Raw genomic sequence first — 111,096 nt, forward strand, 5'->3', positions numbered from 1 at the left:
CAGAAAAATTGCAAATAAATGAGGCATGAATAGAGAAAATGCACGTTCTGGTATACGTTTCCGTGGTGCCTCTATATTGTAACAGCCAGGACCTGGAAACTTATGCGCGTCTTTTGGTATGCTGAGTGTCTGCCTGCTCGCTCCGCTCAAAAATGGATAAGCGTTGTCTATAGAACACGCAGTCGCATAATATAAAAGCATACACAACGCGAGCGAATGCAAATTTCACGAAAAAATTCAAGATTATTGTACATTATAAGTTACCTGGATCTCGAGTTGGCTTTGATAGATCCGATATGTCGTAAATCCCTGGACCTATTCGGGCAGAAGTCGACATCACTCGTTTTACGAATCTTTCCGTTTTGTCGAAAGCCATGCATTGGCTTTTGCATACACAATTGAAAAAAAATCTCAAAAGCATATATAACTTATAACCTAAACGTCAATGTTTTCTTGTAAATGTTTTCTTGAAAATACATTATAATTGTAAGACAAAAAACAACTGAGAATCAAATTTTTTTTAGAAACGAGCCAAAAATTCATCGATTATACATTTTAATAGTACATTGATTACAGAATCTTTTGGTACCATGCAGATACCAGCGTAGAAATTTTTTAATACGATATACATAAAATAAGGATGCTTCGCACAGCGTCCGCGTCAAAAAAGTATCAATTTCTAATATTTTAAGACGAGCCAAAAATTCACCGATTATACATTTTAATAGTACATTGATTACAGAATCTTTTGGTACCAAGCCGACAACAGCGTACAAATTTTTTAACTTGATATATATAAAATAAGATTGCGTCGCATGGGGTCAGCGGTAAAAAAGTATCGATTTCTAATATTTAAAGACGAGCCAAAAATTCATCGATTATACATTTTAATAGTACATTGATTACAGAATCATTTGGTACCAAACAGACACCAGCGTACAAATTTTTTTACTTGATATACATAAAATAAGGTTGCGTCGCATAGGGTCAGCGGTAAAAAAGTATCGATTTCCAATATTTTAAGACGAGCCAAAAATTCATCGATTATACATTTAAATAGTACATTGATTACAGAATCATTTGGTACCAAACAGACACCAGCGTACAAATTTTTTAACTTGATATACATAAAATAAGGTTGCGTCGCATAGGGTCAGCGGTAAAAAAGTATCGATTTCTGATATTTTAAGACGAGCCAAAAATTCATCGATTATACATTTTAATAGTACATAGATTACAGAATCTTTTGGTACCATGCAGACACCAGCGTACAAATTTTTTAATTCGATAAACATAAAATAAGGATGCGTCGCACAGCGTCCGCGTCAAAAAAGTATCAATTTCTAATATTTTAAGACGAGCCAAAAATTCACCGATTATACATTTTAATAGTACATTGATTACAGAATCTTTTGGTACCAAGCCGACAACAGCGTACAAATTTTTTAACTTGATATATATAAAATAAGATTGCGTCGCATGGGGTCAGCGGTAAAAAAGTATCGATTTCTAATATTTAAAGACGAGCCAAAAATTCATCGATTATACATTTTAATAGTACATTGATTACAGAATCATTTGGTACCAAACAGACACCAGCGTACAAATTTTTTTACTTGATATACATAAAATAAGGTTGCGTCGCATAGGGTCAGCGGTAAAAAAGTATCGATTTCCAATATTTTAAGACGAGCCAAAAATTCATCGATTATACATTTAAATAGTACATTGATTACAGAATCATTTGGTACCAAACAGACACCAGCGTACAAATTTTTTAACTTGATATACATAAAATAAGGTTGCGTCGCATAGGGTCAGCGGTAAAAAGTATCGATTTCCAATATTTAAAGACGAGCCAAAAATTCATCGATTATACATTTTAATAGTACATTGATTACAGAATCATTTGGTACCAAACAGACACCAGCGTACAAATTTTTTAACATGATATACATAAAATAAGGTTGCGTCGCATAGGGTCAGCGGTAAAAAAGTATCGATTTCTGATATTTTAAGACGAGCCAAAAATTCATCGATTATACATTTTAATAGTACATAGATTACAGAATCTTTTGGTACCATGCAGACACCAGCGTACAAATTTTTTAATACGATACACATAAAATAAGGGTGCGTCGCACTGTGTCCGCGTCAAAAAAGTATCGATTTCTCATATTTTAAGACGAGCCAAAAATTCATCGATTATACATTTTGATAGTACATTGATTACAGAATAATTTGGTACCAAACAGACACCAGCGTACAAATTTTTTAACTTGATATACATAAAATAAAGTTGCGTCGCATAGGGTCAGCGGTAAAAAGTATCGATTTGCAATATTTTAAGACGAGCCAAAAATTCATCGATTATACATTTAAATAGTACATTGATTACAGAATCATTTGGTACCAAACAGACACCAGCGTACAAATTTTTTAACTTGATATACATAAAATAAGGTTGCGTCGCATAGGGTCAGCGGTAAAAAGTATCGATTTCCAATATTTAAAGACGAGCCAAAAATTCATCGATTATACATTTTAATAGTACATTGATTACAGAATCTTTTGGTTCCATGCAGACACCAGCGTACAAATTTTTTAATACGATAAACATAAAATAAGTATGCGTCGCACTGGGTCCGCGTCAAAAATGTATCGATTTCTAATATTTTAAGACGAGCCAAAAATTCATCGATTATACATTTTAATAGTACATAGATTACAGAATCTTTTGGTACCATGCAGACACCAGCGTACAAATGTTTTAACTTGATATACATAAAATAAAGTTGCGTCGCATAGGGTCAGCGGTAAAAAGTATCGATTTCCAATATTTTAAGACGAGCCAAAAATTCATCGATTATACATTTAAATAGTACATTGATTACAGAATTATTTGGTACCAAACAGACACCAGCGTACAAATTTTTTAACTTGATATACATAAAATAATGTTGCGTCGCATAGGGTCAGCGGTAAAAAAGTATCGATTTCCAATATTTAAAGACGAGCCAAAAATTCATCGATTATACATTTAAATAGTACATTGATTACAGAATCATTTGGTACCAAACAGACACCAGCGTACAAATTTTTTAACTTGATATACATAAAATAAGGTTGCGTCGCATAGGGTCAGCGGTAAAAAGTATCGATTTCCAATATTTAAAGACGAGCCAAAAATTCATCGATTATACATTTTAATAGTACATTGATTACAGAATCTTTTGGTTCCATGCAGACACCAGCGTACAAATTTTTTAATACGATAAACATAAAATAAGTATGAGTCGCACTGGGTCCGCGTCAAAAATGTATCGATTTCTAATATTTTAAGACGAGCCAAAAATTCATCGATTATACATTTTAATAGTACATAGATTACAGAATCTTTTGGTACCATGCAGACACCAGCGTACAAATTTTTTAACTTGATATACATAAAATAAGGTTGCGTCGCATAGGGTCAGCGGTAAAAAGTATCGATTTCCAATATTTAAAGACGAGACAAAAATTCATCGATTATACATTTTAATAGTACATTGATTACAGAATCATTTGGTACCAAACAGACACCAGCGTACAAATTTTTTAACATGATATACATAAAATAAAGTTGCGTCGCATAGGGTCAGCGGTAAAAAGTATCGATTTCCAATATTTAAAGACGAGCCAAAAATTCATCGATTATACATTTTAATAGTACATTGATTACAGAATTATTTGGTACCAAACAGACACCAGCGTACAAATTTTTTAACATGATATACATAAAATAAAGTTGCGTCGCATAGGGTCAGCGGTAAAAAGTATCGATTTCCAATATTTAAAGACGAGCCAAAAATTCATCGATTATACATTTTAATAGTACATTGATTACAGAATCATTTGGTACCAAACAGACACCAGCGTACAAATTTTTTAACATGATATACATAAAATAATGTTGCGTCGCATAGGGTCAGCGGTAAAAAGTATGGATTTCCAATATTTAAAGACGAGCCAAAAATTCATCGATTATACATTTTAATAGTACATTGATTACAGAATTATTTGGTACCAAACAGACACCAGCGTACAAATTTTTTAACATGATATACATAAAATAAAGTTGCGTCGCATAGGGTCAGCGGTAAAAAGTATCGATTTCCAATATTTAAAGACGAGCCAAAAATTCATCCATTATACATTCTAATAGTACATTGATTACAGAATCTTTTGGTTCCATGCAGACACCAGCGTACAAATTTTTTAATACGATAAACATAAAATAAGTATGCGTCGCACTGGGTCCGCGTCAAAAATGTATCGATTTCCAATATTTTAAGACGAGCCAAAAATTCATCGATTATACATTTTAATAGTACATTGATTACAGAATAATTTGGTACCAAACAGACACCAGCGTACAAATTTTTTAACATGATATACATAAAATAAAGTTGCGTCGCATAGGGTCAGCGGTAAAAAGTATGGATTTCCAATATTTAAAGACGAGCCAAAAATTCATCGATTATACATTTTAATAGTACATTGATTACAGAATCATATGGTACCAAACAGACACCAGCGTACAAATTTTTTAACTTGATATACATAAAATAAGGTTGCGTCGCATAGGGTCAGCGGTAAAAAGTATCGATTTCCAATATTTAAAGACGAGCCAAAAATTCATCGATTATACATTTTAATAGTACATTGATTACAGAATCTTTTGGTTCCATGCAGACACCAGCGTACAAATTTTTTAATACGATAAACATAAAATAAGGATGCGTCGCACTGGGTCCGCGTCAAAAATGTATCGATTTCTAAAATTTTAAGACGAGCCAAAAATTCATCGATTATACATTTTAATAGTACATAGATTACAGAATCTTTTGGTACCATGCAGACACCAGCGTACAAATTTTTTAATATGATACACAAAATAAGGGTGCGTCGCACTGTGTCCGCGTCAAAAAAGTATCGATTTCTCATATTTTAAGACGAGCCAAAAATTCATCGATTATACATTTTAATAGTACATTGATTACAGAATAATTTGGTACCAAACAGACACCAGCGTACAAATTTTTTAACTTGATATACATAAAATAAAGTTGCGTCGCATAGGGTCAGCGGTAAAAAGTATCGATTTCCAATATTTAAAGACGAGCCAAAAATTCATCCATTATACATTCTAATAGTACATTGATTACAGAATCTTTTGGTTCCATGCAGACACCAGCGTACAAATTTTTTAATACGATAAACATAAAATAAGTATGCGTCGCACTGGGTCCGCGTCAAAAATGTATCGATTTCCAATATTTTAAGACGAGCCAAAAATTCATCGATTATACATTTTAATAGTACATTGATTACAGAATAATTTGGTACCAAACAGACACCAGCGTACAAATTTTTTAACTTGATATACATAAAATAAAGTTGCGTCGCATAGGGTCAGCGGTAAAAAGTATCGATTTGCAATATTTTAAGACGAGCCAAAAATTCATCGATTATACATTTAAATAGTACATTGATTACAGAATCATATGGTACCAAACACACACCAGCGTACAAATTTTTTAACTTGATATACATAAAATAATGTTGCGTCGCATAGCGTCAGCGGTAAAAAAGAATCGATTTCCAATATTTAAAGACGAGCCAAAAATTCATCGATTATACATTTAAATAGTACATTGATTACAGAATCATTTGGTACCAAACAGACACCAGCGTACAAATTTTTTAACTTGATATACATAAAATAAGGTTGCGTCGCATAGGGTCAGCGGTAAAAAGTATCGATTTCCAATATTTAAAGACGAGCCAAAAATTCATCGATTATACATTTTAATAGTACATTGATTACAGAATTATTTGGTACCAAACAGACACCAGCGTACAAATTTTTTAACTTGATATACATAAAATAAAGTTGCGTCGCATAGGGTCAGCGGTAAAAACTATCGATTTCCAATATTTAAAGACGAGCCAAAAATTCATCGATTATACATTTTAATAGTACATTGATTACAGAATCTTTTGGTTCCATGCAGACACCAGCGTACAAATTTTTTAATACGATAAACATAAAATAAGTATGAGTCGCACTGGGTTCGTGTCAAAAATGTATCGATTTCTAATATTTTAAGACGAGCCAAAAATTCATCGATTATACATTTTAATAGTACATAGATTACAGAATCTTTTGGTACCATGCAGACACCAGCGTACAATTGTTTTAACTTGATATACATAAAATAATGTTGCGTCGCATAGGGTCAGCGGTAAAAAGTATCGATTTCCAATATTTTAAGACGAGCCAAAAATTCATCGATTATACATTTAAATAGTACATTGATTACAGAATTATTTGGTACCAAACAGACACCAGCGTACAAATTTTTTAACTTGATATACATAAAATAATGTTGCGTCGCATAGGGTCAGCGGTAAAAAAGTATCGAATTCCAATATTTAAAGACGAGCCAAAAATTCATCGATTATACATTTAAATAGTACATTGATTACAGAATCATTTGGTACCAAACAGACACCAGCGTACAAATTTTTTAACTTGATATACATAAAATAAGGTTGCGTCGCATAGGGTCAGCGGTAAAAAGTATCGATTTGCAATATTTTAAGACGAGCCAAAAATTCATCGATTATACATTCTAATAGTACATTGATTATAGAATCTTTTGGTTCCATGCAGACACCAGCGTACAAATTTTTTAATACGATAAACATAAAATAAGTATGCGTCGCACTGGGTCCGCGTCAAAAATGTATCGATTTCTAATATTTTAAGACGAGCCAAAAATTCATCGATTATACATTTTAATAGTACATTGATTACAGAATAATTTGGTACCAAACAGACACCAGCGTACAAATTTTTTAACTTGATAGACATAAAATAAAGTTGCGTCGCATAGGGTCAGCGGTAAAAAGTATCGATTTGCAATATTTTAAGACGAGCCAAAAATTCATCGATTATACATTTAAATAGTACATTGATTACAGAATCATTTGGTACCAAACAGACACCAGCGTACAAATTTTTTAACTTGATATACATAAAATAAGGTTGCGTCGCATAGGGTCAGCGGTAAAAAGTATCGATTTCCAATATTTAAAGACGAGCCAAAAATTCATCGATTATACATTTTAATAGTACATTGATTACAGAATCTTTTGGTTCCATGCAGACACCAGCGTACATATTTTTTAATACGATAAACATAAAATAAGGATGCGTCGCACTGGATCCGCGTCAAAAATGTATCGATTTCTAATATTTTAAGACGAGCCAAAAATTCATCGATTATACATTTTAATAGTACATAGATTACAGAATCTTTTGGTACCATGCAGACACCAGCGTACAAATTTTTTAACTTGATATACATAAAATAAAGTTGCGTCGCATAGGGTCAGCGGTAAAAAGTATTGATTTCCAATATTTAAAGACGAGCCAAAAATTCATCGATTATACATTTTAATAGTACATTGATTACAGAATTATTTGGTACCAAACAGACACCAGCGTACAAATTTTTTAACTTGATATAAATAAAATAAAGTTGCGTCGCATAGGGTCAGCGGTAAAAAGTATCGATTTCCAATATTTTAAGACGAGCCAAAAATTCATCGATTATACATTTAAATAGTACATTGATTACAGAATTATTTGGTACCAAACAGACACCAGCGTACAAATTTTTTAACATGAAATACATAAAATAAAGTTGCGTCGCATAGGGTCAGCGGTAAAAAGTATCGATTTGCAATATTTTAAGACGAGCCAAAAATTCATCGATTATACATTTAAATAGTACATTGATTACAGAATCATTTGGTACCAAACAGACACCAGCGTACAAATTTTTTAACTTGATATACATAAAATAAGGTTGCGTCGCATAGGGTCAGCGGTAAAAAGTATCGATTTCCAATATTTAAAGACGAGCCAAAAATTCATCGATTATACATTTTAATAGTACATTGATTACAGAATCTTTTGGTTCCATGCAGACACCAGCGTACATATTTTTTAATACGATAAACATAAAATAAGGATGCGTCGCACTGGATCCGCGTCAAAAATGTATCGATTTCTAATATTTTAAGACGAGCCAAAAATTCATCGATTATACATTTTAATAGTACATAGATTACAGAATCTTTTGGTACCATGCAGACACCAGCGTACAAATTTTTTAACTTGATATACATAAAATAAAGTTGCGTCGCATAGGGTCAGCGGTAAAAAGTATTGATTTCCAATATTTAAAGACGAGCCAAAAATTCATCGATTATACATTTTAATAGTACATTGATTACAGAATTATTTGGTACCAAACAGACACCAGCGTACAAATTTTTTAACATGATATACATAAAATAAAGTTGCGTCGCATAGGGTCAGCGGTAAAAAGTATCGATTTGCAATATTTTAAGACGAGCCAAAAATTCATCGATTATACATTTAAATAGTACATTGATTACAGAATCATTTGGTTCCATGCAGACACCAGCGTACAAATTTTTTAATACGATAAACATAAAATAAGGATGCGTCGCACTGGGTCCGCGTCAAAAATGTATCGATTTCTAAAATTTTAAGACGAGCCAAAAATTCATCGATTATACATTTTAATAGTACATAGATTACAGAATCTTTTGGTACCAAACAGACACCAGCGTACAAATTTTTTAACTTGATATACATAAAATAATATTGCGTCGCATAGGGTCAGCGGTAAAAAAGTATCGATTTCCAATATTTAAAGACGAGCCAAAAATTCATCGATTATACATTTAAATAGTACATTGATTACAGAATCATTTGGTACCAAACAGACACCAGCGTACAAATTTTTTAACTTGATATACATAAAATAAGGTTGCGTCGCATAGGGTCAGCGGTAAAAAGTATCGATTTCCAATATTTAAAGACGAGCCAAAAATTCATCGATTATACATTTTAATAGTACATTGATTACAGAATCATTTGGTACCAAACAGACACCAGCGTACAAATTTTTTAACATGATATACATAAAATAATGTTGCGTCGCATAGGGTCAGCGGTAAAAAGTATCGATTTCCAATATTTAAAGACGAGCCAAAAATTCATCGATTATACATTTTAATAGTACATAGATTACAGAATCTTTTGGTACCATGCAGACACCAGCGTACAAATTTTTTAACTTGATATACATAAAATAAAGTTGCGTCGCATAGGGTCAGCGGTAAAAAGTATTGATTTCCAATATTTAAAGACGAGCCAAAAATTCATCGATTATACATTTAAATAGTACATTGATTACAGAATCATTTGGTACCAAACAGACACCAGCGTACAAATTTTTTAACTTGATATACATAAAATAAGGTTGCGTCGCATAGGGTCAGCGGTAAAAAGTATCGATTTCCAATATTTAAAGACGAGCCAAAAATTCATCGATTATACATTTTAATAGTACATTGATTACAGAATCTTTTGGTTCCATGCAGACACCAGCGTACAAATTTTTTAATACGATAAACATAAAATAAGAATGCGTCGCACTGGGTCCGCGTCAAAAATGTATCGATTTCTAATATTTTAAGACGAGCCAAAAATTCATCGATTATACATTTTAATAGTACATAGATTACAGAATCTTTTGGTACCATGCAGACACCAGCGTACAAATTTTTTAACTTGATATACATAAAATAAAGTTGCGTCGCATAGGGTCAGCGGTAAAAAGTATCGATTTCCAATATTTTAAGACGAGCCAAAAATTCATCGATTATACATTTAAATAGTACATTGATTACAGAATTATTTGGTACCAAACAGACACCAGCGTACAAATTTTTTAACTTGATATACATAAAATAATGTTGCGTCGCATAGGGTCAGCGGTAAAAAAGTATCGATTTCCAATATTTAAAGACGAGCCAAAAATTCATCGATTATACATTTAAATAGTACATTGATTACAGAATCATTTGGTACCAAACAGACACCAGCGTACAAATTTTTTAACTTGATATACATAAAATAAGGTTGCGTCGCATAGGGTCAGCGGTAAAAAGTATCGATTTCCAATATTTAAAGACGAGCCAAAAATTCATCGATTATACATTTTAATAGTACATTGATTACAGAATCATTTGGTACCAAACAGACACCAGCGTACAAATTTTTTAACATGATATACATAAAATAAAGTTGCGTCGCATAGGGTCAGCGGTAAAAAGTATCGATTTCCAATATTTAAAGACGAGCCAAAAATTCATCGATTATACATTTTAATAGTACATTGATTACATAATTATTTGGTACCAAACAGACACCAGCGTACAAATTTTTTAACATGATATACATAAAATAAAGTTGCGTCGCATAGGGTCAGCGGTAAAAAGTATCGATTTGCAATATTTTTAGACGAGCCAAAAATTCATCGATTATACATTTAAATAGTACATTGATTACAGAATCATTTGGTTCCATGCAGACACCAGCGTACAAATTTTTTAATACGATAAACATAAAATAAGGATGCGTCGCACTGGGTCCGCGTCAAAAATGTATCGATTTCTAAAATTTTAAGACGAGCCAAAAATTCATCGATTATACATTTTAATAGTACATAGATTACAGAATCTTTTGGTACCATGCAGACACCAGGGTACAAATTTTTTAATACGATACACATAAAATAAGGGTGCGTCGCACTGTGTCCGCGTCAAAAAAGTATCGATTTCTCATATTTTAAGACGAGCCAAAAATTCATCGATTATACATTTTAATAGTACATTGATTACAGAATAATTTGGTACCAAACAGACACCAGCGTACAAATTTTTTAACTTGATATACATAAAATAAAGTTGCGTTGCATAGGGTCAGCGGTAAAAAGTATCGATTTCCAATATTTAAAGACGAGCCAAAAATTCATCGATTATAAATTTTAATAGTAGATTGATTACAGAATCTTTTGGTACCAAACAGACAGCAGCGTACAAATTTTTTAATACGATAAACATAAAATAAGGATGCGTCGCACAGGGTCCGCGTCAAAAAAGTACTAATTTCTAATATTTTGAGACGAGCCAAAAATTCATCGATTATACATTTTAATAGTACATTGATTACAGAATCATTTGGTACCAAACAGACACCAGCGTACAAATTTTTTAACTTGATATACATAAAATAAGGTTGCGTCGCATAGGGTCAGCGGTAAAAAAGTATCGATTTCTAATATTTTAAGACGAGCCAAAAATTCATCGATTATACATTTTAATAGTACATTGATTACAGAATCATTTGGTACCAAACAGACACCAGCGTACAAATGTTTTAACTTGATATACATGGAATAAGATTGCGTCGCATAGGGTCAACTGTAAAAAAGTATCGATTTCTAATATTTTAAGGCGAGCCAAAAATTCATCGTATATATATTTCAATAGTATTGTTTGCAGATTATCTTTGTATCATAAGCATACCAGCGTACTACCTTTTTGGTCTAATATACGTTATATGAATCTGCGCCGTATGGGATTTGCGGCTTAAAAATTTTAATTTTCGATATTTCAAAACGTGCAAAAAATTAATCTTATTAACAGTTCATTGTCTGCACATTATTACGAATTATGCGTGACTGCATGCATATATCGCGGTAATATATGTCGAAACTCATTTCTACTGCGCATTCGGAATTCGAATTATATCAAGATTATCGAAAAGTGTCGGACGAAATATATTTGTGACTCTAATTAAGAAAATAATTTTTGTTTTAAAAATTATATCTACGAAACCTTAATTGTAAATTTGTATTCATGTCTCACTTTTATTCTTAACTTAATAAATATACTACTTCTTAATTAAATAAATATATTAGAAAATATTAATATAGTAAGGTAATTAAATTTTAAAATAGTAATATGTTATAAAAATTAAAATAGCAATATATTGTAAATAATATGTTGTAATATCTTATCCTCGATTAATATTTTTGTTACAGAAATCAGCTGATTAAAGCGTTAATTTGCTAATTAATTTTTAAAATAAGAATATGTTATAACATTTAAAATGATATTTTAAATAATGTAATATATAATTCCTTAAACTCGATTAATATTTATAACAACTAGCAGCTGATTTCTGTCAAAAAATATTAATCGAGTTTAAGGAATTATATATTATTTTAATTTTTATAACATATTTTTATTTTAAAATTTAATTGGCAATGTAATGCTTTAATCATCTGATTTCTGTAAAAAAATATTAATGAAGTTTAAACAAACTTTATATAAATACATCATACTTTTTTTAATAAAATCGAGGAATGGCATAACGCGCGCTTGTGTTATTCTAGTCTTTTTCTAAAAAAGACATATTAAGTCGATTCTCGCAAGTATTGTTGCCTCTTTTCCGCAAAAATATTAATCAAAATTTAAAGTATTATAACATATTATTTAAAACATGTCATTATTTTATTTAATTTTATTTTGGACTAACTGTCAAACTGCTAACTGCTAACCCTCGTGATGACAGCCTTTCGATGCTACGAATATAACACATAACGCGAATCGACAGAGAGCCAATCAGCATCGCGGAAAAGCGACAACAATGTCAATAACATGCCTTTTTTAGAAAGGGGATAATATTTATCGTTGTATCTACATATTACATTATTGTACAATTAGAGAAGAAATATCATTTGTATTTTAAATATATTTCAATTTAATTTAGAAATTAGATAAACATTATATTAATATAAAACATTTTCTCCTTTTAATATCTGAAAAGGACGAGAAATAAATTTAAAATAAATTATCATCTTTTTAGAATCTTTAAATATTAAATATTAATATTTTATATATTTCAACAGTACATTGTGTGCAGATTATTGTGGTACCAAGAGCAAACGAATCTACAAACTTTTTGATTTAATATACGTAATATTAATCTGCGCCGTATGGGATTCGAGGCGATAAAATTTCGATTTTTGATATTTTAAATCGAGCCAAAAATTATTCGTTTATATATTTCAACAGTACATACTGTGCAGCTTTTGATGGTACCATCAGCATACCAGCGTACAAACTTTTTGATCTAATATACGTAACATAATTGTGCGCGGTATTGGGATGCAGCTTAAAAATTTTAATTTTGAATAATTTAAAACGCGCCAAAAATTATATGTTTATATATTTCAACAGTACATTGTGTGCAGATTATTGTGGTATCAAGAGCAAACGAGCCTACAAACTTTTTGATTTAATGTACGTAATATTAATCTGTGCCGTATGGGTTTCGCGGCGATAAAATTTCGATTCTCGATATTTTAAATCGAGCCAAAAATTATTCGTTTATATATTTCAACAGTACATAGTGTGCAGATTTTGATGGTACCATCAGCATACCAGCGTACAAATTTTTTGATCTAATATACGTAATATAATTGTGCGCCGTATTGCGTCCGCGGCTTAAAAATTTTAATTTTGAATAGTTTAAAACGCGCCAAAAATTATTTGTATATATATTTCAACAGTACATTGTGTCCAGATTATTGTGGTACCAAGAGCAAACGAGCCTACAAACTTTTTGATTTAATATACGTAATATTAATCTGCGCCGTATGGGATTCGCGGCGCTAAAATTTCGATTTTCGATATTTTAAATCGAGCCAATAATTATTCGTTTATATATTTTAACAGTACATAGTGTGCAGATTTTGATGGTACCATCAGCATACCAGCGTACAAACTTTTTGATCTAATATACGTAATATAATTGTGCGCCGTATTTAGTCCGCGGTTTAAAAATTTTTATTTTCAATATTTTAAAACGAGCCAAAAATTAATCTTTTATATATTTCAACAGTACATTGGGTGCAGATTATTGTGGTACCAAGAGCAAACGAGCCTACAAACTATTTGATTAAATATACGTAATATTAATCTGTGTCGTATGGGATTAAATATACATTAAACTTTTATTAAGAAATAAGTTTCGATAAAACATATTCAGTTTCTTGTATTTTGTATTTTAGTGGAATGTCTCGAATTTTTTTATTATTAATATTTATCGTTGCATCTACACAATATGTTAAATTTACACATTTGCATAGAAAAGAAATATTATTTGTATATTTTAAATGTCTCGATTTAATTTAGAAATAATTTAGAAATAATATAAAAAATATTAATATGAAACATATTCTCGTTTTAATATTTGAAAAGTATAAGAAATGAATTAAAAATAAATTAACATTTTTAGAATCTTTAAATATTAAAATTTTAAATTAAACTTTTATTAAAAAATAACTTTTAACAAAACATTCAATTTTTTTATTTTGTATTGTAATGTCTGAACTTTTTTCAGTAATAATATAATATCTATCGTTGCATCTACATAATGTGTCAAACTTACACATTTGCATAATTAGAAAAGAAATATCATTTATATTTTAAATGTCTCATTTTAATTTCGAATTAATATAGAAAATATTAATATAAAACATATTCTCGTTTTAATATTTGAAAAGAATAAGAAATGAATTAAAAATAAATTAACATCTATAGAATCTTTAAATATTAAATATTTAATATATATATTAAACTTTTATTAAAAAATATGGTAAGTTCCGATAAAACATTCAGTTTCTTCTATTTTGTATTTTAATATAGAATGTCTCGAATTTTTTAGTATTAATATTTATCGTTACATCTACATAATATGTTAAATTTACACGTTTGCATAAGTAGAAAAGAAATATCATTTATATTTAAAATGTCTCTAATTAATTTAGAAATAATATAAAATATTAATATAAAATATTTTCTCGTTTTAATATTTTAAAAGAATAAGAAAATAAATTTAAAGTAAATTAACATCTTTAGAATTTTTAAATAGTAAATATTATAAATTAAACTTTGATTAAAAAATAAGTTTTGACAAAACATATTCAGCTTTTTTATTTGCATTTTAATATTTCTCGACTTTTTTAGTGATAATATCTATTGTTGCTTCTATATAATATGTCAAACTTACATATTTGCATAATTAGAAAAGAGATATCATTTGTATTTTAAATATACTAGAACAACATAACACGCGCTTGCCATTCTTTGGTTTTATGTTTAAAAAAAATGATATATTAAAAAAAATATATAAAGTTTGTTTAAATGCGATTAAATATTTTCTCACAAGAAATTAGCTGATTAAAGCGTTAATTTGCGAAATAAATTTTTAAATAATGATATACCGCCGAACGCCGAACCGAGCCGAGCTCCGAGCTCACACGCCATATTTACGCTGGACCCCCACCACTACGACTCGGCCATCTTGTCGCAACGTGTGACGTGTGCGCGTTGCGCGTCCCGTAACTGACAGTGCCAGTCCGGCAGTCCGACGTCCGACATTTGACATCAATACTGCTGTTGCTAGGTACATTTTCGATTGTTCGCGATCGACATTTGCGCGCTCATCGCCGGTCCGCGACAGTACGAGCGTGAATTTAGTGTTTTTAAGTGCTTAATTATCATATAAATCCGATCGCGTCGCGAAATAGTGTACCGACATCGTGGTCGCGATCGCACGAGTGAGTCTATTACATGGGCGAGTTTACTACACGGGCGGATCGAATTATCTGCTGCGACGCTTTCGACGCGAATTTCGACGGAGTTTTTCGGCGTTGGCGATCCGCGATTTCTACGTCGTTGAATTGTGAAATATAAAACTCTTAAAATATCGACGACTCCTGACCTAACCTAACCTAAGTGCGTCGTGAAGTTGTCGCCGCTTCATTGTCGTTCGATGAGGCCTTCCGATAAGTGGGCCTAGAAAAAAGCAGCGACGCGAAAACAGAGCATCGGTTCTATTTGCGCGCGAATAAGCTCTCGCGATTCTCACGTTTTACCGAAACGCGTCGAAAATGTGATATCTAAAATCCGGGCGTCGCCGCGCGTCGCAAACGTAAAAACGTAAGTGTTTCGAAGCTTCTTCTACGAGGAGGAGGCCCGGCGTGGCATCGGGCGACACTGGGGCAACTGTGAGGTAAGCAAAATAATTATATAATAACATTTTTATAAAGAAACAATTTTTGTTTAAGTATCTCTATATATATGTATATATTTTATTTGTTACAGATAGCATTGCTGATAAGCTGCACGCGAGTATAATTTTCGCATCGTTTTTTCTCATTGTGCAATGTACGCGAAATACGCGTCGCATCAGGAGTGCCGTGTAAAGTTTCGCGTGTCGGGAGTGCCGTGTAAAGTGTCGGGCGATCGTAATTATTCGTGTTTTCGCGAGTGCTACCATGGACCAAGAGAGGAGGAGGAGGCCCAGGGAGGCATCGGGCGACAGCGGGGCAACTGTGAGGTATGCAAAATAAAAACATTTTTGTATAAATTGCATTGAAGTATTCGATCGTTTCCAGACTTTTAAAACACCCTGTAGACACACATGTATATACATTTACATAATTTGAATATTTTGTTTTCAGATCAATGTGCTGTACTACAACTCCTACAACTGCTATTGCACGTATCGGTGAGTGAGAAATTATTTATTTTGATTGAATTGAAAATATTATAACACCTCTTTCTAAAAAGGCTTAATCAAGCGGAATCGAGAAGCATCGGGGAGAAACATCGTGGAGAAACATCGGGGAGAGACATCGGGGAGAGACCATCTCGACGGATCGGTGAGTGATATATATATATATATATATGTATATGCCTACATAAAAATCGTGTGTTCAGTTTATAAAAGCTGAACGCAATTTATATTGGAGAGCTCGCACAATTATCTTTATAGGTGTTTTTCTTTTTTTATTTTAAAATATAGAGCGAATATACAAACAAATAAATATAAAATTTCTTGAGCAGTCGGTTATTTATCCGACCCGATATTAGTTTCAATCTGTTTCATCGCTCAGGTGGTTAGATTCCTTTGGTTGAGGATGTGGAGATGTTCGTGTAGAGGTTTCGTCAAGTAGCAACAAGGTTCCACTCGAAATCTTCGTCAGGGATTTCATTTCAGAGGGCGATATTTTTGTCGTTCAATTGAGGTTAGGTTAGGTTTGGTCGATAATTCGAGATGTTTCGTAGAAACGTGCGTGTAGCAACAATAGCTGCATTATAGACGTCAGAACGGTACGAATTACTGTGGCCTTTTTTCATAAAGCGAACAGTATATATACGAATATTCAGGAATAATGACGAAGAAAGAAGAGCAATTCGATGGAATGTTGTTGGCATTGGCACAACAACACGAAGACGGTGTGAAAGACGTAAGTTTTATTTTCTCTTATTTGAGGTTAATTCGAGGGATAAAATCTATTTCACGTTGAACTTGATTTTTTAGTTACTAGATACCTTCTTCAGTTTCCTGGCGAGAAAAACAGATTTTTATACTGGAGGTGGAGAAGGGGCAGCTGAACAAGTAAGTTGTCTTTATATTTGTTGTATATACATAGTTTATATACTAAGTTTGTTAGATTATTCTAGAAACTATTTATCTAACCAATATAATTGTTTCTTTATGTGCAGCTTGTCATGAGCAAATTTAAGAAACATGAAGCTAACGCATTAGCCAAAGCTGCCTCTGATAAAGCGGAAAGAGTTGAACAAGAAAGACGACGTAAAGAGAGAGTCGAAAAGAAGAGAAAAGAAGAACAAGCCGAAGGAGAAAAGATAAATAATGATTCTAGAATAGTCGAGTTAACTGATGAACAGGCTCTTAAGTTACAAGAGGAAATAGATAATAAGGTATATATTTCAAAAAGACTGCTTTAATATATTATTTTATATTTCCCGATGAAAAGATTTATTAGAAATTAATAATAAATCAATAAAATAAATTAGTATAAGGTTATAAAAGACCAGCGCAGTGTAAGTGGGGCGCAAACAATATTTGTCATTGTTTGCACTCCACTTATCGTGCTGGTCCTTTATAACCTTAATTTATTTTATTAATTAATTATGACAAATCTTGGTTTTTAATTTTATTTGAAATTAATACTTGAAAATTTTTGTTTTTACAGAAATTAACAACGGACACTGCTGTTGCGGGTCCTAGTGGTGATCATAATGAACACTCTAAAATCATCGAGGATAAGAATGATGATTCCAAGGATGACAATGCGGATGAGGAAGAAGAAGATGAAAAAGAAAAAAGTAAGCTGAAACCTAACAGCGGTAATGGCGCAGACATGCCGAATTATAGATGGACACAAACTCTTGGAGAAGTGGAAGTAAGTGTATTCTTTTTTATCACTGCGAATTACACATGTGGCATTGAAATATTCTTTTTATCTGAAAAAGAGGATTTAAAGAAACATGCGAATATTTTGAAAAGTATATTTGACAGTTTCTTGTCTTGAATCGACGATTAATACGCATACAATATCACAGACGCGAAAAGGGATCTTTCTTCATCAGTTCTCGATAGATATCGACGCGATTTACAATGAACGATAAATCGGTTGAGAACCAAGAAAGATAAGCGTCGTTGCGCTAAAAGTACATTTTATTTGAAGCAATCACGTACTGCATTATCACTGTCGTCCGTAACCCCTTACCACATATATCTTTTTATGCGAAAAAAGTATATAGTGTGCAAAAAGGGTGTCGCAATAATGCATATTCATGCATAATCATGCATAAAATAGTGAAGAAATTTTAGAAAAAGTTGCTTGCGCTTTACACACGCATTAGCGGTAAGGGGTCAATTAATATAAAATAAAACATTCGTCGAATCGTGTCTCGCGATATGATTCGAAGAAATAGTTCCTATATAAATATAAGCAAGGCTATCCCATCGCGAGGATCGCGTTAATTCCTTAATAGTATACGTTGTTCATTACACAAATGTAATTACTTTTCACGTACCACACTTTTGTGCAATACAGTATATACAGGGTGTTTCGGTAAAAGTTAACAATCTCTCGTAGAATAGGTAAAAACAATTTCATAAGTTTCTATAAACTTTTCTCCTATGACGCATCTTTATCGATATACTTGTCTGTAAAGTTAAAATTTGAAAAAATATTTTTCTTACTCATATTACTCTGTAGATTTTAATAATTTGTAATCATTATTTTTATATTAAGTAAAGGTCTTTAAAATAGCATGGATACAAATTTCTTAATATCAAGTCGGAATCAGGGATGGATCACCTTTAAGCCTTTTAACCTACAAAACTTTTTACAAAACATTTTTTTTCTTTTTAAGTGTTTCTTTAGATTTTCCACATTTTTTTCTGAAAAAAGATACTCTTGTTTTATTTCGTAAAAGTTTATTTTGTATCGTTTAAATGTGTTTTTCTCGAAAACAGTTAACTTTTACGAAATATTATAAGAATATATATATATATTTTTTTTTTAGAAAAAGATGAATTAAAAAAAAACAAAAATAAAAAAAAAATGTTTGTTGAAAAGTTTTGTGTGTTGCTTAAAAAAGGTCTGCCTCCTGACTCTCCGATATGATATCAAGGAATTTGTCATTATTTTAAAGTTCTTTACTTAATATAAAAATAATTATTACAAATTATTAAAATGTATTGAGTAATATAAGCGTTATTTAAGAAAAATACTTTAAAAATTTTAACTTTAAAGACAAATATCTCGATAAAGATGCATTATAGAAAAAAATTTTATAGGAACTTATGGGATTATTTTTACCTGTTCTACATGGCCACGAGAGATTGCTCACTTTTACCGAAACATCTTGTATATACTTAAAATTCTAACCGTCGCCGAGAACGTCTGCTAACTGAGAGCGGCCTGAACGGTCTAATACAACAAAAATATACATATAAATACGAGTAATTGAAATTAATATCGTGAACTGGATCAAGCGCGCATTCTCTTTCTTTCTCGTTTCTTTGAAAACGATATTCTCGACTTCATTCTCTCCACCGCGCTCTTCGCCAGCTCTGTTTCTTTGCTGCCTTTTTCTATCAAGATGATCATCATTCACGGTCACTTGTCGTCTTCGCTGCTTCTTCCTCTCGTCACCCTCGGCCTAGTTGTACTTGTCGCGAGCCCTCACTGCAATCAGAGATAAATACCGGTGAGAAGGTTTTGTGGATGGTGAATTCACAGAGATCGCACGCGATGTCGAAACACGCGGTGGATGTAGCAATAGGAATTCGCGGCTGTAGCTGCTGCACTTACTTTCCATGTAAAGGATCCCGGCAAGCAGACCGACCATGAATAGAAAGCTCATGGTGCACACGAGCACGGTGAGCTGGTTTCGCGCGCACCAGGACTTCCTGTAAACGGTGGTCGGTCTGCCGAGACCATTCACGACCGTAAAATGGGTGCTGCTGGCCACCGAGGCGGTGTCAATCTGCTTTGGTGCTGTCACCGTGGGCGGATGTATGGCGGCGAGATTTGCCAGATTCGCGGCTGTGAGTAGCAACGTTCCAGACGCGGCGCTCTGTAAAAAATATTCGATTATTATCTGAAAAGTTCGACAATTCCCTCATGTTTCTTATATATAATACGGATTTATTTATATAATATGGATCATTTTGATGTCAATACCAATTAAAAATTTTAATTAATGCGCAATTTAAATTATTCGCGAAATTTCTTTTATCGTCAACATCTATCAAACGATTAAAGTCTGATAAAGTAAAGTAGCTTCGCGAGATTTGCATCATTTAATTCCGGACTTTTAATTTAATATAGAATTTTAATTTAAATTTAAAATCAAGGGAGGGAGGGGAGTTATTTTAATATTCTTATCGAATAAAGGAGATAAAATTTACGTGTGTACTGGCGGTTGATCCTTGAGATGATGTCGACCCTCTTGAGGGGGAGTTCGGATGCAAGTGATGAGCCCAGCTTCCATTTTCGCTGTCCCTCTCGCTGCGTCCGACCAAGGACGGCCTTGGAATGTGCCAGGAAAGCGGGCTGGCAGCAGCTACCGCCGTTGTCTCGATCTGAAACCGACGTAAATCGCCGTGAAGCTTCGATTGCATAAGCGATCGTGTCATGTATTACTGTTTTGAATCGGTATGGCATTATCTTAAATGTCTCATATTTTTTAATCATATTTCTTGATGCACAATTATAATTTTTTTTTGTTTGTAATTGTCTCTAATCTCTCGTTTCTCGTCTTTGGTCTATAGTTTATAATAATATCTGATCTCTCTGGTCTCTGGTCTTTGGTCTATGGTTTATGATCTCTTGTTTTTCGTTTCTGGTCTACGATCTATGGTCTCTAGAAACTGTTTTAGCATAGTTGGGAAACAACTATCTTAGGTGCCCGTTTTATATGTTATCGCTCGATGAACGACACGCGGTCGCAAATGGGCGACATGCGGGCGAAAGAGTAGAGGTGAGAACGTGAGATAAATTAAGTTGAGAATTTCCTTTGGGATATAATTGTGATTATTATATATATAATGGTTAATAATTTATAATTTTTATGATTTTTATGGTCTAATTTTTTCTTAATTATAATAATGATATTTTTTTTAAATTTAACTTCAATTATAAACGAAATTAGTAAAATTTGATATTTTTTGTTAAATTTAACTTAAATTATAAACGAAATTATCAAATTTTTCCAATTTTAAAATAAAAATAATAATAGTATCTTGATGCACAATCACTTATAATTTTTTTTTTTAATTTTGTGGTTTGTAATTGCAGTATTATAAATAATTATATATATATATTGCTCTGATTTGGTTTCTGATTTCTGGTCTATGGTCTGTGGTCCCTGATCGTGTGGTCTCGTTTCTCGTCTTTGGTCTATAGTTTATAATAATCTCATCTCTATGGTCTCTGGTCTTTGGTCTATGGTTTATGAGCTCTTGTTTTTCGTTTCTAGTCTACGATCTATGGTCTCTAGAAACTGTAAATTCTCTAAATTCCGGTTTCTATGGTCTGTGGTCTCAGGTCTCTCGTTTCTCGTCTTTGGTATATAGTATAGTTAATAATTTCTGATTTATAGTGTCTCTGGTCTACGATCTATGATCTATGGTCTCTAGAAACTGTCAATTTTCGAAGTTTCGAATTCTATTTTAATTTTTGTTTATATAAATCTTAACAATTTATTCAGTGCAATGTAAACTTGTATAATCATATATATATAAAATTGATTTTTATGTTCACATAGTGAATTCAGTTGAAACGATCGTATTTTATTAGTAGTTGAATTCGTAGTGTAATAGAATTCGAAATTATTTCACACAATACTTTTATGCATTACTGCATACCCCGGAGCTAGTCCCCCCGAGTTATGTGGAGCTCTTCTTTTTTATTAAGAAATTTACTTATATCCCCCCTCCCCCCCCCAACTCTCAGAGCTGACTATGGGAACGTAAATTTTAAACTGGTATTATCGGTGCGTAATAAATATTTCTGCTTATATACAGCTATATGCGCGTTTTGTTTTGTTGTACAATCGTCATATAGGAAGTCGTGTAATTCTTACATCGTCTACGCGTCGTCACAGCAGTAAAATTATTGTGATGGACGTCCGCTTCAAGAAAATAAATTATGGTAGAAAGAACAGAACGGTAAAAACTCTCGAGTCTATGCGCCGTATGGTTTGCGTACGGTCAACGAGCAAATACGCGCCGTCTTTCAGGAAATGATTTTCTTCCTACTCTCCAAACGCTTGTCGAATGTTAACTTACATCGCGTCTGTATAACGCGACTTTCATCTTCCCATAACAATCGCTTGTTAAACATATAACCAATTGTATATATACATATACAATTAAAAAATTTTTTAAATAATTATTTTAAATATATAAATATTATATATTCGAAAAAAACGAATATAGAGGTCAGACGGCGATTTTCGAAAATTCTGCTTATACTAAAGCAGTTTTTGTATAATTTTGTAAACATGTACATTGTTTGCAAACATATTTTTAAGATAAAATGTAGCATAATGATATAAACTTGGCGCCTGATTTTATATTTAAAAGAATTAAAATACAAGATGGTAAAAAATGATCAGCCGACTTAAAGATATTTTAGTTTTGCTAACGGTATTTGAGAAAATCATTTGTACCACTTTTTTTATTCGTTTTCTCAAAAAATTCAAAAACATAGAGCATTTTTAAATTTCTGATATAATATCTAATTCTATATACATAATAATATATAATAATATAATATCTAGACCGATTGTTAAGGGGTAGGGGCAAAGGTGCACGTAGACGTTCCTTGCGTCTCTCTCATGTTACATGCGTTCGAGTATGCTCTCATTTGAATGAGAGAGAACGCAAGGGGCACGAAACAGAGTGTGTCCTTTTCTACGTACATCTATACTCCTATTCTTTAAATAAAGACAAACACTAGATCTAGATATACTATGTATCTAGATGTAACACTAAAATGTTAAATCCAACATTTTTGTAAAATATCACAATTTGAAATACTATCACAATCAAAACCAGTACAAATGGATACAAATGATTTTTTGAAAAATCTCGTTGGCAGCTTTATGATATTAAAAAAAAATTAAAAAAAACACGGCAACATTAAATAATTAATTATTAAAATTCAATTCTCGTTTGAATCCCGTTTTAAGATGTCTTCAAAAACGCCCACTTACGTTACTTCTTATAAAAGATATTTAAAAATAAAAAATGCTACAATTTTATATTCTTTAAAACACAAAATCAAAAGCGATTCTCTGTTGAATCATTTTTGCCAAATTTAACCGTTTCACGATATCTTCAAAAATGGTCAAGTTACTTCTTATAAAGGATACTTAAAAAAAGGATACTTAATAAACAATTCTATAGTTCTGTATCCTTTGATATGTAGTATAGGCGAAAAAAAATTATACAATCGGATACAAAAGAATGGCCAAATCTCATTGACGTGTGTCAAATCCCATTTGACGATATCCTTGTTATTCCTTCAAAAAATATTTAAAAGTTAAAAAATGTAACCTTGTAACCTACAATACTGTACTTCTGTACCATTTGAAGTACAAATGAAATAACAGATATAATTTTCTGTTGAGTTAATTTCGGAAGAAATTACTAAGTTATTCCTTATATCTCTTATATCCCTTATCTCTCTAACTACAAATTGTTGCAAACAGACTGCTTGTACCTTTATAATCTTTGTATCCTTTGAGGTACAAATAAAAAATATAAAAAATAGTCACAATTCTACGTCCGAATATTGTTGGCTGATTACAGCTTATGACGTCTTAAAAAACTGTCAAATTGTCCGTTATAAAAAATACTGTACTTCTGTACCATTTGAAGTACAAATGAAATAACAGATATCATTTTCTGTTGAAGAAATTACTAAGTTATTCCATATATCTCTTATATCCCTTATATCCCTAACTACAGACTGTTGCAAACAGTTTTCTTTTGAAGTCTGTTTTTTGTTTAATGATATCCTTAAAAAATTGCTAAGTTATTCTTTATAAGAAATAATTAAAAAGTCTATAATTTTGTACCCGTAAAAAAAGAAAAAAAAAGAAAGAAAAACTAAGTGGTACAAACGAATACAATTCTCTGTCAAATGACCATTTGATGATATCTCGAAACGGTTGTTATTCTTTATAAGTTAAAAATTAAGAAATGCTATATATATATATATGTATATATATATATAAAATAAAATAAAAAAATATAAAAAATTATATACATAGTTATTTTTTAAGAAACAAAAAAAATGATTACAAACTATTGATTTTCTATTGTATTCCGTTGACTGTTCAGCAGTTTCTTAAAAAATGGCTATACTATCTTTTATAGGAAGTGAAAAATTTTTAAAATGCATATAATTTTATATCCTTTAAAAATATAAACCAAATAAAAAATAATACAGACGCAGATACGAACAGTTCTCTGTCGAATTCCGTTGGGTGTTTTTTACGACATCTTTAGAAACGGCAAAGTAATTTCTTATATAAAGGATATTTAAAGTTTAAAAATATCTTGTGAAATGGTCAAGTTATCTTTTATATAAGTAGTAATTACAAATAAAAAATGCTATACCCTTGAAAATACAAACGAAATAATGAATGATACAGATGGTGATACAAATTTGTCGTATTTTTTTTTACGATATCGTAAAACAATTGCCAACTTATTTTTTTATAAAGAATCGTTACAAATAAAAATGCTGTAACTCTATGTTCTTGAAGATACCAGCGTATTAAAAAGTGATACAAATGAGTATAAACTATCGAGAATAAAATATTAACAAAATTTAAATATCTTAAAGGTGGATGCTGATCAATTTTCAACTTTTTGAGATACGAATAAAATATAGAAATAAAATGTGATACAAAAGATACAAACGAGGAAGGCACAAACTATGTTATTAATTTTAAATTTTTTAAAGTTAGGCATCAGATTTATAACATTATAGCATTTAAATTTAATAAAGTAACTTTTAACTTTATCTAATTATTATATTTAAAACAATAAATCTCTCAATTATTTGGAATTTATTTTAAACCGGCGTCTCATCCGCAGATACTCTTTTTTCGGGTGAAATTATTGTTTAAAAAAATGTTTTATTATTTTAATAATCAGAATTCACTAGAAAGACAATGTACACGCAAGAACTGCTTTAGGATAAGCAGAACTCGCGAAAATTGACGTCTTCCATTTCGATATCTATATTATATATCTATAATTATAGGAATCCGGTTGTCTCTATTTTAGCCTAATATTTATTTGTTTTTAAAAAACAGACCTTTTCTTAAAACTTATATAGACTATAAATATTTTTATTTCTAATAATTACTAATAAGAAAAATGCTATAGGACAAAGTGAGACGCTACGTGAAGTTGGCATTTTCGTTGCTTTAATGATTAGAATTATTTATTTAAACTATCAAAAACTTTAAAACTATTGAAAATAAAGCCAAAATTCTCAATTATTTATTTTCATGAAAACGAGACGCCAGCTTCACACACATGATGTTTAGCGTAAACTAAATATCCATCTCATTTTTTTTGCTCGTGCTGACATTGTAAGCAGCTGGTCGTTTATCTTCGTTAGTCTCGGTTTAGGCCTTCGGCGTGGCCCGTGGCGATTTGTCAAACGTAAATAGTGGTTTAGCACGCGATAGAAGTTAATTTCGCACCGTAAGTCTCTGATGCCCATAATTCACAATATCCTCGACACCTTTACGGGTGTCCTCAGATAATTTCACGAATTTGCAATTTTTTTTCGATATCCATTCGTCCTTGATGTAAACGAGTAGCAAAAGAGAGCAGCTAATCAATTACGAGTTACACTATTTTTTTTCTTTTCACACAACCGGGAGCAGCAACGCAATGCAAATAACTTTCGTGCAGCCATGACGCTCGCACAAATCTCGCTAACTTTCTTTTTCTGTAATCTAACCACAGAAATTCGACAGGTGACACAAGATGTATGTATATGCGAGTAATACTTAATGCCGTCTGCCCACCTTCCTCTTCTTGCGCTTTCGACCACTTTCTTTCTTTGCCCAAGGGCAATCGTGAAATTGTCGTGTAATCTTTTAGGCGAGTGTTAATTGCCCAGAAATTTCAACAATTCTAACGAGCTTTTATATATAAGCTATATATAAAAATATTAGAATTACCATCAAAAATAAATTCGATGTCATTATTATTATATTTGTTTGCAAGAGATTTATTTAACATATCGTGATTGATTAAAAATATAAAAATACATATCCATTTGACATACAATTTTTTATATTACGCGCGGCGAAACTTACTATAACTAACTACAGTTTTAACAAGATACAAAAGATCAGGGAATAAAACATTTTAATAATCATAATTATCGTGTCGTGACTTTATCAGCTGTTAAATGTCACAAATATATAGATTCGGAATCTGTCCTCGACTAATCGGTTTGAACCTTCTAGGACTTCTAGGTCATCGTGAGTTTTCTGACCATTCCCAGATCGATTTGCATTTACAACGTAAATAAAAAGAATTCGACAGGACGGCGCTCCGTAAATTTCGAAATCGCCAACGATTGCGTTCTATTCGCATGCCAAAGGACGCTAAAACCATGTCTTCCTCTTGCCCCTCATTTCTTCTCGTCACTCTCGATACGAGTCTAATAACTGATATTGCCGAATTCGGTTGTCAGTCGTTCTCGAAATCGATCGGTCGTGTCATAATCCACCGAAGTCCTTATGCAGGTAACGCATGTGTGCGTGCGTGTGCGTGCGTAGATATCGTAATCGTTCTCTCGCGAAGGTCGCTCGTTATAATTAAATTAGTGTAATCAAGTTATTTATCAAAACAAACATTTTGACATTTTGGAAAGTAGTTTAGAAGAAGACTGATGTCGAAGATGTTAATTATTGAAAAGAAGGGGCACAAATATTGCAAAATATTACACCGTGCTTAATATAATCGGATGCTTCTCTTCTGGCAGTTTCGTTTTTTTTTTTTTTTTTTTTTCTCTTCATATTTAAGATTTTCGAGGTGCGATTGTGAATCACGGAATATTTCGAACAGACGACGCAAACGTACGGAAGAAAGTTTACATATCTTTCAGATCACGCAACCTAACGAAATGTTTTCTCAAGATATTTGACAGCTCTGCGGTTACATAAATGCAAACGCGTTGTAACGCTTAGCTTTTTGATGTAATAACATCACTTAGTCATCATTTTTGACTCTTTCCATTGAATACGTGCTGCTTTAACGTACTCCACGAGTACGTTATTTATAGTTTGCGATCTGTTCAAGCATATCAGCTGTTACTCGACATGATTTCGGGAACCGAAATATTATAATATATTCAAAATCTTTTTTATCTGATCTCTGGTCTCTGGTCTATGGTCTATGGTCTATGGTCTATGGTTTATGGTCTGTGGTTTATGGTCTGATCTCTGGTCTCTAATCTCTCATTTCTGTATGTTTTGTGTTCTGTATTTGCGTATGTCACTTTCGCAATGTGATACATGACTATCTTATGACAAAAAAAGAAGTCATAATCGACAGACATAATAAATTAAAAATTTTTGTTATATAATTTAATATTTTAATTTTAAAAAATGTTTACTTTCGACATACATATGTGTAGTGTGTTATGTCTAAAGTGAACATTTTTTTTGTCATAAGATAGTTATCTGACGTAGTAAAATCTCTTCTATTCATTATGAGCAACTTCCGCCTGGTAAAAACGCGAGTTTGTAGTTTCTGATCTATGGTTTCTGGTCTCTAGTCTATGGTCTATGGTCTGTGGTTTCTGGTCTATGATTATATATCGTATAAAAATAAATTTTATAACAATATTTTTAAAATTAATTTTTTATTATTTGCAGCTCTCTTCCAATTAAAAAATTCTTACACTTTTTAATTTTAAATAAACATTTATTTAGACAGCTGTGCAAAACGAGAAACATTATATATATATATATATACATAAAATTAAGTAAAAATGCATAATTACCTATATTTTTTCCGGAAATGATAAAAAGTTATTAGTAAATAGAAGACATACACGGTGGCGATTAAAGATTTTATAATATTTTCAATTTTTTCCAAACGCGCACATATTCAAAGTCTTTTTTTATTTGATCTCTGGTCTCTGGTTTCTGGTCTATGGTTTATGGTCTATGGTCTATGGTCTCTGGTCTATGGTTTATGGTCTGTGGTTTTTGGTTGTGGTCTCTGGTCTCTGATCTCTCATTTTTGTATGTATTTGTGTTCTATATTTGTGTATGTCACTTATGCAATGTGATACACACATACATGTGTATGGTGTGTTATGTCTAAAGTGAACATTTTTTTTAAATTAAAATATTAAATTAATTACATAACTAAAATTTATATTTAATTACGTCTGTTGATTATGACCTTTTTTTTTGTCATAAAAAAAAAAGTCATCTGACGTAGTAAAATCTCTTCTATTCATTATGAACAACTTCCGCCTGGTAGAAACGCGAAAAGTTTCATGTCAATGTGCTCCTGTCAACGTTAGATCTATTTTAGTCACACAGTGTCTGTCCGGATGATTTATAACAGCGAGAATTCAGAGAGCTCGAGCTATAATCTTTTCTTCAAAACTACGTGCCGCAATCGAGAGAATAACAAGTTCAACATACGAGAGCCTTAACAGGCGCGATGCGGTCTTAATATAATCGAGATATTCTGGTAAAAGGCGTCTCTCGAATGCATTAGGTTCACGGGCAACGTGTATTACTATATACCGTAATACCATTCACCGTGAATACTTAATAAGCCTGACACCCGTTCAAGTTTTATGTAATGTAAAAACGGTGTTCTACAACTTCGCGACCAGCTGGGAAACGAAGAACAATATTGTTCCCATATATATCCCGTACATTCCGTGTTTAGAGCAATTATGAAAAATAACGCGGTAGATATAAAAAAAAAATCTTCTCTCGAATACTCTCGAGCCACGCTGATATTCTACGTTAACTATGTAGCGTAATTACTATCCGTGAGAACAGTTTTCTGAGACGGAAGACGTTTTATCTGTGTTTAAAGATGCAGTTTAACAATAGCGTGTCACGCATAATTGCACAATTTCTCCGATGCGGAAGTACATCTTGACGTCTCGGTTAAGAAAAGAAATAAAAAAATTCAGGATCGATCATAGAGTTAAATATCGACTAAAGTCGCGGTTTCTAGAACACCCTGTATATGCTTGACTATTCCGGTTTCGCCAGGTCGTTTAGCCGTATAGTGATATCATTTTTGTGCCGCAGATATCTTTCGGTTTCATTTCACGTTCGACAGACTGTGGTACGCGGTGTTCCGTAACTAAAAACGGTAGCAGTTTGACTCGTTCCTTCATTTAGGTCTATGACTCCAAGTTTGTTCGCTTAATACGCGAAATAGCTAATTATAATAACGTCGCGTGCTTAATGACGCGACTTTTACCAAAGTCTGTGTAAGCGGCGAAAATACGCGAGTCGTTGATTTATTTATGGTAAAAGATTCAGTTTCACTTATATGTCGTCGATAAACTTTTAAACTTTCGCTCGAAGCAATCGCAGATGGTTGTTTATCGCCTTGTTGAGGTCTCTCGTGAGCAGCTCGCGAACGGTGGAAGTAGATTGTTCGTTCTCTTGCGACAGCCCCGCACCCGCAAACTGCACTTCATTCTTTCGACCTTAACGTCGAAATCTGTTAACGCTCGTAAACTATAAACGAGACTCAGAATTAATAGTTTTTGACTTTAAGGCTTTTTTTTAAATTTCAATTTATGCTTCAACTGGCCATCTCGTCCCACATTTAATTTCCGCCATACAACGAAGACTGAAAATTTATCGTAGAGTCCGATGATTTATGATTCCGCCTGTTTTCTGCATCGTACTGTGCTTCATTTTGCGCAAGCATTGCGTTGTTATTCTAAGACATTTTGTTTATTCATTGGCGGTTTTATAATTTAAAAATAATTATCTTAGAATAACAATTAGATAATGATTTTAACAAGCTCCTACGTTTATCTCGCAATAATCTCATAATCAATCTGTGGTTTATGGTTTATGGTTTATGGTCTCTGGTCTGTGGTTTCTAGTCTATGGTTTCTGGTTTATGGTTTATGGTTTCTGGTCTATGGTTTCTGGTTTCTGGTCTCTGGTTTCTGGTCTCTGGTTTCTGGTCTATGGTTTCTAGTTCTTGATTTATGTATGTATTTATTTATACATTCATTTATACATAATATTTATTAAACAGATTATATTGGATAAAATTAAAAGATGCAATTTTCCTCGTTCTTAGCGTGAACCAATTTTACATTATCAGTTTGAGATATAAAGAAATTTTGTTTCAGATATTTCATATAACTATTATCAAACAAATTTTATTATACGTTTAATAATTGTTAAAATTCTAGCCGAATATACTTTCGCTTCGTTACCCAGTCTTCGCGCAGAAGCAAAATCTGCAAAAATATTATTTAATTATGTCATCCTTTCTTAAACGATTTCCTTTTCTATTTTTTAAAAATAAAAATAAAAATTTTTGTATAAATTTAATACATTCGAGAGACAACTTTATTTTATAATATATTTTATATGCATCCATACTTATCATATGTGCAGTTATATGTATAAGAGCGTCAAATGCACACGTATTACGTATCATAAAAGTTTGATTTTGTAATTTAACCGGCTGGCATAAATTACCAGTTGGACCATTTCCCATTATTTAATCTTAGGGATCGATTATTATCCTTCTTTCCACAAGTTTCCGAGCAGGCATATGGGGTGGGTGGTTCGAACTGGATTCGAACCCGGGATCCTTCGCACATATTTCAAAATCTTTTTTTATCTGGTCTCTGGTCTATGGTCGCTAATCTCTGGTCTATGGTCGCTAGTCTCTCGTCTGTGGTCGCTAGTCTCTGGTCTATGGTCTCTAGTTCATAATCTCTTATTTCTTGGTCTTTGGTCTCATATTAAGCTGTCCCCCTCCCTCCCCCCATAATTGCAATTATACTTCGTTGCGCGCAAATAACCCGATCGACGACGGAAGAGAATGTTTTCGCATTAATAATAAAATCGAATTTCGGTCGAGAGTTTAAAAAACAAATAAAATTTGTCTTTTCTTCTCTTTCATTCTCTCAGACGGATGTTAATAAAGTCGGTGACTTCCCCAGTTAACATGTTGCAATCAGTTGAATAATTCTGTTGCAAGATGTATAAACGGGATCCGACTGCGAAGCGAGTCATGGCGCGTTAGACACGAACGTGCGGAAAGTGAAATTCTCGAATCATCGTATCGATCATATTCATAAGGCTAATTTTAGCCTGCTAAATATATCTTAAGATCTTTCTGCTCAAAATAGGTTATCGTTAATAATATTGATACAATGTATTTCCCAATCTTCGACGAGAAAGATATATTCTAAATTCCAAATTCTCGTAATAATACCAATTATAATACTTGGGGCTTTCCAAATTTTCTGTGTAAGATAAATAGAAAGGAACAAAAATGCGAAATAGCCCGCTTAACTGCAATTTCTCAATGTATATATATAAAGATAAAAAATTATTTGTTCCATCAAAAAATCCTGTTCTTCAACGAATTCACGTTCGAGAATGAATTGCATCCGAGGCTTACATAAATCCAATTTGTAATCTGCCGTGTAACAATTTTTTTCGTTGTCACGTGGAGTGAACGCGCAATGACTCTATGTAGAAAATATATTTAATATATTTTAAATTATATATATAATACACAAACTTTAAAATTTAGTATATATTATAGTCAATTTTTTAGATCCATGAATCTCTCCCGGGAAAGAGACAAGCTATTCATTGTAAGCGAGTTTATCTCATTAGCTCATTAGTTCGCTCTGATCGTTTCACCGGATCTCGACACCGCGATTCTCGGTTACGCTCGCGGTTTCCTTTGTGCCGCGACGCGTTTCCCGCCAAACCAAGAGATATTCGTCGCGCAACCGTGAAAGTGCCTCCGGGTTTCGCGAGGTTGAATCTCCGATGGGGGGAGATCGAAACGTGGATGCACAGCAGCCGTATACCGGAAGAAGCGATGAAATAGAAAGCCAGCGATCGATAAAATAACGAGGGGAGGGGGACGCAATTTCCGCGTGATGCGTAAACTATCTTTCCCTTTGCACCCTCTCATTCTAGCATCCTGAAGATCGCCGGCGAGGCTAGGCATTATGATCGATTATTCGAGACTGTCGCGGACTTACGTTTCTAACGAAATCCTCGCGGTTGAAAGCCTTCTCCACGTTGATACGAATTGCCGACATGCTACGGGGCGTCGATCCTTCGCGAAACCGCTCTGACGCGAGAGCGCTCTCTTCCAGATTACTGTCGAAAATCGATGATATCTCTTGAATCCTCATTGGATTATTATTCGGATTATTAGCCTGTGTTCCTTGTCAATGAAATCACCACTCCTTGTCGCGGCGGCTGGTGATCTTTCTTCCCTATATATTAATCCACGAATTCCACAAGAAATCACTGTCGAAAAAAAAAAATGGAATCGCGATTGGATGCTCCGTGCGCGACTATCTAATTCGAAATCCTCCTTTCGTTAATTCAGAGGGTGAGGTCGATGCTAAAGCGCGTGTGTCCCAGGGTATCCTTTAAGACAGGTAGAATCGAGTCGGAGCTCGCCGTCCTTTCTTTCGGAGCAGGACAGTGCCTCGTCGTCTCATCAACTTAATCTCCCTTCAGACACGCACGAAGCGTGAACTCGCTTTCGACCCTTTCGCGAAAATCCTGCACGGAATCACCACCGAGGGGATGATCAGCAAAGTGCTGATCAGTGTCGCATGAGAGCGTATTATATGTGTACGCGTCTGTTGAATTAATAAGGAGTACCGCACGCCGAACACCGTGATCGTCTCTCTCGCACGCGTGCGACTAGAGCCGTCGCCACATCTGGCCTTTGGACTGGCTGGTACCAGTCCACCAGATCGGTTTTATACCTTCGCATCTCCCACTCTGGCGAACGTGCGAGCGCGCTCGCTCCGCGGCACGTCGCGATTCTGCACACGGGCAATTCCACCACGGTCGAGAAGATCTTTTTTTTTTCTCTTTTTTCTTCCTCTCCGGACATACGTGCTCACGCACAAACGCACAAGGGGACGGTGGCGGGACCCGGGCGTCGTGCCTTTTCCTCGCGAGGGGACATAATGCTGCGCGGATGCAAGGACGAACGAGAGGTCGAGGGAAAGGACCACCCTAAGTCGATCCGGTTGACGTACGATATCGGTCGATCGATCCCATTTTTCTATCTCGCGGATACAGGAAACTGATCAGAGAGCGTGGACACCGAACGCCCGTCATGTTATCTCCCGGTCGTCGCGTAACGAAACCGAGGAAGTGTGGGCTTACATTTATCTCTCGAATTCCGCATGTAACCGCGTGACACGCCTTGCTTCGCGAGACGAGATTTTACTCTCGTATAAACAGAGAAAAGTATATGTACGCACTCGTCTTATTTTCATCTTTCGATTGTGGTTTTAATATCGTGGATAGAGCCGTGATCGTGTTCGTCGTATTATTTTGCGGTCATGCGTAACGCTTGTTTTCTCTATTGTGTAGATTGTTTGAAATGACAACGAATAACATCTTGCAAAGCGCGAATTTCATATTTTTTAAAAATTAATTACATGAAAATAAATTAAAATTTCTATATTACATTTTACTCTAATATCAATAAGCTTTTGAATTACAGAAAAATCATTATTTGTTTGTTCCCATATCTTTGTCGCAAATATATTTGCCCATTTCCAGGTTTTAATCTTAGGGATCGACGATTATTATAATGTTTAACGACAGGCTTTATGTTCCAATTTTTATCAGAAATTATTTTTGATTTTATTTTTGATTAATGGTTTTGATTGGTTCGCAATTTTTAGAAAACTTGTAAAGTTTCTTCTATCTCTATTATTAGGTTGACTTAAGGTCTATTATTAGGTTGACTGCACAATTTTTATTCAGAAATAATAAGTTTGAAAATCTTATTCTATATTCTATTCTATTTTCTATCATCACAATCGGTGATATCTAAACCATTGTCCAATTTGTTTTGCTTGGCTTTATGTAAGACACGATAATTCGATTTGCCTCTTCAGTACGCCAAATTGTTGCTTGTTCTTTTGAATCTATTACATGGCCAGCTATATTTTGCCGAGAAAAACATTTTAATTGTCTTTTTTTTGACATGATTAATTTTATTATTAAATCTTAATAAGGCACAATGAAATATTGCACCTTGTCCTTTTTCTGGTTTTTTAAACATTTGACCATTTAATGTGGCTTTGCATTCCTTGCATATTGCATTAAATCGCACAAAATATTTGGCGTTGACACTTGCAAATGCAAGTGCATATTTAAAAATAAATATACAAGGAATTTCTATTTGTTCCTATATTTTTGATGCAACTATATTGGACCATTTCCCAGGTTTTAATCTTAATGAGCGACGATTATAATATTTAATGACAGGCTTTACGAGTATGTCGTTCCAATTTTCTCCAGAAATAATAATTTTGAACATCTTATTATTATTTAATTTATTTTGACATTCAGGCGAGTCCGAAAAACTTGTATTAAATGTTTTACAAGAATCTTCAATATTTTTATTTAATTTCAATTCTTTTAATATTGAAGTATGAATGCCGCGTCTGTTTGTATTTAGTATCGTGTAGATGTGTTTTGGACTTATGTAAGAATTTATTTTTTTCATTCTTTCACTTATTTTTACGTATATGGAATTTGAGGGTGGAAACATTTTCCAGTTACGTCTATGCATCTATATGCCGGAGTTGTTAATATTTGTTCTAATTTATGTTGATCATACATTTTTTCAAATACGGCCGCAAATTAGGCCTAATCACTATGTTTTCTTTTTTCGGCTTTCCGCGCAAATTAAATATTCCGCTCATGAGCCGACACGCGTATATATGCTCTATTTCAAGGCAAGGACTAACGCGCATCCGGAATTGTTTCCTTCCTATCGCTGATTCTCCTTTCTCACTCAACCCGCGAGAGACATCTACGAGGTCATGATCTCACGCAATGATCTCGATCGCCGGGTGTCAAGTGCATCGCCCCTCCTCGGGGGCTGACCTCCGATTCTTTGGTATATATTTAATAGTTTTTATCTGGTTTACTTTTATTTTTGATTAATGGTTCTGATTGGTTCGCAATTTTTAGAAGACTTTTCAAGTTTCTTCTATCTATTATTAGGTTGACTTCAGGCTATTATTAGGTTGACTGCACAATTTTTATTCAATTTTTCTATTTCATATTTGATGTTTTTTTTTTTTATTATCTAATATGGTATGGTCAAGATTTTCACATTTTTTTTTATATATATTTTCTATGACATTTTCAGATTTATGGTTTATCTATTTAGATATCAGTTTTTTTTTTGGTTTATTTTTATTTTCGATTAATTATTTTGGTCTGCTATCAATTTGTAAAAAACTTGTAGAGTTGCTTTACTCTATTATTACATCGACTTAAAAATTACAAAAATTTTTGTAAGCGTAGGCAATGCCACTAAATTTCGCAATTACGTATTACCATAATTATAGCGGTGTAACTGAAAAAATGTTAATTATCTTTAATATAGCATATAAGTATGTGGTCGTAATCTTCGTTTCTTATAGAAAGATGGAGTCATTTTGGTGGGCGTAGCCCACTATACATATAATTTATACGCGGAAGGGTTAAAATATCATTTTTTTTACGGAAGTTGAAATATCGGACCGCACACGCCTCCGGGATTTTTTCTACTCCGGGCTCGATTTTTTTGTCTCGCGCGCGAATCTATCCTGCTGGTTTCGGCGGTGCAAGGTCGCAAAGTAGTCTTTCGACAGCTTCCTGATCCACAACGTCGTGCACCGCCGTCGGGAGGAATGTGCGCGTGGCCCTGCGATAAAAACACGTACGTACATTCAATGATACATCGATCTTTTTCGATTGCGTGCGAGGTCGAAAGGGATTGGCCACCTTCCTCCTCACGTCGCGCTCTCCTCTTCGTTTTCGTTCTATCTCTCGCTCCGCTCCTCTCTCGCAATGTATTTCGTCGACGACCGCCCACTCCACGTCGTTGCGAACCTTCGAGAAATTAATTACACGTCTCTCCTCTCTCTCTCTTTCTCTCTTTGCTGCGTACGTTATTTCTCCGCGTCTCTTCCTGACTTGCCCAAGAGTCTATGCAGGTCGATTGTTGCTGGCTACGATGCTCGAAGCTCGTCTTACGCGTTTCTTTTACGGTGTCACGATGGATGTGTCTGCGCCACTCGCAAGATACATGCACTCCCGAGATGGGAGCTCGGCAAAGGTTCTCAAGAGTGAATGCGAAGTACTGCGAAGTCAACGCGAGAAAACTTATAGTATCTTTTATCAAGTATCTCTGATTTTTATTTCTTCTCACTCTTGATGAATAAATTTGTTATACCTCGTGCTTAACCCCGGCATTTGTTCGTGTCTGTTGGCTCGATTCTTCGGTAATTTCAACGGTAAATTTTACGGCTTATACAATCATATTTGATCGCCCGATGTTGCGCGCATCACAAAGTGATGCATGCATGATAACGTATGCATGTGAGTATATTCAACCATCGATGAGCGTCAAATATTTGATCGGCACCATCGGTTGCAATATACGAATACATTGTTTTCGTAACTGCAAAATATCGCAGTAGTAACTGCGCAATTACGGCAATGTAACACGATTACGTGTGTGAGTAAACAGCTTCATAAGCACTCCGTCAGCGGTTATAAAACGTCCCGCTAGTATCGCGAAATCGACGCAGTGTAACGATTCGAAGAAACGCGATCGCGCTTTTAAGAATAAGCGGATTTTACATACCGGATCAAACGAGAGAAATTAGTAGTTCTCGGTTATATGAATTCAATATAAACTCGCGTTTCAAGCAGATAGATTCGCGAAAGTTCGAAAGTATTGCAAATGATTAGTCGACGGTTGCATTACATGATATTCCAAAAGAACAAAATATATCGATATCGAATATTTAGCCGAGATTAATTAATACGTAGTAGAGAATAGAATACGATGATCGGAGGGTGAAAAATATAAATTATCTGTGACGAATCGTGGTAAAGTATTATCGCGAGTGCAAAATCGCCGTACTTTTTTCCATCGCGCACATAAATAATCGCGAATATTTCCTGCTCCTTCGTGTATTACACGACGTGCGACGTCAATCAGCCATATGACTCGAACGTATATTTTCCTTATCGGAATTACAATCAATTTATCTAATATAATATCGGTTAAAAGTATTTGCTACGTTATATAATTATGATAGGCTACGACTTTAATAAAAAAACTTTGCAGTTTAATTAGGCTATATATGCTACATTTCTCTATTTCAACAATTTCTGTATCGTTTTCTAATGTTTCTAATTTCTTGACGTTACACTCGTAATATTCTTTATGTTCTTAAAATCTCTTCTTGCATCTAAAGTACTTTGCGTACATATATAGTAGGATAAAATGCATAAGTCAACGGTAGAATTTCAATTCCGCGAGCACAGTGGGACGTGTTTGCATACGCGGATATCAATTATCACCGTGATCTGTTAATTGGTTGTTACGTTATATGTTTACTTTCGGGAGAAAGTCTCTTCTCTTCAGATATTGAAACCTTTTCTGTAGTAAGTTTCATAACATTTTTAATGTCTTTCCAAATAGTTTAACTAGAAGTTTAAAAAAATTTCAATGTGTGATGAACTAACAACAAGTATCGTATCGCATATCTCGAGTTTACAGGCACGGATATGCGATTCTGGGCCGATGAGATAAACGAGAATCGAGAGCAATAACGTAATGCACGCGCGAGCGAGAAAGCCCGTGTCCGGGTTCGTTAAAGAGCCCCCGCTTCTTTCACACGGAACCATTTACGAACGCGAGGTTGATAAAGGGTTCTCTTGTCTGTAAGAACGTATATTTCGCGCTCGTTATTCGAAGGCGTCGTGAAATTCCGCGCATAGTAATTTTATTTTTGAACACGCGGATTTCTAATCGCACGTTTGACCTCTACTTAATTTAAATAAATACACACGAATATATTCCGAAATTAGTTACTTTATGGTACAGCCTCGAGATGATTTTAATTTTTGTGGAAATTATTATAATGATATATTCTTCGTGCTTTTAACACCATCGCGGCGCCATGCTAATCAGGAAACGGGATTCTCGAACGATATGATATATATGACATAAGAACAATTTATGTACAACTCGTAACGTAGTAATGAAGCGTGTTTAAATAGAATAATGCGGTGACGGGATTCCAACGACATTGTATAAGAATGTCTTACGTGAAATATTACGCGTTTTCAAAATTATTATATTACTATATAACATTATATATTTATAACATTATATATCTATCATTAAAATTATTTAAAATGCAGTAGAATATAATATTGTGTGTAATCATTCAAATCTCTTTTAATATTTTACACCGCAATTTTCCCTTCGAGATTAAAGGTCACCGTGATTCTTTTCTTTGTTTCTTCGCTGCGATTCGCGCTAGATAACCAAAGGCATCGCGTTTAAATGTCGCGGGATTTAACACTTTATGAACGATTCAAGTTAGCTTAAACCCGCCCATGATTGTTTCGTCATCTACTGTCTTTGACGCGATGGCATAGGGAAAGTTTGGCATCGCGCATAATAGTGGCGTGAATTCTTGCGTACAATATATATACATATATATATGTGATGTATACGTGTTGTCTGCTGGTTCGTCGGCAAAAATATAATTAGGGACGACAATTACGGTTACGGTAATTTAGCAATTGTTAGTAAAACAAGTTAAATATATGCATGATTACGATCTGCGGCACAACATTAATTAAACTTGTTGTATAAAACACATGCAATCCATATCTGAGCCATGAATCAAAATTCGCTTGACGAGAACGATCTTTTTAATAAATTTTCGCCGGCGCGTTTCCCCATTTAATAGTTTCAAAATTACCCGATCGATCTCGAGTCTCCGGTCTATCGTTTCTGGTCTCTCATTTTTCGTCTTTGGTTTACTAGATTAATAAGCTATGGTTTCTATATGATTTATGGTCTTTGGTCTATGGTTTTTGGTCTATTGTTTCTGTGGTCTCTGATCTCTGGTGTTTGGTCTCTGGTCTGCGGTTTCTGGTCTGTGATCTCTGGTTTATGGTTTATGGTCTACGTACGCGTGTGCGTACGGACACGTATTAAATAAATAATATAAATTTTTCGAAATGTGGGGGGGGGGAGCAATTTAATATGAGACAAGAGACCATAAATCAAAGTCTGAAAAATCCGCACTATCGAAAAATACGCACAAATAAATTCTTCAGCTATACTGCGTGATAAACAAGATTGCATTAGCTATGCGTAACCTTCTTCCAACAACGTCGGATACGTTGATTCACTTTCGGAAGCGGTTTATATTATGAAAGTGACTGTGGAAAAGTCGCGTGCACGCTTCGTTGACTCCGGTAAGTGCTTATAACACAGCTCGACTATTTCAATTCGCCGCAGGATATCGCTGTGTTGAGCAGAATTGGACATTTTTATTTTTTCAAAACCAAATCAAAATGGAATTTCCTTTGTCCACTCATTCACACAATTAGTCTCTTGCTTGTATCTCATTTACATTCCGCGCATCTTTCCATGTTGTGCATAATTTGACGAATCTTGCCTTCTCCAATTTAATGAATGACAAACTGCGAGATATGCACGCTCGCGCGCGAGACCCAAGTAAAATACGCTGCTATCTTCGGTGTGTCGCGTAAAGTGATAGACGATTTGTATGGCTTAGGTAAGTCAAAAAGAAAGTGGCCATCTGTAGGTAGTAGGCTCGCCTACGTAACGCGTACGCATCTATACGCACGTGCACGTGACTCAACGTTAATTCTTCATGCGCTTCCGAGGAAGCTGTTGTGCAATAGTTCGCAGACTCTTCGACAGTTGCTGGCTTTAGTCCTCGAATAATGAACATTATTTTATTTTCAAATTTTATGGTCTTGTTCTCTATCGTTTTATTTGCAAATTTTGTTGGTTCAATTTTTTTGATCTTGTTTTTTATCGTTTTATTTTCACATTTGGTTGGTTCAAATTTTTTGGTCTCGTTCCCTATCGTTTTATTTCAAATTTTGTTGGTTCAAATTTTTTGGTCTTATTCGCTATTGTTTTATTTTCAAATTTTGTTGGTTCAAATTTTTTGGTCTTGTTCTCTATCGTTTTATTTTCAAATTTTGTTGTTATCTCATAATTCTCGGCGACATGAAATTGCTTTTAAACAACGGCGCGAATATACGTGTGCGCAAGCTGCGATTAATTCGTCGTATTAATGATTGCGCAAGACAATATATCGAGAATTATTCTCCTTTAGGTTCATTATTGCACACGCAGCTATTTATTTGTCTTCTGCGATTATTCTATGTCTGGTGGGCGGATGTACCGGCAGATTACTTGAATTTTTCACTACCGATGCTACTGACAAAACAACACAAACATTATCATCATTCTTTCTTTCGTTCCTTTTAATTTTTATATGCCTGTTGTATATCATTGATATATGACATGTTAGATACCACTAATTATTAGCAAACTGTCACTCGGTAACGACCTCTCCTTGTCCCGTACGATTAAAATCATTGTAATAACGAGAGGGTTAATTGCCGGTTGATGCCAAAGTACACTCAGATTGGGAAATAAAATCCATTTAAATTGATTATTATTACGTACTCGGTAATTATTACTAACCATAATTAATTTCTTGAATTTAATAATGAAAAATGACTGTACGTGCACATACAACTCTTTCTTATAATCAGCGCGTAGCCTCGTTTAAGAAATTTTTTATCAATTTCTCAATTATAAACCACGCGATTCGAGAGATTTTCAACTAACGACTTGCGCTAATGTTTTTCGCTCCTTGAAAGTGTCGGCTATTCTTTGATGCAGCAATCGGCGAAATTAATTTATTCGCGATTATTGATCTGGGTCAGCAAATACCTTTCACGCATCAGTCGAACGTTACTCAACGTTAATCGTTACAATTTCTTTGTTCGTGCCATTCAGATTGGCGGGAAAATTACATTGCTGTGTCTAATACAAGCGTTACAGTTTGCGCATATCATTTGCGTGATGCCCGCTCAAGTGTATCATCACTACGAGATTCTTGCACATCGGTACATACGATGCAACATCGCTCTCGTTACTCGTTAAAAATTCAGGAACGTCAAAGGAGCAGAGAAAGATACGAAGCCGCCGCGCAAATCAGAAAACTCTCGTATTTTATTGAGAAAGAGCGTTTTATTTTATTTTCAAATTTTTTGGTCTTGTTCTCTACCGTTTTATTTTCAAATTTCGTTGGTTTAAATTTTTTGGTCTTGTTTACCATTTTATTTTCAAAGGTTTTGGTTTAAAGTTTTTAGTCTTGTTACCTACTATTTTATTTTCAAATTTTGTTAGTTCAAATTTTTTGGTCTTGTTCCTTGCCGTTTTATAAAATCTACAATTACATAATCTAACGGTACATAGAAAAATATACTTAATAATTTCTAAATATATTAGGATAAGAGTACTGTTTTTTATTAAATAATTGTTTTCCTTTCAAAGTAATAATTCTCGTATTATAAAAACAATCAAAAAATTTTTGTGGTTATCATGTGATAAATTAACAAAATTTATATCAAATAAGGATATTGAATTTTTTATAGTAAATTTTTTATACGTCAGGTGAGAGACATTAAGACTCGTGTGAATTAAAATACACGTATGAATCAAAACATTCTTGGTCGATGTACTGTTATTTCAAAGGTTATCTCAATCCCTAATAAGCCGTATGTCATTGAAGAATTTCATAAATATACTTCCATCATAAGTCTGATATTTCGCACGTTACAGGTGAAATTCTTTCTACATTATATTAAACGTGATTAATTTTCGAAGTACTTAACTCTGCTGTCAAATCAACGATCCGTGATCAAGATTATAATCGTGACACAAAGATCAACTTATATCTATCCAAACGGATCTATATATTCACGCGATTCCTGGTTAGAAATCTATTTATAGAACACACTTTGGTACCGTTAACGTCGGATCCTGCTAGCAATGAACGAAACGGAGATTGTTTTATCTGCGGGAATTTTGGGGATTTCCGATGCCACTATAGGTATGCAGGAATGCCCGCGCCGAAACAGCTCTTTTCAAGTTCACGGTTAGGTTGTGCAGTGAATAGTCAGAATATAATATGTATATATTTTTTTATCGAAAAATCCTGTTTTGAATTTTTTTTAACAAGGCAAATGCAGCGACTTTAAAATATAATTCCACGTATGAGAAAAGGTATAAGGAAAATCTCGGCGTGATAAATCTCATATTTTTTCAACAAACATTTGCAGTTATCTCCAGCTTATCTTTTAGTCAACATAATCTCTGCACTTGCGTATTTTATACAGGGGAACTATCTCTGTCTGTTATATGCAATTTTTCATTTTATTTCTTCTCTTCTATTTTTAAATTTCATTTTAAATGTGGAAGTATAAGTATTTGTTTCCTATGGTTGCTATATATAGTCTCTGATCTCTGGTCTATAGCTTCCAGTCTCTGATCTATAATCTATAATCTGGTCTCTGGTTTTTGGTCTCTGGTCTTTGGTCTGTGATTTCTGATCTCTGGTTTGTGGTCTCTGGTGTCTACTTTCTCCAAAAGTTATTTTCTGTCTTACCGCAAATTTATTGTTCGCTAATATTAAAACGTCCAGCACGTGATTTCATTCACGGACAGAATAATATTTACATAATGTCGTTTCAATGTGGTCTTTGTAATAATTCGCATGTAAAAAGGGCTTGATAACGACTTGCTTATGTAAACATGTATCGGTTTATTAGCTTGTTACGTGGCACAAACATTTCTTGCATTTGCGTCTAAGAATTGGTGAAAGCGGTGACCCACACAACACCTCGGTTTTCGCCATCACATACTCCTCTCCTGCTATTCATATTCCGTCCGCTTTTATGTCCGTCCGTACTTTCGGAATGCATCGCCGGATTTTAATACGCGCGACGCTATATCATCCGCGTGTGATGAAGGCTAAACGTGATCATACACATATACGCATATAAAGCCGCGATGGCATGTACACGTGATGCCATATCATTTTGCTCATATCGTTTTCTCGCGAATCCGCCTTTGGCTCACACCACGCCATAGGAGGATCCTTCAAGGGCACAAGCCAGCACGCGAACATTAAGATCAACGGACATTGCACCTTACCGCCCGTATATACACCTGAAGTAAAGATTAAATCAAACGCTTGTAAAGAAAAAAAATTATGATAAACTCTGCTGCTCGACCAGCTTAGCTTAGCAACTGTCAAAAATATTAACCAAGTTTTAAATATTATAACATTATTTAAAACATATTATTTTATTTTATTTGATTTTGGACTAGTTGTTAACCCTTTTGTCAAACTGCTAACCCTAATACTTTAAACTTGAATATTTTTTGACAGAAATCAGCTGATAACTTAGCAACTGTCAAAAATATTAATCGAAGATAAAGTATGATAACATATTTACAACATATTACTATTTTAATTTTTATAACATATTATTTTAAAATTTAATTAGAAAATTAACGCTTTAATCAGTTGATTTCTGTAAAAAAATATTAATTGAGTTTAAACAAACTTTATATTAATTTTTTAAGAATATCATTCTTCTTAATATAAAATTAAAGAATTAATGAAAAAAATGTTATTTTCTACGTATTTTGTACGAAAATTCTGCCAATCTTAGAAAATATCGTTTTATCGATACTCATTACGAATTTTGCTAGAAATTTAATTGTTTTTTTTCTCGCTTCCTTCGACTTCCTCTTTCAAGAATGCGCGGTTATCTATAAATTGAATGTGACGCTTGCGTCACGAATGTATAATAATAGTAAATAGTATTATTATAGCTGAGAGCAAATGACGTGGCCTCTTCGCCGACATCCGGCTTCACCGAGATTCGTGAATTCTTGTTTTTATACCTATACAGATATTATAATACAATGTTGTTTACGGACATTTGCATACTCGCTCTTAAAATTCCTATCCCCGATGAGGGAGATTCACGTCGAGTCACCGCTCGTTACCGTTTCTCGTTCGTAACCTCACGGCAACGCTTACATCCGCGTCGCGGCCAAATGATGCGGTTATTATACACGTAATAGAGACGGCGAGTCGATGACCACGAAAAAATTCTACCTAGGCACCGTAACGATTATCGTTTACAAGCTGCGCTCTAACAACGTTCACCTGGTGATTTCGATGCTTAAAGATCGCGGTAGTTGCGGTTAATTAAGGATCTCTCGGAAGAGAGTCGAAATGCGCAATCGATTACTTTGGACGTCTAATCGTTCCGATTAAAGAGACGCGCGCATACATACCCATCCCGTACAATTTCGTAATTTCAAATAAACGGCGACGGAGATAATCTTGCGCGTGAGAATTCTTACGACCGCATTTGCCTAGATATCTCTTCGGGATCGTTAATAGCGAAACGCGATACGAAGACGCTTGTAAAACATCATGTTTATGCCGCTTTAGGCGCGCGCGACATCACGAGTGAAGTCATTACGATGAAGACCTTGCGTCTTCCACCGTCAATTCAAAATCAGCATACCGCGCTTTATTGCAGAATTGCGCCAGTCCCTCTCTCCCTCTTAGGCAGATGCGATTCTTACGCAAATAATGCCATAACTCCGCGGCAAATATATATGTATGTCGGATCGCGACAGATGATGTCTCGCGTCAACGCGTTTTCCGCCTAACAAGCTAGCTTTAACGGATCACCATGGTTTTTTCTTTCGGGTGAAAAACGACGAGGCCCGATGATTTTCATACCCTCGGCAAGATCTGGCGCAATATTATTCCTAATGTGACCTTTGCATATGCATCCTCGATGATGTCGCGGTTTTTCAACGCTGAAAATCTATTAGTCGCGCGTTGAATTGTTGTAGTAAATTACTCGATGGTATAATGGTTCGCGGCAAAAATGATTTATTAATAAAGCACAATTGTACCTTCGTACGTATATGGATTTTTCAATGTTCTTTTAATCGCATACGTCGAGACCTTGAAGACGATATTTTTGTTTAAAGCACCTAAATTTATGAAATAACGAGTCGTTAGATTGCGTTTCGTCAATAAAACAAGTGGAATTGCATTGCGTGTCATATACTTGACAATATGAGTTACAAAAGAATTAATTAGTTGAATTTGATGTACGTGTATTACCTGTTGGATCGCCTGGCTCTTGTATATTTCTTTGATATTTACTTTCGTAATAATTGAATATGACATTTAAAGTAATTATTTAGATATTGGAATTAAAGATTTATTAAATGTAATTGGTAAATAGCAATTGTTTCCTTGTTCATTCGCGTCTCATCTCTTATGGTTCTTACGTAATATTATATGCGCTGAAATACTTACAAAAGAGAAATCTACGAAGTTGTAAACGTGAATATATTATTTTCTTAATCGTATGTTTATAGCACAATTAACTATAATGATTAATTGATTGCTCACAAATTACGATTAATCAAATTAATGTCGTAAAATTCAAATTTTACAATTACTAGAACAACACAAGCGCTACGTGCGCAAATTTGTAATGAGTTTTCTAATTAAAACGATATTCTCTAAGGTCGGCAGAATTTTAGTACAAAATACGTAGACAAGAACATTTTTTTCATTGATTACGAAGAATTTAATTGTTCATTTAATTGTTGATTAATTGGAATTTTAATTAGATTTATTAGAGAGATGATTTTATGACTAGTGCGTGCTCACTAATCCGCTATAAATCAAGTCCAGAACAAAATTAGTTACATCCGTCAACTCTATTGTTTCAAGGTCTCGGTCGACATTTCGTCGCAATTATTCGAGTTTGTCGGCAAAGGTCGCCGCTTTTTCGTGGTAGAAACGATTTAACGACCTTTAAAAGGAACCGCTGCCTAAACTTCCGTTTCAGGGTTACGGTCCGTTCTTTTCGTTGCAACATCGCAGAAATTCGTGACCGATAATGATAGACAATAGTACAGGAGGCAATTATTCGCGCATGTGAAGGTCATTCGTTGTTTGAAAGCGGAACGAAGCGGATCCACCGATTCCACGAGGGATCCTCGCGGTTCTTCAAGGTCGACCTGTAGGCTCGCTCATCCGTGCTCGATCGGGGAAGAGCGATATCCCCTACGATTTAAAATTTTGCGGCGCGTCTTTCCCTCCCGGGATTCCCAGGAAATCTATCTCACGACGTGACGTTTGCATTGAAAGATAATAGCGCTCTGTTCGTCGGTTTATATTAGATCCGGGGTGCTTTCATAGGGAGCCGCCCCGAATGCGCTTTCCCCACCTGCAGTCCCTTTCACTTTTCGTTCGTGGACCGTGCTTTTCGTGGCTCGAGCGGTTCGCCTTCGGCCTCAAACTCGTTTGAACTGGTCCGATACACGAGAACGTGCCTGCTCTGCTCATAACGCACCTCGCCCGTCTCTCTCAGTTTTAATACCGGATTTGCATGCGACGTATCCAACCAGCGCGCGAACGATCGCAATCATCGCGCGACTCGAGCACTTACCCTCCCGCGTATGATCGTTTGTTTTATGAGGATGCGTATTTTTACGATGGAAGTAAAAAATATCAAGAATATCGCCGCGGATATGCAAAACGAGACGATAAAACGAGACTGCGTTCAGTTTGACCGCGCTTTGGCTTTGTCGATTGTCAATGGGCATTCGCGATCGGGATCGAGAGAGCGTTTAATTGGTTTAAGGCAGAAATAAGAAAGAAAAATGCAGAGAGAAAGAGAGTGAGAGATAGCATCTGAAACAGCGTCGGCTCCTGTTCCAGTATTTTTATCCCCTGGTCACATGACGTTGTAAAAAATAAAGTAGCGCATATCGGCGGTGGCTTTTATTCTTGTCTCTTTGATCGTTAAAACTTGCCCATAAAGAAATACATAATTTAGCGATTAAAAATATTAAAAAATGTATAATGTCCGCAATAAATAAGCTAAATTATTTTATAAAATAAAGTAAAAATAAAACGCATGAAATTATAAATTCTTAAATAATAATCTCTTGTATATGTATCATACACAAGAAAGAATGATTTCATCGCGGTCGAAATTCGTGGGGAGCAGGATATGTTTATTTTTAGCATTTTATCTCACCACATATAACTGGAATAACTTTTAAGCAGAATACAAATATAACCGATGTTAATGCTCTCTCACGTTTTCCTATAGCACAAACGTTCTCGTTTTTTTTACGCATATACAATTTAAGATGTTATCACGCTTACGCCATCGATACAGCAATATTACTTTTCAATGTGTATAGCGTTCATTTATTATGTGCGCGTGTGTGCACACACGTGCGTTTCTTTGATCTCTGGTTTCTGGTTTATGGTCTCTTGTTTCTCGTCTCTGGTCTCTCGTTTTTCTCTGTTCTATGATTTTTGGTTTTTAGTCTTTAGTCTATTGTTTTTGGTTTTGGTCTATGGACTCTGATCTCTAATCTATGGTTGACTATAATTATTGGTTTATGCCTATGAATTTAACGTGCATCTAATTATTTTTTGTATGGCTATTTATATAACGCATATTTATTATATGTATGTACGCACACGCACATGGTGCATTCATAAAATCTCTTTAAAATTCTAATGCAATATTTTAAGAGACGCATGGATTTTGTCAATCTGGGATTCTTATTATGTCATTATTGCACTGCAGAATGCACTTGAACATACGCAAAGTGATATGTCAAATGCACGAGCTGCTACTCCCGCTGACACTTGCAAGCGATTAACCTTGTTTCGAGGTGAAGTCCTCGCTTCTCCGAGGGCAAGGAGTAGTCGTTCGCTCAAATTGTTACGATTATTGTAGCCCGCCATCGTTGCGCGATAATCAACGTGAATTAATTAACAGAGATGAAACGATTTCCGACGGGTGGCCCGCAAATATAAACAAATTACTACCGTAATATTCCCGCGTCGCGGGACTCTCGACACTCACATAGGATATTTTATCGTGTATGCAATCGAAAGAATCTGCCAGATCACATAGATTGAGATGCATACTCATTGAGTAAAAATGAACAACTTTCGTTACGCTCCTCCCTTCGATAATTTTTTCAGTTTTACCATCATCTTGAATCTTGCTTGACGAATATTCTCCGGAGATCCCTTGGGGACGGTTATAAATTCCTCTCTGCTCAGTTCGTGGAATGCGGATTTTTTAATGATAGCGGACGCGTGCAAGGGCAAGGTTTTTTTTACAGACTGGCTTGCGGAACGAAAGTAACGTACAGGTGTTCGTCTGATCGCAAAAACTATAGAAACTCGTGAGACAAAGGCGAGCATATATACCCAGTCCCGATCCGCCTCGAAAATCACTCTCTCGTTCGACAGGTTCGAGGACGTACGTAAATGTTCCTTTGTCATCGATTTAACAAGACAAATAACATGAGCCCCTCTCGCTTGGTCGATGCATCGCAAATACCGTGTAGGATACAATTCGGAAATTTTTGTGCATTTTTATTATCTTGTACGCGAAAGAGATTCTTGAATTTTATTAAAAAAAATATTACATAATATAATTATGAATGAAATTGAGACATTTTTGATCCATCGTTACAGTCGTCGATTGACGAAACATTCGTGTATGTACTTATTCAGAATTCGATTTGGCAACATTCTCTTTATTATCTCGTTATTAACAATTGTTACGCATGTCGTTACGATGATAGATTCGCTGCGGGAGTAGCAACCGAAGATATGATCCAGCAGTAATTGCGGGCCTTGACCGGTTTTTGATCTAGATCGAGGATCGAGTTCTCAGGTCAACTCTTGACAACTGCGTTAAGCATAATGGGAGGCACCCTCCCGAGATTCTTATCTCGCTCGACGAGCAGCTTCGATGCGGGAATCAAATGACGTTTTTCGTAATAAAATTTGCATTTCGCGTAACGATAATATCCGTCGCCGTTTCCTTCAGGAAAGGAATGTCGAGAGATTCTCTCGATCCTGACAGCCGACCTTCGGTGTCTCTCCTTTCAGAGGCGCTACGTAACGCGACACTGGAGCTATTTCGCTCTCGAGAGCATTCAATTATGCGAAACGTTCTCAAGTCGCGCTAATTAAGGCGATTCTATCATCTCGCGTGTATGCGCGGGGGTGCTTCGAGTGTCGGTTTTGCGTGCTGTTTATGATTCCCGGTTTCCGGACATAGTCTCGCATATATATGTACATCGACGGGCAAAAATTATAAATTTAAATATGTATATCTGGGCAATCTGTGTTAACGGGATACACAATTTTTTATCAAAAGATATTCCTGCGCTAATCTAGAAAATTTACGATAACTTTTAATAATTGCAATTTTAATCACCGATTTGTCAGTTGATTAGAACAATCAACTTGGATTGACGCGACGAGAAACACAATTTTCAGAAGTGAATGCGCGTAAGTTCAATGACTTTCAGCTTTTCACACAATTTACTTCGTAATTGAAATTAATCAACCGATGGATTGTTAACGAAACAAAATATGATATCTTTATGTTTATTCATTATAGATGTATACAAAGTATAGCTCGTTTCTCGGGCGACGTATTAATTAAAACCGGCCTTCGCGAGAGTTCCGTGTGTTCTCTTGTCGAGACTATAAACGCGCTATTTATGCAGGCTATAGAAGTCGTAGGAGGCAGGGAAAAAAATGATCACGAGGAAGAGAAGTCGACTTGAGAATTGATCATCGTGCGACCACGATTCTTCTTCAATCTTTTTGCTGCCTCGTTGAGAGGCTTACATCACGTGTTTCTCGTGGATTCGCTTTTTTTGTTTGTTTTTCTTCCTCGGTAAACGTCATTTCCGTGTTACCGTATACCGTGCATTACGTGGTATATCAATCTAACGTTCCTAATCATCTTCCAACAAAACCGCAATTACGACCTTGGCGGATAACGTAATACTACCGCGAGACGTAACATTAAAATATATGCGAGACAGTGCCGTAACTATACTATGATCAGTGCTTTTAATTTAAAAATGAATTTAAATAAATACTAATTGTATCCGATACGCAAAATAAATAGCAGAAGATGAATTCAATTTCTTAATAGTGTTAGTACATCAATTTTATTCGATAGAGTGTTTTACATTTTTTTGTTACTTTGTTACAAGAATGATTGACTCATATGATTCATGTTTTTCATTTGAATTACTTTATATTATTTCTCTAACACCGCGCATGGCATTTGTCTTGTTGCGAATATTTTATGTTAAGATGTTACGATGGTTTATGTTTTATGCAAAACAGGTTTGTATCGGTTTGCAAATATTATCTTGTCAATGAAGTTGACTATGCTTTTATCAGATTTACGTATGTCATAATTTATCTCGGTGGCGTCGCGTGCCTCGTGAAGAAAAATTATCACTTTACAAAGATACACGCTCTCGACAATGTGATTCGATGGACTTTTTTTGCCGCTTAATTTTTTTTTAAGTTACCGCATTACGTGTATTATGTAATCTGCCGTTTGTGTCATCGCATGATACATGCGAAGACAATAACGGAACAACTGCAAAAATGCGACGGGAACAAAAATGCATTATCTCGCTGTTCTGAGATTCACACGCGTGTTAAAGTAAACTTTGTGAACTTTTATCAACGTCAATCAATTCATTGTTTTGTCGACTTGAACCTACTATATGCAATCAATGCTTAAAGTCATTACATACGTATATTTTACATGACACAGTTTATATGGACGTAACAATATGAAAGAGCCGTGGCATCAACCGTATTTTTTTTTCCTAACAATGTATTATTAGGAAAAAAAACATATACCGATGTATCTCGAGTGCATAATTCATCGATATTATATGTGAGCGGTTGATTTTTATTAACACGTGGAGGCAAAGTAACACAGATTGAACCTCTTTCGATATAATAAATTTATCGAGCATGAAATACTGAAGTCAATTAATTCGCGCGTCAATTTTTTACCGTGTTACAAAAGACATTACGCGAAGTTTTTACTATCTTATGATCTGCAACTGATCTAGTTTCGATATACTTAAAATGATTACATAACATTTCGTCGCAAAAAAAAATTGATATCTATGCCGATATTAAGCAATTTATCTTATAATGATGTACAGCGCTTTAATATGCATGCTTCTTGCATAGTACTCAACTTGTCACTTTATTAGCATAATAGTTTGCGGCCATAAGGATTAGAGTAACATCTTTGAAATGTCTCATATTACTGTAAACCGCAGCTAGAGAAGAGTGCAAGCATTTCATGGACGTTATTTCGCCAAATGCCAGCACGAAATTCATTTTACTGCGGCATGTTGTTTCTCACCCAAGTCATATTAATATACCACATAATACATCAAGTAAGTAGAATGAAGTAAACGTTTTAGCGGTTGGGACCGCATCAAATACAATTGGCAAGTCTGAAGTTATATTCTCACTGTGGAATAAACTTGCTTCCCAGAGTAAATTTCAGTATTACTCGCCGTCATCGTTCTCTCTCGTGCCGTCGTATATGGAAATCCGGCTTACAGTAATTGGTAGTAGTATAGTGGCATCGATTTGACGTTCGCGAGACAATGGATAGACCGAGGTACCGCGAGAGTCAAAGAGCTACGTCAGGGAGGGAGGACGTTCGGAATACCTGTCCGAGGCTCGGTCGTCGTTGCCCATCCCGGGATTTACGTACCTTGGTCGTAGACCTTACTCGAACTCGTCGCGTGGTTACGTTGCATAACGGCCGAGATTTCTCGGTACTCATTGCCGCCGTGTCGATTCTCAATAATACTCCTCGTCGCCAGGTCCCCTTCGAGGCTCATCCCACTTATTGCTTACGCAGCGCGCGAAAGGTTACGCCGGCTGTACGTTAGATTTACGGTGACGATACAGTGGCGAGTCTCTGTGTATGTATGGATCGGTCGTAATATCGTCGATTTATTCTTACTTTTTTTCTTGCGGGAGAAGCCACGGGATTTCTATTCTAGGTATGCGTTTTTTAACGATCGCTTACACGCCACTGAATAAAAAGTATTAATAAATATAATTAACGCTGAGCTATAGGATTCTCTGTTGAAATAGAATTTCGTTCTTCTGTAGGAGCGTAAGTTTTAGACTTTCCAAAGAATTAATTAAAAATGATAGTTATTTATATCGAGTTCTATTCCGAAGTAACGATCTTGATTTTCTCTCCGATGTACGGAGAATCAACGGAACGTGCTTGTCGTAAAATCGTATGAAGATAATTGCTTGCAATTTTAACGCATGTGAATGTGATTCACCCGCAACATGTGTAATTTACGATAAATGCGATAACAGTGCATCATAGTTTTGCGTGTATATACGCAACGTTGATCTCGCATTCACGACGATGATTTACCATCGCGTGTATTCTTTCTTCACAAGTTTCCAGTTGACATGCTAAGCAGCAGGTTCCCAGTCGATGAAATATGATGGGTAAAGATGACATAAGATATCTATATATAATATTCTGAAGAAATAAATCGTAAATTTTGCAGATAAGATACAAGTCTAATTCCAAGAAATTATGCACATTCTTTATAAGATGCATTCTTTTGCATTTTTTCACGATTCCGCGCTGTAATGCAGACTCATCAGAAAGATCTGTAACTAACATACACGCCTTAATGATCTTTAATACTTACGAAATAATCCGCCGGTAATGCGAGAGGAGAGAGAAAGAATTAACAGGCCGTTTTCTGTCATTAATTGCTTCTGCTCACGTGCACGCTTTATATATGAATTACACAAGTTTTTCCGATTTGCATTTGACGCTTTATGCGTCATAACTGTCTAATCCGTGTCATATGCGTGGATAATTACCCGCGATGTAACGTAAATATTAATAAACCTCGATGTAGCGAATACTGTGGTCACTTGACAATCATGTAAAGGCATCGAATTTTAGTAGCAAAATTCTGTAGAGATGAAAATAATAACAAAAAATACAGTACCTATAAAAAAATACAGTATTTTACATACTATATATATCCGCGACACAATATACAATTATTCTTAAAGGGTAGGAAGACACAAGAGATGTCTGTCCCGATTTTCTTCTTCTGCCTTCTCCTCCCCAGTCTTGCGCTGTCTACTATCCTCCATATACCTATACAATTAAATTTGACATATCTGCAGACTCGCCGTTCACGCCGATGTTGATCGATTGCTATTGACATTCCAGTCAAGTAGTTGGGTGTCCGCCTATCGGCACACATCTCGCAAAAACGAACATTTTTTGTCGATTATTTTATACTCTCGTTAAAAAAAAAAAAGGACAAATGTTTCTTCGACGTTTTATTACAATCACTCGCGCATTTTGCATAACTAAAGACTTTGCTTATCTTAAGCATGTTTTTCACTAGCGTTTGACGCGTATAATCGTGCGAAGAAAATGGTATCGATTGAAAGAACGGCATAAAGAGGATTATTTATTGTATTGTATTCTCGAAGTGTATCCCATTAAAGCGTTTCATCCCTGAGACTGTAGAATGCTTCGTTGGGGCAATGCTTCTAATCGATTTCAAGGTTCTCGGAATACCGAGGAAAAAATGAAAAGAACAAGGAGAGTATAATCGAGGATTAAAAGTCGAGTACGTAACTGGCAATGAATAATCTAACTATGGCATCTTGTCAAATAAATATAACTCTCAGAGAAATGATTAAGATATAAATTATATTATGGATTTATGCATTTTTCTTGCTTTATTATTTACGCATTGTTAAGATATATCTTATATTTGATTGTATTTGATCATATTTGTTTAATATAATTGCAAAGTATAAACATTTTCTCTTAAAAATAATAACTTATTGAAAATAATAATTATAATATAATTTATATCTCAATAATTTTTTTGATGACTTAGAAATCGATGTGCGTGCATATGTTGCTGCCTGTTTATAAATATCTGCATTACATTTTACGACATTATTACGACACTTAACAAATTTGGCAATTGGCACCATCGCCGTACACGTGCGAGAAGTTACTTGAATCGCGAAAACGGTCCTCATATGATCGCGACTACATATCGAGAAAACATCGAAGTCACATTAAGCTGTGTCCGGGTCACGCCATTAAATTGAATATTGAAAGTTTTGTGCGTGGAAGAAGTCGTGTATGTGTTTGTGAACGGCAAAAGAGTACGAGATCCTTCACACCCACGTTCTATTTTATTTGTTATTTATCGAACAGTATCTCTGGCGCCTATTATGCTATCTCTTTTCTCATCAAAGGTACCGTAAACATTCTCTACACGTGACTTGCTACTCTTACGAAATAACGCCAATTTTAACGGAGTGTTTATCTATCGTGTGAAATATTCAATACACAATTTATTTCGTCACAATCTTTATTGCATTTATATGGAAATGACGGGAATGTAAACGAATATATAAAATGGAGATTTAACCGAAGGTATGTTAATTACTTTTTTTTGTCATATATACCCGAAGAATGAAATGTATTCGGAATTATTATTTGAAACATTCAACACATCGGTATTCATGAGGATGTTATCCTTGGTCATTTTAATACATCTTTTAAACGAAATAAGTAGATGATAACATGCATACACATATTTTTAACTAACATTCGCGTACGGTGTAGATTATACAATAACGTTCTTCGATCAGACTACATACGCTATCTTAGTATTCTAAAGCATACGAGCATATGACTCAAGTTGGAGAATGAGGCATACAAAGTGACCAATATCAAAGGAAACAGCTCGGAAGGGAGCATTGTGGGAGAGACAGAATCTGGGTCATTGCGGCAACAAAGAAACAGAGGAGGCTTTTCATTGCTACAGTAACAGCAATTAAATCGACAAAAGCGCTCAAATTTTGCCCGCACACATTGCAACCCTGTCCCAGGTTTCGCTCGTAATCATATGACAGACCGATAATTCTGTTCCAATGCATTCGCGCGCGCAAATCGTGATGCGGTTTATACAATCCGATTCCGATTTGTCAGATGAATAAGCGTTTTGTGTTAATTGCCCCGTGACTTTGCCTAGATAAATCAAAGGCATGCAAATAGTCAATCCAAGGCTTCATTGCGGTACGATAATTGTATTGCTTTTCTTTATTTCACTTCCTCACAGTTTAATAGCAATTCGCTACTTTTTGCGTGCATAAAATGTGGCAGTAACGAATAAATGGATTTAACGAACCGTATAAGTCTCACGCCATAATTTTTCCATTTGTGATAAATCTTATTCGTTCGAAATTATTAGTATGAAGGTAATAGTGCTGTAGCTTTCAGTCTCGCACTTTGAATTGTCTAACAGCTCTCTAAAAAGGATATTAGTTTTAATATCAAGGTTAACTTATACATCGTAATCTTTAATTGAAATTTTTATATTTTGCTTTTTCTTTCTGATATTTGTTTTATTATATTTTTATACATCTCGTGAAAATAAAAAATTTATCTTTACAATTATCTAAACACATGTTTATACGAAAAGAGAAATATATGTTCTCTTTAAATTCTTTCTCTTTTATATATTCAGTTGTAAAATTTCGCGAATAATTAATGCTAGTCGTGAAAAGAATTTACGAATTTCACTCATTATAATATTTATACGATTTATGTCTGATTTTTTTCTACGATTTTTCATTATTCTTTTAATGGATATTTTTTTTAAAAACTTTTATACGTTTCTATTTGGGGGGGCAACGAAAATTATATATATATATATATATATATATATAATAAACTGCACAAATGTTGAGTAATTATTGCTCGCGGCATCATATTAAGGAATAATAAAATTAAATTATAAAATATTGATGAGCAATCTCAGCTATGATTGCTACATAACTAGTTATGCTTTTGAATTCGTAATAAATTATCTTATCAAATATAAAGTGGATAGAATTATAATGAAAAAGTACTTTAATGATCTAACTTTCACATATTCATTAACACGTTGCTACAGGGATAATGATAGAACATGTTTCGACGGTGCGTTATGCTTAATGAAATAAATCAGAAATTAAATTCTGCTTGTGCTTTACCCTTACTTATTTCTTCGAGAAATCTATTTATTCCATTAGAAAACTCGTACATTTCACATCGGAGTATAAGAATTTGATTTTATCACGATTTTATATGATCTTGCATGATATTTACTATTATATACTGCACGATACTGTTACCATTTTTAGGTACAATTAATTGCTTTACGTGTTATGATACTTGGTAATGGGTTTTACATCCAGTTAGGAATCCGGTCTTGAATTATCACGAGATGAAAAATATTTCGCAGAAATATAACAATTTTTCATTCTTATACTTTAAACTTATCAATGATAATATATCGCAAAATTGTTTGACAATTCACGATTTCTTGAAAAATTGAAATAAAACATTTATAATTATTTTACAGATAAATGTCAGTTTGTAAGGATCTATAACACATTTCTGTGTGAAATTTATCATTGTTATCTGATATTAATTTACAATAGATATTTTTGTAGCATTTATTTTTAAAAATAATTTTATTATTTTTTAAACTTTTTACTGTTATTTTATCATGTAAAGTAATGTTGAAAACTTGTCTATAAATTGTGTTGTATAAAATTACAATATTGATAAAGCAAACTTAAACTCAGTTATAATAATATTATGATAATCGCAACCACAATGATTATGATACTTTATAATGATCGTCAAAGAAAATAATAATCGAAATGGTATAACTCTTCACGGTGAATCCCGACAATGTCAATCAACGCTCAACGATGTTACGTGATTCGCATTGTTCTCAAGTGTCACGGACACTCATTGCGCAATGGCGTTTTGATGAGTGATTGACCCACAGGCACACGTTCACTATAGTTTTTATAAACGTGTCAAAGTAGAGACATGTTATATTCAAGCGCATTAGCCGCGATTGAAGTACTATCTCCTCCTCCCCCTTACATATAATAATTGCAACACTTTCCATATTATTGCGAGAGCCATTTAAACTACTTTCGATTTGATTTAAATGTGTTCCGATATCAGAGCAATCTATCATTGCTTTGAAAGGAACAAAAGCTTATATATTCTATATTCTGTATAAATAATTATTACGTATTGATTGCCTTGATCTCTATTTTATTCAATAAAAATGCGATTAGAATTGCTTCTGAATATTAATCAGAATAAACTAATTTACAACGTATTATCTCTATTTAAATATTTATGGTTTGAGAATACTTATTAATTAAAGTTTATTAATTGATTATTAATGATATTTTTGAAAGAAATATTTTGAAGCATTTTCATTTTTATATATATTTTAAATGTATGTTTTTTTCGTTTTTATAGTATTTTCGCACACTTTAAATTCAACATATATTTAAATAAATCTATATAGTTTCAATGGGGGGTTTCAGGAGTCCATTAAATCTTGCATAATAGCAAGTAATACAAGCTTAATAATACTCACCAACATTTCTATCAAGAATGATTCGACGTAACTCAAAAGATCTCTCGTATGATACACCGATCGCACCGATTTTTCCCAATTACTCCGTCGTGCGAGAAAACGATCTTTTCAATGGGGCATCGGTTTCGGTCGTCATTCAATTTCACTTTCCTCCCTCGCGGCAAACTACGAAACGCGCAAGTTATGACGAGACGAAAGCGAGCTAATGTGCAATTTCAGCTAGAACTTGATCGACGGTGGTTGTTACGTAATTTCGTCCGAGACATAACACGCGGGTATATACACGCGGGCGCACTCAATCACGCGGAGACATGCGGGTTTCGCCCGTGTTTCGAAGACTGGTCATCGTGGTGGCGATGCCAGGGTATTCAAAGATCGAAACCGTCGAGTGTCGCCTCCCGCGAGAAATCGGGTGATTCGGGGAAGGCGCGTCTTGTTACGGGGAAAGGGAGGACTGTCACGAGGAGAGGGGACCCAGGGCCCCCCGCGATCTTCGTGAAAGGGGGGGCAAAAGCATCCAAACCCCCGAGTTCCTCGCCGTTGGTAGGAGCTTGGGAGAGTTGGTCCCGAGTTGGTCCCAAGTTGGTCCCAAGTGAAAGACAAAGCGAAACGAAAAACTAGAGAGGGAAAGAGAGAGAGAGAGAGAGAGAGAGAGAGAGAGAGAGAGAGAGAGAGAGAGAGAGAGAGAGAGAGAGAGAGAGAGAGAGAGAGAGGGACATCATCGAAAAAAAGAAAGATAACGCGAATCCATGGTGAATCGCTCGCATTGTTGCGTGTCAGCGCGCGCGATAGTTATGGGCTCCAGGCAACCTTGTCCCAATACCGTGGCTCGTTCGCGCTCATCCAGCGTGCCATCATCGCAACGCGATGATAGGACGTGGCGAACATCGACGCGTATCCGACAAAATACGGGCGTCGAAGGCACCGCACTCGTAACGCAGAGAGTAAGACTCCCGCGACTCGACGGAATCGAGGAAGAAATCTTTCCGCGCTGCTATTGCGCGCTTCGCTTTCGCGACCGGATGATGCGTCGCGCCGGGTACGCTATGTGGGTCATGGATGCAACCGAGAAGACGACGCTGCATTTTGGTCAGGTTCCCCCCTTCTTTTCCGCGCGCTCATACACTCCTCCCCTCTTTCACCATTGCTGTTAAGCAGGACCTTAATTTACATCACGCTCGGAAAACTGTGGCGCGCATTTAATGAGAACGATCGATATATGTATATATTGCCGAAATTATCGCTCGAAATGCGTTCGATAGCAAGCTCGTGGTTGGAGCTGCCTGCTGTGCTCGGCAAATCGAGAGATGCGGGACAATTTATGAGAAATTAAAACACAATACGATCAAGAGCAAATCGAAAAGTCGGACTTCTCGCATCGTCGATTTATTCGCGTCGTGTCTTTCTCTTTTTTTTTTTTTTTCATTTTCAATGTTCTTTATCTCTCGATTAAGAGACGCTTTAATGCGCGAGTCTAGACCACTATTCTTTACATAACAGACGCTTACTTTACTCGAGTGACAAGTAGGTACTGCGGTTCCATAGCAGAATTATGTAAATGTCTGTGAAAAGCGGCAGAAAAGAGAGAGCGAGGATATTATAATAATGTGACTTAATAAACTACGTTACTTTTCGAGACTTAGATATTTAAAATTCTAACAATGAGTATATCCTATTACATATTGTATTATGTGTAAAGGATAATTTTATCAGCTGTGCGATGATGAGAAAAAAATGGTTCCTTTCATTAAAATATCTATTGTGCTAGAATAGTGAAAGCAAAGTTAAGAAAAACGAAAAAAATAGTACAATTTAAATACGATTGTTCATTATGCTATATTTGTATCGTAATGAAAGAAGTAAGCTGTATTCAAATTGTTTTTCAATGGAAAGAAAAAAAATGCTTATGCCGGATGCGGAGAAACTTAAATGAGAGGCATTTTACGAGGTAGTACTGCTAATTAGTTTTAATCATTACGTTATCTCGATACTTCGAAAATCTCTCGTATTCTCTCTTCTCTGTCTTTATTATCCGCACTGTAATTACTTGACTATATGATTATCATGTATATACGACGATTACTTGTAACATCATACGCGGTTCGGGCAATCGAACGAGAGTGTGATCATCGATAAGTCGATATCTTGTGAGCAAATGCATGATTCCACGTCCGGTACATCCGGTCATGAATTGTGATTATTGCGCGATTATTAACGTCCGAAAATGCTTCTTTTTTTCATTTTTTTTTCTTTTTTTTTTTTCATATACACAAACGTTAGCAGGTCAGGTATGTGGGTCAAGGAGTTGTTTTGACGGCCTAGACGATTCGAGGATGCCGCTGCCCTTTTGACACGACGGTAGTCACGTGAATTACATCGACTGTGAATTCGATTTTCATTCCGTATATGAGACAAAGGGACACATTCGAGATATACCGTGGTATTTCTCAAGTCTCCAGTGTTATTTAATACACTTGATTTATCGCAACAAGCGATTATGCGTGCAAGCGCGAACAATTCTCCGCTGACAATCTCCGCGTGCATTTATCGCCGCGACACTCTCTATTCGTTTGTGTCTCTAGACTTTAGTAGTCTTTTAGTACAAGCGCGAATAGAAGGAACATAAGCGTGACGTATACAGTATATCGTAATTAATCGAACGACAGAGCGAACAGTCTTTAATCAGTTAGCCGCAAATAAAAGCAAAACTCATTAGATGTATGACAATTAAATAGAATGGTCATTTGCGTAATATGTTATAGATTACTTAATGCAACGCCGCTGGTTTCTTTGGCAAATAATAAATTTATGAAATTATTACTTTAAATATGCTTAAATGTATATAATATTTTGTCACAGTCTTTCATTTGTAAAATACTAGAACAACACAAGCGCGCGCCATTCCTCGATTTTGTATAAAAAAGAATGATATTTTTATATAAAGTTTGTTTTAACTTGATTAATATTTTTTGACAGGAATCAGCTGATTAAAGCGTTAATTTGTTAATTAAATTTTAAAATAAAAATGTGTTATAAAAATTTAAATAATGTTATAAATAATATGTTATAATATTTTAAACTCGAATAATATTTTTAGACACACAAATCAGCTGATAACTGTCATTCGAGTTTAAAGTATTATAACATATTATTTATAAAACACATTATTATATATTTTAATTCTTATAACATATTTTTATTTTAAAATTTAATGAGCAAATTAACGCTTTAATCAGCTGATTTCTGTCAAAAAATATTAATCAAGTTTAAATAAACTTTATATTATTTGTTTTTAAATATCATTTATTTTAATACAAAACCGAAGAATGTTTTAAATAATGTTTTAATACTTTAAATTCGATTAATTCAATTAATTTATTAGGATTAATATTGCGTCAAAATATCTTTTAGAGATCTTGACTTTTGGTGCGTAGCTCTAATATTATATTATCTTTTTATATGTATGTCGTAACATGCAAGAGTTGGCAAATTCCACTACCTACTATCGTACGTTCGCTGCCGTCATTGATTAGTCGTTGATCATGAGTCAAGAGTTTCTGGAAATTTTTTAAACCTGACATTGCATCGACATCAATTCTGAATTCTTTACGCCATAATTTCGACAAAGAGAATGGGTGGAGATTATCTTTCAGAGATTTTTTTTACACAAATATTGCTATTTACTTTATTTAGGTCAATGTCGACAAGAGCTATTTTAATGTCGTTTTTGATAGGAGTCGCGAGAACCTTTTTATTGAGAAGAATAAGAATCATATCAACAATAATTGCTTTTCTTATTACATTTTGAATGAATTTCTGAATCTGCGAGAATAAAAGTATCATGTTTTTTTGACGATTATTATGATAACAATGCGAAAATAAATTATTATTTCCATCAGTATCTTCTTAAATTCGCAATGAGCTATGAAATGTGGATACTAAAGTCTATAAATATTGTTGTTGATTGTTGTTACATCAAGATCTGTTCTGTTATGATCTCAACTGGTACTTATGTACTTTGTCGCTAGTCTTTCGTCTCTGATCTATTCTATCTATGATCTCTGGTCTATAGTTTTTGGTCTCTAGTCTTTGATCTGTGGTTTCTGATCTATGATCTGTGTCTGGTCTCTGGTCTCTAGTCTTATATTAAGCTGCTCCTCCCCACATTTCGAAAAATTTATATTATTTAATTCGCTTCATGAGATACACGATTATAATTAACATTAAATTCTAAAAGTATCACATTATCTATTTAAAACACTCATTCTTTTTCTAAGAGAACAATGCATGCTAATTAATTATCTATTGCACATTGTGCAAATAAATCTATGCCTTGTATTAATGAAAAATTGATCCGCAGAAGAGTATAGGGAAAGATTTATACGAGTCATGTATTGATTACTGTATATACGATAATAAATTGAGATTGCACTCAATTACGATTTATCTCGTATTAATCAGGTGGCTTCAATAAATCGCGCTGAAAGAATGCATCGTTGCTTCAGGCTGACGAATCATGCACAATTTAAGCACCGATCGTCCGTATCGATCGTCCCTTATGCCTTTTCTTAATCGGCGAACCGCGAAGATATCGAGAGAGAGATGTTTTTATTCATCCGATCGAGTATGCGATGGAGCGAAATCGATTTCGAGCAATCGCGTTCACCAACCATTAAGCCATATCTCGTCATCATCTCACCTGGCGCGAGATGTGCGTATGTCGAAAAAATTTACTCGATGGCATAAAAAAATATCGCAATTCCGTGACAAACAAATTCTCTTGTATGAATCGACGATTTAAAAAAAAGTCGAGTTTTCAATTTTTTGAGATGTATTTTTTTTCTCAAAAATGTAAAATAATTGAGATAATATATATTGACTATAGACCCGCCAGAGATTCGAAAAATCTTTCGAATGTCGTAGAAAATGTAATTACGTGTAAAAAAGAAAATGAAGAGTTATAACGCCAGCAAATTTGCACATAGCACAATGTGTCGAAGGTCGGGGACTCACGCGAGCGTTCGGCGCATACTGTCAAGTGCAAGGTTTTCGATATAACACGATGAAGGCAATCAGGAGGCAGGGCGTTTCGTTGAATATCAGAGCGGAGATTGCTAATACCCCAGGGAGTCTGATTTCGTTTTTGTTCTCTCTTTCTCTCTCTTTTCGTTTTCTCCGACTTCGTGCCTGTCGCTAATTATTTTGCACGAAATCGCCTGAAAACGAAGAAACTCTCCCCATCACACGGCGCTCCCTCTCGTCGTTTCGTAATGTTTCACAATATCAATTACGCGGTACCTGTCAAGTTATACACGCGCATACGGGTGCGTCGCGTTTTGCGTCGTGGCATTATTCCTTAAGGTGTTCTAAGGTATTTAAGACCTGGTAATTTAATAAAGTTATGTCGACGCGAGAGAGATCTCTTCGGCTTTCTTTCCAAGGCGGTATTAAAAACGCCGCCCTTTGCGAAACATTGTAAAATTACAGCGCAGGTGAACGTCCCCGGTTTTGTTCTTAACCCATTGCTCACGGGTTAGAGGAAAATGTTAAATTCTCCGTATAACACAAGAATTTTCACAGTCTGCCGGTTGACGTATGTTGACACATTCCTTTGTAAGAATTATTCTTCTTGATGTTGGGTATAGTTTCTGTTTTATTTGCGAGAATAGAGTATAAAAATATACACAATCGAATATTCTTTACAACGCTTTCGCATGTTACGCAATCAGATTATTAAATCGAATATTCTTGCACGATTATTTATAGCGACATTTTTGATCGCTTACAAGCGATTCTTCGTATCATATATTTTTTTATTGGAGTAGCGACTCGTTGTGTCGATGAATATTGTAAGTTTGTAAAAAGAACTAAAGAACATTTTCGATTGCGATTTCGATTGCGAGTCAGTCGTGAGTATAATATAGGAAATGTGTGGAAGAGAGAGAAATTATAAAATAATCGTGCACCTTTGCATCGGCGCGATCGGAAGGGATTAAGTAAGATGTATTTTTAGAATCGATGCCGCATACATCCTGTAGGTCCGGCAGGATTGGCTGCTGCATCGGAGTCGTAAAAATTCGGCTGTCAGCCGGCGCCGAAATTCTAAATTAACCGGTTTTGCAATTTTGGCGCCACTCAGCTTTGAGAATTCACGCGGTGGTCCAATTTCGGTGATCGAATCGAGTCCCAGGGTATATATGTACGTATGTATGTATATACAGATGTACATATAAGCGGCATATTATGTAGCATACGTAAACTTGTTCCAATGCAAGTTACCTGCTTCTCGACACCTTGTTTCGTCCCGATGAATTATGTCCTGCCTTGGGACGACTTGAACGATTGCGTCTCTTGCGCTGTGTAAAATCACGTGTCGCCATATTTCGTAATTAATTTAAAAAATATTTGGAAGTCAGTCTAAGAATCCGTGTGAACCTGCGTACGTGCGCAGATTTTCATAGAGAATTACGTAAAACGTATACTATATTTATATATCACTCACGTGTATATGTAATAATTAACGATATTTATTATTTATATTCCATCGCAACTTATCCTCTGAAAAGTTGCATCGAGAGATGCGTCTCTCCCGAGTTGCGACTTCCCGCGAAGAACTTGATCCTTCGCGCGAGATCGCGCCTTCATCATGCTAAACGAAGTCGCTGAACGATGAGACAGCTTCGAGATGCGAGAAGAGAGTTAATGACTCTCTCGCGAGATGCGGTGGAAAATCTATCTGCATTTAGATGCATCTTTAGACCATCCGGCTAGGATGTGGCGATCGGTATTTAGGCCTCGCGTTACGCAACGCGCGACCATCACGGCGATGGATAAGAAACTATCTCGGGGATCGCGGAGGGGAATGGTAGCGGATCGTCTGGCTGACATTGAACTCACATTTTCCGTATGCACTTCGCGTTCAGCCGACGGAAGCCTGTCTTCTTCTCTCCTTCGCATTTTCTGTCTCACTTGCACGTACATTTCGTTCAATTCGGTCACGTATACGAACGCCCGTCCGATCGCGTTTGACACGACTATCCCGTACCTACGTGCTCGGGAACGCGTAGAGCCCGGGTATCCGCCAATTGCGAAATGCAGGAATTTAAAAAGACATTCTTCATAAGGTCACCGACGACGCTCGGGGTCGTCGTGGTAATTGCAGGCGCAATTAAAACGCGTGCCCGGTCATGAAAAGTACGGTGTATGTATCTACTCATACTCGAGTAGAAATGTACGTATATAACGTATGATTGATATAATTTTTTTTATGAGTATAAAAATTATTCTAATTTTATAAAGAGAGAGAAAGAGGGAGAATCTCTTTGAATACATGACCTCGGTATTAGACATGAGAAACATCTCTTCTTACGAAACAAGATTTCATTTTCGTAATACCTCGATTGCAAATAAAAAACGTATTATCTCAGAGACTCCCTTGTAAGATCATCGCGCTTCTTCAGGGTCATCGCGGTAATTGTCTGCGCAGCAATTAAGATATGCGCGGGAGGCGAGATAGTGCGTTCCATGTTCTCAATAGTTTTGTTATAAAAAGAAATTTCGTGAGACAATCCCGATGTATAAAATCTGACATGATAAAGATTTACACGGTCGAAGAGCACGGCAAAACTCGCAGTTTCTTTGATTCGCGATTACAGTGAATACGGGGGAAACAACGAATAAGTACCATTACACGATCAATTATCGTTTTAAAAGTGAAGAAACGCTTCGTTGAACTATTCGCGTTATATATTGTGCAACGTAAGAACGCGCAATTTCAAAATCTAAGCGGTAATTGCTGCGGAATTAAAGTGTGCAGTCCGTATTCAATAGCACTACGAAAGTAGCCTGTATGAAAAGTACTTTACCATGATATATATATATATATATATATATATATATATATATAATAATTATAATAGAAATGAGATTGATACAAAAAAAGCATCGGTTCAGTCAGGAAAATTTACTCGATTGCACATGATTTTGAAAGGTACTTGTTTAATTTATCGTGATTATACATATAATACGTTTATACATTTTGCCGCACTTTAGATCTAAACAGCAATTTATCCCTCGGGAGTCGTATTATTATAGCTGTAGAAAATAAATAAGCTTCTGTGATTTCTTCCACAAGATAGAATGCCTCGAAGAAAGATTCGCGGGGGTTTCCAATTATTTTATTGCTTGCCCTCGGTCTCTTATACTTCTCTGATACGTTTGTCAGTTATGAAAGGCAGAAGTTGCAATGCCTGCGCGCAACGCCGGGGTCATCATGGCAATTACTATGCAGTTAGAGAATGTGCGGCTGACGATCGACGACGACGACGTTGCGCACCTTGTAAGAACCGGTAATTTTGCAACATTGTTGCCCGATTCGCGGGAAAAATATAATAAAGACCTCCCCCCTCGCTTCACACCACGGACGAGAGGACGTAATTGTGCCGAAAAACAGCCGTGCGTGCGTTCGCGCGCCGATCCGCAATTTCTCTTCATATTTCGAATAGCAGAACTGTCGCGTTACGAAAGAGATTCTCGCGCTACTTAGCGAATTCGTATATTCTCGTTTGTTGCGGTAACGACGTCCTTAACCAAATAATAGTCCCTCATTAGCGCGTGTCTGACCTCGCAAATTCTTAAATGCGGTAAAACGTGAGGTGCCAGATTATCGAGTGCAATCGACGATTAATGATACATCCAATTATATTATTTTTTAATTGTACAAACATCAGTTTTCTCTTGTTATATATCGCAGTCGAAGGATCTCATCGAGAGATCACACAATGATTGATAAATAAACCAAAATCAAAGGAAATAGTTCTATCTCGCAATTTTATATATATATTACAAGGAGTTGCGAATCGCGCCTATATTCTTGCCAAGTTAGTCAAGACTTAATTAAGTGAGAGTCTGTTATCGTTAGCGATCATAATTGTAGTATTAGCAATGTAGTGCAACAGCTACAAATTACATACAGCTGTTTTGCGTGGTCCTTCTATAAATTATCGCCTTATCTATTATCAGTCATGCTCCGTTTCAAAGGAAACCCGAAAACATAATAATTTAGTTGAAGTTTATAAAATTATTTGCATACATTATGCAAGATCTGCGATTTTATAAAACGTGCTAATTTTTATCTACGAAAAATACAACCAACTTTCATAATCTGAAGCAAAATAAGAGAGTTTAAATTAAAGTAAATTTCTTTGAGAAAATTATTACTTATTGGATTAATTCAAAGTTCCGTTTTATTTAACAAACTGAATTTTTATATTTAAAATTATTTATAATAAATTTTCATCTGTTATATATTTTCCATTATTAAGTATAACTTGTTCTCATTTAGACTGTAATATGTTAATTCTTTCCTCGAAAAATTTTGAAGGTTTTGATGCAAAGAAATTTTTTAAAAATTTATCGATCTCGGCATCATGAAATTTTTTCCCATTTGAATTTCGATTCATAATTTTTTTTACAATTTTCTTGTACTCGCTGTAGTTGCTGCACGTATACATCTGATTGTTTCGTTTCGATTTAAAAACTTATGGTTTTTCAGAATAAATGATTCAATAATTATTTATAACGGAACTCTCTCTTATGAATCAATGCAATATAAGCAACAATATTGATTGACGGAATCGCGCGGAAGAAGAAAAAGGAATACGGGATTTCTCAGCGGCGGATTATCGCACTTGGCGCGTGTACAGCCTTGTAACATATACGCAAATAACCTAATAAATCTCGGTATAGGCTGTTCATCCTTCGGAGTCCTTGACACCGACGTGGTGTCACCGACTGCATCGCGTTGCTCGTGTGGAAGAAAAGGAGAGCCGGTCGTCGTTCATCCGTCCGTCGTAGAAGCGACCCGGATCAACCTTACGTTTCTCAATACGCGTGGTCTTCTCCGCTAACGTTATTCACCACCGTCTACGTCACTCCTCTCAGCTACGCGTGTAGTAATCTCCTAGAAAGACTTTAATGATCCTTAGGAGTTATCGACCGCGAAAGGTTCCGCTCGGCTACCTCGATGAGCATATTATTCGTCAATTTTAATTGAAAATGTCATCCCCCCCAAAAAATCGTCTTTTGAAAATTCCCAAATAATTAAAAATATTTGAATATAAAATCTCTGCATATAATTGCCGTAGAAATTCTTGCATACGAATGCTGATAAAAGATTAAATCCAATAGATGAAGATACAATAGTGTAAAGTAATAAATTTTTAATCCTAATAATTTGTCACATGGAGAATTGAAAAGATTACATATAGAATATATTGTAATTTTAATACAGGAGAAATCACAAGTTTCTTTGTTTTTAGAAAATTAATACATCTCTACATAGCGTAAATATCTAAAGATTCGAGATGCAGATACAATTGATTTAGCATTCTTTGTCTAGACGCAACGCATTATGACATATGAATTTTTCTTCCATCATATCTGTATACATATATAGAATTTAATTAACACCGATCTTTATTAGATAAAACAAGCCATTAAGGAAGCAGTTACCAAATGCTTCATTATTGAAATATATATTTAAGCAATACACAAGATCTCTAGAAATAATGATATATCGGTGATAACCGGAAATGTCGATCTGTCGACGATAATAATATCTATAAATAATTTTTCATCACTCAATCACCTAGTAAGCCTTTCACAATCTTCCGATATCCACGCTTTCGAATCGGCTTAGCTGGTTCAAGCGCAATTAAACGAAACGACTCAAAAGATGCACCCTGTAATCCATCTGAGAAATTAACGATGAACGTTCGCTTGTTTCGAGAACAATGGTCATCGGCGGCGCAGTTTACGCAAGCATTGTTAACGGGGTTTGTGTCGCTATCGCACGCGCAGTTTTCGTCTAGTTCATCCCAGGCTCTCCACACGGGTGGTCCTTTAATGAGACACCGCAGAAGGCAAGTCGTCTTGATTTTAAGCGCCGATAACCCGAATGTTCCCGCGAACTCTATTTCTATTCATGCTACCGTGGTATTTCTCCGTGTATCACTTTAAATGCGCGTATTCTCTCTTTCATCCTTTCATATAGCACAGCGTGTCAAATAATGAAGACAACCGTGCTTTCCATCTGACAAACCATATAATAATTATCAGATTTTAATATTTCTTCATAAGATTAAAATCTTTTAAAAATATAATGTTGCGAGTGAGTAGAATAACTTGATAACTAACAGTTAATAAAAACATGCAAAAGTGTAGTTTGTTAAATGAAATCGTTATATCAAATCATTATAAATTACGTAAGTAGAGAGATAAGAGATATAATAGCGCAAGATTGGTGGCTTTATACATTAATTGCTAAATGATACGAGAGAGATTATCGCTGATGTCTGTGGATTAGGTTGTAAAATTCCCGTTTTCCCTTTTCGACGTAACATCTCCGAGAAGCGGCCCTATCTCCGCTTGGTCCTCTTCAATCTCTCGATTTCACTTTTGGCGGCCGCGGCACACTCTTCCTCTCCGCGCGAACCTTCCTCCATCTCCCCTTACTACTTTCGGTCTCTCCTTCTCTCGACATAATTGCGTAAGCGGCGCGTTTGAGCGCAACGATGATATTTGCCGCTTACGGCGCCTGCGAGCCGCACGCGTGCCTCTTCGAATGATGAAAAGGACCATTACACTGCAGCATTGCAATTTGTAAAACGCGCGTTCGCCGCAAATCCGTGAAAGTAGAGCGATCGTTGATTATCGTTTGTCTAACGCAGCGATGGCCAATTTTCTCTCGGTGCATTTTGAGAAATTATCCACTGTGTCCCGGTAATTATCGCCAATAACGATATCGAAATAATCGACGAAAAGCTTGATTTGGTATTCACCCTAAAAGCCTTAACTTATTCTAATCAACGCGATTTGACGTCACGTTTCGATGTCACGTTGCGTTATTCATACTTTCTTGCGCAACATTTACGAGCGTGGAAGATAGCACTCGCTCTATCCTGTTTATACTTCTTCGTGTAGTAGATACTTGAAATCTCTAGAGCAGAGTAACTATAACGAACAGGAGCAAGTTGCGCAAAGGCAAATTTCTTGTATAAATATCGGAAAAAAATTTGACAGGTAACATCTGCTGTATCTGAATAAAGCACGTGATATTCGTGCTTTAAGGCAGTAAGGCTTAAGTCAATTACTGTTAAGTGCGCGTAATCGATACGGTATAAAGTTATCGCGTATCTAAAGCGAATGGCGAATAAATTGCCAATAACTCAGTAATTATCCGCCGTTAGATACGTTCACGCAACATTACTCAAGATTACAACAGTTGTATTTTTTAAAAATAGGATAAGAGCGCAGGGTTTTATTATTGCTCAGATTTCCAAGACAGCATTTATTTATGCGCTCTTACTCATTTTTATTACTTTTCGCTATCATGAATAATAAAGCAATATCTGCTCGATAGTTAATGTAATGATTTGTTGTAACTCAATTTGCTTCTGTTCGAGTAAACAGTTTTCTCACGTAGTCAAGACAATGTTTGTCAAAAGTTATCCATATTTCATCAATGAAATCGAAGTCGAAGCAGAGGAGATGACATTAAGTGATGACATATTTGACTAACAATTGCTTGCGATCTACATAAATGTCGAATTCTTAATTCGAGCTTATTAAATGCATTTCGAAGAAGTGATTACTACAAATCGTTCGATTCTTTCCGCGAACACTCGATCGTTGAAGGCTTTGCTTAAGAAAACAACTATGTCCGACCATGAGCAATCGTCATAAAGTATCCTAATCCATAGATAAATAGTAATCCCCAATCTCGTAGCCGAAGGAAGCATTAGGCATGCAATTGACGAGAAAAAAGAAGGGAGTACCACTAAACGTAAGACTCGCAATATTATCGTCATCTTCATCGTCTTCTTTTTTTTTTTTCTCCGCCGGCATAAAGCATATGTTTATACCACTGGACATCGGTGCGATGGTGCCGATGGCGAATTAAAGTGAAGAGGGGAACCGCGAGGACGCGAAAAATGCGAGGGGCAATCACGACGAGAGAAGGGGGGAGAGAAATGGCGAAGAGGCCGCGGGAGTGAGGGACGGACGAGAGGCAAGGCCGTTCTTTGACCCGAAACGTGGTCAGCTCGGCGCCAATTTTTCGGGAGAAACCGGTCTTACACGGCCCTCTGGAATTTTGGCCGGCGCGCACATACACCACCGGTTGCCGGGCTGGTTTCGGGCCGCGAAAACCGAGGGCGACATGTTAAATATCATTGTAGCGGAGCTGCACACCTGCCTCCTCGCCGAGGCACCGCACAATTAATATCAGAGAGCCTCACTTCGTGTTCGGTGGAATCTCGTCAATCAACGGTAATCGAGGATCACGTAGAAAACAAGAGAGGTCAGCGCGCGCACTGATATTTTCGTGTCACGAGAAAGGCTAATTAATTAATTTTTTTAAATAAATCTCCGTACGTCACGAGATATTCTCAGTGTGTGATTTACGAGATTTTAAATTAGCTGAGTACAAAATATTTGCAGACAAGTGCACTATTAAGCGATACTCGTCATCCATTAATTTAATAAATTGCATTAATATACGATTACGACATACATATATATGTATAATGTATATATTATATAAATATAATATCGTATGGAGATATATATTTATAATTTTATTTCAACAATTGCTCTTGACATTGCTCTTTACCTCTCACAATTTTGCCTAAATATAAATCACACATTACTCGCACATCCGCTCGCTTATTAAGATAAAAATATATTGACGATTAAAGTAAAATAACATGCGACCTACATTAGCCCGATTCCAGATTGTGGTGTGAAGAAATATTTACCTACGGGGCCTCTCTCTCTCTCCTCTCCGGTTGCTCTTCGTCGCGACCTGAATTCTGCGTCTACCGGTTGCAACAATTTTTACCTTAATGCTTCTGACGCACGGTACAGTTTTTGCTTCGGGAAGCGTTCGACATTCATTGTCGGCACTTATTATCGTGACGATTAGGTTTGATTTAATCTCCAGGCAACTACCTCTCTCTCGTTTATTCTTTGTGCAACATCTTGTGCTCATACGTATAAATTATGCGCCGCATTTTCATGCATATTAACACATATCGCGCTTCTTATCCCCTCAGCTAATACTGTTGCAAATTGCAGAAAAACCACGTCGGAAAATCCTAATCGTCTCCTCGAACCCAACGCGAGCTTTGCATCTCTCTTGCCTCTTTTCGCGATCTGCATCTCCTCTTTCGCTCGTCTCTTCTTGCATATGAGACGATGCACACGTGCATTTGTAGAAATACACGATGCACCTGTACTCTCGCCACACCTGTGCAAAAGAAGCTCATTGATCTTCTCTTTCTCCTCGATTTTATACCTTTTCCATCGCGTTGCTTTTTTTGGCTCTATTATCATAAATATTATATTACTGATATTTAAATGTATCTACTGCATGTATATAATACAGCTATATAGTTTGCAATTGATTTAATCGCGTATCAAATTTTTTTTATTTATTAACAATTTATTAATTTATTAACAAGATTGTCTTGTAGTGCTGTACTAGCGTCACTTTGTCTCTGAAATAAGATATTATGTTATTATCTCATCCGTATAATTTGTAGCCACATATTAACTATTTAATGACAGTTATTGATTATAACGAGAATTGTTATCGTTTGAATTTAATGTTTATTTGCAGCATCTCTACCGGAAGCCACACATTAATTTTTTATCTGTACCGCTTTGACTCATTGTTAAAACAGCGATTAGCGCTAACTATGTGTGGTTTTGTAAAAACGCATTAAATGACTGTCACGGGATAATTATATCTTCTGCCGCAAGAAGATGTAATTGATTATGAAAAGCGCGAAATGACGCTTGTATAGATAATTGCTGATTTGAAAACCAGATTTTGTGGCGTTAACAATGAGGTTAAAATCATTTTACATTAATCGCGTGGTCGATATATATTATTTTCAGAATGCGTTATCACTACGAAAATATTTTAATACGCAAAGATGGAAAGGAAATAGTTAGAAAAATGTTGAAATAACTTCGCGATTTAATAGTAATTGATATTAATGATTGATATGTTATGTAAATCCATTAAGACCGATTTAACATTAAAATACGACGTTTACATACTTATTCATTTTCTATTGTCATCTTTGTTAAGTGAAACCTTCTTCACAATCCATGAATATTATCAATTGAAGATAGAATTAATCACAATATATATACATGTTGTTACTTTACTTTACTCGTTCACTTGACCTTAGAATGATTATTTGCGAACCCATTAATATCCGCAAATGGAAACCGTGAATACAAGTGGTCTGTATACAGATTATTCTTCGTTGTCCTTCTTATCTCTTTTGAATATTCCTTCTTTTTGCAAATTACATCCCTTGAGATAATGACAATTCTTTAGTTACATTTCAACGTCCTTTCTTCGGCATACATCTAACATTATCCATCCTCCAATGTGCAATTATGATATGAATATTAAAATGTGACAATTACAAATCAACCTTGATGTTTAATGAATGTGAAAATATGTTCTCTGTCTATAATGTCCCTTGGTACCGCAACTAATTGATTCTTCGTATTTTTTTAACTGTCACTAAAATTTCTCATTAAAAAAATTTAACATTAATATCTCTATAATAATAATTAGAATCTCCAATTAAAAAAAAATCTTATTTCTTGTGTTTTAATTAAAAGGAACTTCTTAAGAACTATCAATAGATTTTTGTGAATATATTGTATATGTATAAAGAAATTTAGTATAATTCATCTTTCTCAGAATTATAATATTTGATCTTAAAATCAACTTCTGGTTTTGTTTTATAAATATTTTTTTCTTATCAAGAATTCCAAGACTTAAGAAGAAAATCAAATATATAAGTTCTTCAGTTATTTAATCTTCATATAGTCTTATTTTTTGACTATACAATTTTAGAAGCATTCAGCGGTAGAACTTTTTATCTACATCAATAAAACTTTTAATTCTTTATGTAAAGAAACTAGAACTCCAATAAGATCTGTAGAACTTTAAAACATCGAGGAATATTAACTTTGCACATGACAGATGTCCAATTAAAACAAATTAAAATATATCGTGGCAACGTTTGCCTAATGTTTTGCTAAAAAAAAAAAAAAAAAAAAACAGTTTTTGTAATTATTAAAATAAAATCAACCTTCGCGCATAAATTTATTTTCGCTTACATTTCGCGACGTCCTTGGTGCCTTGAAGAGATACCTAGTCTTTGTTGGTCGAGTCTCTATCATTGTCCGCTAAACACTGATGACGATTTAATATTTTTTGTTATTGACGTGCTTCTAGGCGAATAGAACAATTTCATTTATGTGTTAATGTACACGTCGTTAATGTACACGTGCACAATGTCGAATCGGCAAGCGTATAGCGATTACAAATTTCGATCTCGTCGCGAGATCTCCTCCGCCTCGAAAAGAAGCGCGTTATTCAACATCGTGAGTAATGAACAAACTATTCGATTACGCAAGCGAGGCCTGGTAAACGTGTGCGATCCTTTAGTATCAAGGATTCCGCCGAAGCGCCAAATAAATCGGTTATCCGCGAGCGAGATGACGCGCAGCTATAGCAGCCTTTAATGTCACGTTCGTTCGTTCGTGACAACAAGCCGAATGCCGAGGTCTCAGACAGAGCTTCTTTATCGTGTCGAGCCTCTGAACTTCTATTATGTGCAATCTCCATGCCATTTTTAGCGCCTATGTGTCATTTACAAATCTCGAAAGCATCAAAATAATTCGCGAATATATGCGAAATCAAATCTATCGGATTACACGAGTCTCTAAGTACAAACGTTTGTATATAATATTTACAAATGATACCAAAAGATCATAAATTCTAAGAATATATAACTTTAAGATTTTGTCACGTATTATTTAATTAATATCATAAAATTCCGAACAGGAAGTTTACGGTATCTTCTATGAAATCGTAATGAACAGTTGCGTGTCATTTTTTAATGCCAATGTATCAAATTTAAATTATTAATTATTATTCATAAAGAATGAAGTTCCATGGAATTCGATCAAAACTGCATATACGTGTACTTAATTAACTATGAAAACATATTTATAAATAGCAAATAGATTGTATATTCTGACATATAGTTTTAAAAGTCACGCAGGCAATTATTTTTTTATTATAATGAAGACTATTAGAATTCTTCATCTTGATTATATCTTTGTTATAAATGGTCAACATGCCATTTTTAGTGCGGATACGTCTTTTATAAAAAACCGTTTATGATATCATAAAACAATGGAAACTTCCAAAATTTGGCAAGTTTATTTGTACATATTAATTCGCTCTAAAAAATTGATGTAACAATTGACGTAAGCTATTTTTATTAAACAAATTAGTGACTGTTATATATATCGATTATATAACATTGTTAGAGGAATCATAGTTAAATTTATTAATTATGATTTCAAAGAGCCAATTAGCAAGATACAATTATTTCTTTTAAATTCAAGGATATTAGAGATCTAATCATTCGTTTTTTTCTCATGGTTTCTGTACAGATTTACTCATACCATAGCGCAACAGAATGAACGTGTCTGAATGTGAATAATGTGTCTCGTACATTTCTTCGTAAAGCTGACAATCAAATAGCCATATTTCCATTTCTAATTGCATTCTCGTTGCGAACTGTCAAAGATGCTGTTCGTTATCCTCATAGTTGTTATTGGTATCCCATACGTAATTACGTACACCGAACTAAAGGCACCTATCTGCGTACATATGAAAAGACTTTACATATATTTAAGCGATCTCGGTAAGAATGTGATTCCACGGTAAGAAAGAATTTCGCAAGTCTGGCAGTCACGGACGATAGTCAATACGACACGTTATGCGGGTGCCAGGTTAAACCGCTAGGAATAACAATGAATTGCGTGAACCAAAAGAATTAAGTTAACAATATTGTCATATTTTGAGAATTTTTATGCAATCTTTTATTTTCAATAATATTCAAATGACTAACGTTTATTGTAAAATTGTTGATATTGTGGAATGTAAATTATTGAATATATTTTGATATTTTTTACTAATCATTTACATTTTAAAATAAAATAATTTAAGGAAGCAAATATATTCGCATATATGTGGAAAAATTTGAAAGCAATCGTAACTGAACACAAAATATGTGCCTTTAATCTTTTTATTACGTATAGTTAAAAATAATTCTTTACTCGCGGAAGATTTTGACGACAAGCTGTATCAATACAGCTGTGATTACCGATCGTAATATACACATAAGCATCTCTGATCTTCGAACGCTATGTTAAAGTAGAAAATTGCACGTTTATATAACATGTGTGTTTTGACAGCAAAATTGATCGAAGTTCGAACGTAATACCAAAGACGGTATATGGAGAGTAGATAAGAAAATAATATTACTTGAGAGCGATATTACTAAATAAGAGCTTAAAAAAAATGCAGTATCACTGCGATCGCAAAAAAAAAGCAGATAATAGAATGATCAAAATTTTTATTCATGGTATGAATTAACTTTGTAACGGGTATTCAACGGGAATGTCTCGAGGATTGTTAAAGCTTATGCGTCACAGTCTACTTAGGCTAGACCTCGGCAAAGTGAACAGCCTTATTCTTCAGCCGTATTCTTCCTCGCCTTCTCGTTGCCGCTTTTATAATGATATTCCACTTTGTTAACGTTGGGCGCAAAGTCGGTAGCCATGATCCGTTTCCACGCACCGATGCACCCGACTTTACCTCTACTACTGTCGTCGTCGTCGTCGTCGTTGTTGCCATTCTAGAAATCTAAGAACCGGCTACGAGAAGATGACGATCTTCTTAACGCGACGCGTCATGAGCTGCTATTTTTTATGGGAATTGAAACACAATGAAGTGCCACAATAAATTATAAAATAAATGTGTTTGAAATAATTCCGCGATAGTTTAAACGCGTCAACTTGATCTCGAAATTCGAAGGATCACTGCGAATAATTGAGTTGTTTTGCAAAAAGCTACAAAGCCACGTGGCGCAAGAATTACATATGTAAATGTAATATCTCTAAAATATATGTAAAATCTTATCTGTCGTTTGATTAAATGATATCCGGAGAAATAAAGTCTCTAAGATAATAAAGCGAAATTTGCATGCGTAATAAAAACGCAGGAAACGTTTGAATTGCATATTCATTGCAAATTGGAATTGAAATATGGAGATGTACGAGATATAAGTCTCTTTAACGCGGTGATATATATATAAGAATATGTTAATGAATTTTGCTGCTCAATAATTACTTCATAATTCTCATTGAGACGAAGGTTTTTGACTTACATAATTTTCCGTGAAAAGCTGATTAAATCATAAATTTTAGAATCATAATACATTTTTTATACAACGTTACGTATATGTTATGCAGTCACGGAATTTTTTAATACAAAATAACTCACTATTATTACGATTTTCATAATCTTGATGGCGATTCAGATGATCACACAAATGGATAATTTCATCATTCAACACTTTAGATGCTGTTACACAAAGCAAACGTTCGTGATCGATTTACTCTTGACCCTTTCGAACTGGCAATGATCCAAAGTCAAGATCTGGTCAAGTTCGCCTGCTATCAATTAAACCGAACACGTGCTGGTTAACGAAGTGTATCGTACGGATATTTGGCAGGAACGTCGAACCTTTGCCATTTCGCTTTGTCGAGTGTTACAATGCATCTTTCATCTTCCAATTCACGGTTGGAAGATTCGAATGATCCCACGAACTTTCCGAACGTTCAAGGTCTTCTTTCTATAAAGTCATTGCGATTTTTCATTTCCAAAATCCAAGCCCGAGGCCGCTGTGATCCGGATTACAATAATCTGCAAACGAGATCATAATCACAAAAGGATATGAAACGCGTTCGTGCAGAACACATTGAGAACGAGTTTTGTTCTCACCATTGATCGATCATTCTATCCATTGTCTTTTTTCATCAACTATCCATGAGAGTTTGTAGTTTTTGTGAACTAATCATTATGTTAAAATTTTCTGTTGAAATAAATTAATTTACATTAAACTTATTAGAATAGGAAAAACGCGCGACGAAACGGACTATAAAAATAAAAAGAATATATAAATATATACAATTTATTTACATTCTTCGTGTATAATACTACGGATTCCGATGAGATTTTTTCCAAGCGAATGTTTCAGTTGCCACTTGTGAATAATATTCGCTCGAGCGAACAAATAGACACATATTGCGATTTTTATATTATAGATTAGAGTGCCGCTAAAGGTAAATTTCTCGGCTAGACCGAGGGACGTGGTTGTAACGATAACGAAAAAACACTTAAGCTGCGGATTGAAGGGCCATCCGCCAATTTTTGCCGGGGATTTCCCGCACGAGGTCAAACTCGAGGAATCTACTTGGGTAATCGAGGACGGGAAAGTGTTGCTGATTAATCTGGAAAAGGTGAGTCTCTCGTGGACGTATATATATGTATGTGGCAGAGTCCGCGCCCTCGTATTAGTAATATGTTTTTTCGCGACCTTCGCCGTTCTTTGGCCTTGCCGGAACCGTGTAATTCCGATAGTTCTAAGATCGTTCAATCACGGATATATGTATATGTGGAGATACGTGTGATTGGCAATGAATTCAACTGTTTTTAGACATGCAAAATACAGTATTTAATTAAGGTCTAATTAATATTCATGATTATCGTATTCGCAATCGTTCGTGTGATTATACTTGCCGCAATCTCTATCCAAAATTTTATTTCACGAAATCAAAAATATTATGATTAATTTGCGACATATATCACGACACATCAAAGCAATTTTCGCAATATCAATTATCGATTGATGCAAAATATCAAGATGTCTTTAAAATTATTTAAATAAAAACAAAACACATTAACGATGATATAAATATTTGTAATATGGTAATATAATAGATTACAATATTTTTTTTTTTTTTTTTTTTTTTAAACGAAATCGACTTTTTTTTGTGTAGGTGAATAAAATGCAATGGTGGGCTCACGTAATAACGAGTGAGCCGGAAATCAGCACAAAGAAAGTAAATCCCGAACCTAGCAAGCTTTCTGACCTCGACGGAGAGACAAGAGGCCTCGTAGAAAAGATGATGTATGATCAGAGACAGAAGGAGCTAGGACTTCCAACATCCGATGAGCAAAAGAAACAAGATGTTATCAAAAAGTAAGATAACATTTCAATATTTAATATTTTCGCTGCACACAGATATATACAATATGGATTATTTTATATGTTAATATTAAATTAAAAATAATTTGTTAAATGTTTAACAGGTTCATGCAGCAACATCCCGAGATGGATTTCTCAAAATGTAAATTTAATTAATTTAATTTCTTGAATTATATTGAAACGCTTAATACTCTAATATTACATTGGTACTACTAAGATTGTATTTTGCTTTTTATTATCACAATGTGCGATTCTCTACGTTCATAGCTCTGTATGTTTAAAAAACGAAACATATGCGATTATCACACATGCTTTAGAGGTTGCAGAAGATGGCACCACTATGTTAGGCTATGTAAAGATACATACAGAATTCTACTATCGATAGAAATGTTCTTTAATTATTTTTTTATTTTTGCGCTGTTTTTTTTTTGTATTTTACTTATCTATAGCTTCCAAGAAAACACGGAAATACATTGCACAGAATGTAAGTTTACAATTTTTATATTACATTTCTCATCTACCGATCTCGTCGAATAGAAAAAGAAAATGGATTAGAATTGTATGAACATGATGCAAGAAATAAATATTATGTAAACGTTTTTTTTTCCACATTTTTTAACAATATTAATTATATTTAATTATATATAATTATTAATAGATATTTGGTTTAAAGGTAAGTAACATATAAAAATTATAAACACATAATCAACTGCATTAATTTCTGCAAAAATTACACTTAATTCCTTATATATAAAAAGATATAAACATATTTTTGCAGAAAATGAAATGGATGATGTAATAATAGAATGCAGCTTTATATTTAATCTTTTTCGATGCATTCGCACTCTTTTCGCCATACAATAAATCGAGATATAAGACTTATAATTTGTAATCTCTGATTTCCTTACCACATATTTTTTATCTTTATCCTCGTTCAATATTAATTACAATTATAATTTAGGCATGAATATTAATTACAATTATTTAGGCATATCTTCTAAGTATGTATTTATTCATTCGACTGTTTTATCACTTTTGTAATCCAACGTACGTAATTGGACAGTCTCGCATATATACCGAATTTACCGCGTTTGCCACAACCTTCACCGAAACTGGTGATACCAAAAATTGTCCACGGACGATCGGGCTTTCGAGGATCCTTGCAAAGTAAAGGACCTCCGCTGTCGCCCGCGCAAGAATCCATTTTTCCGCGGCGATAACCGGCACAGAACATATTGTCCGTAATTCTATAATCTATATAGACTTCTCGGCAGATTTCGGATGACACTATTGGAACCTAAAATCAAATATTTATATTATTTTTAATGCAATTTTATTTATCAATTAGATTATATCCTTATCATTACAGTAAAATAATTAAATTTTTTATTATTTTTTTTTTGTCAAAATTATAAAATCGCGTACTCTGACTTCGTGCAGCACATCCGTTCCAAAATCATCCGTCACGCTGGACTTGCCCCAGCCGATAATAGTACACAACTGGTTCGTGGGTAAAGGCTGCTTCGGTGCAGGCAAACACGCGATTCCTCTCGAAGGAGACGGAGTCAAGGTAACTGGTAAACGAAGTAGAGCCACGTCGTTATCAACAGTATCAGCGTCGTATTCCGGGTGGATAGTTACGGAGTCCACCTACGCGATCATATAAAATTAATCACAAGAAAATAAAATATCTCTATTAAGTTCTTTGATCGCGATTCGTACCCTAAACTCTAATTCCGTGCCTTCTTTCACCGTTAAATCGTGCTCTCCAATACGAACGTACAGACGTTTCCTAATGCAATGCGCGGCAGTCAATACCCATCGCGGGGACACTAATGTTCCACCGCAGAAAGCTTCCTGAAAAAATAAAGGCAAATTAATGTTGGTTTAAACAACATAAAGTCTTTTGTATAATTTATAATTTTCTTAGATTTTTTCTGTGCTTTTTAATTTTAATTTTTTTCTACACAGCTGTTGATTTAGCAAAGATGTAAGATTAATATCGTCGTTATATAACATACTCGAAATCGATTTAATACAGCCACTTGCCACGGCCAACTTCCAGGTGTAGTCGGACGGCCACCGATAATTCGCATAAAGTATGATAATCTAGCGCTTTTTTGAGAGTTCGCCACTCCACATTTCCAAGTATTTGAATTCTTTTCAGAAGCGAAACTATCCACGGTGTTAGGATTGAGTTCAAACTCGTCTAATATCAAGTCTAGAAAATCGAAGAAGATTAGATACTCGTACTTCTTATCAATATTAATGATCGAGTGTGCTATATAAGGGTATTTACTTTCGCCATCTTCTTCGTGGATACCACGAATCTTTCGATGGATCCATCTTTGGCAAAAGCTACCTTCGACGTAACAGTAGGCGCTCTCTCGTATCACATCGCGTCCGCAGATGCCAGGCTTTCTGCACCATCTAATTAGAGAATCGAATGAGTACATATTCATTGACGTTAGTTGCATAAATATAGAAATTTTATATAGTTTACCTGTGACGTTGCGTAGTGCACAGCCTCGTGCAAGGCGACCATTTGCTCCATTTCCCGTAATGTCCTCCGGAGTGTTCTTTAATATCCTTACCTCTTCGCTTTCCATGCCTATGTTCCGCTTCTTTAGGTACCTGTCGAGAACGTATATACATATAATTAATCGAAGATCTGAAGCGATTCATATCGCATATATCGACAAGCGTATATCGCGACTCACCTGGACCACGTGAAATCTTTTGTCCCTTCGTCTATGTCTTCGTTGACGTTGCTTGCATCGCCTTCGACGACCTTCTCTATTATGTTCACAACCGCGTTCTTCCTATTATTTCATGATAAACCATTAGTTTTTAATTTTTATTACATACGATGGCAACAAAATATTTTTCACGTGTGTACGTGTGTATATTATAGAATATTTTATCATATAATGTGTGTCTCGATTTTCAATCAAAAATTTCACCATTATAAATATATTTACCCTAAGTATAGTTGATCCACAATTTTGTTTCGATCGGCACCTCCTGACGCGATTTTGTGTACAATGCCGATCGCAAACGGACCATTCGCTCCAACTCGTGAAATGCGACAGCTTTGTCGATTCTGTAAAAATAAGTCAAAGATATTGTAAAAAGTTCTTTTAATAAGAAGAAATATGAAAAATAAAATAGCGCGCACACACATACTTACTGTTATTCTTTGGTAAATAATCCACAGCAGACTGATTGATCGAATGGAGATAATCTACATCGCCCTTAATTCCAAAGACAAATGTCTTATTTTCATTCTACAAACAATTTTTTTCAAACATTATTAACAATGAAATTACAGATTCTTTGATTATTAAATCAAAATTATATTTTTATAATATTATTATAGATTTATATAATTTTTTTATAGATTTGTGTTTTGAATCGGTATTATTTTTACATTTAATTTAATTTAATTTATTTATTTCATCAATTTATTATAATTATTTAATCAATAATATTATATAATTGTGCGAGCCTTGACATTCATTAAATTTTATAACTGTTATTAGACGTATAATAGATTAATTCGTTAATTAGTTGCAATCACATCTTTTTGACGAAAGGATTAATCTCAAAGAAAATTTCATAACGCAATATCCGGCACTCCTATGTCGGCAGTGGTTGTATGCTGATACAATTACCTTAAAATACTCTGAAATGGTCTGTCTTAGACTGATAGACTTAATAGATACGACCTGGACAGCACTCGGCTGGTTCTAATATCGTCCAGTACTCCAAGGCTGTAAAACGCCCAAGTCGCGACATTAAACTCAATTTGTCTGCTGGTAATGGCATCGCGACGTAACCGCTGTCGGCGTTAATCATGCGTTACGCGATGTCACCGTAGTTGACGGAGTACGTAGGTATATAAAATTACTGTTATTTCATCGTCGCGCCTTGTCGAAGCTCCTCGAAATATTTGCCCTCTATGAAACTCCGCAATAGTTCGGACCCGTGATGATTCATTTCTAATTCATCATTCATTCAGGATTCAGGCATGATTAAAATGATGCTTGAAGATCCTTTTAACAGCCTACATGATACGATATTGTGCGAGATGAATAATTCAAAACTTGATTACCTAATCGAGGATGATTATTTCGAAGAAATCTATCGAATTTATAATAGAAAGAAAAAAAAGAGGTATCTCTCTTATGTATATACATTATTTAACTTGAAATTTAACTGTAAATTGTTACGAAAGAGTACTTGCTGTCGATGTTTTTTGAAGGAGAAAAATATATTTGACATAGTAAATCTAGGATAACTAACCAGATTCATTACTGATACTTATCAAAAATTTAATTAGCATAAACATAATAAGGCAATATCTCGATATGAAAATAAATTTCAAGAATAACATTTATGAAAATAATATATATTTGATAATTATTTTAAAATAATAGAATCGCCTAGTAATTTAGTATTAAATTGCCTAATATTAAATCATACGATTTAATACTACATTACTTGTCGAAAGGAACACATGATAGAAAAAACATTAAATGAAGAAGCGAACGACGCGGAAAGAACAACGATGAAGTGAGCGAAATTTATATGCGACGGGGTTAGCGTGTCCAAACTAGGCTGAGATGTGCGGTACCTTGCATCTCGGTGACGATCTCACAAAAAGTTCATGCCGCTAAAAGGAAAGACAATTCCAAAGGGTGAAGTCGAAGAGCATGTTGCCTTATTGTCGACGCGATTTCACCATCTAAAAATCTTTATGGAGTCTAACGCAAGAACGCACAACTGTCGAGGAATCTTTGTCCAAAAAATCTAAAAAGAATAAATGACTTTGCTAAATAATTTATATAAATTTTACTTTATCAACAAACGAGCACCTTGATTTTTCGTCATTTCTCGATGCTTCTCGTAATTCGGTGATAGACGAATTTTATTCTTTAATTCGCGGGAGGAGAATAGGGATGAAGATAATCTGATATATCTATATATCTATATATCTATTTATTGTCTCTACTTCTTGCTTATATCTTCATGTCTAATCCACACAAAAAATTTGCTTTAAATGTATTTAGATAGCGTAATTTATCACGATCAAGATCTTTAATATATTTATAAAATACTTATTACGAGAAAAGATTAATAACGAAAGTAGATAAAAATCAAGAATGTCGCGGTGAAAATTAATAAATGCAAGCTATGCAGTTAAAACTGTTCGAGCATATTTGAGATACTGCACACGTAATTCGAAATTACCATTTGACCCAATCTGGATCATGAATGCATCACGAAGAAACATGATACAGAGGTCGAATGGTGGATGAAGAAAGGTTCGGAAGCCACTTCACGAACTAACGCCTGAGCTATACCCTAGATGGTATCGTGACCGGTCTCTGCCCACCGTGTCTGCGCATATTTTAATATTACAAGATCGACACATTGATACCATGACGTATGCTTTCATCGACACACAGCCTCGCGCATTATACTTCCCACATTTTTTTAGATTAAACAATCTTCAGTAAATTCTTTCTTTTTGATCTTTAACTTATTCTTTCTTAACGATTTGAAGTGTTGTATCGAAAAATTGGCTACAGCTTGAAAATTATAATTATTACAGTGATAATTAATTTCTAAAATTGTAATAAGTTGTAATAATTCTAGCTGCATGAATAAAATTGCCATAAGAGTAATTCCGCGTAAATGAAAAATAAGGAGGGAAGTCTCGGAAAGATTTGTTTTGCAAATTAACGCCTTCCTCCTAGATGGTCGAAGTTTGTTCAACGTCCAAAAATGGTAGGCGACTTTTTTGACGAAGGGTTGTTACGGAGATTTAATGTGAGATCTCTCTCGTAGCCTTGTTTGTCAACGGAATGCTCGCTATGGCAAGTTCGTGATCTGATTTATATGCTCCCTAATATAAAAGTGAAAGATCGTGTTTTTGCTTGTATTTATTAATATATCTAAACTCTTGTTGATAATTCTATTTAAAGTCGAAAATTTTGGCAAAAGAAAAATTAACTAAAGAAATTTAATAACATAATGTAATATTATACATGAAGAACGCGCACATTTCTAATGAGGGCAAATTAGAATTTCATTGCCGCAATGTAATCACGATGTAATTTGAATATAGCTGTGTGATTATATGCCATATAACGCATTCGTTCATTTATTCAAGAGAAATTACAGCTGCGTCACATCATTGGCGCAACTGATGGGATATTTGATTCAAGCTTATCGACTTATAGAGAGACATAATTGTACAACACTTGCACGTGTAACAGAATGATTATTACGACATTGTCACGATTATTGCAGAGTATAATATTAGACTCGTAACATTCATGGGACCACAATTTACAATCTCGCGTCAGCGTTTATTTTCTCCTGCCAACAATCGATTAAAGTAATGGACAGCGTCATAAAGTACAATAATATGCCGTACAGTTGCATCGACAGCTGTTAGGAACAATTCATATATACGCTTTTGAACACGGCCCGTTTGGCAACAACGCGATTTTATTTCTCTTTCTTTTTTTGCGCCATTTCTTATACTTTATGTAAGCGGTTCGATGCCTTTCAAGCCAAAGTTTACGAGAACTCATAAATACTGCTCTGTTTTAATTAGATTTTTAATAGCGGTAATAAACGCGCGCGCGAGGCCCGTCTTGAAAAAAATCGTCGTCTATCCCACGAACATTGTCCATGACGAAAGTGACTTCCTTATACTTTTACAAGTGTAAATTGTTTCACTTTCGCGATGTGACGAGCGCGAGAGTGCAGAATTTATTGCTAACCGCAGTAACAGTTTTACCTACTTATTACGTCTCTCTCAAAAGTTCCACAGACATAGCTCATTATCTCTTAATATGCTGCGGAAAGATCATTGTGTATGATTTACAGTTTCTATTGTTTAATATAAAATTTAACGTGATAGAATAATATATGTATGTATTTTATTTGTTATCACAGGTAGCATTACTGATAAGCTGCGTAATTATTCGTGTTTTCGCGAGTGCTACCATGGACCAAGAGAGGAGGAGGAGGCCCGGGGAGGCATCGGGCAACAGCGGGGCAACTGGGTATGCAAAATAAATATAATTTATAACTTATAACATCCTCAATTTATTAATTCGCTACTAGTAAAATTACTTGATTTATCTCTTGATTTATTTATGGAATTTATTTTGCATTATATATACTATTTTTATACACATAAAATATTTTAGAAATTTTATTTTAAAATCTTTGCTTCAAATATTTATAATAAAATATAATAATTGAGATTTTTAAAAATAATAAATAAAGAGATAAATAAAGAGCGGTAAGAAAAAGTCGGAAGACGATTTCTCAAATCCACGGTAAAAGCAAAGTTCACAAGGAGTTAATTTACACACGTCGGCGTTTCAAGTGGAAATTTAGACCGTAAAACTGGCCATTATAATCGTTTGAGGGACGCGACAGCAAAGGGAGTCACCTGCAGCGCTTTTAACCATCGCTAACCATCCGTTTTCTACTCGCTCCGTGTTGTTCCTTCTTTCCCTCCGTTCGTTCTTACACGTATAGTACGCGTCCGGCTTTTGCATTTATGGCCACGGTTATTTCCGGATCAGCGTCTCTGACACCATACGCCACCGCTTTATATTACCACGACTGTGTGTAACCCCTTATTGTTCCTTGACACTGGCATTCCCTCGCATGAAAGATTCTACGCGAGATACATCAATGCCCGCGGCTAATTTTACAAGCACTCTATCGATACGCTATGCGGAACTTTCATAATAGCTGGTCTCATTATATCCTCGTTTCATTCTGTTTTGTTGGACGCGAGAGAATTGAAAGCGCGCTTTCACCATTTAATTTTTAATTTTAGCGAATTTATACAGTTTACTAGAACAACATAAAATAATATAAAGTTTGTTTAAACTCGATTAAAATATTTTTTCATAGAAATTAGCTGATTAAAGTTAATTAAATTTTAAAATAATAATATGTTAAAAAATTAAAATAGTAATATGTTGTAAATAATATGTTATATCTTATTCTCGATTAATATTTTTTGACAGAAATCAGCTGATAACTGTCAAAAATATTAATGGAGTTTGAAGTATTATAACATATTATATTATTTTAATTTTTATAACATATTATTATTTTAAAATTTAATTAGCAAATTAACGCCTTAATCAGCTGATTTCTGTTAAAAAATATTAATAAAGCGAAAATTTGCTAATTAAATTTTAAAATAATAATAAGTTATAAAAATTAGAATAGTAATATGTTTTAATACCTTAATTTCGATTAATATTTTTTGATAGAAAGCAGCTGATAACTGTCAAAAATATTAATCGAGTTTAAAGTATTATAACATATTATTTAAAACATATTATTATTTTAAAAATTAATTAGCAAATTTACGCTTTAATCAGCTGATTTCTGTTAAAAAATATTAATAAAGCGTTAATTTGCTAATTAAATTTCAAAATAATATAGGTTATAAAAACTAAAATAGTAATATTGTAAATAATGTTATAATGCCTTATCTGCGATTAATATTTTTTGACAAAGATCAGCTGATAACTGTCAAAAATATTAATCGAGTTTAAAGAATTATGACATATTATTTAAAACATATTATTATTTTAATTTTTATAACATACTATTATTTTAAAAATTAATTAGCAAATTAATTTCTTAATTAGTTGATTTCTGACAAAAAATATTAATAAAGTGTTAATTTGTTATAGGTCAAAGTCGTCAAGTCGAAGTTGCCCGGACCGCCAAGCCGAGCCGAGTCGAGCCGAGCCGAGCCGAGCCGAGCCGAGCCGAGCCGAGCCGAGCCGAGCCGAGCTCGCACGTACGCCGCGACGCGACCACCGCCATCCGCCATTACGATTTTGCGACCTTGCCGTGCTGCACGTCCCGTAAATGGCACAAGCCTGTCTGTTGCTAGGTGCATTTTCGGTTCGCGATCAACGTTTGCGCACTCATCACCGGTCCGCGACAGTACGAGTGTGAGTGTTTTTACGTACTTAATTATCGTACAAATCCGATCGCATCGCAAAATCGTGTACCGACATCGTGATCGCGATCGCACGGGCGAATCTATTACGCGGACGGATCGAATTACCGTTGCGCTTTCGACGCGAATTTCCGGAGTTTTTCGGCATTATCGATCCGCGATTTCTACGTCGTTGAATTGTGATATTTAAAACATAGTGAGATGTAGTGCCCATTTCGTGGAATATCGGCGACTCCTGAGTGCGTCGTGAAGTAGTCGCCGCATCATCGTCGTTCGATGAGGCCTTCCGACAAGTGAGCCTTGAAAAAAGCGGTGACGCCGAAAACAGAGCATCGGTTTTATTCGCGCGCGAATAAGCTCTCGCGATTCTCGCGTTTTACCGAAACGCGTTGAAATGTGATATCTAAAATCCGGGCGTCGCCGCGCGTCGCGAACGAAAAAAAGTAACGCGAGTGCAAGTGTTTCGAAGCTTCTTCTGGGAGGAGGAGGAGGCCCGGGGTGGCATCGGGCAACGGCAGAGCATCAATAGGGTAAATATAATTTATTTAACTTTTTATTTGTTATTTGTGAGATTATCTATTTACCTTCGCGATGATTTAAATTTTACATTGTTGTATAATAATGAATATAAAATATCCTGGATTTTATATTTCGAAATACTTAGAATATTTAATAATAAATAATTTTTAATAATTTAATAATAATAAATATTTGTATAATATGTATAAAATACAATTACATTGTATTATATTTAAGAGATATTTTAATTAAAATATTTAATAGTAAAAGAATCTAGGTACGCATTACATAAATAATTATATCTACATATCTCTTAAATATAATACAATGTAATTGTATTTTATACATATTATACAAATATTTATTATTATTAAATTATTAAAAATTATTTATTATTAAATATTCTAAGTATTTCGAAATATAAAATCCAGGATATTTTATATTCATTATTATACAACAATGTAAAATTTAAATCATCGCGAAGGTAAATAGATAAATATTTATATATTTTAATATTTAAATATTTTAATTAAAATATTTAATAGTAAAAATAAATAGTAAAATATTTTAATTTAAATATTTAATAGTAAAAATAAATAGTAAAATATTTTAATTTAAATATTTTTTATAATTATTTCTATCTTTCTTTAAAAAATATTTCTTTGCAAATTATGTAGTTTTTTAATATCTTAAAGTAAATAACAAAAGTTAACTATGCGCTTAATATAATCATTTTTTGAAACATTAAAATTAATATTTAAATTTTCAAATTAACTTTAATATTTCAAAAAATGATTTGAAATATTATAAATAATTTAAATATTTTAATAATTGTTTTATATAATATTTATACGTTTATATTTTACAGATTAACATTGTCTACAATTCCGCACATCAAATTGGTGAGTGTTGAATTATTTAAAAAAATTTATAACGAGAATTCTAATCATTCGTTCCGCCGTTGGTATATCGCGATCGCTTTTCCCGCGTACATCGACGACGAGACAATGGAATCGCCGGTCTTGGCACAGACGATGTGAAACATCTTGGTAAAGAAACCACGAGGAAGATGAGTAGAGGCGGCCGGGCGAAGGGGAGTGGGTGGGACGGGGAAGAGACGTCGGTTGAGACGAGCCCCGATGGATTTTACGGTGAAGGGGAGGGAAAACGAATGTGATCTCAAACGCGGTTGCAAGTCTCGGGACGATGCTGAAGGGACATGTCGTACGCGACATTCTCCTCCGTCCTTATTCTTCACGTCCTCTTCGTCCTCTCTCGGGGCCTCTTACATCTCCCTCCTCCCTCTTTTCCCCCCGTTCTCGTCAGAGTCCCGCGTGGTACCTCGTTTCTTTCCTCGATAACGACAACTTTTTATCAGCCGCGAGTTTCACATACTTCCTGTGCCCGACAACGGGAAATTCCATGCGATAGTCCTCACGATAATAAGAAGCTAATCGAGCTGGACTCGCCAGAAGGAGCTATCGCTCGAGAGAATCCCGCGGGAGAGGATTCCCCACAGGGTGCCAGCGATACGTTCCAGTCTTTCCCGTGGTTGTTCTTGCTGATAAAAAGCACGCGGTACCAGAATATTTTTTTGCATGGCTTAATGAAGCGCGAAAGAAGAGCCGGCTTGTTCGGCTATTACTTAGGCGATTTAACTTGCGGCACATTGACTTTTTTTTGTTTTGTTAAAACACCTCTTGGAACGTGGTATTCGAGACATCCATCGTTGTCGAAAAGTAGCAATTCTTTGCCGAACGCTGCGAATTTAATACGAGTAAGCCGATGTGAACCGGCTACAATTTTACAAACTTGGAATGCATAAAGATATAGCGTAATAAAAAAAAATGTTAGGATGTGAATACACTTTTTTGTTAAAATGATAATAAAATTTAATATATTAATTTTTTTAAATTTAATATATTATTAATATATTAATTTCGGATTGCGTCCATCGATTTAAATAATAAAAGACCGTTCTTGGTGCAAAAAGACATAGAGTGATATATGACACTGACAATATTTCATACACGACTGCGAGCTGATATTTTCTCGGCAGAAAAACGATTATCACATGTGACAGGCAACATGTGGAGAAATCGTTCGTAAATCAATGAACTTTCTTCGTTGGCGACGTCAAAGTTCGCGATAATGTTTGACGAAGGTTGCCTATTCGGGAAAGCGAAAACAGCCGCTGTAGAAATGCTCGGATAGAATCTTTTAGTGTTCTAACGCAGAGTAACGTAGAGTATCTCCGGGGATAACGCGACAGGAAGTTTCACCACGGGTTGTCCGTGGTAACACGGCCGAGGTCAACCGAGTCGACGAGTGATACCTACGCGGTTAGAAAGTCGGGAGATGTTTAGCGAGAGATTGATGCAACGTTTCTTTTCCGACCACACTCGTTACAAAGCTGACTGTTAATTGGAGAAGCGACTGTTAATTGGAAAATGAGCGTCGCGATTGATTTTTCTCTCGGGGATGCGAAAGACGCTTCTTCGACTTCGAGTTTGCTTGATAGAAGACGCTTCTTCACGAGTTGTCAAGAAGATATAGGGTGCATAGGTGAACTCATGTTGCTCTCTTGCAGTAGAAAGCAAGAATACATTTATTACATACGTGTGATTAAATGATTATTGATTGATGTTGATCGATTGTTTTTCTGACGTGATAAAATTTGTTTCAATGTGAGAAAGCAAAGCTTTATAATATATGCACGCAGATAATGATTTACATAAAACATATAAATGTTGAATCATAATTAAGCACTTATATAAAATTATAAGTAAAATTCCAAATTTCAAAGGATTCAGTGAAAAATAATATTTGCGATGTATTAGGACTAACAAAACATTCTTGAGATTTTTATCATTCCCAAAAATTCTTTGAATTCATTGAATTCATCAATCCTAAAATATTTTCATCGAAGATGTATATTTAATATTGCTGGCATTATATATATTAATTTGAAAAAGGGTTACACCAAAATATTTAACAGTATTTGTAAAAAGTGTTTAATTTATCGATAATTTTTAACTTTAAATTAATTAAATCTCCTCGAATAAATTTCCTACTTAACTCGCAAGCATCAGCTTCAATTGATGTAATAATAAAGGGATCGCGATAAAAATGCTAAAAATAAAATGCAGAAACTATTTGAAAAATATCTAATACGCGATCGCGATATCGCCGCCTTCATATATAAATTAGGGAAACAACTATCTGTTATTCGATTATTTTTAACAAATTCAAATTTACAGTGGACAAGAAGACGCGAGACGTAAAAATACTGCTTTTCCAACATCTACGGGATGTAACGTCTATCTTGACGCTGTATTATAAATTGGCTAGTTAGACGATAAGCAAGAGTAGGATAAGCACAACAGAAAATTTAGATAAACGCTTATCTGTTTCTCTATTGTCCGCGTGCATACAAATATCTTTTTTATCTTTTACCGTTTATCTTTTTGCTTTTTTCTTCGTAAAATTTTCCCGGGCAATAGCTAGCCGGCGAATTATTCGACACAACTGACCAAACGATCGTATTTGGCCCGATAACTCGGACGAGCAAACAGATTTTACGAATGCCCGATTACGATGTAATATCATTCATACGCAGTAACATCACAAGTCGATGCAATGCGTCGAAGGAATCGGAGTCCAGCCAAATATAACCCGCGTATGCTATAATTTACGTGGATTTTATCGCGGAGATTGGCATCTGAGCATGCATTGAAATTCGATAAAAAGTTATTGCGATGCAAAATTTTAGATACCAGTGTATTTGACAGACGTAAAGCGTGAATCATGCTTTATAGTCGCGTTCGAAAAATAAAAGGAAAAATAATAAACATATTCTTGTAAGCTCTCCGTGTAAGAAATGGATGTATGTTCTACATTACGTAAGAACAATTACTATTTGAGTTTACAAGTTGATACTTCCGCGTTTTCTTTTCTAGTATAGTATATTATTTGTTTGTCCAAGTTACGACACGCACATCCTACACAAAGTTCATATAATTTTCAGCGCCTCCGTGTTTCTACTTTACTTTAACGGAACCTTGTATTTTGCAGAATTATAAATACTTTGTTGATTCCCGCGATCGGGACGTAGCTCCTTTTAAATCATAGCGATTACGGCAGGATGAGGATTTCGAGCAATATTATTACCGTAGTTTGCTAGCAATAGAACTAGTTTACGCGTCGGCATATTAACCTCGAAATTGTGAATGATTATTGCAGTCTAAGAATGATCACGAAACGAAATTACAGTAATTATCTCGTGCTTAGCTAAAACGAGGTTTCTCCACTTTCGTCGGTAATTGCGTTAGTATTACTGGGTTCCTGCTGACACGATGCTTTACCGGTGTTTTAGACCCCTTGAACCTTTCCTTAATCTATCCACTAATTACCAATTTATCTTTGATAAATTGTATTACATTAGTACATTAGCTTGAGTATATTTTTAAAAATGTGTTTGTATCAATTCAATATATTCTCCTTATACTGAATACGCAGATATTAGCGATTATAATTATGCAAAATCATTATTTTTTAAATGTTAGACTTTGATTTTGTTTGATAAATTTAAAAGTATTTATTAATTGTATTTATTAATTGAGTTAAAAGAATTTATTAATTGAGTTAAAAGAATAATTAATGGATATAACACAAGAATACAGCATAAGTAAATATAATAAGAATTCTAAATGAAGTGTAATTTCTCGCAAATTTATATTATTCGGATCAATATTAATTTATCCTACATCAAATTTGGATGTGAGATTACACGCGGCTTCTGCAATTACGATGTGTATTAACTGGATACTAGATATTACCAGATACGATTCGGCAAGGCAATTAAGTAAACTCGTACACGATAAATATCCAAAATTATAGTGCATTAGCTGGGTACAAGGTACGTGTAATATCCCATTTTCCCGACTAAACGATTTTACGATCAATATATTCGATCGGTCAGAAAAGTCTTCACTTCCCGTAATACGATGCGAAGTCGATACTTCTACAGTTTCAGAGACTAAATACATTGCAGTCGTGAAAAACTATTGTCTACCATGTTGCAGTTAGTGCCAGAACCTTTTCAGCTAACGATGTAATTCTGCGCGCAGCTTCTAACTTTCATGTAACATTCATCCGATAAATAATCGATTTTAAATTCATCATAAAGCAGTCTGCAAAAACTGCGGTACACCGCGTGTATGATATCATATTTCTTCTATAATTTTTCTCTTCTTTTATATTCTTATTCCACAATATTTTAATCCATAATTTTTCTTCACCGCATAATTTAATTATAATTAATCTTCTCTAATTTAAATACGGTTTTAATCTCTAATATTTCCAGAGTATTATCGATGATAAAATATATATGTATATTGCACAATTAAATTTTTTTAAAAATAAAATTCACATATTTTCATATATATAGTATAAAGAAATAAGCCTCTCTAAATCATACAATTTTATATTCAACATTTTATTGATAAACTAACTGACGAACGAAAATTTTTTGGGAAGAAAACTATTGTAAAATTTTAAAGATAGCTTAGATTTTTGCGATTGCAATACTTTTTATAATGCATACAAAGTACTTACCAGTCCGTCGACGGCGACCGCGTGACCAAGGGCGAGTAGGACGACGAGGACGCGGAAGATCGCGGCGGCTGCGATCATGCCCGGAAGTGGTTCGGCGGATCGCAGCCAGCGGGGCGACCAGCGCAGACAGTTCGACGGCGACGGGGACGCGCTCGTCTGCGAGACAGGCCGGTGGTGCTCTTGTCGCGGACGCATCGCGTCATGATCGCGCCAAGAGAGACGTGGCTCGCTCTTTACGGACTCTCTGTGATGTGGCTCGGTTCGCCGGCTCTGCTCCACACGCGCGTGTACCTACTTTACTTATTTATCCACCTTCGGGAGGAAGGAGAGCCGCGCGCGTAAACGCGTGTACGCGACCCTACGCGCCGCCACGCAGGTCTATAAATACGGGCGCGACTCCGCGCGAAGAATTTCAAACAACCGCGTCGTAAAATACCGTCGATGAAAGAGATGGTCCCGGGGAGAGATTCGGAGCTTTTCAAGCACACCGTCGACGGTGCCTGCGTCAAATCCGCCGCGAGGTAGCTCTCAGCCTTGACCCTGCGTCCTAAGTCCCGGACGCGTCGATCTGTCGCAACGAAATCCGATATAGATAGATCTCTTTTTAGGCAACCTAATGAGATTAGGAGAGAATTATCTTCTTAGTAGATATATAATATAGAAAAAAATATGATAATATTAATTAAGGCAATTAGTCAATTAATTACTTGTATATATTTGAAGAAGTTATCTTTATATAAGAATAAAACACCGGATTTAATTATAGGCAAAATTTATGTGATAATTCCGTATTTTATACGTACAGCAAAGATTTCTATTACAACGAAGCAGAATTTACATTTCTTCAAACCGGCCAGCTAAGAAAGACCATAAAAAAAAGGAATACACGTTTCATGCAATTTAGTTATTTCTGACGAGACTCTGACGTCTTATTCTCGCGTGCAAATCGTTACAAGATCAAAAGATCGCGCGTGACATGTCTCGCCCCTGGAGAACGCGAGCCTTCGTTGCAATGTGCTTTGGTTCCCTAAATAACGTGCATCAACAAGCGAAATCTTACCCGGTGTGTCCGAGAAAGAATAAAGAGCGCCGAAATTTTTCAGCATACGAAAGAAATTCGTCGATGTATCAAGGTCGTCCCAGACTCGCGAATAGATGCGGCGAAGTCGCCGATATTAGCTTCTGCCTTGACATTCCAATCATCTTCGCGATCTTTGATACGCGGTACACGTTTATAGCAGTAGCAGACGATGAATGGTAGTAGATGGAGTAATAAATGATGACAACGGGTTCGCTGAGGATCACGCGTGAAGTCGCGATCGAGTCTCTCTCTCGTCAATGTCCGGTCTGTCAACGTGCTCTTTAACGACGATCGTGCCTGATAGTTTACCGCGACTCGTCGTCCCCGAGATTAAAGGCGAGCCCTGTTTTCATCATCGCACACGGAGAGATATCACTCTCATCTTTTCCAGCTGGTAAAATTGCGTTTAGCGTAGAATACGACGTGGCGAGGCCGTGTTAGTCTCGTCGACCAACCGCGGAACCGGCTGATATTTTTAGTTCTCTCCCGACGTCTTCCAATCCGACGTCTGTCTTCACCTTTGAGAGCTACCTAGAGCTACCGCAGCGATATCTTTGTTCTTCTTCGAAGCACTCTCCCGTACGCCAAAGTATTGGCGGCGAATCATGCCGCTTTCCGATGAGTTTGATCGATGAAGCCGCGATTTCGGTTCTTCTTTAACTCGGCATCATGCAGTATTACTCTCTAGCCACTAGCTATTTCATCGATATATTTCGTTCTTCACGTATATTCTAGATTCCATAACCGTTGATATCTTATTGCCTTTCTATTTATCCTATTTATGTTTATTCGATAAGATAAAATTTTTTTTTATCTTAGAGTTGTGCATTACATAGAGCATCAGTCTCAGAAATTACACGGAAGTCTTCAGCTTTTCCTCACTTATCATTCTATTTCGTGCTTATCTTTATTAATTATTTTTTTTAATTCACTAATAGAAACGCAACTTTCTTTAGACCGAAACTGCGCGTCGATCTATTCGTCGATGATGAAATAAGAACGAATATGGATCATGAAATATAATTGTCTTCTTGCACTAGTAACTTCACGCGGAGACTTTTATCTGTCATCGGAAGTGGGCTAGCGCGATTTGTCAATGCGAAATAACGCTGTCCGATATATCGTTCACGAGGGATGTACTCGAGCGAGCACACGCACGTGGCTTACGGCCGACTGACGAGATATACGCGCGCGAGAGGAAGTATCAACGGAGGCTGCTCAGAGGAGTGGCTGCCAAGTTAGGCGGAAGTGGAGGGTGATCCTGCGGCGGGAACAGTCGGTCAGAAGTGGGATAAAGACGGAAGGTGTATCTTTATATCTGTTTCTTGAAGATGCGTTTACGGTCGATCACGCGCGACGATATCAATTCGTATCGATGCGATATTTATTCTGCACGGTTCGACAAATGATAGGAGAGGCGCGTGTCGGCCGAACTGGTCTCGTCGCATTAAGCCTTTTTAATGTTAAATTTTAAATAAATTGATTAAAAAACGTCCCTATTTTCTCGGTCTTTAAATTTTCACGTCAACGTAGATACCTGACAATTTTTTATTCGCAACGTTGAAATATGCACGATGTATATTTACAGTTTATTGGTGTATTTATATATATGCATATCGTGAAAGAATTTTCACGAGAAAATTCTGAGACGTTCGAGCCGCCTTTGATATTAAGCGTTTATTTCTTCATGCGGTATTTATGAACATTTAGGTCACTCGGACGCGCATTTAGCGCGAAATGACAATGAAATATGTGTGAGAAATCTCGAAGTAATCGCCGGGATGCCGATCCTAGAAATAACTACATTTAATGTTCAGTTCGTGATACTCAGTATTAATCGTAATAATTAATCAAAGTTATTTAATGAAATTTCTTTATTTCGTTGCAGTTTTTTTAAACATTGAGACAAAGTGTTAGACATTTTTATTATGTACACAGTTTGAGATTCGAATCACGCCTTCGTAATTTTAAATTTTATTCATTCAATTCCGAAAAAAGAGGAAGAGAGGGGGGAGAAGAAGGAGAGAAGATCTGAGACTGATCAGGGTCGCTCGAAGGATTCGGTTAATGACACACGTCGCAGTTGCCTATCAGAGTATCCCTGTGGTCCGACCACGCCCCGCTCTCGCAAGAAGATTACACGAAATTGACCGTTTTTTGAGGAAAAAATAAGCATGAAGCACCGCTCTTCAGGCCGGTGATTTCGTTCCCGAAACGAGGGCCGTCTTTCGACCTAAGCGAGACTGACTCATGTAAACGATACGCTCGCAAAGAGCAGATCCGGAGGCGTTCCACTCGTTTGAGGAAACTGTTACATTGATTAAAATTGCTCGCGTCCATCTCGCGCCGTATATAACGATTACATGTCGAGGACACGACGTGCGCGCAATAACGAAGATTAACTGCGTTCCGCAAAGCACGAGACGCGATTAAAGTACGCGTTATTATCGCCACCGGTATTGTGATATATATCATAAATTTCGCAGCAAATGCGCTCGTCTATTCGATAATGCCGCCTCGAGGGTACCAATTTTCTCCAAGTTAATATGTCATAACATTAATTAATGTCGGTCTCTCTGATTATATTAAAGTAGTGAGACAAATTTTTGAACAACTTGCAGCATATCATTCGCCTTAATTATATCGCCATTTATTTCCGTGTTTATTCTTCTATGAATTTTTCTTCAAGTTTAATAAATGATACGTATTACATAAACTCAAGTTGATGTCGAGATATTTCCAAATCAATTCGCCGATAAAAACGAGAGTAGAGATCGAGTATCCCGTTATCAATATATAGATCAATGGATGAAATATATTAACGTACATAGAATTCGATTGATCATGATTTGTCTGAATAGTTGTCTCCCTCGTTTCGTTCCACATGTACTCGCGATACCACTTATCGCGAATACCCCCTTCCCTCAGCATTAGGAGTAAGTTGTTGAAGCGTCCTATATAAGGCGATCCTTCCGAAAAGACATTACCGGACGGTGGCGACAGATAACAGAGTTTCGTTATTTCCAACATGGTCTCGTCATTCCGCATATTATTGACTGCGAACAATCGAGCCCAATTTGTCTCCATGAAGCAGGTAACGTTCTGGTGCATCAGTATATCCTCGAGGCAGGAATGAGTCGTATGAGCAAAGTCTACGATTTTTTTATCTGATTTGTAAGTCTTGAAGGCACTGTTGTATTGCGACATAATTTTTAATACATTCGCGTCCATCATCAATACGAGATCAGAATTCATTAAATCTTGTAAACGATCATACTGAACGTAGCGATTGTTCTTGAAACTCGTGCTCGTCAGCTCGGCGAAGAGCGTCGAGGAGTAGCACGCGTAGACGGCGACGAGGCTGAGGAGGATGATTCGTTCGTGTAATTTTCTGAGTTCCGGTGGAAAGGACGCGGCCAGCATGATACCGATAATTTTCGCGATATGCCATCTCGGATTGAACTTCATTAATTGCGAGCACAACCAAAAGATTCCTATAATCGAAAAATTCAGGACAAACATTTGTAATGCAATGCCGCTCATAAAATTCTGCTGGACGAGCACCTTGGGCACCACGAAGCACCAGTTCTCGATGAAGAGAGGATAAGTATATTGTATGGCGGGTGGTGGCCCTAGGTAAACATTTCCCCACATCGGCATCGAAATCAGAAGGGCATCGTATTTTTTGGAGGCTACATCGGGCAAGACACCATACATTGTGCCATTAGACATCCTTCTGAAATATACTAAATTCCTCTTCAGTATTATCTTGGGAATCTTGGTGAAGTTCATTTTGTCCGCCAGGATATCAATCATGATCTTATCTATACCTTTTAATTTGCATTCGGTGGCCGATTCAACAATGTTGCTGTACGGAGGTCGATGAGTAAAAGCGTAAACTAATGGATAACCGCGCATATTTGGAAAATCGTCCGTGAACCATGCAGTGTTCACGGAGTACGGTTCGTCGTGGTGGCTGTCGGTGAACGGGTCGTACCGATGAACGATCGTAGAGTATTCGTCGAAGTACTCCGATACTCGAGAATATTCCACGACGATCGCGTCGAGAATGTTTCTCGACCACATCGCTCGGAAGAGCGTTACGAGATTGCGACACGGTCGACGAAGTCGAATCATCAGTACAAGTACCTTGGGCCGGACGCGATCGTGAATGAAGCGTTTCATGTCTTCGGCTACGAGCTCGCCCTCGACGATATCCGGCTCTCGCTCCGAAACATAGATATACACGACTAGATCGCGTGACATTCCGCAGGAAGAAACTTGAGACGGCACCGTCTGATCCGTCGCGTTTACGTAAAGGGTCGGTACGCGTCGACTTGTCGCCGCGAATATTTTATCGAGAATGTCGTTCGCCTGATGTCCGTCTAATAAAGAGTCTCCAAGTACGAGGAGAGCGTCCCTCGCTCGTGACGTTCGCAACACTTCGCTTAGGATATCCGCGAAGAAGTCTTTGCCCGAATGATTATTATTCGGCGGAAAAGAAAAACGGCTTCGAGCTTTAACAAGGCAGGAAAACACGATGGTCCAGAACAAATGTTGTCGCGTGATTTTCATCTTGTCTTGAAGGAAGCGCAAACGTGGTTGTCGGATATAGTCGAAACGACGACTGCGAAGACTGAGAATAACTCAAAAGTTAGTATCGACAATTGGAAAAAAAAGTTAGTGTGCGAGTTATATATTAACAAAGGAATATATAGCTTAAAACATTTATGCAGAATTGCTTTTAGAAAAACGTAATATTTTCGCGCCGCATAATACTTGAGAATCATTAATCTTTGCCACCAACATGTATTGATTCTTATGCATCAAAGATAAAAAAAATCGATTGCCATTTCCAGTAAGAACCGATTATTATTTCGAATAAGAGCTTGCTTCGGAACGCATACAATTTTTATATATACAATAAATAAATCATTATGATTTTATTTCTCCAATTATCTTATGACGAAATTACATGTTTGTTCCACCCTGAAATTCTAGGAAAATGAATATTTGAACGTTCGTTTATTAACTTTTAATGCGTCTCGTGGGATCTGCCTTACTTAAGCATATATAATTTTAGTTTTATTATCTTTTCTACTCTTAAAACATTAATAAAAGAGAGCTGTTCTATCTTTTAGTCGAGTGAAAATTAAAGACCGACTTATTCCTAGGATTCCCGAACTATATAATTTGCCCAATATTATTATAGCTTAATAAAGACGGCATTCAATTTTAACGTTGTCTTCGCGAATACGGAACCCAATGGCGGAGATGCGAATGGCATAGCGACATATAAAGAGCAGCGCTACTCTCTCGAATTGATTCCCACGAGCTCGAGACTGAAGGAGACGGGGATGGCCGTGCGCGCATCCGGATCCCATAGTCCCGTGCCCTTTTAAGTTAAAGGGAAGAGAAGTCGACGAGCGAATGCCGCAGGAATCGAAGGGACACCGATATAAATCAATGTCCGGCCGACTCTCCTCCGACTTGCGCCCAAGAGGGAAAGGGGACAGGAAAGACAGACGCGGGCGGCGAGACGCCGAAGTCGCCGTCTTCCCCCTCGCTACTTATATGCTAATGTCAGCAAATCAATTTATTTATATTTATTTATAGCATTCAAATGTTTTTCGGCCCCGGGGCTTGTCGGCGCGGACCACCCGCGAAAGAGCGAGCAGCCGATCCCGCTCGCTGCGGGCTACGAGATCCGTGGGGTCCAGATCGCTCCCTTCTTTTAGACTGATACATATAGCTGGAGGATGCTGCGGGAGGGAAAGGGGGGTACGATCGACGTACCAGTTGATTCAGAGTTTCATGATCCAGACTCCTGGACGCGATCGCGATTAAAGAAAGGGAAGATAAGATATACTTTCACGCAAACGAGCTTTGAATCTCTGAACGAGGCAAATGTTCGTCGTAATAACGTTGCGTCCTGTCTTCTCAGAAGCATATTGTTTTTTATATTCGTAAGGGCATTGAACTGCTGCTATTTTATGCTGATACGCACACGATCGTGTTTGTCTGATAAAAACTGCTGAATGACTAGAATTAATCAATTGACAGTTATTACAATCTATCAATTATAATTTACTCTTTTTTTATACAATATTCGTATACATGTCTACATGTATAAAATATAATATTATATCTATTTGTACGTATACGTATTTATATTTGTTTTGTATTTGTTTTAAATTTTGATTAATTTTGAAGTTTAATATACATATATGTATATTATAAAAAAAATTAAAATTTTTATGTAAGATGTGAATAATATTAGATAAAATATTTCTTTTATATATTGTCAGAATGTGTATAATGCAAATATTTTATTACTTAAATGTATGTGTTAATTTAGATCTTGTTTTTATTTATATTCTGTTATGTATAGATGCAATACCACATTTTTTTCATATATGTGGTTTACCGATATAAAATAATTTTGTTTTTTTCTCTCTCTCTCTCTCTGATAAATATGCATGTACATACATGTATGCATACGGTTGTATATCGGTAATACTATAGCAAGAAAGATTGCATATGTCGGGTGCGGTTGACTCGAGTCACGCGTGATGTAACTCCGAGGATACCCGAAGTTTTCAGTAACGTATGAAGAGACTGTCTCTCGAGAAAGTTTACTTCGTTCCTTTATAATGTAAAAAATATTTTAAATTCCTAAAATTTTAGTATATTTGATATGGTGCCAAATTGCAACCATCTTTACTATTACATGTACAGTACTCCATAAATATATTGTACGTTCCAGTTCTCATTAAACAAAATCGTTCGTCACCTGCAATCCCGGGTTCACCCATATAAGCGCAGCTACGAAAATGTTTCTTCTTTCAGTACTTTTTGAAAAATATTTTGATCAATCTCTCAAACATAATATTAAAATATCGGTAGAGAATACGAATTTACAGAGACAACTTATTTGTAAGACATGCGTTATAGATGACTGCGAGTGAGAGTAATTGTACGCAAGTAATTGTGATAATTAAACAATTATTAGCGTGGATCTATACAGTGGTTTCAATATATTGATTTCAGAAAGCACATATTTATTATATAAAAAAAAAATTTTTTTTTATTTATATAAATTTATTTACAATACTAAAAATACTTTGCATAGCTATATAATACTTTTTAAAAATTGATAATCTTGCGGTAATTTTTTATAATGTAGGCGTTCGGTAATATTGAAAAAATTTATGACAAATTTATGAGTCATTGTCTGAAACTTTCTCTTGCTTTCAGCAAGAAGGAATTCGTTCAGGTTCTTTTAAACACCCGATATAATCGGGCGACAGCGCGGCGCGCGGTCAGTTGTGTCAATTATAGGCGTGGACATATAGAATATGTAGAGAATGTTTGTGGCAGTTTGGAGGAATTGAATCTCTCGCGTGGAAGAGTTTTCGGAGCAAAGAGATAAAACATATCACGTTTTTTTCAAAAATGGCCATTGGAACTCGTTTTTATTTTCTCGCGACAGTGTTTCTGCTAGTTTGCTGCATCCAAGAAGGTATAAAGTCAGAAATTTAAGGAATAATTAAATTTTATTATAGATCTAATTTATCATAGATTAACCTTCAAATAACCTTTTTAAAGATCGAGACTTCACAGATACGTACTTTATGTATGTACGTATCGGTATTCTTACAGAGCTTTGCGCAATAGCTTTGATAAGAATTTTTATTTTACAGACACACATTTCTAACCTCTATTCTACAGAAACAAATGCGTATTATGTTGTATTTAAATAAATACAACCTTTATAACATAATTAAGGAAAGTATATAATTACAATTGAAAATAGTATTTTGGATTTTATCGCATTTTTCAGGGTTTTCTATCAAATGTTGGGTATGCAGGTCAGACTCAGATCCAAAATGCGCGGATCCGTTTGACAATACCACTGTACCTATTACAGATTGCAAACAAGAGCCTGAATTGGGCCATTTGCCAGGTGTAAGACCGACAATGTGTCGCAAAATTCGTCAAAAAGGTCATTTACCTTGAAATATAAAATATAAATCTGGGGCTCATCAAATTTTACGTTACACCTGTGTTTAAAAAATTTTTATTTACAGTTAATGGTGAATGGAGATATTTTCGTAGTTGCGCTTATATGGGTGAACCCGGGATTGCAGGTGACGAACGATTTTGTTTAATGAGAACTGGAACGTACAATATATTTATGGAGTACTGTACATGTAATAGTAAAGATGGTTGCAATTTGGCACCATATCAACATGGAAATTGGCTGCTCTTGTTAATTGGTTTGATAACAACCGTTCGATATATTTTCGTTGTCTAAAAAAGTTTAGCCAGAGATTTTTAACAGATCTGATTCACTGGATAATTTAGATTTCAGTAAGTAATGTTTAAAGTTCAAGATTTACTTGTACTTATTAAATACTCCTCTCATTTTACACATCGAACTTAAAAGGAAGATTAACTTAAACAATCAAATGTATTGATAGATACTAGGTACTACAGTCTATTTGCAATATAATTTTATAATTTTGCAATTTTGTAATTTTTATAAGTCTTTTATGACAGAAAGCAATTAAGTGCCTATTGTATGTCTTATTATAGAAGAATAATGAAGATTTTTTAAAAATATTTATAAGAAGGAATAACTTCCAGTAAGTCAATAGTGTTTATCTTGGCATAAGCAATATTTTATCAATACAAATTACATATTTTATAGAAATATATATTTTCTACATATTTGCTACGTATATACATATGTGTGTATATTTTAAAAAATGTTTTCCATTTCTTTTTATATTAGAGTACAAATTATAAATTTTACTAATATTTTAATATTAGTAAAATATTTATATTAGTAAATATCGACTATTATAACGCAAATTTAGATATTAATAGTCACAAATAGCTAAAAACGTCCATTAATCATCCGTCCCTTAATTGTACGGGCAATTTAGCTTTAATGTGACATTTTGTCCTTTTTTTGAATTATTTTTGTACATAATTTTTTAGTAATATGTAGTTTCTTACACTGCCATACAAACAAGGCACTATTCATAATATTTTATATTAGCAACGTACTTTATTCATATGAAGCACAATATCACTTAATACATTATACTCGAAATTTTCTACAAATTTGTTAAACGATTGTACGAAATGCAGACAATAAAATCATTTTTGAATCGGAAAATCGATATTGCCTCGATGAACATAAAAACCTGAAAAACTTATTAATTTTATTATATTCACGATAGAAAATTAATAAAAAATTGTCTCGATATAGAATATATAATTAAATATATTTACAATTATAAAGATATTTTTACTTTTGCATACAATAAAGATATAAAAAAATATGTTTTAAACTTAAACTTATGTCCAAAATAATGTTTTTAGTATCATTTACATACAATATAAATATTCATTAATATTAAATATTAATATACATAAAAAAAATACGAAAAAATATAGAAAACATATTGATATTCTCTATATTTAATTTTGTAAACATTTTAACATTTCCTTTTAGCTATTTTCTTTTACGTTATTCTCATTTGAGCTGTAAACACAATTTAAAGTACTACAATAATTTAAAAACACATTTTAAATTACTCGGATTATTAATATCTTTAAAAAGATGGGGTTTAATTATAGAGATATATTTTATGAGATTGTAGCCTCGTTTTATCATTTATATTAAATACTTTGTTACAAAATAATTAGTGGAGCGGATATTTTGATTTATCACAATTTAAAATGGCTTTTAATTTTATTAATACACCGATTCCAAATATTGATCGCTTATTTCGCTTATAACGATAATAAAAATGAGCATTTAACATTACGTATAAAACTATAGTGCAGATTTTTCATTTTATCATTTTATCAAAAAAGTATATCATTTTTCAAAGTACGATTTTGTAGGCAACAATATAATGTCTCTTGATTGTTTTAATTTTAATTTTTATAGAAATTATTATCTCAGTATCAAACAAAAATATTACTTAATTTATATATTAACATTGTGAGCTTATGTTCTCGCAATCTTACAAAATATATGTTGTACTTATAGCATTACGATTAATTTTTTAACTATACATATATGTATTAGACGATAGTTCTTACTTATTTTACGGACGGTTACATTTTATCGAATTCGGGGCAGAAATATATTCAGTTCTCTCCTTTGTAGAATCGAGGACGATTAAAAGAGTTTGTGTGCAATGAAGAATCTGTGCAATTTGTGTTATAAACATAAAATAAATTTACGTATTTAAAAATAAATTTCTCTCGTGTAAAATCGACAACAGATCCTAAACATATAAATGTACGTATAACAAGAATGATGTACACGTAATAATATTCGAATTCGCATACATATCTATGGTATTCTTTGGAATAGCTTTATCGATCAATATCTCTCAAATATTTATGACGCACGTATGTATATATAGCGCTCTCATTTTCACTGCCGGTGTCTCTAGATATCTAAAAGGAAAGTACGTATAGTACAACTGCGGCAATGATTTTCGTCGTTGAATAAGTTATTATTCGTACGCCTCCTTTTTATTCAAACGCTTGCCATTTCGTTATCTCTTGCCCTGGTTTTGCCAGAGCTTGCTTCCATTGTTCGCCGTAAGTTCCGCGGACATCAGGGCCGAGTACAAAATGACCTACGGGAGTTTTCTTGCCTAAGGTAGAAATATAACTGCATAATAAAATTATACGATGATATTTTATATGACAAAGATAGAATTTTGTTTTTTTACCCATTTTATTCTTTGAGACGAACTTTACGACGAAGCTCACATCATTGAGCGCTCCTTTGTACGGATTGTCGGCGACGACTCTCGCCGTTTCCGGCGAAAATTTCGTGGATACCGTCGGCGTGAATCGATCACTCTTCCAGAAGTGCGTTATCCGGCCATTATCGACAACCGACATCTTTAGATACATTTGTCCTTTTAGACCCTCGTGCTCGTGCATCGTCTGAAGCGAACATCTCAGACGATGTAGAGACAGTACCAGCTGACCGCCGCTATCTTCGTCTTTTTCACCTTTCGATAGACATAACGATAACTCGACTTGCCCTTTTTTATTCTCCTTCTGAAATAATATTTTGCCTCATATTATAATATTTTAATAAAATTAAATAGATGTAAAGAATACAGCAAACAATATACAGCATATCGCAAAGAAATATATAAATATTTTTAGAAAATAAATGTACATTTACATTTTTACTAAAATGTGTAGGATAACGTTATAGTTTTGTCTAAAATTTAAAAAATGAAGAAAAATCTGAATATAATTTTAATGTGATTTTGCTTTTGCGCAATTTTTATGAAACTGCAGAAACTTACTCTTTCCTCGGCACCTGAGATATTACTTGCAATTGGTCGCAGCGGTTTCCACAAATCTCCCGTAGATACATCGCTGGTATGTTTCGATTTTGGTGGTTTGCAAGCAAAATTTTTCGGATCGAGCGGAATCGTTGTCGCGCCGATAGTTCGTCTTTTATCGTAAGCTCTTCTCTCCGCAGTCGTAGATTCCGCGAGTTTGTCAGGACCTTTGCCAAAGAATTGGCTGAGAAGCTTGTTCTTGGTGGATTCTTGATTTTCGGTAGAACCGCTTTGACCCTCTTTCTTCTTTCCGCCTTTCTTCTGCAAATCTCCTTTAGTAGGCGACGTTTTCTCCTTATCCGCAGCTTTCTTTTCAGTCGCTATCAGTGGTTTGTCTTCGAGAATCGCGTACAGAGTCGCGACAATGAATCTGGATCCGTTGATTTCCTCCTCGACGACCTTCGTTTTGCCAAACTTTTGCTTGGTTTCTTTGCGCAAGTGAAAAGTGAATCCCTCGTTCCATTGTGGCCAGGATTCATTCTTCGTAGTGGTTTCGAATTTCTCCTTACTGGGTATCAGCTTCACCTAGAAATTGAACCTTGAAATTACAATGTTTTCTCCAATATTTAATAACAAATTTCAATTCTTTGCTTATGCTCAAGAATTTCAAGATAAAAATATCTATGAATCAACCAAGAATTAATAAGATAAGCAAGCAATAAAATTGAGATATATTTTTCTTTTTCTTTAATTAAAATTAATTATTCTTTGAATATATAATTTTATTAATATATAATTTTAGCAATTTACATTCTGTCTAACTCAATTTTCCTCCAGTGATAAATGAGATCAAGTTATGATATTATTGGTGAATTTCGTCAAAGATCCATATATATCATGTATTCCAGAAATATGTTAAAATGTTTAATTGATTTTCGATATATATTTTTTTTATAAACATATATAAACACAAACAATGATAGACGATATATCGTTTCATTCGCGCGATGATGGAAGAAATAGTAAAAAAAGAACATTCGTCAGTCAATAACAATACTATAGTCAATGCTTCTACAATATAATACTCTCGTCGAATTACGTAACCACATAGATAACATCCAAGAACTTCTTCGACTAGCACCTTATGCGTAATTCAGAGTACGGAAGCGAAACAAACCGCGATCTTGCAGTGTGCATAAAAGTGTTGGCATCGGTTAGCATCTGCGACGCTTTATTTTCCGAAAAATCTTGTTATTTTATTCATGCAGGTAAACGCGATATACATACGAATAAAAATCGAAAAGTACAATCGTTATGTCAAATTTATAGATTCGAATGATATATAGCGCTAAATATAGTGCGTCGAATATACGCGCTATTGATGAGACGTATACGCGTTTCTTGTTTGATCGATCCACATTCTCGAGCCGCGTTTACTTTACCTTCACGACGTAGCTGTTGACTCTGGTGAAGCCAAAGTTCTGCGGCAAGTGTCTGGCACCGAGAACAGTGACGTGGAGCGTCTTATCGTTCGGCGAGTGTACAATCCTAATGCCGACCTCCGGCTCCAAATTTACCGTGCGATCCAACGGTGTAGACACCGTCTTCAGATTGGTGTCGATGAAATTCCTGATCTTAGCCAGCGCCATGGTCGCGCGATTGTCCTCTCTCGAGATCCCAATTACAGCTTATCGGCAAATGAGCGATCGTTTAGATAACGGTTGATCTCCGAGGAAGTGTTGTCCGCGAGCGCTGCAAAATTCTATCGTGAGTTTTACGGCAATAAGCTGCACGCTAAAGGTGTGCTATTAATATGCGCGCATATATAATGCGACGCCATATCTGTTTTCGATCGTCTAGAGTCTAGAGACTAGAGGTATAATTTTCGACGCAAAAATTTATTTGCTACAGTTAGCGACGAGAATTTTTGTGTTCATTAAAGCGAGTTCTTTATTTTTATCATTTGGAAGATGGTTATTGAAACGTTATTATAATAATCCCGCGTTACAATAATTAATATTTTAACACTTTATTAATTACTCTTATTTATCAGCTTTGATTCATTGGAATTCTTTAAGAGTTATCTGCGGATAAAAATATATCTCAATCATTTTGATATTGATTACACATCGTACTATTTTACAACGCATTTCATTATAGAAGATTAATTCATAAATTTTACAAAAGATGAATTCATTCATAAAAGAAAGGTTTAGAGAAATATTGTGCTAGCTACATCTCGGATGATTCTCCTGACATGGACAAATCTTTTGATCGTAAAACTCTTCGGTCATAAACACAGTGTGCTTTCTCTCAATAAGCAATGCTTCTATCATCAACAACGGGTGATTATCAGCTGTTCCGACTCGGCAAGAGCCATAAGATCCTTTCGTTCTCGAGGCAGTAAAATCGCGCAGAAATAGGATGTCCGAGAGAACGTCGAAGAAACGAGCTAACGATCGAACTTTCCCCGTGAAGAAAAAAAAGACCTCGCCTTGTCGTGATCACGTTCGATTGATCTCAATCGCGCGACCTAACCCGTTGTACGTATCGTGGAATATCACGAAGAAAATCACATTTAAAACCAGAGATCACAGCGAGACACCGACCTCGATTATCGTACACCATTAACTAATGAGAATTGATGCGTCAAATGCAATAGACGCCTCTAGCATTTCTCATCTTTAATAGAGACTTTAACGCTCGGTGTATCATCTGAAGTAAAGAAAAACAACAACAACATCTTCGATTTACCTATTACGATAATTTCTTATTACGATTTTTATGTGCTATAAATTGAATAAAATTTCGTCCCAATAATATTTATTACGCATTCAAAACATGCTACTTGGAGCAAATTATTGAAATTTAAACAACGGTAAATATTATATATGCATAGCAACACGTACATCAGAATAATATCTTTTATAATTTGTTTGTCGATGCAAGATAATTTGTGCTTATCAGAGAGAGAATCATATATAATGATAAAAAAAATAATCTGTTATATTATCTACGTCTAATTCGGCGCATGATTTCGAATTCCGAGAAGAATTATAATTACTCTGCGTCAGGTAGCTTTTATTCCTCATGCAATACATCAGTCTCGTAATATCAAAGTTAATCGTTAAGTCAATAACAGCTGGGATCACATCGATATACATTCGTGGCATATCGATGCGAAGAAGCAAAACTTGTTGTTTGTACCATAATAACGCGATTCCACCGATTCGGAGCAAATTGCGGCAGCGGTCCAAGTCTGAACGGTAGCTCCGAGATCTCTCAAGTGAGCAGGAAGAGAATAGTTGCTATCCGACGAGGAGTGATGTCGACTCAGATCCACGCCTGGTGGCTTCGTGACTGGGGACGTCTCGAGAGATCCCCTCGCGTTTTTCCTGTCGATAGCCAACGATGTTAGACGCTCGAGACCATGGTCACCAAAACGCGATGCGAACAACACGCACCATCATCGATCGCGAGAAGGAATTCGAGCCGAAAGGCTTTCACCAGTATATAACACGCACTTTGTCTGCACGCGCTCGTATAATATCCACTGTGTATCGCGACGTACCAGAGAGACTGACTACGTCATCGCAATCATCAACGAAACTTGCGAGATCCCATGAATGGCTTCGTAGGCGATTGCGCGCGAGCGATCGTAGAGTTGCAGCGTGGTTGACAGTTGTCGACTTCGTTTGCGCGCGACGCGCCGCCGTGGTATGCAGCCTGCTCTCGCGTGGGTTTCCTTTATAAGAGGTCGACGCCGGTTTACAGTGATGGATAATACCGAGGCATCTGAAGGCATCTTCCGATGGGCGCCGTTAGGCTTAGGAATTATACGTGAGCAAGCATAAGAAAGATTTGTCGAAAGTATGTTTTTTTTTTATGTGTATATATATAAATTTTAATACTTTTAACACATACTCCAATTTTCCTTTTTTTTTTTAAATATTCTTCGTCATCTATCTTACATACAAATGTGTATGAAAATTGTGATTATGATTCTGCTCCATATGTATACAAATTTGTTACTCTTATTGCGTATGATGACAGACATTAGATGATTAACTTTAATCCAGCGTTAAATTAATTTAATTTTAATGTTTCAATTTTTTTATGGAATTTGGAAATCGGTTAGGGGGCTGCAACTACGATACTGTCACAGAAGTGGTCGTTGCCGTTAAAATAGGGGATTTACTTGTACCGCTGTCGTATATCCGTCCGTAGCCTGTAAAGTTGTAGTTGTGGAGTGACGCCTGTTGCGC

General features: G+C 35.1%; 6 protein-coding genes across 7 annotated transcripts; 2 read left to right on the top strand and 4 right to left on the bottom strand.

Annotated features, from left to right (window-relative positions):
* Nucleotides 1–17,001: 17,001 nt before the first annotated feature.
* Nucleotides 17,002–79,854, top strand: Nudc (nuclear distribution C, dynein complex regulator). Its single transcript, XM_083048117.1, has 7 exons — nucleotides 17,002–17,315; nucleotides 17,390–17,467; nucleotides 17,575–17,793; nucleotides 18,069–18,278; nucleotides 78,311–78,505; nucleotides 79,046–79,248; nucleotides 79,359–79,854. Exons 1-7 carry the CDS (start codon nucleotides 17,241–17,243, stop codon nucleotides 79,408–79,410), a joined length of 1,032 nt encoding a protein of 343 aa, XP_082904243.1. The 5' UTR covers nucleotides 17,002–17,240; the 3' UTR covers nucleotides 79,411–79,854.
* LOC145941801 (uncharacterized) lies at nucleotides 18,371–33,548 on the bottom strand. The gene is made up of 4 exons (XM_083048118.1): nucleotides 32,682–33,548; nucleotides 20,801–20,974; nucleotides 20,202–20,466; nucleotides 18,371–20,075 (listed from the first exon to the last, which is right to left on the bottom strand). The coding sequence occupies exons 1-4, from the start codon at nucleotides 32,835–32,837 to the stop codon at nucleotides 20,050–20,052; spliced, it is 621 nt and encodes a 206-aa protein (XP_082904244.1). The 5' UTR covers nucleotides 32,838–33,548; the 3' UTR covers nucleotides 18,371–20,049.
* Nucleotides 79,833–96,653, bottom strand: LOC145941798 (uncharacterized). Of its 2 annotated transcripts, none has more exons than XM_083048115.1 (11): nucleotides 95,472–96,653; nucleotides 94,412–94,979; nucleotides 82,445–82,541; nucleotides 82,236–82,357; nucleotides 81,975–82,076; nucleotides 81,758–81,888; nucleotides 81,554–81,684; nucleotides 81,276–81,475; nucleotides 80,977–81,111; nucleotides 80,680–80,904; nucleotides 79,833–80,551 (listed from the first exon to the last, which is right to left on the bottom strand). In XM_083048115.1, the coding sequence occupies exons 2-11, from the start codon at nucleotides 94,604–94,606 to the stop codon at nucleotides 80,264–80,266; spliced, it is 1,626 nt and encodes a 541-aa protein (XP_082904241.1). In that variant the 5' UTR covers nucleotides 94,607–94,979; nucleotides 95,472–96,653; the 3' UTR covers nucleotides 79,833–80,263. The 2 variants fall into 2 exon arrangements, with proteins under 2 accessions (XP_082904241.1, XP_082904239.1); XM_083048113.1 differs by having other exon boundaries at nucleotides 94,412–95,024.
* Nucleotides 96,654–98,162: 1,509 nt separating this feature from the next.
* On the bottom strand, nucleotides 98,163–99,578 carry LOC145941499 (uncharacterized). Its single transcript, XM_083047607.1, has one exon. It carries the CDS (start codon nucleotides 99,576–99,578, stop codon nucleotides 98,163–98,165), a length of 1,416 nt encoding a protein of 471 aa, XP_082903733.1.
* Nucleotides 99,579–102,833: 3,255 nt separating this feature from the next.
* On the top strand, nucleotides 102,834–104,683 carry Crok (crooked). Its single transcript, XM_083048119.1, has 3 exons — nucleotides 102,834–103,014; nucleotides 103,336–103,497; nucleotides 103,583–104,683. Exons 1-3 carry the CDS (start codon nucleotides 102,948–102,950, stop codon nucleotides 103,807–103,809), a joined length of 456 nt encoding a protein of 151 aa, XP_082904245.1. The 5' UTR covers nucleotides 102,834–102,947; the 3' UTR covers nucleotides 103,810–104,683.
* Nucleotides 104,684–104,769: 86 nt separating this feature from the next.
* On the bottom strand, nucleotides 104,770–110,539 carry LOC145941799 (uncharacterized). The gene is made up of 6 exons (XM_083048116.1): nucleotides 110,296–110,539; nucleotides 110,039–110,226; nucleotides 108,274–108,583; nucleotides 106,853–107,416; nucleotides 106,259–106,595; nucleotides 104,770–106,180 (listed from the first exon to the last, which is right to left on the bottom strand). Exons 3-6 carry the CDS (start codon nucleotides 108,478–108,480, stop codon nucleotides 106,056–106,058), a joined length of 1,233 nt encoding a protein of 410 aa, XP_082904242.1. The 5' UTR covers nucleotides 108,481–108,583; nucleotides 110,039–110,226; nucleotides 110,296–110,539; the 3' UTR covers nucleotides 104,770–106,055.
* Between the last annotated feature and the right edge of the window lie 557 nt (nucleotides 110,540–111,096).

This window comes from Prenolepis imparis, unplaced genomic scaffold, assembly GCF_030444845.1.
Source record: "Prenolepis imparis isolate NDT839.2.m4 unplaced genomic scaffold, iyPreImpa1.0 SCAF_10, whole genome shotgun sequence".
Classification (NCBI taxonomy): domain Eukaryota; kingdom Metazoa; phylum Arthropoda; class Insecta; order Hymenoptera; family Formicidae; genus Prenolepis; species Prenolepis imparis.

Coding starts and splice junctions, on each gene's coding strand:
- Nudc (XM_083048117.1), top strand. CDS start 17,241: ATGACGAAGAAAGAAGAGCAATTCGATGGAATGTTGTTGGCATTGGCA. Junction 17,316..17,389: donor ACGAAGACGGTGTGAAAGAC/GTAAGTTTTATT, acceptor TTGATTTTTTAG/TTACTAGATACCTTCTTCAG. Junction 78,506..79,045: donor TGCTGATTAATCTGGAAAAG/GTGAGTCTCTCG, acceptor TTTTTTGTGTAG/GTGAATAAAATGCAATGGTG.
- LOC145941801 (XM_083048118.1), bottom strand. CDS start 32,837: ATGAGGATTCAAGAGATATCATCGATTTTCGACAGTAATCTGGAAGAG. Junction 20,975..32,681: donor GCGAGGATTTCGTTAGAAAC/GTAAGTCCGCGA, acceptor CGTCGGTTTCAG/ATCGAGACAACGGCGGTAGC. Junction 20,076..20,201: donor CGGGATCCTTTACATGGAAA/GTAAGTGCAGCA, acceptor CTCTGATTGCAG/TGAGGGCTCGCGACAAGTAC.
- LOC145941798 (XM_083048115.1), bottom strand. CDS start 94,606: ATGCGTCCGCGACAAGAGCACCACCGGCCTGTCTCGCAGACGAGCGCG. Junction 81,889..81,974: donor AAAGATTTCACGTGGTCCAG/GTGAGTCGCGAT, acceptor CGTTCTCGACAG/GTACCTAAAGAAGCGGAACA. Junction 81,476..81,553: donor CCACGAAGAAGATGGCGAAA/GTAAATACCCTT, acceptor TCGATTTTCTAG/ACTTGATATTAGACGAGTTT.
- LOC145941499 (XM_083047607.1), bottom strand. CDS start 99,578: ATGTGGTCGAGAAACATTCTCGACGCGATCGTCGTGGAATATTCTCGA.
- Crok (XM_083048119.1), top strand. CDS start 102,948: ATGGCCATTGGAACTCGTTTTTATTTTCTCGCGACAGTGTTTCTGCTA. Junction 103,015..103,335: donor AGTTTGCTGCATCCAAGAAG/GTATAAAGTCAG, acceptor CGCATTTTTCAG/GGTTTTCTATCAAATGTTGG. Junction 103,498..103,582: donor TCGCAAAATTCGTCAAAAAG/GTCATTTACCTT, acceptor TTTTATTTACAG/TTAATGGTGAATGGAGATAT.
- LOC145941799 (XM_083048116.1), bottom strand. CDS start 108,480: ATGGCGCTGGCTAAGATCAGGAATTTCATCGACACCAATCTGAAGACG. Junction 106,596..106,852: donor TCTCAGGTGCCGAGGAAAGA/GTAAGTTTCTGC, acceptor ATATTATTTCAG/AAGGAGAATAAAAAAGGGCA. Junction 106,181..106,258: donor CGTCTCAAAGAATAAAATGG/GTAAAAAAACAA, acceptor TTTCTACCTTAG/GCAAGAAAACTCCCGTAGGT.